At 41.2% G+C, this 102,451-nt stretch overlaps 5 protein-coding genes across 7 annotated transcripts; 4 read left to right on the top strand and 1 right to left on the bottom strand.

Annotated features, from left to right (window-relative positions):
* Positions 1 to 11,227: 11,227 nt before the first annotated feature.
* myl9b (myosin, light chain 9b, regulatory) lies at positions 11,228 to 17,066 on the bottom strand. Its single transcript, XM_070903541.1, has 4 exons — positions 16,988 to 17,066; positions 13,398 to 13,601; positions 12,656 to 12,817; positions 11,228 to 12,548 (listed from the first exon to the last, which is right to left on the bottom strand). Exons 2-4 carry the CDS (start codon positions 13,579 to 13,581, stop codon positions 12,373 to 12,375), a joined length of 522 nt encoding a protein of 173 aa, XP_070759642.1. The 5' UTR covers positions 13,582 to 13,601; positions 16,988 to 17,066; the 3' UTR covers positions 11,228 to 12,372.
* A 6,426-nt stretch (positions 17,067 to 23,492) lies between these two features.
* On the top strand, positions 23,493 to 32,137 carry LOC139282316 (phosphatidate phosphatase LPIN2). The gene is made up of 19 exons (XM_070901943.1): positions 23,493 to 23,693; positions 23,804 to 23,899; positions 24,036 to 24,301; positions 24,624 to 24,731; positions 24,915 to 25,026; positions 25,151 to 25,970; positions 26,062 to 26,155; positions 26,379 to 26,560; positions 26,682 to 26,775; positions 26,939 to 27,008; positions 27,159 to 27,251; positions 27,527 to 27,585; positions 28,196 to 28,346; positions 28,477 to 28,625; positions 28,786 to 28,872; positions 29,291 to 29,443; positions 29,748 to 29,862; positions 30,266 to 30,369; positions 30,641 to 32,137. Exons 1-19 carry the CDS (start codon positions 23,502 to 23,504, stop codon positions 30,789 to 30,791), a joined length of 3,096 nt encoding a protein of 1,031 aa, XP_070758044.1. The 5' UTR covers positions 23,493 to 23,501; the 3' UTR covers positions 30,792 to 32,137.
* Positions 32,138 to 33,273: 1,136 nt separating this feature from the next.
* On the top strand, positions 33,274 to 35,180 carry trim107 (tripartite motif containing 107). Its single transcript, XM_070902989.1, has one exon. The coding sequence runs from the start codon at positions 33,274 to 33,276 to the stop codon at positions 34,783 to 34,785; it is 1,512 nt and encodes a 503-aa protein (XP_070759090.1). The 3' UTR covers positions 34,786 to 35,180.
* Positions 35,181 to 36,333: 1,153 nt separating this feature from the next.
* On the top strand, positions 36,334 to 43,305 carry tpra1 (transmembrane protein, adipocyte asscociated 1). 2 transcript variants are annotated; one of them, XM_070902545.1, is made up of 11 exons: positions 36,334 to 36,469; positions 37,413 to 37,596; positions 37,857 to 37,989; positions 38,593 to 38,679; positions 39,664 to 39,736; positions 39,942 to 40,021; positions 40,142 to 40,252; positions 40,375 to 40,435; positions 40,628 to 40,730; positions 41,092 to 41,172; positions 41,263 to 43,305. In XM_070902545.1, exons 2-11 carry the CDS (start codon positions 37,424 to 37,426, stop codon positions 41,531 to 41,533), a joined length of 1,173 nt encoding a protein of 390 aa, XP_070758646.1. In that variant the 5' UTR covers positions 36,334 to 36,469; positions 37,413 to 37,423; the 3' UTR covers positions 41,534 to 43,305. The 2 variants fall into 2 exon arrangements, with proteins under 2 accessions (XP_070758646.1, XP_070758645.1); XM_070902544.1 differs by having other exon boundaries at positions 36,372 to 36,469; positions 37,397 to 37,596.
* A 357-nt stretch (positions 43,306 to 43,662) lies between these two features.
* Positions 43,663 to 95,269, top strand: LOC139282960 (MICOS complex subunit mic25a-like). 2 transcript variants are annotated; one of them, XM_070902880.1, is made up of 9 exons: positions 43,663 to 43,902; positions 44,719 to 44,788; positions 45,176 to 45,230; positions 46,202 to 46,358; positions 58,968 to 58,988; positions 62,093 to 62,176; positions 70,020 to 70,090; positions 80,267 to 80,402; positions 94,972 to 95,269. In XM_070902880.1, the coding sequence occupies exons 1-9, from the start codon at positions 43,819 to 43,821 to the stop codon at positions 94,993 to 94,995; spliced, it is 702 nt and encodes a 233-aa protein (XP_070758981.1). In that variant the 5' UTR covers positions 43,663 to 43,818; the 3' UTR covers positions 94,996 to 95,269. The 2 variants fall into 2 exon arrangements, with proteins under 2 accessions (XP_070758981.1, XP_070758982.1); XM_070902881.1 differs by lacking the exon at positions 58,968 to 58,988.
* The last annotated feature ends 7,182 nt before the right edge of the window (positions 95,270 to 102,451 follow it).

Here is a 102,451-nt window from a genome sequence, read left to right as displayed (position 1 = left end):
TAGCTACAGCACCGTATGTATTACAGGTTTAACATTTTGATATGCACATGCCCGGAAGCTCAACCAGAACTGCCCATCACTGCAACAATACTGAGTAATTGCTTTTGGAGCATTCAGGACTACCCTACCCCCCCCCCCTCCTTCTCAGACATCTTGAAAAGTTTCATTTCTGGCCTCTAGAGGGCAACAGTGGTTAATTTCAAATCCAAGATACAGTACATTGTAGTGTACTGTATACAGACAATGAAAAGCCATTCACATATAAGACAACATTCAGCCCTGCCCTGTTTTGCATTAAGGGGACACATTGTGTGGATTTACAGACTCCTTATCTCATGTGAAGCCCAAAAGAAAAGAGTCTGAAACGAGGTCTCTTCGTTTATTAGTTATTCAGACGCACTTCAGGATTTCACCCTAGAAGTACGTATCCAGCCATAAAGTCAGCCCTGACCTTACAGCAACCGCAGTTGTTTGCCTGTCTTCCACTCACATTTGGTTTCTTCCAAATGGTAAGCAAACAAAACCCAGAATCCCCTTCCTAATTAGTTATGTTAAACTAGTGCAGCTTTGGCTGCTGCTATGCCTCTTTCTCACCCACTGTGACCCTAAAATGCAGCCTGGGGCTTTGAATTGGAAAATCCTGATGACCACCATTCATTCTCTATCTTGGCAAGAGCTTTCTCTTGATAGTGGGCCTTTGTTTGCCTGTTGTGTTTGCCTGTTGGGGATGACTCTCAGCAAGGAAAATGGCTCAGGGGTGTCAATAGCCTGTTCCGTGGTTGCTGTCATTGTACCCCCCCTTCCTCCTCCATTTGACTGGGGTGGTTAGCATTGTTAGCACCTGAAGGCCTTTTGTGTGACCCGAACTCAGTCGTTTGGCTTGATTTGATTTCTAACTGCCAGGAAAGTTGTGTGTCTGACAAGTTGTTTTCCTGAAATAAGCTATGTGGTGTCAATATAGATGTCTCCCAGTTTTCCATAAATTTCAGACAGATTGTTATTGGCTCATTTTTAATTACCTCTGTCATGGATATTGATTATTAAGTCTTAAGAATTTAAAAGTCTTAAGAGGAAAAAGCAAACTAGCTTGAAGGAAATATATTGCAACAACTACATGTAAATGTCTTTCCCATATATATTTCCCAACCACTGCCAGAATATTTTTAACAATTTCATAACATATAATTTCCCTTTGTTTCCCATTTGCCACATTTTCAGGCCCAAACGCTGCTGTCACTCTTCCTCACGCAAAAAACAAAACAAATGCAGGGCTGTGCCTGACTTGAATGCAGATCAAACAAATGTGGCATCTCAAATACGCTGAGGAAAGGAGGGCAGAGAAAGTTCTATCATCTAACCATCACAACCTGAAAGGATCTTTTCCAGCCCAAGAGATGTCAGTGACACACTTGAAGAGAGAAAAGAGCTCATCTCATGCATTTCAACAAGGCTTCTCTCCAATACACACAGATATCACTGGGACACACCCAGGTCTATTTCCTGGGTAGGGTTGTCCATGATCCAAACAGCTGCACCATGGGGGTTATGTGGCTGTGAAGCCATTGATTTGGGGGTGATAATGGTCCATGTAGGTTTGATGGATCTGGCCTTTTAAGGTCAAAACTGTCATACTATCAGCATTTGCTTTAGCAGCGGTCTGTTTTGGTAACGCTTCGCTTGAGAAGTCCACTGGGTTTTAAGCTGCTCTCTTTAATGTGCCTCCTTCAACCATAGTAAACAATAGTGAAGTTGGTGGAGTATGTTATCATCCATAAATGCAGTACAATGTGGCTGAGGTCGAAATTGTAGCATATCTTCTGTGATACTGTTTTCTCTAAAAATGGGTTTGACATCATTTCACATTATATAAAGTTTAGCTACCCTTTAAGATTGTTTTATGTATTTGCCACTTTTTTGTGAAGGAATGAGAGAAAAAAGTTTGACCATTAGAGGCTACAAGAGACGGACAGTTTAATCCCAGGAAGAGAGTGTATACCTCAGCCTGGATACCAGTGAATCCACTCCCATACAGTAGTCCAAAGGCCTGCTTGCAAAAAAAACAAAACCCAACAAGCTCATTAGCATCTCTGCTTTGTTCCACTGAGTCGGGCATAAAACTGGGGAAAAGGATGAGGGGCAGAACTTATGCTCTTACTACAAGAGATATGATATAGCAAAAAGTGTGTAAAAATACTAGAACAAATATTTTATGAAGCAAGCACATATTTTAAAGACTAGGACATGTTCAGTATAATAGTCTATAGGCAGCGTGTTTGTGGGGTTTAGTATAAAAGGGTTGTATTGTTTGAGGGAAAATGGTGAGCGAGTGGGTGTGTCGTTCATAAATTGAGATTTACCTAGATTCTTGTCACTATACTCTGGTAACAATTTAAAGTATAATGTGCAATACTGAGTAAAAGGGTTCTTTGATATTAAGATGAAGCTAATAATCCTGCATTTCTCCCCCCTGTTGCTTCTTAAAAGTTGTCCTCTGTAAATAAGAACAAAACCAGACTGAAAATGTTCATCTTTTACAATGCTGTAGATCTATTTATACTATTTCAAGGTTGTTCAGATGTATAATGGAGAGAGACGAAACATTCAATAAAATGCACACAATACTTTCTCAAAAAGTTCACCATGGCTGTATTTGTTTACTGTTGTTGTAGCTGTTTGCTGACTTTTTGTGTCATTGTTTTGTTATTTATCAGATATGCTAGATTTTACTTATATCTTCAAATTTGTTTCACAATCATGTTTTGCTTTGCCCTAACCCTTTCCAGCTTCAGAGCAGACCCAGTAGCAGAATTGGACACAGTATGCTCATGATCTGCATTTAAATGGTTGCAACAGGCAGATTACAGTTTTGCACGGCGCTATCTTGCGGTATTTTTTTTTTAAATATGGACTCCCGCTCCTTTGGCGTGGTGGAATCAAAGCATCCCAACACCCACGAGCCTGGAAACAAACAACCCGTAGAATTAGTGTCTGCATGTCACGTCAGAAATGACTCGAGACAGTGTGAGTCGAAATGACTTGGTTAATTATATTATGAACTGGCCAAACGCGGTCAGCAGTCGACGCTTTCGACGTTTCTGATTTATGTAACAAGAACATTTTTCTCAACGTTACGTAAAGGCTCTCCACACTGTGTAGCTGTCTCCCGCACACACGAATAAAAAGGACCACGATGGATTAAAAAAAAGGTCACTACGTTGCCATGTGTAGACTGGCTTGTGTCGATATAACCGTGAGGTTTTAACCGTGTCGAGAAAACAACATTGTTTCAATGACGGCACAATACTTTGAATGAAATGGTTCACCCGTCAGTCACAGTGACACGGAGTCTGTCTGGTGTCTGGCAGAGTGCCGTGATTGGCTGACGACAGCCCAGGAGGCGTGATAGAGGCTCGTGATTGGCTGACAGCCGCTAATGAGGCGGGATCATTTCAGCGGCGACTGTCAAGATTGGCAAAGAGCTGGCGCTGCTGCGTGCAGGTAAAAAAAGGAACAAGCGACACAAAACAGAAAACATTTATCCTGGCAGAAAGCGAGGAGTGCGATGGGAACCGACTGTCCGGTGAAACCTTGTCGTGCGGTGGAAACCCAGAAGCGACGCGTTTGAGTCGGTGAAAAAGCGCAACACCTCCAGCCTCTTGGAAGAAAGTGCAGTTGTGTCAACCATCGCTTGGCTCGCGGGCACGCTTTGTACAGCAGGCAACTTGGACAGCTGCGTGTTTTCTAGCGAGCCATCAACAAAGAATGAAAGCATTCAAACGAGGTGAGCGCCACTCGCGTCGTGTGTTTTATCTCCGCCATGCACGTTTATAACCGACACAGCCTCTTGTCCGCGAGCCCGTCGCGTCTTTGCTGTTGGTTTTGCCTGGTATGCGGGGCTTTTTGTTGCGAGCAAATGCAGCGTGTGTTTGTGTTTAAATTTGGAGGGACAGCTAGCCAGCTAGTTATCGCTGGAGGCAGGCATGGTGTCCATCTGGCGGAGTGACATGCGGGAGGCTGTGCTTTCATGCCTGCCTCCTTTGTGCGCTCCAGATGGCTAATTTACCGAGTAGCTTCTCGGTTTGTCTTGTTTGAATGTCACATTTCGCATCATTCGAGTGGCTTTTTTGTGTATATCACTTCACTTTGGCGCTATCCCTCCGACAAAGCGTGCTGGTCTCTTGATGGTGTGTGGTGGACTTACTAACGGTCAGATTCAAATCCTTACCTCGGTGTGAGCGTGTTGTTAAGTTAAGCTCACTGTTGAGCTTCCAAACTTTGCTCCCAGGACCATTTGGCCTCATTATAAATACATATATAATACACAGCACTGGAAGGAGCTTCCCAGGGCACAGATTTACCAACTTGTATGTAGGTAGATGAGGCATTTTGTAAACACAAGTTTGACTGCCTCTGAGATGTTGCTGATGTGACATTTTAATATACTAACCAGGGATCCAGAGGAGTTGTGGGCCTCTTCATTTGACTAGAGGTAAAGATAACCTGAGATGTCTGTCATGCATAAGTGTGGCTAATGCGTGTTGTGGAGTATTTTCAGACCAAATTGCACTTAATTTAATCCATAAATTGTTGAAATTTTAGTTCAAGAGTGTTAACACAGTGCGGGGTATTATTACTAAAATCTATATAGTGACATTAAAAGGTTGTGGATGTTTTAGGCAAATGTTTGCAAACCCACATAGACAAAATCAATCCAGTGATGTTCAGTGTAATGGATGGCAATGTGGTTGCATTCCATCAGACTTTTGACCAACCAATACTTCAGCGTTCAGAGTGTTTTTATTTGGGTTGCAAAGAATCCTTAATTGAGACAAAAGAAATGATAAATTGTGACATGGATATCATGATATGGTTCCACTAAAAATGTATAATTTAATATCACCTAGCCCTACTGTAGCATATCATTTTAGGTGCAAGGGGGATGGCTCATTTACAGAAATTGGGGAAATGCAATGACATTTGCATGTTTTTAGTTTCCCCCACACTCTGTTTAGGACTTCCCTCGTTGTCGAGGAATGCAGAATTCAAAAGATTTGTCAGCTGCTTCAGCAGTCGTCAGCCGAACTGGCATGAGGTGAAAACGGCCTCCTTTGCATGGTCAATAGGTTCCTGGGCCACTGGCTACTGTGATGTTGATATGCACACAATCTTCTTTGTGAGGACAGGCGCTGCCCCCGGGGGTCAGGTTTCACCCAGCCCCAGAGAAAGACATTTACTGCATTCTGTGGCCCACCCCTGGGATCAGGCATGCTCCATTTTGAGGGGATTTCTCTCTCTCCAGTGGCCAACCACAGTCTGACAAAAAACCCCACAACAAAGTTCAAACCACAATGTGTGTATAGTGTTTAAACAGGTCCAGCCCACGAAGCGTTCGCGAACCTCAGTTTAAATTGGGTAAAAAGTAGGAGGTTAAAAGTAACTGATGAGGTTTGTGCACTTGTTCACTGCTAAGTGGTGCAAACCATTCCTTGACTTTTGCTGACCAGTCTTCTCATGTCTCTCAGAGTGTTAAGTAGTAGTTAAGGTTTCATTTTGTGCTTAAAAGTGGATCAAATCAAATGACTTTCTGCATCAGCCAGAGTGAGACAGTGTCTCAGTGGCATTCATACAAGATGAACAGTTATCATCTCCCTTCTTCACACTATACTTGGCAAAATAAGGATGCACAAAACAACACTTTATACCGTTTGACTAGCAGATTAGATGTGAGCCGCTTGGCTAAATTAAACACTCGCAGCAACAGTGAACGTGACTGACAGCTTGCCTTCCCCTCCTCCTCAGCTCTGGAAGAAGAGCATCGCCCGGAGCAGGAGCACTCCTCGGCTGTGTCGGACAGCGATGACGGCTCCCCGCTCGACCTGTCAGGAAGGGGGCTCTTTGGGAAGCGCCGTCGCCGCGGCAACCTGCCCAAGGAGGCGGTACAGATTCTGCGGAGCTGGCTGTACGAGCACCGCTTCAACGCCTACCCGTCGGAGCAGGAGAAACTCAGTCTGTCAGGCCAGACCAACCTCTCTGTGCTGCAGGTGAGGAGCAGATTTCTATTTGTTTATTTTTATTTTTTTCCCCAGACACACTCAGTACTAGCAAGAGGAAATGACACTTGTACACACTGTTTCTGCATTCTGGTGGCAGACATTCATCTAGATTGTGCTGAACATTTTCTCACTTTTTCCTTTTGTTCATGATGGATTATACATATAAATCAAAGCTTTTATGGGTTTTGCTGAATTTTAATGCTTTGTTTAATCCTTTTTTTTTTTTTAGATGTCTTGTAAAATAAACAGATTAGAATTAAGATTAGAATTAGATTTACTATTTATCTTTGCTATGCCCATAAGCGTAAATTATTCTTTTAGCACAAAAGGTTGACCATGACCTTCACATTAGACTAAATCTAGACATCTTTTATCACTTTAAAGTCTGATGCTGTACACAACAAACTACGTTAGAACTGCAGTCATAGTACCGTTACATGATGCATACTCTAGTGCTATCAGTCTTTTTAATTCTACATAACAGTGAACGTAATTTTTATCAACCCGTGTCACCAGCTTTTCAATCAACACCGTGAATAAGTGAAAGTGAAACAATAATCAGATGGTGTCGCCACACTGTACTGAAAGTGACACTTTCCCAGCCTTCCCTTTCCTCTTTTCCCCTCTCAACACACTGGCACGCACAAACAGACTTGCTGCATTAGAGAAGGCATTACAGATCAGCGTGAGGCGGCAACAGAGTTTCTTGTTATGTAGTCAGTTCACTGGAATGCCTTTGGCCAGCTTCTCTGTGGCTCAGCATATTTGAGCTCAGACCTTCATTATTGCCAGCTGTCTGAGGGCTCTCATCTCCGTCTATCGTGCCACTAGAGGGGGTAAGTAATGCCTCGTGTACAGATGTCGAAAAAGCTGCTATTAAGATCACAGGCCTCAGATCATTTTTAGACCTTTGAATGTGACGCAAGGGTTGAGTTATGGATCCTCAGGTAAAAAAAAAAACTTTCATCAAAAGTGATATCAATATAGGCCCTCAGAGAAAAATGCAAAAGAGCATCTTTAGTGCTCTGACTTTTTATTTTATTTTTTTTTAAGCAGTCCACTCACCAGTTCTATTTGCGCCATAAATTCCCATTCTTTTCCCAGATATGTAACTGGTTCATCAATGCACGTCGCCGCCTCCTCCCTGACCTGCTTCGCAAGGATGGCAAAGATCCCACCAAGTTCACCATCTCTCGCAAGGTTGGCGGTAAAAGTGAAGGCCACTCGTCTAATGGAGGTGGAGCCAGCTCTCCAGAAAGCAACTCTTCAAACGGCTCATCTCAGCAACGCCCGTCTGTCATCCGCTCTGCTCCTACACTGGACCTTAGTCTTCTCGGGAACACAGCGACAGCTATTCTGACAGGAGCAGGCTTCCCTGGTAAGGAGGGATCTGTCCAGGCGCTCCTGAGGCTGGATACACAAAGTCTGCTGAGGGAAGCAGAGGAACAGGGGGCTTGTCTCACCAGCACAGCAATGGCAGCTAGTCCCACCAGTGGCCTCTTCAACACGCCTCCCCCGACTCCCCCCGAGCTGTTCCCCACCCAGGACTTCAGCGACTTGAGGCTCCTGGTCGATGCAGCTCTGCAGAGGGCAGCAGAGCAGGAGAACCTGAAGAGACTCCAGGAGAGCCAGATCAGACCTACAGAGGCTGTAAAGACTGAACTAGTGGAGGCACAGTGCAGTGCTTACAGCAGCGACATGGGACCCACTCCGCCCCCAGAGGACAGCCAACAGGTCATGGATCCTTCCACGGTGCAGAGTCTGATGGAGAAGGCTATGGCTGTTCCAGAGTCAACTTCAGTAAAGGATCCAGTGCCTCTGTCCTTAGCAGCCTCCGTTCCAGTTCCAGTTCCAGTCTTGGTCCCAGCCCCTAGACTTTCTCCTCTCCCAATGAATAAAGTAATCTGGAGCCCCTTGGAGAAGGACGCTGCCAGAGCCCCCAGCCCAAACCAGCCTCAGCTCATCCCAGCCCACCTGCCAACCTTAGTGCCAGTGTCTGCCTCAGTTTTAGGACAGTCAAATTCTCAGAAACCAGCTGCTGCCCCAGACGTCTCCACAGCTTCATCATCAGCTCCAGCCTCAAGCCCGGTCCCAGCCCAGCTGCTCACTACATGTCCCACGAGCGCACCTGCCACAAGGCCAGTCTCGGTTCCAGTCCTTCTCCCAGCCACATGTTCCACCTCCATCACTGCTCCAAGCCAGGCTTCTACCCACACTGTAGCGCTTGTTCCAGCTGCTGCTTCTCCTGCCATCACCTCTTTTACAGCCCCCAGGGGAGTCCCACTTTACCTGCCATTCCACAAATCCCCCTTAATCCCAGTCACAGTTCCGTGTCCATCCCCTGTGTCAACCGCAGTGGCGTCTTCAGCCCGAGCTCCAACTCCTCCCCTCGCTCCAGCCCCAATGTCCTCCTCTACGCAAACAATTACACCTCTTCTGGGCCTGGCTCCCCAACTCGCTGCTCCTCTTCAGTCCTCCTCCTCCACAAGCAGCACCATCACCACCACCAGCAGTAGCAGTATTGGTAGCAGTGCACAGAGGAATTCAGCAGTGGTGCCCAGCGTTTGGAGCATGGTCCATGCTGATACCAGGCAACCCAGTTCTCTTCAAGTGGTAAAGACCCCCATCACCACAGTGTGGGGCCCGCAGCACGGCCTCCACACAGTGAGTGAAACCGTTAACTAGCAGCTGGAACCTTTTTTTTTTTTTTAATATATATCTGAGGAGGACAGAGGCCAAACATTCCCTCTGGCCGGACAACACTGTATATAGGAGAATGTATCTTCATCACCAGTCCCTTTTGTCATTGAAACCTGTGCCTGCAGAATACAGGGAATGAAATCAGATGTGTGAACTGGGACAACGTGAAGTGTTACAGAGACTTTTTATTGTTTAAATATGCTGTTCTTGACGGAGGCGCCTGCTGGTAAGAACACTTTTGATGCCATTTCTCGAAATGAACATTCTTCGGTGCAGAGTAAATGTATTGTACAAAGTTGTTGATGCCATTTTCAGACCTCTTTCCACATTACAGTTTATGAGCGAGGAGGAAAATATCCCTTAATTGTACAAAATGTCAATTGGTGTGATTTTCAGCACCAGCAGTTAGCCTCTTCAGTAGCAGTACTGGACTTTATTGAATGTACAAAAGACATTGATATCATTGGCTAGGCTGCCTTTCATCCATTCCCCTCCAGAATAAAAAGGAGGACATGATTTTTTTTTTCTCTACAAACAGCAACAACATCATAGTCCTATAGTTGTGCAATTCAGATGATTTTTTTTTTTATATCTATCCTGTTCTTTACTCCACTACATTTCCCCCTTTTTCCTTGGAGATGAGCACAAGGAAAATTGATTGTACTGCAGCGAGACTGACTGACTGACTCGCCTCGACGTGTCTGTCTCCATCGCCCCCCCCCCAAATCTCCCTGTCTTTTTATAGCTGAGGGGATTCATCGGCCCTCATGAATTGTCATCTCAACCACTCAACACATGCTCTCGCGTACCACATGTTCCTTTGCAATTTCCAATCTATAAAAACGAGCCGTGTTTTTGCTGAAAAACTGAGCAGTTATGTCTGTTACTTTATGCGACCTTGATGAGTTGTGTATGTTTTTCAGGGATTGTTGTTGAGGGCGGTGGCTGTAGGATGGATGGGAGAAGGTCACTTTGGATCTGTTACAAAAATCAATTTCAGTGGAGAGTTGAGCAGCTTGGTGATCTGATGACATCAAGCTCTCACAGCTCCTGAACTGAAACGTTACACTTGCTGTGAGACATGGCGCCTTTTATCTTTTGTGGTGCAAAACACTTTAGATGTTGGATCCTTTTATTTGGTGGGGTAATATATGTTATCCAGATTTCCCTGTCGATTTGGGGCCTTGGTCAAATGTATTTCAAACCTGAATGTCTTACTAGTGGAAAGATGAATTGATGTACTTAAATAGCTAAAATTTGGGGGGTACAAGAGCATAAAAAGCAAGGTTTTCCTCATCAGCGCCTTCCACCTGTGTTTAAAAATGGTTTCTATAGAACTTCTAATAATTCATAAAGCTGTAGTTTCCATGAAACTGTCTTAGTATAAACCACAACATATGGCTGAATGCCACCTGGGCATCTGTTAACAGTAGTGTCATGTGGAAAAGTTTGCATTTTGCATGTGCAAGGAGTTAGAGAAGACAGAAGGAGTCTGATGTTGAGTCAGACTGGGTCACCCCCTGAAAAGCTTTTTTTTTGTTTTTTTGTTCGTGGCAGATATGGAAACGCCTCTCCTCTTGTTTCCTCTTTTTTGTTTTGTCCGTCGCTCCTCATTTCCAGTTCTGCTCTGTGGTGATGATTTGGGTTTTTTTGGTTACAGGTACTCTCTAGACCGATGTGCATTTATACCTCAATTTACACAGGCCATGTCAGGCTTGGGTCATATGTAGAATACTAAGTATTAAAGTAATATTTTTATTGTTCATACTACATCATGCCACTGTGACAACACCTTATCGGTTGTGATACTGGAAATGGCTGGCTAAAGATTAGGTAGGCAGGGTTTTTTTTTTATAGCAAGGTTTATATGTGATTTTAGATGCGCCAATCAGATGAGACAAAGTGGTGATGCATGTAAATATTTTCAAGGTCATGTTTTTTGTTTGTTTGTATTGGCATGAACTTTATCTCAAACTGTGTAGTTTCTTTACAGCCAAATGCATTCAAAAATGCTCCTGTTGTGAATCATGACTGACCGTTGGCAGTATGACTGGCGGCTGTGCCTTAAACCCACGATTGAGGGATAATGTCCCTTTTTTATATTAAAAACTTCTCAATAGTCTGTGCAATATATGCCTTAAACTTTAAATGTGTGTTTTGTATAAGCATTTCAAAGAAATAAAAGTTCAGTTTTTCATAAATGCTATTTCTCCTGTCTTTTGTTGCCTGTAAAAGCTGCGGTTTTGTTGTGATTCATTTTGTCAGAATGACATTGCATCATCAATGGGTGTTTTAAAATGGACATTTTGGGTGCAGGTATTGTGTATGCTGTCATGGCTTACTAGGACACTTAAATACAACATAACAATTGCTAATGTTATTGATAACACCTGTGCTTTTCCTGCTGTAACAGTCAAAGTGTCCACTGAGAAAATAGCCCATGGGTGACAACACTAACACGCTTATCTTCCAAAGAAAGTTCAAATTGTTTATTTCACAGGAAAACATTCTTTGTGTTTTTGTCTGAGCTGTTCTCCAGGGATCACTGATCTGTGTATCAGGATTTATAGATATTTGAATCTGATAGCAGTTGTTGGGTTGTTTTGGCCACTGTCAGTGTGTGCTCTTATATACAGGTCAAACTACAGTGTCATTTGGAAAGTGGTGGTAGAGTAAAAGACGGTATACTGCTACGTAGAACAAAGAGCTAATAAATCCAAAAACAGATGATTAAAGTATGTAAGTAGGAGACACTTGTTTGAAAGACACAGATACAATGACAACTTAAAAACACCCCAAACACACATCTACGCTTTCTTTTGCGGTCAACGGCATGAATGAAAACTTTACTTTATTGGCCTGAGCAATATCAAGACTGAATTCCTTCAACGACACAGACATACCTGATCCTTCAACAAATACACACAACCATCAGATGGAAGGGAGAAATGAGTTTAGACTAAAAGCTCTGATAACCATTTCATCGAGTGGAAGTACTCACCACTTTTAATAAACACAGTCAGAATGATCAATTATTTATATCCATCTCCAACATACAGGGATACAAATATTACAGATAAGGAGACTCGTTGCAGTGCTTGTGCAGGTGTGACGGCTAATTGGCAGGAAGAGGTAAACATTGCTGGTACTAATGAAGCACTGAATCTGGCAGTCCAAAACTTAACCCCCGCGCGCACACATACATGATGTTTGATGCATCCCAAAAGTCCAACCAGGTTTGCTGCAAAATCCTCTACAAAAGGTCAGAACAACTGCAGTCCAAGTGGCCGCAGTAGACTTGTAGCTATGAGATGCAAACACACCTCTCTCTGTTTAACCTTCAATGATGATTTAAGTAGTGTATTGCGAAATATTTATGTGGATCCCAAATAAATCCCAAGCTCCTACCTTTCATAAACGTTTAGATCTGAGTAAATGTAGCACAACGGCTATTTCTGCCCTTTTATGAGAAGACTTTGATATATACTATATTTATATATAATACATACTATTCCTATTCATTTTCTCTCAAACCTACAAGGCCCGTAAATGTAGGAACTCAGGACCAATTTGTGGTGTAGTATGCGTGCGGGGGCCCCGATGCAGTCAGTTGCTCCTTCTACTCGTCATCCTTGTCTTTGGCGCCATGTTTGAGGATGCGGGTGAACTCTGCATAGTTGAAATTGCCCTTCTTGTCGATGGGCGCCTCGCGGAACAGCTCGTCCACCTCTTCATCGGTGAAGCGGTCGCCCATGGTGGTCAGCAGCTCCCTCAGATGGTCCTCGTGGATCACGCCTTGGAAACAGACAACATCCATTTAAGCGGGAGATAATGTTCCAAAACACAGTGTGAGCACCATGATCTGTGTATACAGTGTGAGGATTTTGTTTATACTGACTCACCAGATCCCTCCTCATCAAAACAGGCAAAGGCATTGCGGATGACATCCTCGGGGTCCGTTCCATTGAGCCTCTCTCCAAACATGGTGAGGAACATGGTGAAGTTGATGGGCCCTGGTGCTTCGGCCATCATCCCCTCCAGGTATTCGTCAGAGGGGTTCTTCCCTGAGGACGAACAACACTGTTACATGTATCTGCTTTTTCTTGAGACTATAGATATAAAGTATTCCAAGGACGTGTTTCTTTATGCTTCTACAGTAGAAGAACCATGTTTCTATTAACAGTGTTCAATATATTTTGCTGTGAAGAACTAATTAAGAATTCTTGACAGGATGCACACCAGCAGTTTTGAAGGACCCTTTCAGAGCTGCATATATTCAATTGTTTTTTAGTTCATTTACAAGTAAAAGGGAAATTAAAGGCGTATTCCTTCGATTTAGCATTGCACTTCCACAGAGTTTGGAAACTTGGGAGAGACAGATTTTAAAAAAGTGGTTGAAATTGAAGCAGCAGAGGCCGAGATATCCTGACTTCTAGATCCAATATTTCCCATAATGCGGCTCTATAGCATCTTTTCTTAGACCCCCCACCCTTAATAAATACCAAAGTCTTTCAAATACCTAACTCTTCGCTTGTAACGAAGGTTTGTGCTTTGTATTTGTAGTTTCCAAGCCCAAACTGAATTAACCTCAGTTCTACACTTGAAGCCATGAAAAGGAAGTGTAATGAGAACAAGCCTGAGTACCCAGAGAGGCCAGCATGTCATGCAGATCCTCCTTGTCGATGAAGCCGTCCCTGTTCTGGTCGATCATGTTGAATGCCTCTTTAAACTCCTGGATCTGAGACTGGTCGAACATGGCGAAGACGTTGGAGGTGGCCCTCTGAGGGCGCTTCTTGGTGGTCTTTCCCTTTGCACGTTTGCTTGACATGGCGGCAGCTGGATGAGGGCCTGTGCACATTTAAAAGGAACGATTCACAGATCAGGTTGTGATAATGCTGAACCACTGGGCATAGCATGGCCTGGGTGTACACAGATTGACGTGAATCCTGATTTCAGCATCCATTTGAAAAGATGTGTCGAAGCTGATGTATATTTGGGATTACAGTGCTGAAAAGTGGAGCACTGCATCCATGTCGCTCTTTTATATTTTCCCCTTCCCTCTTGCTTCCTCTAGAGAGAGAATTGCAATCTCTATAATGTCGGGCGCAGTGATGGGTGTGAAAATGGCATGTCTCCACAGTGCACACTGCAGCTAACTTCAGACCCTTCCACAATTAGACCCGTCACTCATGTTCAGGTCTACAAGGATTTGTCGTGTGTGTGTGTGTGTGTGTGTGTGTGTGTGTGTGTGTGTGTGTGTGTGTGTGAGTGAGTGTGTGTGAGTTATACCCTGTGAGCAACAGCAGACAGAGGACAGAGGGACAGGCTGGAGAGGCAGGAAGGAGCAGGTGAGTGTGGCTGATGAGTCTCATATCAGGTATGACATTATGCCCTGAGAGGCGGTGAGGTGATGCGATTACTGATTACTGTACATGGCACTGACTCAAACAATAACATCAGTTACTCAGGTGAACTGTAAGATTGCACACCCTTTGTTTTTTTTTTCACCTTGAAAATGACATCATATGGCAAGCACACTGTATATCAGCAACATTAGACTTCAGTAGAAGATTACGTCATCCTCAAATGTACTGTGCTTAGTCCTACACTGGAAACTTCCTCTCAAATATTAGCATTTAAACACTACAGCAACTGAAGATTCCTCACATAAATACAGGCTTTGTGGAGGATAAAACAGATTATACATCATTTTTTGTAAATTAAGGGTGTTGATCACTAGTGAGCTCAGGCAACTAAGATGCAATGTTTACATGTAGATATTCACTGGGTACATTTGAAGACTTTAACCTCCTAAGACCTGGCATCCATATACGTGGACATCACATTTTGGGTTATACCATAATACTTAATTCTGCTTATATGGAAATTCAAAATTGTCCCCGTATGTGGAACAGATGATGCTTAGTTTTTATACTTATCAGGTCCCAATAAGCCCAAATAGCAAAGAGAAATTAAGATAGAGCTTGGGTCTTAGGAGGTTAAATTTGAAATCTATCTTAATTCGTAATTACTTAAATAAATAAATAAATAAATAAATAAAAGATACAAAGTTGCCATGAAATGCCATCCTGTGTCTGTATTAGAATAACAAAAAAAAAAAAAAAATCTGAAAATCTTTCTGTTTACCATAAAAAATGGCAGTAAAATGCACTACATCTATGTATTTTATAGCACATTACAATAATGGCTACACATAAGTTTACTCCCACACTTATAAATAGCTCTTTGCTGTCCTATATTCACCAAATCTCTGTCTCCAAGGACTCTGTCTGGGTGACACTGCCTGTCATCATATCTAATGGGCCGGAGTAGCCCTCTAGTCCTAAATCTTTGAGTCTGCCGTCTCTGTACCTTGTATGATTCACAAAGGCCTCAAAGAAAAGCAGCTTTGCCCATCTCTGTATCTCAGATCTTTTTCTGTTGAGTATATAGAAGTTTCTGCCTCAGTTGATCTCTATACAAATGAATGCTGCTGTATCACTAGAGCTGAATTATAACTTTTATTGTCAATGCAAATGAGTGTGACCGACTTAGGTTCCGTGCAGAGTTTATAATCTTAATGGATAACTTGATTGTCCACAGTAGCATTTACATGAAGACAGTAGGTCCAAAAATGGAGCTGTGGTGACAGGGAGGGAATTCATGTAGTGTAGCAGGTCAGCAAAGATGTATACCACACACACACACACACACACACACACACACACACACACACACACACACACACACACACACACACACACACACACACACACACACACACACACACACACACACACACACACACACACACACACACACACACAGTTTTTGTCAGCAGTGGTTTCACTCCTTCCTCCCGCTCACTGCAGACACATGTAGGATCAGTCTGTCCTTTTCATTTGACTACTGTTTGGCTGCTTCTGTGCCCTCATATGCCAGAAAAAAAGGAAGAAATCTGGAAGGTGTGTGTTGTTGGCCTGCAGCCTTTCCATTCTCCATCTCGCAGTCACTGGAGGAAGCTGGAAACAAAACGGCGTCTAGCTCCAATGTAGGGTTTCAGGAACAGAGGAATTCCTCAATCTGATTAGAGTTTCTCTTTAGAGTCTTCTCACAATACACCACGCTTTCATTATGCAGACACATGCAGCAATTTACACTGCAATTGTGCGACTGTAAGAAAATTTGTTGGGAGCTCAAATGAAGGGGCTCCAATGTAAAAGGCCAATTTCAGGATCTGGAATTCAGTTATCTCTGCTGTGCATTCTTGTTTGGCTCTGGTGACACAGTAGGATACTGTCTCCTGAGAGAGGCTGATTGGTGTTTAACTTTGCGACTCTTTCAAGCAATCAATAAGCCAGATTCTTTGACTGATGTGATTACTTCACAACTTAGATTTCCAAGGTGCCGTAACAGCTAAAACCTTCTGCATTCTGCAGAGAGTGAATCGACAATGATTCACAAAGAGGCCGAGCACAAATATTTCTGACTTCAGCAACGTAAGCGTTTCGCTGATGTGCCTCAGCTTGGCTTGTACTGACAATTGTATTTGTTCTCTGTCCACTGCAGCTCCTCTGTGGACCCTTTTATCCACTGGGATGACAAAGCTCCTCTGTTCCTTCTTCCCCGGCAAGAACACACACACACACACACACACACACACACACTTGGATATCACCAAACAGTCAGGCTGTCATCCCTCACCCTAACTCCAGGTCACGTAGGTCGCCACTACTCAAGGGAAGACTAACGGTCTGGAATTCCAAAAGCAAACACGGATTGAAGTGGAAGTTAAGCTCTCATCGCCTATAAAAAGTCATTTGAGGTGTGTATGTCTGCGTGTTTCAGAGTGTGTGTGTGTGTGTGTGTGTATGAGATCAAAATGGGTCAGCTGCATTCATAAATTCCTCTGTCTAATGTGCCGTAGTGATGACATGGAAGTAAACACACATGCATACAGTACATTCATATTGCACACATATACGCAGGTCTAAAATGAGCCTCCTCTGCAGGTCTCCTTGATCAACAGATGACAAAGCTCTTCTGTCACTGATCTGGGAACTTTAATCAAAGATCCCCTTCAGAAGCTCTCTGTAACTCTACCCTCCCCTTCACTCTCAGCACTGACAGTTGAGCATTGTGCCACTGAACTCAGAGAATCTACAACACATAAAATATGGGCTTTTATACACATTATGTGTACTCTTTATGCAAAAAACAGCTTTCTTTCTCACCTTGGCTTCAGGTAGAAATATCAGGCTCCTTTAGTCTGGGTCCGACACAGCAGTGCGAAAGGGAAGCAGGCAGTACTACTGAAAAGTTTGTTTAAAGAACCAGACTCCCGGTGGGTCCCTCCCCTTTCTGCCTCGGCCAATGGAGAGGCCGTCCTGTCCCGTACAAAGACATCTCAGGCCAAGCCATTTCTCCATACAAGGCAAAAGAATGCACAGGCTGCAGCTTGCTACTGCCACAGACGCCGCTCGGGATGTTTGGGGGAAAAGGCAGAAATGACAGGAACTACGATAAGGCTGCCTTATTTAGAGAAAAGGGCCTAAACATTTAGAGGAGGCTCTGTATGGCGGAGTGGAAACATGGGGGAGAGAGTTGTGAGCAGATGCAGAGCAGTTTTGAAAGCCAGTGTTTCTGTTTGCAAGGCTATGGGTTTCCTTAAATAGGCAGTTTGGCTGGCCATCACTGGGGCCTGAACGTGCAGGGAACACCTTAAATGATGTCATGACATCTGTTTTGTGGTTGCTCACTCTTTTTCTCATCCTGTTTTATTGAAGAAGAACTCAACTATTATTCAGTTTAAATAAATGTGTTCTGACATTTATTTGGCAGCTGTTTATTCTGACAAAGCTGTTTTTCACTTTAGGTGTTGTCAGAAATATTTAACCTGTTTTTCTTTCAATACCAACTGTCTTGACAAAATGAATGCGTGTGTAAGAGCTTCATCTCCTTAATTTGGCAGTGTGTAATGTATGCTGTATATAATCACCTTTTTAGCAAGCCCATAGCCCTTTTGTCCATTACATGTATAATACCGTAAAAATGTCAGTGTAGCCTTATTTAATTGTACAATAACAATTTATTCTTCTCAGCTTTCAAAAGTTCACTTTTGCTGTAATGCTGACGATAACGTTCTTTGATACAAGAGCTCAGCCTTCCGCATATTGAACATTTAAACAATATATCTCAACAATATATTTATTTTATCATTAAAACAGCACATCTGTTTTCATTTGGTTTAAGAAATGCAGCACATTCATATTTCTAGTAAAAAATTCAAAGTAGTGACAATAGAGTGTTGTTTTTTTATTGAGATAAAATAAAAAATAAAAAACAGATGCAGAGCATGAATGGCAGCGTTCTGGCAAAGAAAGCAGGCTTCTCTGTTTAATCAGGCTCTGTGTAGGTGCAGTGACGCCCTCTGCTGGGCCTCATAGTTTCTGAAATACTGAAGACCCTTCGATGAACGATGATGAGGACAAAAATAATGTGGGAGGGCTGTGAAACTGTTTGGTCTGAAGCTGTGAGGCACACACACGGTGGGGTTTTGCAGTTCATCATATGTTCATACAGAAAAACCATCTCCCAGTCGTTATTGTTCCAGAAATAACAAAATAGTCCTACCATAGTCATCACTAGCTGTCTATAATTTATTCTATAAATTGCTCACATGATTGATGCCAGAAAGCTTTCAGTAATGTAGTGGATATATTTCCACTGAAATATTCAAAGAGCGTCTGAACATAGGCAACATATTCTTTTTAATATGAAGCAGTAGAAGTGCCAAAAAATAGGACATCTAAGAGGCCAGCTTAGAAGATCACTGTGTTATTTGTTAAAGAGATTTTTGGAAGTATTTTTTGTGGAAAGGTGCACAATAGAACAACCTGTAACAACAAGTCCTCCAGTGGAGTGGTAAATAGAGTACCAGTATTATGAACCCTCTTCATGTGGCATATATTTATATACACAGCCTTACACCATGCAATTTCTGTTGACCCACATTGTGTCTGCATGTGTCTCCTGTACACCATCGCCAGTCTCTTCCACTAGCCGAGGTTAAAGACGGCCTTTGTAGGGCAACACCTGTGGATTAAAAGCTCCCACCCTGGTACTGAATTTAGCACAACAACATCATCCGAATTAGAGCAGTGGAGGAGATCTTTAGCTCAGCACTGTAGTCTGTGTCTGCTGTTTGATTTCACTATATTTCACTATCTTGTAGTACGTGACTATTGAATGTTGAATGTAACAGTACAGAGATATTAATGTATGGTTTTCAAATAACTTCTGTACAGTACTATTGAATCACTGGATATGTGAAAGGCTGTTTAAGGGAGTGGATTTGTATCATGTGTGTATGCGTGTTTTGTCTTGTTAGTATAGCCAATTTTGAGTTAAACTTTACACATCAGTTTCCAAGGTTTGTAATTGATTTGTTTTAGTCAAACTCAGGCAAAATCAACGTTTGCCAATAAGTTACAATATGTTAATGAAATCTTTAAAGATGGTATTAATTGTAAAATATTAGGCCTATTAAAACCTGTTTATTCCTTATCTCATATTACAATGACACATTAAAAACTAAAGGAATGTATGCATCATTGAACGCTTTGTTTACAAATTAACGTTAGAGGCGGGTCATTTTTTTCTTTTTCAGTTTGCTCATTGGCTCTTGGAGTGACTTGTGTTTTGCGCAGGCGCAGCATACTAGGAAGCATCCGGGATGGCTGTTGTTGTTTTTTTCCCTGTCTGAAAAGCCACCCGAAAGGTAAGCTGCTGTCTGCACTCTGTCAGCATCAACGCAGAGAGAAAAAACTGCCTGTAACATCTCCTGCAGTCGTGGAAGATGTTAGCTAGTCACAGCTAGCAGCGTTATGTCAATTTTTAAGATTGTTTTTACTTGCTGTAACTTAACACGTCGTTTTAAGACAAGTGGTAAAGCTGTTTCAACGCTGAATTCCCTGTCAAACAAAGCGACTGTTTGTGTGCGTTGATGAAGTTTTGAACAGTGAACACGTACCTGTGGCTCTTTCATAAATAGGACGTGTCTCTAGTTTTAAAGCGTTTGAATTAACGGCCAAGAAAACGTGTTTTTTAGTGTTTTAAGTGTCGAGAGTTTCAGTGACCAACGCTGGATTGCGCCATACGGTGACACTGTACGTAAAACCGTTGCGGAAGTTGTTTTTGTTTGCGGTGTAAATATCCCTAATTATTTACATTAGAAGCGATAGCGATGTAGCGATACATGGGTAACTTATAAGGAAAAATGTCTTTGAAATATGTTACATCTGCTTTTTTCTTTTCTTTTGAATCCCGTAGGATAATGCTGTCTTTCATTGAGTTCATTCACCAAATTAATTCTCGTGCACCCTGAGGGACTGACTTTCTCAGTGCTGTCTGAGTCAATGATGGTGATAGATATTATGTAATCATGAAGTCTGATGTAACAGACATTTTAGAGGGTTTTTTTGTCATGCAACAGTGGCCAAGAGAAGGTGACAGACATGCTGAATCACATCACAGTATGGTGAGGTAACCTCTGTGTCGGAGGCAATGGTCAGTAAAAGCCACAATTAATCTCTCCACACACTTGGCTGGTGGGTAAACATTTGTGTGATTAAATCTGGTGTGTCAGCTTCTCCTGAAACACTTCGTCGATTAGTTGAGTTAGTTAATCAGCAACCATTTTTACACGTTTAAGCGTCAAGGCGTTTAATCAAGCAAAAATGTCAGAATGTTGTTTATTCACCCTTGAAAACATAAAAATGAACATATTTCAGGATCGTTGGTCAGACAAAACAAGACATTTGAAACTGTCACATGGGGCTCTCAGAACTTTTGAGGGGAATCTTTCACTGTTTTTTGACATTTCATTCACAAAAATGTTATTCAATGAATAGAAAGATGAATCTACAGATTAATAGGTAATGAAAACAGTGGTTAGTTGCAGCCCTAGTGTCAACATTATCCGTTTTTATTCCTCAATGAGGAGAACAGGCAGTGAAGCTTGGAATTATGCCACTTTACACATGAGGGATGAGTATAGGAATGTGTTTAATACATTAGAAACTGCACGCTGCTACAGATGAAAACATTTGATCCTTGTTGCTGCATCAGTTATTAACCCCCTCATCTTTCCCTTCTGTCAGCCTTATACTGCCCTGCATTTTGTCGTCTCTCACTACCATTGTCTACTGCAGGCTTTTGTTCTTCCCGCTTTCTAAATACAGCTGACCTGGCAGTTTCAGTCAAGTATCACTCTAGATCAAATACAGACATAGGAGAGGCAATTCACATCGCAAGGCCATGAGCTATACACTCATATTTTACAAATGCGCTGTTGGATCAGCCACATGATAGGCAAGAGTGGGTCGTTTTTTTACATCAACTCTAATGACTTCTCGTTTTGTTACACATTATTTTCCAGTTTAGGCCTACCTTTCTATCGTGTCTTCTTCCACGGGCAGCACAGGCCGTGATATCCATCAAAATATGCAAGTTATTTGCTTGAGTTCCTCCTCCCAAGTTTCCCTGGTTGGTAGAGCATGACTGCCGGAGATTCCCCTCATCTTTGATGACCCAGAGAGCTGTGGTCAAGCCCAGAAACTGTGTGGTCGCTCAGTTTGTGTGTGTGCGTTTTCCTGCCAAGCGTGTTTGAATAGCCTGTCCAACCCTTTCAGAAACTGCTGGTCTGGCTGTCATGTGCAGTGCAAGTGGGGAAGTATGAATTCGGTGTGACAGGAGGTGGTGAATGTGCTTGTGAAATTGTGTTAGATAGAGGAAGCATCGTGTGTGACTGAATATACTAGGACTCTCTCATAGATTTTTTTGCGTCCTAGCTCAGACCAGAGAGGACTAGAGCGCTGTCATCTCTGATGTCCACTGATCAAGTGGAAAGTCCTATTTAGCTTAGCAGTTATAATCGACTGTGTGAGCTTTTGTAGCTGCGTCTCAGCTGTCAGAGCTAACAAAATGTAGCCTTACATCTACAGACAGATATGGGGGGGGGGGTTAAATGGCCCTAGCCTTTAGAGACAGCCGAGCATCTTGGGGAATGGAGTCGACTGGTTCCTCTGGTGGTAAAGTTTCTTAAGACTGTTCCTGAGTTCCTGTGTTGGGAAAAGCCTTTATAGTGGTGTCGTATGGCAGAAGGGAGGTCAAGGGAACACAGCCTGGTTGGGAGGGGACATCTGCATCCTTCGCTGTGGGTAAGACATGAGATTGGTAATGTGGACTTTGGACAGATGATGCTATAGACAGGTTCGACTCATTTTGTAGGTGTGTGTTGAGTCACTCTTTATGATTTTGGAATCTGCCCAAGTTTACTTACACTGTTTCCTCAGGAATATGAAAGTGGATTATATTATAATCAAACTCATTATCTAAATTGGGGTATTGGTTGGGCTGTTCAGACTATATTGGAAATTCTGAGACTCGGTTGAGTCTGACACATCTTGTCTCTCGTGATCAATTGGTCACTAAGCTGTGTCAACAAAAACAAAACATAATTTTCACAAAGGTATAACTTAATTTCTGATTTATTGATTTCTCTAACATGTTTCAATTTGCCTTTTTTAAAATTGGAAATTCTCCAAATTACTCCAGTTTGTTGCAGAATGAAAATATTCCCTTCAGGTGAATTTGAATTTAAAATAGTGTCACAAGGTAATCGACTATGATAGTATTTCTTCATAAAAGCACTGTGTAGACATGACAGGGGCTCTGAGGTGAGATACTTGTTTCTGAATCCCACAAGAGCTCCTTTGATGGCCCTGCAATGTTGATGCAGGTCCAAACTAGGCCAAATGTGATGTTTTCAGTACCCTTTGGCAAAGTTCTCGACTTACTAATGCTACTTGTTGTTGGACATGTTCTGGCCTGCTGAGGAGAAAAGGATCCATGATGGGAATGATTGTATTTACCATTTTTTCTCTACCTAACTTATAATTAACTAACTTTTTAAAATTAGCAAGAATTTGTCTTCTCTTTGGTCTCACGCTTGTCTTACAGTGTGGACATTTGTGGCCAAATACGTCATATTTTGCACAGTGTCAATCTACATTGGAACTCCACCCAATGAACCATTTCACATAATCATCAGACCAGGCCAAGATAATGTCAGTAGTTCCTGTTGTAGTGACAAACCTCTAGATGAGTGTCTTTAATGGATCTTATCGTCCCTCCCAGCCGTTGAGCTTTTAGCCCATTAGTCATGATCAAGATCTGATTCCAAAGGTCAATATGGTTTAGTCAAAACATTAGAAATACCTCCTTTGCGATCATTCAAGGGACCTTCTTCTTTTTGGAGCTAACCTTAGTGGAAAGGTTTGAAACTACTTGGCCTAAAACTCTTTCTTGTGATAAGTGAATCTTTTCTTCGGTTAGCAACATAGTGGGTTATATAACGCAGGAACTCAGTTTGCTGACAGACAAATGTGCTATATTTAGTATTTTAACATATACTTAATGCAGCACATGCTTAATAGTATCTCTTCCATGTCATCTGCCTTTTAGCTTTGTTGATTGGATGACCATTGTCATGTTATAATTCTATAATAACTTTTATATTTACTATAAATGGATGACATTGTTGTTGGGTGCTGCTGACATTGTGAAAAAGGATGAAGGATCAAACTGCAGACCAGAGAAAACACTGAATTCAGACACTTTTTTTCCTTTGTCATGACTTGGCCTCACTGTTCTCACTTCTTGTTTTTTTGTTTCCAGTCCCAAACCATGAATATTGTGGGCCAGTTTGCGGAGACAGTGTTTGTGACGGTGAAGGAGCTGTACCGTGGCCTCAACCCCGCCACACTTACCGGAGGGATCGATGTCATTGTGGTGCGACAGCCTGATGGATCGTTCCAGTGTTCCCCCTTTCACGTCCGGTTCGGCAAGCTGGGTGTGCTGCGATCCAAGGAGAAAATTGTCAGTGTTTTTCTCTGTCTTATTTAATTATTTAATTAACTACAGTTCTCTCAGTTTTCTCTCTGCTTTTGGTCATTCTTTGACACGTACATGCATCACTGTGATTTTAGGTGGACATTGAGATAAATGGAGAAATAGTTGACTTGCACATGAAGCTGGGTGACAATGGAGAAGCTTTTTTTGTGGAGGAAAATGAAAACATGGAGGTAAGATGATTTGATGATCTTTGGCTGAAGCTATTATCCATTTCCGCTATTCTTTGGTAACATTGCATCAGTTTGGGAAGTCTGTAATCTTTGATTCCTCATTGTAAACTTCTAACTAAATCTTTTGGGGTCCCAGGTCCCAGCCCATCTGTGTACCTCCCCCATTCCTCTTGAGCTCCCTGAGGAGATCGAGGAGACCGCTGAGGGATCCTCCATCGCTGGGTCTGGCGCCCGCAGGAAGAAACGCCGCCGCAAGCGCATGCGTTCTGATACTCACCTGAGAGAAGAGGCCCGCTCCTCATCAGAGGAGAGAGAAAGAGAGAAGGAGAGGGAGAGAGAAAGCGATCAGGCCGGGCAGGAGAGTCCTGCTAAAGAGGAGCCCGTCACACCATTGAGAGCCAGGTCAGAGATTAAAACAGATAAAATACTGTAAGTTGAACTGACTGTTTAAGATGCTCTTAGCTTTCTGCAGACGGGAAAGAGCTTAATCTACAATCATTTCAAAGAGCTGCTGAAATTACAATGCTTGCTGGAAACACCTTGTTAGAAAATGGTTAGTAAGATGTATTTCATGACAGATTAGCCTGAAGCCTTTAAGGGGCGACCCTGGATTTGTCTTGTATCTTATCTTACGGGCAGCCTTTTTACAGGGACTCATGGGGTTCAATGTTCATACCGTCAAAGTTAACAGTAGTTAAAAAATGTCTTCTTGCGTGTCCTAAAGTAAATCAGTGTACTACTCGCTGTCTGAGGAGCCAAATGGGGAGCTGGGGGGCACACAGACCAGAGACACTCATCCACACTCAGACGGAGAGCAGTCCCCCTCTGAGAGGTGAGGAAGGTTAATCTTTACGACAAATTCATTGATTTATTCATTTGTTTGTGTTGAGCAGCCTCACTGAGGCTCAGTTTCAGCTGACAGAGATAAAGCTCTACTGATTTATTCAGTGGCTCCTGTATTTACATTAATTGACCTTTTTCTCTTTATCTCTCTATTTGTCTTTCTCCTTCCCAGCAGTGTCTTTTACAGCCGACCACCCTCTCCTAAGAGCGACTCTGAGCTTCTGGTTAAACCTCAAGAGTCCTCTGGGCCTCAAATACAGTGGAACTGGGGAGGTTTTCCCATGGTATGGCAACAGATGTAGACGTGCTTTTACAGCCTACCTGTGCTGTAGTAATGCTGCAGATTTGACATTGTCATTCTGACACATCCTGGTCTCAAATTGCTCTCTCTGCCCTCCCCCCTCACAGCTGTGTCCATCAGAGAGGACACCAGTGGAGTTGCAGCAGATCTCACCTTCCAGCAGTTTCCATTTCCGCACCATTGAGAGACAAGACTCCTTTGACATGGGCTATGAGCCTGTGATCAGCTGTGGCAGAGTGGGCAGTGTAACAGTGGTCAGGCCACAACCCAGGACCCACTCCCTAGACCTAGGTCGCCATACTATGCAAACCACCCCTTTATTCAAGGACAAAGGCTCCCACATTGCCCATTCCACCCCCAGTGACCTCTCCAAGTCTTGTGCACCATCAGTGAAGACTAAGGTGGACTCGACACAGATAGAATCCACATCGGGGGAAGAGAAGAACTCATCTTCTTATTCTGCTAATCCAATTAATGGCACCGATTCTCTTGATGGCAAAGAAAGCACAATCAGTGTTGAGCATATTAGCACTGTGACTGATATAATTAGCCCCGGAAGCAAAAATAGTGCGATTGTAGTGACCAAACCAGAGGACACGCAAAAACAACTCATAAAAGAGAGCGAAGACTGCACAGTCACAGCAACAAGTCCAAGTAGTACTGAGTTATCAAATACACAACAGCAGGGCGCCTTATTGGAGCACAGTGAACAGGGCTCCACCAGCAGTGCCCCTGTCAGTGAGGGGGACAGTGGGATAGATCCCTGTGCTGAGGGAGGGGAGGAGGACGGTGGAACTGAAGGGTCAGCAGGAGGCTCACTGACCAACAGAGACCCACCAAAAGCTGAAGGGACCAGCTGGACTGCTGCAGAGGGGTCAGCAAACTCTTCTGAGGCCTCCAAAGTGGAGCAACAGGACAAGAAGAAAGGTGTTTATACTTTAGGTGCCTGTAAAGTCTAATTTTAGCGTTAAAATGATTCAGTTCATGTCAATGTCATTTGTGTGTCATTTTGTTGCAGGTAAACGTAATCACCATCTAGGACCAACAGGTATTTACTTGGATGATCTGACCAAGTTGGACCCTGAGGTGGCGGCCCTCTACTTCCCCAAGAGGTAAAAAGACACATAGTGGATATTCTTCACAAAATACAGTATGAGTGGCTCATTTATAATTATGTCTGAAATACCCATTTTGAAAATGAAAATTAATTTATCATTAATTCCCACAATGATTGATTTCCATAGAAACAACTCAATAACCCAATAATCATGTTGTTCTATCTATGAAGTGTTGCCCTTTATTTGGGGAAAAACTGAGTGTCTGTTGTCCCTGCAGTGAGACAGAGGGAGCGTCTCAGCACGGGGCAGAGCAGGGCTCAGGCAGCCAGTCGCCGCAGTCAGTGGGCAGCGGAGCCATGGACAGCGGTACAGAGTACCTGTCAGATTCCACCTCCGACAACATGGATGTCAGCATGTCCCTCTGTGGACAAGTGGGCGACACCAGCCAAATCACTAAAGGTAGGGAGGGAATCCGTGCTGTTGTTCTCTGTCTGCAATATGTGCTCGTACATGAAGGAACGGGCAGGTTTCTCCCAGTGGAGTAAAATCAGCTGTCATGTTGTTTTTGCTGTTAATCCAGAAAAGTTTATGGAGCACATTGTGACGTACCAGGATTTTGCCAACAATCCAGGAATCATTGAGGATCCGAGCCTTGTGATCTGCATCAACTCCAAGTGAGATTTGGAATTAGATATTTATTTGTTTACTGATACAATTACAATAAGCATTATGAAAATGTTGACTGTATGTATATTTATTAAAAGGATGTTCTTAAATGGTCGTTTTAAACAAGTTTATGTCCACGATATTTCATCAGCTGGCTTTCATCTTTCACAGCTATTATAACTGGGCAGTGGCCGCTCCAATGGTCTTGTCAATGACGACATTCCAGAAAAACCTACCCAAGGTATTTTATTGTTTCTACAATAGACCTCAATATGAATTAATTCGGCTTCCTTAATGTCCACTTCACTTGATTCACAAGGTCTTAGTTAGCCAGAGAATATGATGATGGGATTAATATAATCATGGCCTTCTTTTTGTATGTGCTATGTAGGGTACGATAGAGCGGCTGGTGAAGGACAAGATGCCCAAAAAGTCTGGACGCTGGTGGTTCTCCTGGAGGAGAAGAGACATGGACAACAACCAGGTAAATTCTTAGGAACTCCTGTTAATGGTTATTCACTGAGTTGTGATAGTGTGCCAGCAAGAAAAGAAATGTCACACGTTTGCACCTGCAATAATCCATCCATTGTGTTTAAAAGGGGTTTTTCAGGTGTGGCCTTGCTAGCTAGGGCTGTCTTTCTATGCTCTGTCCATGGAAGACAGAGAGGAAGGGTGGTAGAGATCAAAGGGTTAGGTCAGAAGCAACTGGTCGCTGTATGGTCCGTTTGTAAAAACCACCATTGTAACCTTGTTTTTCAGCAAAAGAACTTGAAGGACGAGCAAGAAGAGCCACTGGCAAGTGTTTCTTCCACAGTAAAGTAAGTGACCTCACTAAGAAATTATCCAACACAAGTCAATAAACCTGATAAAATCTTCGTTTCAGTTGGAATCTGGTCCTGCTGATCCACAGCTTTTTAATGTTTCAGTGTTCTTAAGGACGTTCAGAGTTATTGCTGGAAAGAATAATGCGCTCTCATTTTTACTTTTATGTTTTATTCATCTTTATTTTGTTTATTTGGTTGTCATAGTCCACATAAATGAACCACTCTATAAATACACCAAGGTTTTCACCAAAATTACTTTTTATTATTACATATAGATATTTTGTGCATAAACTAAAACTCTCATGTAGTTTACCTTTGCGCCACCAGAGTGTGCCAAAGCTTTGTCCATATAGTACATTACTCAATAAATATTCTCAAAAGCGATCATCATGACACTTAACTATGCGTAGCTATGTCAGCGTTTGACAAAATAAAAGCTAAAGATATCTGAAGGCCAACCAACGATACAGATCACCATGTGGAATGTGTTCTTATGTTCATGCACAAATCACTAAATCATTATTTGATCATTATCAATAAATTTCAATTCGATTCAATAGGATTCAAACACAAGGTGCTAATTGGATGTGGGTTGTTTCTCCAGAGCCACACTGGATGACATCGAGAGTGATGAAGCAGCGGGCCTCGGCCAAAAAGCCACCCTTGCTCCCAGCCTATCAGCAGACACCCTTAGCGCCACTCAGTGTATCAGCCAGATGTATCGCAAATCACTACGTCTAACCTCAAAACAGATCGTAAGAGATACACACACACACATGCATATATACATTCATACACCCACATAAATGTATAGAGGATGAGCAGTTTCCTTGTGGTTTTCTCCACTCCATGCCCAGCTAACTCTCTCTCCTTCGTCATAACCAGGCGCACTTAAACCTGCGTGAAGGAGCCAACAAGGTGGTGTTCAGTGTGACCACACAGTACCAGGGAACCTGTCGCTGTGAGGCTGCCATCTACCTGTGGAACTGGGACGACCGTGTCATCATATCAGACATAGACGGCACCATCACTAAGTAAAAACAACTGCGTTTTCCTTTCCCAGCATGGTGTATAGATAGTCCAATAGACTACTGGATACAAAGCAGTTCATATGGATTACTGAGTACTATGAAAGATACACTAAAGAACATTGTGTCAGTATTATGAATAGTCTTCACTGTCCGTCTCCTGCAGGTCTGATGCTCTGGGTCATATTCTGCCTCAGTTTGGAAAAGACTGGACACACAAAGGCATTGCCAAACTCTACCACAAAATACACAAGTATGTGTCTTTGTTTTTCTACTATTATTGTTTTTCCTTTTTTTTACTGAACTTTCACACACATTACTCACACCACAACAAGCAAAAACAGATAACATGTGTCCCCTGCTGATGATTTCATCCTGATCTCATTCTAGTTGCAGCTGACTGTCGAATGTTTCCCTGTTTGTCCCCATTTTCTCATGTCTTATGTTGTGCTTTTAAAACGAGCTCAGCTGTTCAGTTAATTGACAAAAGATTGAATTCAGTTTGAAGTGCTTGAAACAGGAAGCAGTAACGTGTGTTGTTGAGCATATTGATAAAAGTATTCGGGAGCTTAATGCTACACATCAACTCAATTAAGCAGAAGTGGGAAAACTCCACATTTTTCTTATTCCCTTTTGTTAAACTAATAACATGGTTGCTCCTTTCCTTGCAGAAATGGCTATAAGTTCCTGTATTGTTCAGCACGAGCCATAGGTATGGCAGCCATCACTAAGGACTACCTTCAGTGGGTCAATGACAAAGGCACTGTCCTCCCTCAAGGCCCTGTGCTGTTGGCTCCCAGCAGCCTCTTTTCAGCACTGCACAGGTAACAGACACCACTACTGAACTACTGTACAGATAAGCTAAGTTGAATTCCTTTGTAGAGCGTTGATTAATTTAATTAATAGAAAAATATATATAACTGTGTATAATATCACAGCTCTACAGTGTGTGAAAAATTGTTCTTGAAATTTGAAAATCAATGCAATGTACTGCTGACCTCTAGTGGCCACTGTTGAACATCTAATAAATATAAAAACTCTGCTACACTGTATGAAATATATAAATGTATGTAACAAATGTAACAAATAACCCGTTTGACTATGAACTGTCTGTCCTGACCTGTGCAGAGAGGTTATTGAGAAGAAGCCAGAGGTTTTTAAAATTGCCTGCCTCAGTGACATCAGGGACCTCTTCAACCCACAGAGACGGCCCTTCTACGCGGCCTTCGGCAACAGGACTAACGTAAGCAACGCTGCAGGCTGGCACTTAATACAGCAATAGCCTTCAGCAACAAGTCTATTTTCATTTCAAGGTTTTCCTGCTGCTAAGTTGCATATTTGCCAGTGATTTTAGCCTCTGGGTTTGTACACAATCACAAGAGATCATGCCCGTCAGGAAAAAAGCAAAGAACACACCCATGTGTGTGTTTTTAAATGTTTTTACCTAGTATTAGTTTAATGTGCACGTCCTGTAATATACTCCAGCAGGTAGAAATGAAGTGTGAGAAACGGAAGTGAAGTAAACACTGGTTAATGATTTATGATTAGGGATCAGTGCTTTTAGTGCACACAGACACTGCAAAGGTTAAAGTGACACTGACGCTCGTCTGTGTAACTGTATTGTTTTGCTGCCCTCGCTTTTGCAGGATGCTTTTGCCTATAAGCAGGTTGGGGTGCCTGATACCAGGTTATTTACTGTCAACCCAAAAGGAGAGCTCATCCAGGAGAGGACCAAGGGCAACAAGTCCTCGTAAGTGTGAACCAGATGTAAACACCTACTCCACCTTTTTTATGCATTGAAACATTTGGACTTTAGTGATTATTAGTAACTTAAAGACGACACTCATTTTCACTGGGATTGTTGCTACAAGCGAAAACCAAAAAATAAAAATAAAAATAATTAAAGATGATACAATTCGACCTTATACAAACACTGTCACAGAGAGACTTTGATATTTCTCGTGTGCCTCTGTTTATTAATGGATTTGTGAGTCAGCTTTGTTTGTGTGTGTGTTTTTCAGGTACAGCCACCTCAGTGAGTTGGTGGAACATTTCTTCCCCATGCTCTCTGTCGAGGGCAGCACGTCTTCTGCTTTGGACTGTCCTGAGTACAGCAGTTTCTCCTATTGGAGGGAGCCTCTGCCAGAACTGGACCTGGATGCACTACTGTAGACACACTTACACACATCCACATCTACCAAAAGCCACACACACACACACTTAAAGGCAAGCACATAAGCACATATACTCCTGTGTTTGTTCTCTCCTTTTCCAGAAGATTTCCAAAGGACTTTCCCAGCATGCCTGAATGTTGCCTTTGATAGACCTGCCAACTGTAGTGCCTCTGTAGCAGAAAGAGGCACCCGCCTTACAAAGATAGAGCCAAACTGGCCAAACTATGATAATAATATGGGCTCCACATTTCAAAAATAAGTGTATGAAACATTATGCAGCACTTAATCACAGTGCTCTTACACTGACTGTGGCTGTTTTTTATACAATATTTTGCTATTTTTATGTGAAAATCCTACAGTGAATACAACTGGACAAATATGCCTTTGGACTGTTTAAGTTTTTTGTTATTGTGTGTACCTGTATCAGTCATTCCAATATATGAATTTAAACAATGTAATGGTACAATAACGCTTAATACTGTCACACATTTCAGCTCTGAACACTTACCAAAAACACATTTGTATAGAAATTGAACTGTATTAGAAATATATTGAGTGATAAATCCTGCACACGCCAAAACTGTCTAATTACTATTTCCTGTTTTCTGTGGCTGATCTGATTTTTCATTTGACTGCTTGACGCTTGTACTCAAAGCTCAAACGGACCCAGGCACAACTGCTACAAAACAAACCTGTTATCCATTCAGTGGAGATGAAGAAGATTGTGTGTCTTTGGACTTTAGCGTTGTGGGGAGGGTTTTTATAGCTACATGTACCAAGCAACCAAGTATGGTGTGAGAATGTATTTCAGATGCTTTGGATGATTTTAAAGTCTGTTTGACCCAAATAAGTATGAGATAACTGGGGTTTGTCCTGAGCGATGTTGAGCATTATTCTGCACAAAAGTGTTTTCTGATTTACATTTGAATTCATTTGACTCACCGGAGTCAGAAGTCATTGGAGCTCTGGATGGGAAGCTAATTGATCTGAGCATATTATCATTGTGGAACTACAACATGCACATTTTACACATCTTCCCTTGAGGTACCGCACTACCAAGTTTAGAACTGTTTGTACGCTACGTGAATGTGGAGCTGGGTCAGACTGACAATGACTTTTATTCCAGAGATGTACAAACAGACCTTTGGAGGGGGAATTTATAGTTGTGATTTAGCCTGGAACTGTGCCTTTGTACTATAATGAAACTGTTATATTTATTATTTCTGCATATCTTTCGTCATCCAACTGTGTGGAGATGCATTGGAGCTGAGGATTTTGCTGTTTTTAAACCAACTGTAATAGAAATATACATGAACTTAAAATAAAACTGCCTGTTTTCTTTGTCCTCCAGTTTTCTGACATTCAATATACTATTATTTCATTTTTGTACTTAATTGCAAGAACGCACAAGTTCAATATCCATAAAAGTCCTACTTATTGCTAATATACGTATTCTGAGGGCATGTCATTTACCATATTAGATAGTGGGGCGGTGGGTAAAGGCTTGTCAAATACATGCATGGAATCAAGATGACACATGCTAGATAACTCCCAACGTGCTCCAGTGTGTTTATGAAAGACGTACAGAGATTCTGCGTCAGTGCGTTTTATTGACTCTTAACTGAACAGGAAGTCTCGACACAACACAGTACTGTTCAAACAGGTAAGTCTTCTCTGCTTTCGTCTTTTTCTTGAAAAAATGATGGACAGTCTGTATTAAGTTGTTTGTAAAGAATTACGCGTCTTCGCCTGCTACTGCTTCTGAATAATAATAATAATAATGTAGGCCTAATTATTTTATAAGGAAGCAAAGCCAAATTAATTGAAATCAAAGCTATTCCCCGCAGCAGAATTAGGCTAACTTTGTAAGTCTTGATTAATTAAACAACCAGGAACATAAACCTGGAGGATTTGGCCGCGTGGAGATCGTGCTCGTAGGAAATGAAACTTAACCAGCTGAACAGACGCCAAACATCGGTGAGCTACATTGTTAGACCTCGCTCTTTCCCATTCATGGCCATTAGACACGTTTTCCGGCAACTAAAAATTTCCATTTACAACAGGCATAATTCGATGAAACCTTGGTCTAGTTTGTGTACATTTTGACCTGTGATTTTACTCTTTTTCCTTGTGCTGTGCTTAGTCATGCATGTTGTTATTGGTAACCTACACCTACAACATGTTTATATCATTCAGGGCCGCGTCTAACATTGAGGACACGACACTCATGTTAACAGTGTCTTATGTGGGAATTTGGGAGGTGTTGCAATCTGGAGTAGTTTACATTCGGGGGGGGGGGGGGGGGTTATACATGTCTTGGCTATACTTTATTTTTTAAGTAATTTTTCCCATTGTGCCATTTACACATATTTAGTAAGTCATTGTATAGAGAGTTAAATAGAGTGAAATAAGTCAGCAAAGTTTATATGATGAGTCTGAAGTCTTAACCTGGGTTGTCTGTTTTTCCAGCGTCTGCCACCATGTCTGGGGGTGAGACTGAAACAAACTTTTCTAAAAAGGATCATCCAGAAGCTTTGGCCTTGGAGCTTACTTGCCCCATCTGCTTGCAGCTCTTCTCTGAGCCAGTGTCTCTTCCCTGTGGTCACATCTACTGCTTTGCCTGCCTTCAGACCATGGGAGAAGGCCTGGACCAACACAGCTGCCCTGAGTGCCAGGCAGAGTACCAGGGAACCAAAGCCCTTGTGAAAAGCTTCAAAATGTGCTCCATCGTAGAGACCTACAAAGCCACTGCTACACACTCTTCTGACGTCAAGTGTGATGGTGGCTTTGTTACAGAAGAACCAAACACAAAAAACCACCAGGGCACAGCGACAGCTGGAGAGAGACGGGAGGAGAGCTCAGGGTGTAATGGAAAGGGTGGCTTTCAAATTGGATCTATAGAGCAAGGCGGTGGCAAAGGCAAGATGGAAATGGATGAACCTAAATTCAGACTGGCTTCTCAAGTCACAGAGTTGAGCCTCAAGTTGGAGCTGGCAGAGAGTGTGCTGAAGAAAGAGAAGGAGCAGGAGTTAGAGGTGACCACTGCGGGTGGTGCACTGAGAGAGAAAGCATCCAAACTTTTAGAGCAGATGAAAGATTTGTCGCAGAGCTACAGTGCACAGGTGATGCAGCTGATTGAAGAGGAGCTAGGTCCAGGTGAGGCCAGCGTGGGCAGTCGAGTCAGTCAAGCTGCTGAGCTGACGAAGCAGCTGAGACAAGCTGTCCTCAGGTCGGAGTCTCTTCTGACTGAACAGGATGAAACTGCATTTAGTGAAGAGCTTCGGACTCTGCAACCATGCATTGTGGAGTTAATGGCCAAGCCTGTGGGAGAAGAGGAAGGCTGCATTGAATCAAAAGTCAACCCCACACGAGCCTGTCCCAAGCTGGAAAACATGAATGCTGAGCTGAGGGAAAGATTTGGAGAGATTCAGCGCTCCCTCCGAAACACCCTCAACCCTTCAGAGGTGACCTTTGACCCAGAAACAGCCCACCCAAACCTCGTCCTCTCAGAGGATTTGAAGACAGTGACTTTCAGTGCTGCCAAACAGCCTTACCCATCTTCTCCTCAGAGGTTCACCAGCTTCTTCCAGGTCCTCAGCACCCAGAGCTTCTATGAAGGGGATCATTGCTGGGAGGTGGAGCTCGAAGGTTCTCCGTGGATCATTGGTGTGTGTTACAGCGGGAAGCTAGCACGTAGCGGCTTGCCCTCGGCCCTGGAAAGCAGCCGGGGCTCCTGGTGTCTGATGTGGTTCAACAACCTGCTGACAGCCTTTGAGCAGAGTCACGACGTGCCGCTGAAGAGGACCACGGTATCTCGCAGACTAGAGATTAGGCTGAGTTTCAAGACTCACAGGCTGAGCTTCTACAACATCAGCCCCATCAGCGGGAAGACTCATGTGTACACATTTAAGGCTAACCTGACTGAACCAGTGCACCTGGCCTACAGGATGATGTCAGGGCACCCCAAAGCACGTGTCACTATTTATTCATAATCGTAACTACATTTCTATTAACTATGTATTCTTAGAAAATGTGCTGCATAGTAGAAAGAAATAATATTTTAAAAAGCACATTTGAGACTTGAGATTCTGATTTCCTCATTCCTCAGGCAACTTGTTCCAAAGAGTTCCAAAAAATTCTGATGGCACTTCCTGATCACCTTTTGCCTATTACTTTGAATGCCTTGTGTGATAATATGCGACTACCTATCAAGTCTACATAGGCATAAAAAAACATCGTGACTGAATTACATTGCAGTGTGCATGAAACCCAATGCTCACATACAGTGCTCAGAATGATGTCAATAAATGTCATTATTATTATTTAAAGCAATTCTCACTCTGTGAGTCACTCTGTGTTTTTTATTTGCCTTAATTTAAATAAAGCTACAAACAAAGTAGCATTGCTACAGCTTGCCTCTTTTGTTAAAACATTTTATTAACAAACAGCTTGGTGAACATACAGAACATACATAAACAGATAATGCCAGGGGATCAGAACACTGATAGAAATCATAAATCAGCTCATACAGAAATGTTATACAGGGTACATAGATTCAAGGTTTTAATAGCTTTCCTATTTTTAGAATATAGGATTGATGTAATGTTTGAATTCATTTTCAGAAATTAAAAAAGATGGTTTATGATTGGAAAACGTATATACAGCATAGATATATAGATATTTTCTTTTCCTTTGGTAGAAGAGTAAGTAAAAAGCCAAACAATACATTTTCATAGGAAAGGGAAGATTCAGAATTGATATATTGGGAAATAAATGTACAGACATCTTGCCAAAAAATACAGGAGTGAGGACAAGACCAAAATAGACGACCTAAATCTTATGGAGCCAGTTGACAAAAAGAGCAATGTCCTTTTTATGTCTTTGTAGAAACACCTTGGATGGATAAAAACGATAAATCGTTTTAAAAGTCACTTCTTTAACCTTATTTATAATCAGGTAAGCACCAGATTTTCCTCCAGTCCAGGTCTGAAGTAAGGTTATTCCAGTAGGGAACTACATTTGGAACAGAGACTATTTCTTTTTTAAATAAAGCATGTAAATTACAATTATTATTGGAGGAGAAACCGACCAACACCTGTGACAACAGGATCCAGTGGTAGTAAAGTCAGATCAGATACTACTGAGTTTCTAAGAAGCATTACGACACCAAAAGGGATTGCATCAAAAACTAAAGCATATGCTTTGGGAGGAATAGGAATACCATACTTGTCCAGAAGTTCAGCGTATGACATTGAGTTGAGGAGCTGATTAACCAGATAAATTCCATGGATAAACCAATTTTCCAAAAATAATGATTTGTGTTAACATAATATGTGTCTATTGTTCTAGGTGTAATATATGTAAGGGGACAATATGTTTATAAATCAAAGACCAGGAAATTTGACAATTTTAAGGTTAACAGCTTGCCTCTTGTAAGAAGGTTGAAAAAACACATCCGTCACAATGTCATCTCGCGAGACTTGCGTCGCTTGTTTGGTGAGCGTGTCAGCTGACCAGACTGGGGAAATTTGTTAACGAAACTCTCCTGTACAGCCATGTCCCATATCAGTGATCGATTTATTGATCGATTACAGCGCGTACAGCATGTGCCGAAGTCACATTACTTCTAAAACATTTTACAGCAGTTGAACCCTTGAATCCGAGTCTACTGAATCGGTAAGATGTTCTTTTTTTTTTTTTACGTTCCGATAGCGTCATTGCACTTGCGCTAATTAGTATCACGTTTGTTTTGATGCTAACGTGAACCAGTCGGCTTTTAAGCAGCGTTACCAAATGTTATTTAACAAGATGTAGTTACCGTTAACATTGTCATAATTTGACTGTGTTTGTCTCTAACGGAGGCTCTGAGAATATCTTTTGAATTTACAAACAACCCATCTTATATAGCGGCTAGCAAGTAGCGTTAGCAGCGTTAGCTAACGTCTGAAATCCCCTTTAACGCCAATTGAAAGTATGATAATCCCTAAGGAGGAACCGTACATTAGGCTACGTTACGATTAGCTGCCCGTCGTCACCTTTAACCAACTGCAGCAACAGCGGTGTTGAGTTGAGACTGACCTCTTGTCACTTAATGTTGTTTACTCTAGCCAAGTTAGGTAGCTAACGTTAGCTACTCTATCTTGACAATTCTCCAACTGTTGAGTAGGCGTAAATGAATGCTGACGAGATTATATTAGTTTCACCATTTGAAAGTTTAACTTTAAATTTAACACAATACGTGGCTGATATAGCAGCCAGTTCATTACATAATGTTTATCTTAAAGTGGAGACGCTGTGACAGGTGCGTGCCTGGTACAACAATCCTACAGCCGTACACCCCCTGAAGTCTATAATCTCTGTATAAAAAATGGTTTGTTTTTAAAAAGGGTTTCGTTGTGCTCACATGACTTACAAGTTGGCTGTAGCATACATCCTCCTATAATATGCCCTCAAAAAGGATTCAGCACCCTTGTATGTAATCAAGGACCCTCCCTTCACAACCTGAGCTTCTCCCAAAAAGAGGAAACTCTTAAAAATGAGTAGTAAAAAGTTTGCCTCGTCTGATGTGAGTTATTAGTTTCTATTAATATCTGACATAATCAGATGTTGTTTTCCTTAGGGCCCGACACCATGCTAGCCACAGTGACTGCTGTGGTTAGGTTTGCTCAATACAATGGCAGTATTTCACCGACACCACTGGAGAACACATCAGCATTCCCAACTTGGCAACCCGATACTGAAGCCAACATCTCCAAGCCTCACAAATGTCTACAAGTTCTGTACGAGGACATTGGAGACTCCAGGTATTCCGTAGCATACTGTAGAAGAAATAGTTTAAAACCATGGTTGCTTTTGAATCTATGTGTGCCAGAAATACAAAATGGAAATGAATTAGTAACTGTTCTAAATTAATGTCCAACACACTACACAGAATATCTGTGGATGTGCAATCTCTACTGCAGATAAAATAAAAACTCAGAAAGCTCTGGAGTATAATTTCCCCCGGGGATCAATAAAGTATTTTGGATTCTGATCCTCTTTCACATTCATCTCTCTGTCTTAGGGTGCGGTTCTGGGACATTTTACTGCTAGTGCCCAATGTGGCCTTCTTTGTATTCCTGATGTGGAAGCTGCCCTCAGCCAGGGCGAAGATTAGACTCAACTCCAGCCCCATCTTTGTCACCTTTTATTTGCTGGTAGGAAACAATTTACAGAAACACCAATATACAGTATACAAAGTAATTCTCTTGAGCTTGACGTAGTACTACACAGTGAAGTATTTTAGCCCATAATTAAAGATGAATATCATGTTCATCCTCATCAGTCTCTGAGCTGGTAGAATGAAACTTTTAGGCTCAGGAGATTTCACTGCCGCATTGAGGCCCAATACGTCTGAAGGGACAGTGCATCTGTTGATACCTTTGAGTTTCACTTGGTTAAACAACAAAGAACAACCTTGTCAAAAGGTTTACTGATTAGATTCTTTTTGTTTTCTGCTTTATAATCTGTTCCTTCTTTATGGAAGGTGCTTTCTCTTTGTTTCCAAATTGTATTGCATCAGTCTATTTAAGTAACCATTCCAGTGAAGGGAACGTAACAGCAAAGACTCTAGAGAAGAGGCTATCTCAGCTCTGCTATGCCTGGCAAGGCTGTAAAGGAACTCTGCACAATGTTTGTCACCAGTGCATTGTTGCTATCGGCTATACATCTCCCCTAATTCTACTCCAGGTTAAGTTTATTGTGTTCAGAAGACAGACTGTTTTTATATGGTCTAACATGTTTTGTACTGTATTTCTTAGGTGTTTGTTGTAGCAGCGGTTGGAATCACCCGGGCCGTAGTGTCCATGACTGTCAGTGCGTCCAGTGCTGCCACCATCATAGACAAAGTAAGGCAGCACATAATAAATAAAATTTTTGGAACACACATGGGTGTAAGTCAGATGTGATCAAAAAAACGTACTAATTTGGACCTTCAGCAAATCTCCACACAGTGCATGGTTATTTATAGATAAAGCTGGGACATATAGTAAATGGTACATGTTTAAGTCATATTGTTTTGTTCATTATTCAAAAAAATTCCCAAACTAGGGAATAAACCAAATGACCATTTGTTCTTCCTGAATGTGATTTAGTGATGCAACAATCAGAATATTAAAAGTAGGATGAACATATTGTAGTTATCACAGTATTCTTTTTCATGCTTGGATGGACTCTGTGTATTTAAATGCTATCTAAATGCTCTTCACTTTCTTGTTCTGGAAAAAAATTCTGAGCTGTACTAGTCACAAGACAATCATGTTAACTGTAAACTACCGCGAATAGTGTCCTTTTGGAGGAGAAACAGCTTATTCATCTGGGGAAAATTGGTTTAAATTGATGTACGCCTTTTTAAACGGTCATAATTGTTTGGGTTTCTTGGAGTTATACAGTTTAAAGTAGCTGTGGGATTTTTTGTTTACATGAAGTACATGACAGATTGCAGCTGTGCAGCAGAAATACTTTGCCCATACTGAAGTAGCGGCCACCATTTCCTGTCACTGACGTGTTTTTTTTATTAAATACCCAGAGGGGCTGATATGAGCTTCAGTATGACTGTGTTGGGCTTTCATGCCTGAATCTGTAAAGGCATGGCTGACATTCCTCACATACCAGACAGATCTCTATGGAGTTCACAGTGATGGGCCGAGTGTTCCCACAGCACACTGTCATGGCTGCACTGTTGAAGGAAAAAAAAAATACAAACGATTATATAATGTTTTGGAATGTGACCTGACCTGTAAAGTTTAGCATATGCTCTGGGTCAATATGTGTTGCAACGCAGCCGGTCTACTCTGCAACATGGATGCTCATGATGTTTGTTGTCTCTTTAGGTGCTGTGGGAAATCACCCGTTTCTTCTTGCTGGCAATTGAGCTCAGTGTTATCATCTTGGGACTGGCTTTTGGTTAGTTTGCTCTACTGGTTTCAGTTCTCATTTACTCTGTATGTGAGCCAGTGTGTTGTTTCTGTGTCTTTTCACATGACACATCTGTTTCAAATGTCCCTTTTCATAGTATGTCCTTTTCAGCCCTGAGTCTTATCATGAATGTAGCAGAATGTCTGTACAGCTTTTGTTTCTGCTCAGCCTCTTTTCTTAATTTGTTCATCAGGTCACCTGGAGAGCAAGTCCAGTATAAAGCGTGTGCTGGCTATCACTGCTGTGCTGGCTCTGGGCTACTCCATCACACAGGTAATGACAGATGATGAGAGGTTAAATAATGTTTAAAATGTTCACTGAACATCGCACAGCAGGACCTTTTGGCAAATTGTCATTCTGCATGCAATTAAAATGAATGAGAAATGGTTCCAGGGCACACTAGAGATCCTGTATCCAGACAGTCACCTGTCTGCTGAGGACTTCAACATCTATGGTCACGGAGGACGGCACTTCTGGTTGGCCAGCTCCTGCTTCTTCTTCCTGGTCAGTAACTGTAACTATGCAGCAGTGGCAGCATGAGAAATAATATATAACTCATGCTTGACAGATTCCTGAATAACTGATGTCTATTGTTTGATTGATGATGTACTACTTTTTTTTTATAGGTGTACTCTTTGATTGTGATCTTGCCTAAAACTCCAGTGAGGGAGAGGATATCTCTTCCATGTAAGTTACGAACTTCATTGAAGCAAAGACTAGAAATTAGATTTGAGAGGTTAAAAGATTAGCATTGTATATCACAAATGGAAAATTAATTTCAACAAGGATATGTTGCACTCTTGTGCTTTTTACCTGTGCATGATGCCATATAATTGAAAGCATTTGTCCTCTGCTGTCCATTTTGCATCATTTGTCCAGCTAAGAGGAGTTTCTATGTGTATGCTGCCATCCTGTCTTTACTGAACCTCGTCCAGGGCCTGGGCAGTTCTCTGCTATGTGCTGGAATCATCGAGGGACTCTGGTCAGTAAATCCCTTTTGAGTATTATACTGAATAAATGTTAAGGGGATAGAAAAACATCCTGGATATGGAGCTTGCTGGCTGCTTTTTAAACTTTCATTTAATTGAATCTGTGGGCTGAGTTGCAACAAGGGGGATGACTCACTGTTTTGGGTTTGTCTTGTGAAGTTCAGTGGAGTTTAGGCGAGAGGATGAGACCATAACAGATGTTTCCTTTTGAATTGAACTATCTGTTTGACAGAAAGCTGTTTGTGCTTTCTGTATCTACTGATGCTGATAATATCCGTATGTCCTGTCATTTGTAATGGGACTTTTTACAAAGTGAGAAACTGAATGTCTTTTATTTTGTCTTTTCTGAACCAGCTGTGTGGATGTCACCACATTCCTGTACTTCTCCACCTTTGCTCCGCTCATTTATGTCACATTCCTCAAGGGCTTTTTTGGGTTTGTACAAAGAATCATACAAAATATACAGAATACTTTATAGTTGCCCTGTTTCTTCCTTTTAATTCACTGCTTCCTTCTTTTCCACAGGTCAGAGCCCAAGATCCTGTTCTCTTACAAGTCACAGGTGGATGAGCCAGATGAAAGTGACGTCCACCTTCCCCCAACCATCGCTTCAACCCTCGGCCGTAAGGAGCTGACTGACCAGGGCCTGTTCTACTCCTCCACCCAGATCGATGGCTCTGGTCCCGGCAGCTCTCGTATGGTTGGAGCATACCTGGATGACGTTGCCTCCGGACCCTATGGGTCCAGCAGCATTAACAGCATTGAAGCTGACCGCTGGAGACCTATCAATGCGTGAATCAAAGAAGAGGGGAATGGAAGAAGAGAGATGGTCATACAGCTGGACTTGAATGTTGTGCGTGTAGTGTGTTAGGCAGGGTGGCGATCAGAGGAGTTGTCCCAAAAAAATTCGCAACAAAGTAGTTGGACACCAAGAAAGGGTCATCTTGGTCTTGCTTTGAGGCCAGGATAAGTTAACAAGTGGACACTTAAGGAGAGGCCTTTGCTAGCCAATTATCTGGAGGACTCTGAATTTAGCAACTGCTTTTGTAACACTGTTGCCAGAGTGCACTGCTGCTGTAGCTCCACACTAGGAGTACTGTCCCTCATTGTGGCCCCGACAGACTCCGTGTTGGTTCAGTTCCACAGGCTCTTAAATGTGGTAGCTCACCGACTTCTCTCAGCACATCTTCTGTCATTCCAGCATCATGCATCAACTGAGTTTTAACCCCTGTTTTAAATACCCAAGTCTTAAAATATATATAAAAATATGACATTCTTTTGATGGCAAGTCAACATCTTGACATTCCCACTTGAAGCTTTGAGTAACAGCATCTCAACTGACTTTGGTATCTGCTGCCTTGTATTAGATTCGTGACTCAACTGGCTAATCATTTTTACTGAATCACCGTGCCTCTCTACACAGGACAAGGACTAGTGCTCATTTATTTTGGTAGGTGTACTTTGTCTTCTGAAATAGATGCTGTCCCTCCCGTGAATAAGTCAAAGGTGTTAGCATGATGTGTGTCACTGTAATATGATGAGGAAATCAGTAACTCGTAAATACAGGCATTGGATTCATGTTAAAGATCACAAACTATCTGCTAGAAATGGCTGAGACACGAGAACAAATTGTCTCAACCATAAGCTCTCTACCTGTCATTTATCTCCTGTGCTTTTGCTTTCATTTCTTCTACCAGATTAATCATTCCTTTCACTGAAAGCACATTTGTTAGCTTCATAGTCATGAACAACAAATGTGCAAAAACCTCTTTCGTGTATTCCAAATTAGACATGTCCTCATTTCATATCAGCATATCTAGTTAAGCTTTGCTTGCTGCAAAAGGTTTGCTGTTGCAATGTTGAGATTTTATTTAGCTGCTAATGTCTTTTTTTTCTTTTGTTCAGAGTTTCCTTAAATGTTATTACAAGTGGTGAAATTTAGACCATAAACAATATTTCTCAATTTTCTGGTATCAAATGATGGTATTGATACATTTTCATTATATAGATTTTGCATTTAAATCCCCTTGTCAAGGAGAAAACAACTGGAATGTTGCAGAGCAAATTTCTGATCAATTTTAGGCTTCAGTTGTTTGCTTCTTGGTTGAAATCATAAAATCTTGTCATACCTCCAGGTATTTCTGCAATATCATACTTAAATCTTTTTAAACCACCTCTCACATCACATTTACTTATGCCTACCAAGGACATACGATGTATGTGAATTTCCCCCTGAAAATGCTATATGTTTGGTATGAATGGATTACTGTATTTAAGATAGCAGTATTCATAGATAGTGGTGACTTGTATGCAGAAAATATAGTAACATTTATTTTTTCACCATTTTAAAGCAAGAACATAGCAAACAAGTTGTATTTCCAAGAAATTCCAGTATTTGTCTGAAGAAGTCCACTCTCTTGATACACAAGAAGTTTGATGTTGAAATCATTTTGCAAATGATCTGTAAATTGCCTTTTTATTTAAGTGCATTGATTGTATAATATTCAGCCCATATTAATGCAATGTATTGAGCATTTCATGACCTACAGAATAAACCATGGACTCTTTCATTTGTTTGTTTTGGGGATGAGACGCCACCTCGTGGCTAGTTTAGGTAATTCAGCAGATTCAAATTAATTCAGGATAGGACTCCACTCTGTGGTTGTTTGTGGTAATTACATCATTTAAAAAAAAAATTTAAAATAACATTTCATACATTTTTCTCATGTTTTGACGACACGACTGTTTGTCGTCTATTTCATGTTTCCTCCTGATGTGTTTGTGTTACAAAGCTTCACAAGTCAGACTTCACATTAGTCAGACTACAGTTTAACTACAATTCCCATGTTCCTTTAGTCGCTGTAAGATACAGGCCCATGATTCATTGGGTCTAAATTATTTCATCCAACGAATGGGCTGTGAGGATACTGCACCGCCAGAATGACCTTTATTGAAGTGTTTTGAACGCCGCTCGCTGTGGCGGCGATTCCAGCTGCTCTCTCATGTGTGTCTACCCGTCCTAATACTAGACAGGCAACTTAATATTATTTCTAATCAGTTGGGAGCAAACAGCTGGTTACAATGGGAGGTAACGGCAGCACGACCAGGAAAGTGTCATTCGGACTGGACGAAGACGAGAAGGTCACAGTAATTGAAGGAGTGAAGGTAGGTATAACGTGACGTAGCGTCTTATTGTTAAAAGTTTGAATCGTCTTATTAGGCACAACGACTGAAGCTAATAACGGTTTGCTAGCAGGCTTTTGTGGTGGTGTCGGTGTAGTTAATATTCAGGCGCTGACAGGTCCCACGTCCTCAAATGACCCGGTCATACCCTCTCTCTCCGTTATGCCCAATAACCGTTAGTCGCTCCCTGTTACTAACTTTATACGACTGTTATCTTGTAACAGCTTGGTGACTTACGACGTGTAGCTAGTGGTAAAATGCCAATAATGCGGACATTTATGCAGCCAGAACGCAGTGCAACGTTAACATGCTGGCGAAATGTCAACAGCAGGACGCAAATGTTAGCTAGGTTTGCTATGTCAATAATATTCAAAGGATGTAGCTACGTTTCTGTAACGTTCGTCAAAAGTACATTTAATGTTTTGGTGACATTACGAAACAGTTTCATAAACACAGAATTTGCAGTTGTGTCCCACGTGTGAACCTACAAATTATAGAGAAGGAGAGTGAATTAAAAATGTGTTCATGTGTTGATCCTTGAAGGCAGATAGTTACTCTTTGTCTTACTATTCAGGAAGGTCAGAGAGGTCAGGTACAGCTGTACAGCAGCACATCTGGAGCTGGTTGTTACTTATGTGACTTGCTCAAGGGCACGCCAGCAGGCTTGATGATGATCTCTTTAACCAGTGAGCTTTATAATCTGCTGTTTTTCCTGACACCCAACTCTTCTGTATGCACACCAAGGGGCTTGTGTGTGTGTGTATGTGTACATTTGTTAATTCTCACATTCCTGTCCAGCTCTCAGAGGATGTGCTCCGGCGGATGAGGGAATCTCTGGGGTCTGACAGCGCCAAGCCACCACCGTCAAGTAAGTCCCAGTCTAAAACCTTTCCTTTCTCACAGAGCTCCTGACTGATGAGAACAGTACCAGGATAAAGGTCAATTGAATATTTAGTCCGTATGTGGGGTGGCCTCTATGTGTTAAATATATGTTACTTGATAATATATACATTTGTTTATAAATATTAATGTAAAGGAAATTAAAGTGACATTTAGCTGTTACTTGATAATTGGGTCAGCATTAGAGAAAATCGTTAAAAAGGGGAGCCCATTTTAGTCGACTTAGAATAGATCATTTTGCTAGACAGATGTCATGCCCACAGAGAACCATTAGTTGCCTTTGCTACTCTGTTCTGCAAACTCATACATATTGCAATTGCTAATAGTATTGATATTTATCCTATTTGATTTTCAGGTCCAAAACCGACAGGACCCTCCTCTGCAGAAATACAGGAAGAAATCCGCAAAAAGTACGGTGCTCATAATGTCAAGGTCACTGTCCCTTTTTGTTGTTATCCAGCCTTATAAATACATTATGAATAGTGCATTAGTATTAGCTAACTATATTTTCATATATTTAAGTTGGGCCTTCTGTGTTGACACATGTGCAATGTTTATGAAGAACATACACATGTTGAGTGACCTGTCAACACTGTCTGTGTTGGTTTACTCTGTCTGTATAACGGACATGTTGCTATGCTACTGGAATGCTCATATACTATCGTGAGCCTCTATAGATTTACATGTTAGCAAGTCCAACAGTTCTTACTGACTCTCACTGTAATGCTGTTTCCTGTAAATTTGTTAGGTATAATATACAGTATATTCCTATATTCAGTGTTATTAGTCCCAAACCTCTGTAATGTAATCAGTTCTTACTGACGTAGGTTAATGTAGTAGTTAACAGAAAGCTTATCAGTTGTATCAGGTACTGTAGCAGTAGTATCTCATGCAACCCAATACAATAGCCCTTCAATAAATACCTTTTTGTGAAGCTGATAATTGTGAAATTTTACCATATTTGTCATTTTAACATATTTCATGGTGTTGCTGGATTGGATTGCACAATATTATAGTTTGCATTATATCCTAGTTTGTGTTCTCCTCATGTGTTTGTAGTGTGACGTAATACTACTATTGCTATAATGACTCATTCATTTTCAGTTTTAATGTCTCAGTGCCTAATCTTGTTTTGGATTAGCGTTTTCCACTCTTCCACTACCACAATACTGAAGAAAACAATGCATAAGATATATGGTCTTATTGACTTTTGGAGGCTTCATCCAAAAATATTGGTATTGATGTTGATCAGCAAAAAACAATATCTGTCTGATCTGACTGCATAGCTTTCTGTGTGAACAAGAACTTGGATGTTTAGCATACTTTCACTGGATAAATAAAGATTAAAGGTTAAAACAGTTCTTATCTTCCCCTGCTTTAGCTTTGAGCGCCAACAGGCCCTGGTGCAGGAGCAGTTGGCCAGACTGGCCCATAAGGAGAGAGAGACAGCAGCAGCCACAGGCCTGGATGAGCTGACCCCTGCCCTCATCATCGAGAAAGGAAAGGCCCGTGAAGAGCAAGAAAAAGCCAAGATACTGGTGAGTGATGCTGCCTGGTGCACAACTGATTTGTGTTTAGCTTACACTTTGTCGAAACAGCACACCACCTGTGTTACACATCAACTGTGACCATGTAACCATGTACCTTAATCATTAAGGTACTTAAGCATTTATTCAATCAAATTGATAAAAAAAAACTTTCTCTCGTTTTGTAAGTGTGTCCTTGTAAGCTGCAGGAGACTAAGGCACCCATCCCCTGCACATCTGACAAAAATGTTCGCATTTAGTTTACAACTTAATATCCTGGCAGAATGGTAAGATAATGCTGCATTTGAAGGCTAAAACTTGGCATCATTATAATTTAAAGAAAGGTTTTGTCTTCAGCAAAATTAAGTCGTGAAATAATAGGCCAACATTTTAATATTTAAACATATATCAGACACTTTTAATGTTCAAAGAAGTGATGTTCTAAAATCAAAATTTGACTTGATTATTACTTGACAACAGCACCCTCTATGGTTTAGACTTTGAATGGCACCTCTGGACTGAGGCACTGGTGGATTGTTGTGTTATTAGGATCTACTGGTTTGTGTATGAAACATTTGAGTGAAAGTGATTAGGATATTCCTAATAGGATTCTCTAGTTGCTGTTTAATTGTTAGTAACACTGAAAACGAGATGCCTCATGTTCAGTGTTCAATTATTCCACCATTTTTCTATCACTTATGTGGCGTAGCGTTTCTGCTTTCTCTTTGTTCACACAGTCTAATCTTGAAATTATACAGTACACTAAGCATAACTGAGAAAAATGAAACTATTTTAATTCAGTATATTAAGATGCTCAGTTGTCACAGCTGTTACAGTACCTTTGTTTACGACTACTCTGCACTGAATAGATGATGTGAGTGGTGTGGGAGCAACAGAAATGAGATGGCAGTATCTTAGCCTGTTGGGGTACAAGTATGATCATCTATTTCAACAGGCTGTATCAATAATAACAGTTTTCAATATTGGATGGAAACAGGAACATGAACAATGCTGTCTTCTACTATGATGAACACTTATTCCCATCAAAGTTGATCTGATTAACCCCTGCCTTTCAGCAGTAGTCTGGTTTCTACAACGCCGCTTAAACAAGAAACTTACTATTCGTTTCTCGTATGCATTTAGATCAAGTGATTGCACTGGTTGTTGTCTGCATGTGATTTCTGTGATAGCTCTGCTTTGTCACTATTTCAAATGAGCTTGTTGACACTTAGTCCTGTCATATTCAGATTGATAATGAGTCAACCAACAGTTCAGTGTGTGGGAATGAAAGAGAGGTGATTGCTAGAGAGATTTGTACGTTTAACAAGTGTGTGTGTGTGTGTGTGTGTGTGTGTGTGTGTTAACCCTGGAGGGATTGTTTCTGATGTTACTTGCATGTATATTGATTAGCAGTAATCATTGCTGATCATAATTAATTTGCGATTCCTTCTCTGGTGTTTTTTCACTTTGTTGAAATTAAACATTGTGGATTTCCCACAGCCCTCTCTCCCTCTCCTCTCCAATTGATTTGTCCTGCGGAGTCTTTTTGGCGTGCCAGCCAGCTGTAATGAATACTGAATGAAGCTGCTGGCTTAGTTTACACTGATATAGGCTGCAAACATTTAATGATGTTGCATAGCAATGTGAAACTGAACACTCACTCTCACACCTTTTTGTTTTCTACTTTTTCTGACATGACAAGCCAATACAGCCTGTCCGTGTGTGTGTGTGTGTGTGTGTGTAGGAGTGGGGAGACACCTTAAAGGTTTATCCAGTCTGTGTATGTACAGAGTAGAAAATAAGATTTGACCCAACTCTGTCATCGGTGATGGGTGTGTTTGACAGGTTTGAGTGTCTTTTTGTCAACACCTGCATTTAAGGTTTCGTGTGTGTGTGTGTTTGGCTGGGAACAGGTGCAAAGTGGAATTGTATCTGTACGTTTAAGTAAAAATAAGGTGTTTTGCTGCCTTGTTGATAGAACTGAATTGGACGTACGTGTGTATGTGAGAAGCCTAGACAGCATATAACTTTGAGATATCGCCTCCCCCTTCACACCTTTTTCCGCTTTCTCACCTGCCCTTCTTGTTCGGTCTCACCTAACTCTCACTTCTTTCTGCTTAACTGTCGAACACATTCATTGTCCCCAGCTTGATTTCTTCTCTAACATGTGACACATACTTAACAAACCTCCCCAAATACCTCAAACCTAGCATAATTCACTCCTAAGATTAAAAAGAAAGATGTGCTTGGTTTATTTTTCTATTTTTTGCATCGCCTCAGCTTTTGAAGATATTGAAATTACCTGGGATTTTGATTCAAGAGCTCCACAACTATAAAATCTCTCTGCTTAGCAGGTGGTCTTCCCTCTCTTCTTTGCATTTTCCATCGACCTTGCATCCCCCGGCGACAACACAGCTGGAGGCTTAAAGAAAAAGTCTCTCCACCCCCCCCCTTTCCCCATTCCACCTTAAAACGCTCCACTTTGAGTAGTTTGGGAGCTGCCTTATTTCCCAGAGGAGATGACAGACACACACACACAGACATACAGTACATGCACACACATACTGCTGCGACGCTATCACAAACACATATATGGCGAGCTCCTCCCACCCTGTTTCCCCACGTGCACTCCAGGCTCCCCAGCAGGCAGGCTGTGTGTTAGTGTTGGGGTGAGGAGGAGGTGAGGGAGGTGTGAAGGCAACACCTGTCAGAGAGCTGAGCTGCTCCCCACTCTGCCTCAGGCTACCTGTCACAAACACTCACATTAGCCATTTACTTCTGTCTCAGTGCCAACTACTATCGCTGGGACTATTTGTGTGTGTGTGTGTGTGTGTGTGTGTGTGTGTGTGTGTGTGTGTGTGTGTGTATACAGTACATCAGTATCTGTGCATGCGCTTACCTGTGCATTAAACGGGCTCGGAGTCAATTTACATCAGAGGAATGTGTGTGTGTGTGTGTTGTACTGAGATATCCGCTTCCAAGGTTCATCCACAGTTCAGCCAATACTATGTATTCTTTGAGTGTCTTGCATATTATGTTTTTAAGTATTTTTCATACTGTGGTATTTAAATTTTTGTTTGGTACAGAATTCAGTTTCCTTGTGTAGCATCTGATAGTGTTAATACCTTCCTACTGTGCCATATTTCTTCATGTGGAGTATGAATGCCTGCCTGTGGCTCATTGAAGTCTATCATTGAGTGCCAGTATCTACCATTACTCTGACAGAGGTGTTGTTCTAAAACTGTGAAAGCAGTGAAAAACTCCCTTTTTGATGTTCCACAGTGATTGACCAAGTGTGGACAGGTATTTCAATGAGGAGAGCTCAATGTGCGTCTCAAACTCTTTTCTCTACATTCCTCTCATTCTTACCTGCCGCGCTGTCCGTGTTCATTACTAACCCGCACCAATCTGCTTTGTATTGGCAGAGATGTTGATGGAGAAGCCGTGTGGTTTCAGAGAATATTGCCACTGAAATCAGGATCAAATTCTGAACATTTTGACGTCCAGCTTTTCAGCCCTCCTACAAAGGTGCTAAAAAAGTGTATGCAACTTGGCTTTTTCGTCGTGTCATCCTACTTTGTTCTGAGAGTACATTTAGGCCTTAACAGTTACACCTTGAGTGAAGACACGGAAGAGACGACAAGTGACATTAACACCTAGTCTCTTCTCCTCTCCTCTCTTTCATTAGCACCTCCTGTGTTTGTTTTCTTCCCCTGACTATTCTCTCCCCCTCAGAGGTGTCATTCGTGCTGCAAATAAATGCTATTAGTATGCACAGGCATTCAGTGCTGAGCAATTCACACACACACACAGATAATAACAAGCATCTGCTTTAAGCTATTGAATTTCAGATGCTTCCTAGGTAGGTGAGAAGAATAGACTTAGAATAGACTTTCCTACATGTTTGGGGGTCATGGGTGAATATAACCTTTCAGTTGATTTGTTTTTAGTCCTAAAAGCTAGCTTTTATCTGCTGATGGATAACAGCATTATAGGGTACAGTTTTAATTCAAGTCCCATGTGGAGAAATGTAAAAGACAGAATTAGAAGTAAACATTAAAAAGACACAGATACATACAAACATATCGAATAAAAGAGGCAAGCAGTCACAGCTGGCAATGTGAGGGTTTGCTCTTGTCCAGTGTTTCAAACCTAATTATTAAAGGATAATTCTGGTATTTTTAAACCTTGGAACCTCTTTTTACATTGGGATCTAAATGACGAATAGTTACCAAAAGTTTTAGAGTTGGTCCAGTAGATCACCTTTGATTGATTTTGTAAGAGTAAGATCCTTCCTGATGCAGGAAGACGACGGTGGAAACATGAGTCAGGGAGTCATCTTTCTCTTTAACAAAAAGGTCTATCTCTGTAGGGATCCTTTCCACAATGACGTACTTTTCATGAGCGCAGTGACCTGCAAGGATTATGTTGCAGCCATTGCAGCTCGTTTGCGGCTGCCGGCTGAGGCAAACTACTGGACCAATTCCAAAACTTTTGGTAACTGTTAGTCAATTAGGGCCTAGATTATGGCCTATTCTTTAAGATTAGTTATGCATGTTTTAATGTTGCATTCATATTTGGATTTTGAATGTATCTGAATTGGTTCAAGTCACTTGAATTTCCCTCACCTCTATTCTGTTCTACTCCATCCTGAAGTTTATTAATCCTGGAGGCAATTTTCAGTTTCAGTGTGGAAAATAGGTTACTCTTCATGCATCATACCGCCTTGTTCCTTGTTCTTCTTCTTCTCCAGTCTATTCAAACCCAGGAGGGACTCCCACGAACTTATCATTAAAGTTACACATTTTTAAACAGTGGGATCAAGTTGACACTGCCTTTCAGTCTGCCATATTTTCCCCGTGAAATTTCACACAATGCAAATGAGGCAGAAAGCCAAATCAGTTTTTGTAGATTTTATTGTAATGAAGCCATGTAACTGCAGGCTGTCACAGATTTGTGTAAAAAGAAATTGACGTCCTTTATTTAATTGTATATAATAATATCTTGATATAAGAATTTTGTCGGTTATACAGTCTGAGCTGAAATGTGTGATAAGAGGTGCTGCGTCCATTTGGTCATTTCTGATGTCCCTGTTTTCTCACACCTCCTCTTTCCTTTAACAACCTAGCCAGATTGTTGTGTAGGCAGTTAAACAGCAAATCAGGTGGTTTTCTTATATCATATATATCATATATTGGTAAATGTCACTGTCTGACTGTGCTTGTAATTGGTCATTTGTCCTTTTGTTGAGGTGTTTTAATTCCCACATTTACCACATCACATTTGACCACATATTACCTGTGGCTGCATATTTTGGGCTATTGTGTGGCATGTCTAGTACTTGGATGAGGTAGGTTTGTGACCGTGTGGTGAGGAAACAGGATGTAAACCTGTAAATATTCACTAGATGGCATTGTTGAAGCATGGTTTGGTTTGTTAGGCGATATAAAGCAGGATGGATGCGTGCTCTGCACAGCAACATGTGCTCCTGGGCAACATGTCCTCCCAGCATTTATTCCTCCTCCTCTGTCTCTCATCTTTTTATCTTTCTCTTTTCAACCCCTCAGTCCTTGTCCTGTGTGTGTGTGTGTGTGTGTGTGTGTGTGTGTGTGTGTGTGTGTGTGTGTGTGAATGAATGATGACTCAGAGTGAAGCGTTTGACACTGTCCAAAAGAAAGATGATGAAAACCAGGGTGAGAAGCCCAACATTCATTAAAGTCAGACCTGAGATGACAAACACTCAGACCACAGCGGATGATGCCACACATGTTAGCAGTATTGCTCTGCTGCTGTGTAGACCAGCACCAGCATGATACTTGACAAGGGTGGAAATGTGTTTTGCGCTGAATATGCAGCCTTTCAGTTACAAGATGTTCTCGCTAACCCGCAGGGCCCCCTGCTGTCTAAGTTTTTAAGACATTTGTCTATGACCACAGAATATAATTCACTGCAACAGATCTGTGTACTGTTGTTTCAGCCAATTCCCTTACGTTTATTGATGTCTTTAAACATTGTTTTTTTAATGAGCGTTTCCTTTATCTCCATTATTACACATGGTGTTAATTCCTAGCTATTATTTAATCTGTTGCATGTTTAAAGACTTCATCACACATAAAAATCTATGATTTGACGGGAAATGCAACTACCCACCATCTCATCCCTCCTCACTGAACTAGCCTGTGGTTACATCAATCTGTCAATTCATATCACTTCAGCTGCTTTGAGTGTTTGCTTCCCAGCACCAGATGGACATGTTGGTTCAGCTGTATTCAGAGAACACCAAAATAATCTCTGGATGGATGGATTTCTTGACCCAAGATGACAACATATATCTAAAATAAGAACCATGAAACTGTTGTTTCTCAGCAGATGATAACACATCATTGTTGAGCAGATTACGAAGCAATTCAAATCACAGCAACAATAACAATAAATAAGATGGTCATCCTATAACATTGTGCATCAATTCAATATCTTTCCATCATCCAATAGTTGCAAGAATATACACAGTGTACAGATGCATGCACACACTCTATCTTTCTGTTGAAAAAACTCCACAGAGATAAAAATCTGCTTTTCCATGGAAGCACCTGCATTAAAGTCAGCCTGGCATTTTACATTTGCACACAGTTTATTTTTTCTTTGTCCACCAGCGTCCTCTTTTTCCCATGACCTACCTGTGAGACATGACTGAAGAGCCATTTTCACATGGAAGCATCAGGCCAGAGAGCTCAGAGAAAGAGAAACATGGACAGGGACGGGCTATAGGAGCCGAGAGGCAGAGAGAAGTGACTTGGAGCGTGGTATAGTAATAGATTCAGATGTCTGAGTCCGACAGCCAGCCGGCTAGATAGCCAACACTGCTTGTTAGCCAAAGACAGAGGGTGGGAGAGAGGGAGAAGAGAATGGGTGTAGGAATCCAAAGGAGAGAAAGATGGATCAACGAAAAAGAAGAAGAATGAAAAACAAGTTGAGATATGGCAGTGGAGGGAGAGGTTTACGTTGAGACTGAGTGGGTGAACATTGGCCTTCACCATAGCGATGGCTTTTAAATCTGCAAGTATGACATTGTGAAGGTGCACATATGCGCACACACACACAGATTTAAACCCTGAGTTTCATTCTCATAGAAACTGACTACGTGAGATACAACAGCAGTTCAGACACACACATTCACACACGGCTAAACCACTTGTTATCAGCTAGTGTAATCACAGACTTGACATCTTTTCTGCATGTTAAAGCAGCTAAGCCCTTTGTGCACGCTCGCACTCACTCACGCACACACGTGCAGTACTCCCCCATCGTCTCAAGCGACGGTAATTGCTGACGAGCAGAGTGCTCACCGGCTGAGGAGATTTTGTTCGGTGCAGAGCAGTAAGGGGGGGAGCGCCTCGCACAAATCCTGTTGGTTCAAAGGACAAATGTGTAGGAGTGGAATACCTCTCCCATCAGAGAGCAGTCGTGATGTAATGAGACATCTGGACAAGACTTATTATCCTGAGGAAATGTAATGTTTCCCAGATGCTTGTTCTCATACAGGAGAATAATCATTCATGTTAGAACAATCAAAGTACGAGTCAAAGGGTTTTGAATTTAAGATTAAGCTTGATTTTAATTAAGATTAAGATTTCTCGTTCTCCAAGCAATTTGGTAGTCTGTTTGATTTGTTTATTTTGGGATTATAGGTTTCTTAAATTTGATCTGTTTTTCCAAACATGGGCAGGTGACATACGTATTTGTAAGGAAAGCGTTTTCAAACTAAATGTATATCAATTAGTTTTTAACACATTTTGCTGTTGCCCAATAATCAATGCATGTTGGAAGACTCCAAAATGTAAATTAATGAGGCTGTGTGTTTCTGTTTGTATTTAATATTGTGTTGCTTCATCTTCCTTAATGTGCTGATGGACACAGTAAATCTTGTATATTTGCTAGCAAAAGTATTAATATACTGAAGCAGTTTGTTCACAAATGATCCCTGGTTTCTTTCTGGATATTGTTTTGTTGGAAAAGTTGGTAGAGAAATGTTTCTTTCAATTTAAAGATTTCAAGCAAAATCCAGTCAATCAGAGAAAGTCAAATGCCAAGTGCAGCCAAGTGAAACTGTACAGGTGGTCAAGATGAGAAAACGTTCTTGACATGTTCCTGTTGGTGGGTTAAAATAGCTCGACCTAATCAGTCTGACCAAACTGTTCCTGTATATAGTCGATAAGATTTTTCCTGGGCAGAGAAAGCGTTTTGAAATTCATTAGTGGAGAAGTTCGATCTCCGGACTTAAAAAGTTAACACACACAACTTCAGGCTTAATGTGAAGAAATTAGAGCAAATGAGAATATAGAAAATGCCTGTAATTATTGTTTCTCTCTCTCTACTACCCATGTTTTTTCTTATTCTCTCTCATTTCCTCCCAGCAAAACGTATTCCTCTTATTCACCTGACATCTCTCTTTCTCCATCCTCTTTCTATCTCTCTGTCCTTCTTTTCTCCAGTGTCTCTCTTTTTCTCTGTCTGTCTCTGTGACAGTCTGTGGTGGGAAAGCAGGCTGATGAAGTGTTAATTCATTTAACCTCCCCCGGCTATGTGACAAGAACACACATTTAATGAGCAAACAGCTAGACTAACCAATTCATGCCTCTGGTACTTTTACTATACTGTGTGCATGCTCATGTGTGAGTTTGTGTGTTTTTTTTGTGGCTGCATGCAGGTGTGTGCATCACCCACAGGTGTTGTGAGATAATGTGTGATAATTCATGCATATGAATTTGTAATCCTGATAGAGGCTGTGCAGTTGGAGTGTGTGTGTCGATAACCCTTTAACACTGATGGAGAGACCTGGAAAAGCCTCTTATTGCCTGTTGCTGTAGTGCTGGCAAAAACTTAACTAACAACTAACTGCCAGTGACCGAGATGAAAGCCTTACAACCTTAAACGGAGGTACAATATTACTCGAGTACTGTGGTGTAGTCTTTCTATTCACACTTTCGTTTAGTGGTTGATTATGTTAGTGAAAGATGAGGAACAAGAAACAAACAATGGTAGATAATTCAAATATGGTGAATACAAATTTGGTATTAAATGAATGAGCAAGGTATAAGGAACAGTTTTGTGATTTTGAGTTGCTCAGTCATTAAAGAAATTGTTAAGTGATAACAACGTTTCCATGTTTTTACCTCATCAGTGTAATTGATTGAAAAATGTATTCCATACATTATTGAAGCATGTCATCTTAATAAGGTGATACAGACACATTATTGAGAATATTGAATGTCATTTTGTGTGTGTTTTTATGTGTGTGTGAAGTCACATGCTTTGCTGTGGATCGTTCTGAGTGCCTCTGAGAGCAACACACAGGTTTTAGCTAAGCATTAGCATCGACCAAACAAGAGCTGGGGTGAAAGCACTCAGCTGTGCCACTGGCATTTATTACTGGCACACATGATGAATGTCCGTACCGTCCTTATTCCCATAGAGATATGGCAGGAAGGAAGCTGTCAGTGAATTAGCTCTTATTTTCTCCTCTCTGTTTGTATTTCTATCTTTCTCTCTTTCTCCCTTATTAAAAAGCCAAATCATGAGTTCGACTGCACAAACTGTTTCTGCCAGTGACATTCTCCAGCCTAATCCTCATTTTAGCCCTCTTTCCTCATCTTTCTCTCTCCTCTCCTGAGTCCAAGGAGAAAACCACACCAAAATCTTCTCTCCCCAAACACATAGATTTATTCAAATGTATCATTTGCATAATTCAGTATTTACATAATTGATTTCCAAGGAAGTGTTCGTCGCCATGTGAGGTGGTGTTGGAGACCAAAAGGTCTCATCCTGTCACATTTCTGTCACTTTTTCAGTTACACTCCCACACAGACACACACTCACACACACTGTTGCCAGACCATTGAGGTTTCAAGTCTCAAATCAAGCATGAAGCGTTGCCAAGCTGGTGCATCTGGTTACCCTCATGGTACAACCACAGCAAACCTAGATAATCAAATATTTTGAGATCCATTTAATCGGTGTGTTTTTCTAGAAGGGCATCATTAATTTCACTGTGTTGGTAAATCATTTGCCCCTTTTCACCTATGTAATTGTTTTGTAGATGCAGGGATGTTCTGGTTCTGGTGGAAGGTATCGAACACATGGCTCAAATTTAGCTCCTCTTTGTCGTCATGAAAAATAAATAAATAGATAAATCTAAATGTTATTATTTGACATATTTGGAGAGGGGCAGCTGAGTCCATCTCTACTTTGCGCTTACATAGATTTTGGACCAGGATTAAATGAATGTGCTTGATACTTGGATCAGTGCTAGTTTTTTCCAACCCTGGTTCTTTTGTCACCTCTGTACAGCCGACCAATCATGGCAGGAAGTGGGTGTGAATGTGAATGTAGAAAAAGGGAAGAGTCCTTACTGTATGTCTGAAATGATCAGCACAAAAAAATATGCTTAAACTTTTGACCTGCACTACTGTGGTGTAGGTGTCCTGATATGTTGTTTTTATAGACCCCTACAAGCTAATTACAAGTCGGTGGTCTTCTTTATGTTTACCCAGGGATCACAATTAACTTGATTGATAATGGATTAATGCTATATTTACGAGCTTTATCTTGGTAAAAATCTCAGGAAATATATGAGCCTAAGTCTATTTGGATTACTTTCCTGGCCGTGTTTTTGCTAGCTCAGTTGATCCAGACTCTTAATGTTCAGACTGAGGCTGCTGACTGCTGGTCACCGGGGAGCTCACAGCCGCAAAAAACAATGAGTGGATGTGCCTGAAACGCCATTGTCCGCTACGGCCCATGGACTGCACCAAACTGCTTGGCTGTGTGTTTGTCTGCATCTGTACCACAACAAGCCCCTTCACCTCTCTTTTAAAGTCTATCATCTATGGAAATGGGACCTCCACACTCCTGTGAGCACTCTGTGGGGGTCCACACACACACATACACACTCAGACACATATTCAGTTTAGGGCCTGCCACCGAAGAGCGGGGAGGTTAAACAGATGGCATTGGCTGTATCCGTTACACAGATTACCCAACGCACACACACACACACGCATTCTGCAGCAACTGGCTTTGTGAGTTCACCTCATTTAACTGAATGGTGTTTTTATGAGGCATGGCAACATTAGAGCCACCCACTGCTCTAATCTATCCCTTTCTGTTCTGTGTCTAATGCTGGACAGGGAGCACTTGGTTTGAGTGGGCAAGGCTAGACACACCCAAATATGGTGTCCTGTGTGTCCGTGTTATAGACCTGAGACTTGAGACGTTATTTGATTTGGTAATACGATTGTTGTAACATATAGTTGTCTAGCATATACTGTCATACTGTATAATATTTTATGGCTACATTCAACAGAAGTCTATGAATTATCATAAAATAAAAAACGATAGTAAGCCGCTAGTTCTCAGCCCTACTAAGAGCTGTTGTAAAATAGACAATAAACTTACATCTGTACAGCATAATTGCCTTTTAAATATTAATGTGCAAACTGAAAATTAACATGTAGTAATACTACACTTTGGTTGTTGTTGGTGTGTTTCTGGATTTTTATGAAAGCAATATTCTCACTTGAAGGTGTACCTTTTTGTTCGGCCTCATGCAGAGGCACAGTCTGTGGCATACAAGCACCAAGTGTCTTGAGACTTGTGTGCTTTATATTCTTATATAAGATAATAGCTTAGTGAGTTTTCATCTGTAGCTTTTCAGCAAAGTGGTCAATGCATGAATTAGTTAACCAACCACCACTGGCTGTATTGGCTACTCATTTAAAACCTGTGTTGCAACACTCAAATATTATTTATTGTTATGTTTATTTGCATCTTGACTTCTTAACTTTTTATTACCTCAATTCCCAGTCTCTAAAGTCAGGAAATAAAAAAAAACTAAAACCATATTCTCTTCTCAGGATATAATTCAACATGTGTCTGTTAGTGCCAAATTTACAAATGCTGTTTTCTGAACAAGAATCAAGCAGCTTGAAGTGAAACAAGACAGATGGGTGGACAGGGCAGGGGGTGTGGGTGCAGTGAGGATCATGTGCCAGACTCAGACCCACAACATCTTGAATATGGGAAACAATTTAGCTGCCAGTCCCACCAGGATGACCAATGTAAAGATTAACAAGTAGGATTTCATATGTCGTTTTATTACCCAGACAAACTAATACGTTACTTGGTCACAGAATGCATGTTGGGACACGCTGGATGCATTATGAAACTTTTTGAGGCCAAAATGACATCTCTCACAACATCAGACATCTGGCAAATTAGGTTTTATAACTAATAAGTAGTCCTCAGCCTGACATGAGGTTTGTACATAATGGTGTTGATTACTCTTTTGACTGACTGTTCTAACATTGTTCCCTCCTTGTTCCCTTTGTCACTTATTTCTCCTACTGTTATCTCTTTCTCTTTCTCTATGCTGCATGTTCTCTCATTATCCGCCTCATTCCTGTCTGTTTCTTTATTCATTTACTTCACCTCTCTCTTTATTGTCCTTATTATACCTGTCTTTTATCCTTCACCTGTTTGTCTCTATGGCCATCTCTTCCAACCCTGTGCCTTCTTCATACCCTCTACCGTCTCACTAACCCCTATTCGTTGTCTCTCTCCTAGCCAGCAGATTTCGATGCCTGGGTAAGCGACACTGCCATTGCTGGCACCTCCTTTTTTTTTTTAAGCTCAGTTTTTCTTGCTCATTCTTTCTACCTCATCCTTTCTCTCTCTCTTTCACTCTCTCTCTCTCTCCTCTGTTCAAATGTCATGTTTTCATTGTGCATTAAAGCGAGGCTGCGAGTGTGCTGCCGCCACCATTCCACACAACAACACTTTGGGAGGTATTCAGCTAGAAAATTACACATCATCTGTGCTGCTTGCAGAGGTGATTTTACACACAAGCACACATATACACACACAGCCCTTAAGCATCAAACAGCCGCCGTAGAAAGGAAAAGTGCAGTGAGCACAGTATAGGGATTTGCAGATGTGGTCTTTGGGGATGCGTGTGCGTGTTAAGTTAGGATAAGATTAGATTGGATTACAATAAATGTAATGTCAATCTGTTTGTAAGGGTGTGTGTGTCTGCATGCCTGTATTCAACATATCAGCAAAGCAAAGAGCACAGAAGATCAGTAGATCATCCAGGGAAGATGCCGTTGCTCCATCTGATCCATATCACACTCACTAATGCACAACTCGGGTAGAGCAATCATTCACCATTACACCATGGCATAACACTGTATATGTGTGTGTGTGTGTGTGTGTGTGTGTGTGTGTGTGTGTGTGTGTGTGTGCGTGTGTCTGGGTGTATGTTTGTAAGACACACTTTCTATTTCAATGCTACATAAATCCATGCCCCATTGCTGCCTTTTGCTGCCTCACTCCCTGCCAGCTTCATTGTGTTTATGCACCATATCATGTTCATACTGCTGTAGCACAGCTTCACTCATTACCCTTATTGCCTAGAAACAATATGTGTTCATGAGGGCCATGGCACAGATTGATAATCATTTTAATATGCAGGCAAATGTATGTAAACCTCTACAGACCAAGTATGTGCATGCTGGAGAGAATTCAACCATCCTGTTTACACCATGTGCACATCATCCTTTTACACATTTTAACCATGATATGTGATATGTGATGAGCTGTTGAGGTCCTTCTTTGATCCGCTGCGTACTCTCCACAGCATGACCACATTTCTGACAGATGCATGTAAACACCAAACCGAGTCGCAAGGTTTTCAGTGTATCAGTTCAATTGGGCTCACTGCCATTCAATTCAGTTTGAGTTAGTTCAAATCAAAGGTATGTTTCTGAAAATAGATTTGATATTATGTTTTCATATAAAGACACTGCACCATACCTTATTGCAAAATACATCAAATGTGTGATCACTGCTTTTATGTTCCAAGAGGATTACGATGATATTTATAGATGGATTAGTAATGGACAGTCAGTGAAGACATTGAGCTCATGGCGTGGTGAAAGATCACAGTAGTTTGCTTGTCAGTCACCTGCACAGATGTCTTGACAATGCTCGCTATTGTCTTAAATTTTGGATCATGCACATCTCCTTTGACTACCCCTCTCTGTTATTTTCTTTTTGCAGCTCTGCAATAGCTCTTCATTGCTCTTTTTCTGTCTCTGTTATTTTAATTAATATTTATCATAAAGGAATCCCTTTTCCTTCCACTTAAAGAAATTGTGTAACGATACTGACACACTGTGAAGCCTCATTCTGTTAAAAGAATTTGCTCCATCATGAAACTCATCTTCAAACATTTTCTAGTGAATCTTTCCTCAAAAGTGAATCTTTTAATTTAAAAACCCCTAATGCATGTACATTTCTGACTTCAAGCTGAACTGGCAACTTGCTTTCTCAGTTTCACATCTTTTTGACGTCTGCCTCCTGTCTTCTTCCGCTTGCATGCTGCTATGGCCATGGCCCAAGCTATGGGTCTTCCTACAGCCAATCTGCCATCTTGCTGCCTGTCAAAACTTGGCTCAGCGGGCATATTAAAGCGTTTCACCTCATCCTAACGCCTGCATCGCCATGTCGGCCCCTGCCACCGCTGTGCCAGTCACATGCCACCTGAGTAGTTTTGTAAGTTCTGTTACATAAGATGGACCTGATTTCTGTTGTGTTTTACTTTGTGGTGTCGATGTGATGCAGTGTTCATATTATTAGAGATTTCCATCAACCATCATAGATTTGTGATACATCCATAGAATAGTGGACGTTTGAGGTAACACATGTGAAAAGTTACACAAAAATAATGCATTGAAAAACATGAACCTGCAATTTGATGCTATAACTACACACTTGGGGAGGGTATAGTCATTTTCATCATGGTCTCCTAAAATGTCAGTGCTGTTAATCGTTTTTTAGAAGAAACTATGTTGTGTTTTGTTTGCTCACTGCTGCAGAAAAGATGCATCAAATGTCCCCTGTAGCTTAGATTGTATTTAACTTGCATATGGTAAAAATATCAGCTGATAGAGTAGCTCAATTGCGGGGGTACATCATGATTACACAATAACAGTTCCAGTAACTGCTACGGCAAACACAAGTGTCATCTGAAATGTAGCAAGTACCTCCAACAGAATACTACATTGACTGAAGTGCTGGTTTGTTGTCTTGTTTATAGTATAAGTGTAGTAATTTGATACAATTTTGTTATTTATTTAATTTACTTTGTGTGTGTGAGTGGTGATCACTAGAGAAGTAGAGCTGATTTATACTTTGAATTTTATTTCGTATCATAGGTGACGTGTGTTCAGAGTTTTGCCTTTTTTTTATTTTCCATTTATCAGAAGCCACTATCATAGTCATGTTTTCTGAGGCAGTGAAAGCAACATGTTGCCTCATTTCTTCTGGTGTCCCATGTGTGCAGCATGCTCATAAACAAAGGCAGCAAATGTGTTGTTTTATCCCATTACCTCTAGCAGTCATTTAACCACCTACTAAATATGTCATTTAAAAAATAATCAAATTAAACATTTTAATTAGTACCTAGATTGATTTCCTTCTCCTCTTTATTTACCGGGCAGTCAGAATTTAAAATGTACCAAGCCTACTCAGTGTAGTAAATTGTCATGTGTCAGTATAAAGAACAGCTGTTCTTCATATTCTGCTATTTTTCTAAAAAAGCAATGTTTTTTTTTTCATTTCTTTGCTTCTTCTTTGCATCTTCTTTATTGTCTTATTTTCTTCTTCAACTCTCTCTCCCTCTTTCTCAGGCCAAACAACTGGAGAGGAAGGAGAAGGAATTGGCCAGCATCTCCAGCTTCTACAAAGAACAACTGGGAGTACTGGAGCAAAAGGTAAGGACCATTTTCCATCTTATAAGCAAGTACATGTGTCCATTAGTTGCATTGCATTCCAAGATGTTTGATCAAAATAATTTTTGTTGTATTGATGAGACCATGCTGTGTGAAATGATAGAAGTGCTGACATTACCTTATGTAAAGCAATGAGATGGTGCATCTTTTTAACATAATTTATTTTCTTTGGGAGGTATTTTGTGGGGAGTTTAGAGAGCAAGACACAAGCACTTTCAAATTTTGACATATATAACAGGAGACCTCACTAAAGAGATAAAAGCATCCTGTAGGCTTTCACTGAAAAAGAAGTCTTTACACATCAGGAATATCAAAACAAGTCTTAAAGTGACATATTACTCACTCTCCTTGGAGAGTAAAATCTCGTTGAGACACAAGACACTCTTCCCTTTCTCGGAAATGTCAAGCCCACATACCAATGTCAAAATGTAAATGTAAATGAATTGAAAGTTTCAGCAGGCAGATGAGAGTCACGACTCGCTGTTGATGGACCAGCACTCAAGAGAGGTTTCACAGCGCTGTCTCTCTCAGAGAGCTTCAGTTGTCTAATCAAATGTTCTGTGCTTTTCTCATCACTATGTCCTTTTGCCAGCAACCCTGTGGTCTTTTCAAAAAGTAGAGAAAATAAAAGCAGTTTGTTGGGTGCTTTTAAGAAATTATGCCCTGTGTTCCCTCCGCCTGAGCACTAATGCATCGTTGATATTTTGCATCCTGTAAAAGCTACAAGCACAGTGGTTTGATAAATGTTGCTTGCTTACAGAGTAAACTTGGGAAGATTTGTTAAAATACTTTTGTGAGGAGCAAGGTTGATGATTGTATGATTTTAGGGCAGGAAAAATCTGCGTTATGCTCTTAGGGATGGACAGAGGCTAGAAGAAAGGACAAGAGGCAGAAGAATAAAATTACAGAGTGCAAGTGAAGTTAAGAAATGATAAACAAAGAATGTAAGATGCAGAGGAAAGACGCAAATGTTTAGATTTTTATTAAAGGTGAAGTGAAAGTAAAGCGAAAAGGTAGGCACACATACACACTCACAGCCTTTCCCCCTATTCAATAGACACTCTTTGGGACTTAACTTTCCCTTCGCCCCTCTCCCCGTCTCTCCCACTGTCCGGCAGGGCCCATCAGGCAGACGGGGGACCTTATCGCCTCCTTTAGGCCTCTGAGAAAACCTTTTACATAGCCAAGTTAAATGGAAGGGCCCCTGCACACCGTGCGGCAAGCAGCACACGCTGCAATGCTTGACGGAAGAGACTGATTGGCAGAAGAGTGGAGGATGCTCTATCTTTCTCCGCTCGCTGCAGCAGTCGCTTTTTCTATCGCTTTTTTCCACCCCTCACTTGCTCGCAGCTGACCTGCATGTGGATGAGGGAGTGAGAAAGTGGGGGGACTGAGAGCGAGAGATAAAGAGGCTATATGGACTGTGCATTAAACAGACAGTCTATCCTGAGCCTGAGCCGGCGTCCATCTCCCTCCTTCTCTTCCTTCATTTTCCAATCTAGCACTCCATTCATCCAGGACTCCTTTCATGCCCCCTTTCTTTTGCCCTGCCTATTTTTCTTCCTTTCATTCCGTCATACCTGTGGCAAATACCAGTTGGGCTGAAATAAATGGCCACTTAAAATTTGAATTGTGACCGACACAGGCCATATACATAAATGCAAAACACAATTTGAAACAGTAACATGTAAATTATGATCCAAGCGTGTGAAGACAGCTTTATGTTGCTCTGTCAGGGCCTCCGTCACCACCAGTATTGTATTAGATCCTCTTAATGCAAAGCAGAGATTTAAAGGGGATGAATACCATTGTCAAAGTGTCAATATTCTTTATTCTTTAGATAATCTCAGAGGTTGGAGTTGTGTTTAAATACAACTGTATAGTTTTTTTGTACAAAAATCACACATGTATAAACAGACACTCATGCTCATGCAATTGTGCTGTTTAGATGTGTTGATTATCTGAGGCAGAGATTTAAGCCAAAAGTAAGAGCTGCCAGATTAGAAGGAGAATCCACTTGTAATTGGTGTGTGATCTTCCCTTGAATCAACATTTTACTCTGGCTTAGCAGCAGCCCCTTCTGATAGGCTAATAACTGTGTGTGTGTGTGTGTGTGTGTGTGTGTGTGTGTGTGTGTGTGTGTGTGTGTGTGTGCTTAAGGGATGATTGACAATAACAGACTATTGTGTTTGTCTAAAGGATGTGGATGCTGTTTGAGTCCACTAGAAAACAGCCTGTGTGTGTGAGTGTGTGTCTGTGTGTGTGTGTGTGTATGTGTGTTTATTGTGACAGATTTTTGTGTACGCTGTCACTTCAGAAGTAATTGTGATAGAGTGGCCAATCCACTGCACAACTTTGCATTTCCCCTCTTCCACACTAAAAGACATCCCAAGAGTGAAACACCCCCCAAACATACCAGTACATCCTCTCCTTCTCCTCTCTCCCAATCCCCTCGTCTCTCTCTCTCTCTCTCGTCTATTTGTGGATGCCTTCCTAATCTCTTCCCAGTGTACAGGTGGAATATATCTGTCTCCCTGTGGCAACATACCCTGTGACTCTGTAAACAAGTCTCAGTTTAAAATTCACCTCTTTTAATCCCCCCCTCCGACTTGGCGACTGCTGCCTCCGAAAAAAAAAAAAGACAAAATTAATCCTCCTTCGTCCAAGCGTGGAGCGTGAAACAACCCCTCCCTCAAAATCCTGACATCAGCCCATCTCAATCCACAGCTGCTGGAGGGTGTTCAGACGAGTGTGCATGCAAGGATCATCTGAACACAAGCATTCACGTACAAACACAGATTTAGTCACACACCTGCATGTATGCAAGCTTACACACGCACACGCAGCACACATGCACCCACACTAATCCCCCTCACGAGTCTTTCCAACACCCCGAAAACCTTGTCTCCCCCATTGAGGGTTATCATCCCCCCTTTCTGTCTCTCCACATTGGGCTTTTGTCCCCACGGGTGCAAATGACTGGGAAGAGCTCAGAGTGTGTGTGCCAGTGATAGTGCTGCCACTTCTCTGGTGTCATGAGAGCTGAGCTGGGGCTGTTGCTCTGGGTCTGTTCTGTCAACAGACACCTAAAAACATGTTGATATACACACAAATAACACACAGCCTTACGCTCCCCCAACATTTTGACTGGATAAGCTGTACCTGCCAGTTCAAACCCTCTCATCACACTTCCATTCTCGTCACGTTTCCCGTATTCCCTTGTTCTATTAGCAAGACCAGAGACATGATAGTTGTGTCCAGGGGCGGCTGGCCAATAGAGGGTGCTAGGGCACCACCTTCCTTGAGCCACAAAAAACACCATTATTGATAATAATAGATATGTAATAAAATGTTTGAAATAGAAAATCATCTGCACAAAGTATGTGCTTTTCCTACATGTCCCCTCTGCCTGTCTGCGTGTCTCAACAGCTCGGGGGCGATGAGGAAATCGCCCATAGGAGGCGGGTCTGTTTAGCAGTTCAGCCAATTGCTGATTCAAGATGTGAATGTATGACATACAATTTAGCCAATCAGCATCCTCACATCTAATATGGAAATGGCAATTATTTTATCGCCCCAAGTGAGCCGCGGCTAAAGTCAGGACTAGTTTCTATGGGCACCATTTTAACTATAATGGCAAGCGCGATCACTACTCCTCCAAGACCCAACCAAGACTTTCAGGGGATTGGTGGATTTTTTTTGTCAGTGTGCTGGAGGAGTACCTTAAGACAGACAGACAGCTACCGTTTTTAAAGGCACGTCAAAGACGGTACAAAACAAGCTGTTTTGGTGTGAATGCTCTCAGTGCTAAAGGTTTACATGGAGGAAGTAAAGAGCGCAGATTTTATCGCCATTCAAGCAGACTGACATTTCCACCCACTGCCAGCTGGTGTTTGTGCTACAGTACTTCGACGGCAACAGTAACATCCATTTTTCGAGTTCATTACTTCAATAAGAAGGTCGTTGAGAGGTTTGCCTCTCTGAAGGAGAGATGAGCAAAATTCTTCTACAAATAAGTTGTCAGAAAAACATGCAGGTTTTCTCACCATATTGAGTCTCTTTTGCTTAAATTGGTCGTGGAGGTATCAAAATTTGATTGAGGTAAATTAACAGTGAAAACTCCTCAAAGCTGCTCTAATGAATAACCAGGCATCAAGCAGATGTACTTAAACTTTGACTGATAGCGTACATTTGTTCATTTCCTGCCCCAGTTTGATGTTTTTGTGCTATGTGACATTTTGAAACAAATCTCAAATAATTCCATGTTTGAGAGGTCAATTGATATTTATGTTATCAGGATCCCCACAATTTATAATTATTTATAGTATAACTCAATTTAAGTCACTCAACAGGTTAATTTCAAATTAATTTCTATGCAGGTAATGTTTATATTCAAATATGTACTGATCTAACATGTTTTCCAGGATCCAGTGTTCATAATTTAGTATTTTATTTATTTAGTATTAAAGTTTGTGGATGTGTTATATGGCTTCCACCACCAGGTTGTGTCTTTGAGTAAGGTGAGAGAGTTTTGAAGCAGAAGTTTGCTGGAGTTTACTATCTCTACACCTCAGAGCACTTGACTCCCATGCTTTTTTTGCCATTCAAGTGTCTGAATAGCATAGACTTAATACCATTATTCCTAATTGCACTTCATGTTTACTTATCCTCATCTTTAACTCCCTATTAGTTTCCTCTACAACACAAGGTCAAAAGGAGAATCTCAATAAATAAACATTTTCCATTGCACTTTCTATATTATACTGACTTCGCCTGTGTGGGTGGAAATAAGATGCCCTGATGTGTTTGTCAAGGCATTATTTACTGCTTTATTTCACGTTGCAATAAAATAATTGTTATATTTAACTGCGAAGTAGTAATGCGTTTTTGATACCTTCACGTTTTTGCATTAAATCATACAGGGATGTCTGCTGAAAGTGTTCCACCAGCCGCCACTAGTTGTATAGCTAACTTCTGGTACATCTCTCCCATATTTATCAAATAAATTTTGTAAATCTCCATGGACAGTAGCATGGGGTTGTTTGACGAGAGACAAGATGCTTTGGGCACAACGGGAAATGTGAATTGGTTCCCATTCAGAAGAGGCTCCAAATTTTTAGATTCCTGAGAATCTCTCCAGAACACATGATTTACAAGTTTGTTTTTCAATGGTGGACTAGACTAGAATAGTTTTAGATAAGTGGCCATGTTTTACCAAGGCAATGTTTATACTGAAGCTGCAGTTTGTAGTTCCAAACCAGATGTTATTTTAAGGTTGTTAAAGTTGTGTTTTTTCATCAACCAATTCCTTGTTTACTACATTCTTTCCTGTAGCTAACTCTCTCTTGGCCTTGGTAGCGTGCAAACTAGGAAAAGGGTTGGAAAGCAAGAACTGGAAAAGAGAAGATCCCTCACTGGCTTCCCACCATACATGTGTTCATTTGTTTATTTTCTTCTGACTGGGAGGCCCTGTATCAACCACTGCCTGGCCCCTCTGAACCCTAAAGACAGAGCCTTGGAAGGATATAGCAATCATCAGTGAGAAGTTCACTTTACCTTTTAAATCATCTGCTTGCTGCTTCCCTTGCTGGTGCCCTACACTCTACGTCCTGCATAATCTGTGGCACCCATGGGTCTAAGCCCCTGTGGAGCCTTTTTTTATCTTGGCTCGAACACTGGATATCCCACAAGGCTACTACAGACTTTCAAGTATCAGCTCAGCTTTCCTCTGAGTGTACCCACTGAGCCCATGACTTTAGGCTAAAGGCTAAGTCACTAACATGTGGCTAACTTCTTACCACATTATTCCCAGGGAGCCAGTCAAAGTATTAGCTAACGCTCCTCCAACAAGAAGTGAGACTTACTGTCTGTTTAATGAATGCATGAATTCAAGGCTTGGTTTCCAGCACTTTCAAATAAAGGTATTTATTGATTGTATGTTAAATGCTTAGTAGATTAATAAACCATCTGAGAAGAGGTACAGAGGTCTGGAACTGTCTTTTATTTCAGAGGTACATAATGCTGAGATGAAGTATACTTGATTTCCTTTGGAGCTGCAGTCCAAAGGAAACACTGTCGAGGTGTGGTATTTAAGCCTAGTCCACACATTAGCAATGGGGAGATTTCGCAGCAACAGGAATCTAATCCAGCGTCCTGTCATGGAAAATCCAATATAACACAGAAAACATAGCTGGCAGGGATAAAGTCTTGCACCTATGGATGTTTTCCACATTGTGAATTATATGGCAGCCAAAACAAAGTCAGATGAGATAGGAAAGGTAAACTGTAGTTGGACACATTTATTAATTTCTGTTCTAACGTACATTGTCTATAGCTTGGTTCCAGACCTCTGAATGGCTGCCCACATTTCTGATTTTCTTTCAGCGATTCAAATAGGTGTTGTGGTAATTGTCTGTTTCAGTTGGAAAAGCAACCAAGCCAATCAGAACTTTGTAGGGGGAAGTAAGAATGAGGACGTTGTGGTAGTTGTAAGTCCACTTACAGAAATACCAACTTTTAAAATGGCATGTTTCTTGAACAAGCTACAACATTTTCGGTGATGATTGGAATTGAAATTGACGGGCGGATACTTCAACACTACTGATTGGGTTAGGGGAAAATACCCTCTCTTCCTTCATACTAGACTTATGACTTATATTTTACTGTCTTTAAAGAACAGGAAAGAAAAGATAGAGGGACAGATTATTACATTGTAGTGAATACTAGCAGATAGGATTAAGGAAAAAGATGCCTTTGACGTTACTTGAGTCTTTTCCAACACCAGACATTCAGATCAGGAGAAGCATGTCTGCGGATCAGCATGAAATAATGAGATATGAAAATGACTAGGGGGCACTGGAGGAGTAGAGGGCTAGGGATTGTGGAGGAGGTTTGTGTTTGATCCCATCTCTTTCTCTGCTCAGTCACTTCAATTATCTTTCTCTCCTATCACCCCATCTATTGGGAATATAGGGAATAATTAAGTAAAAGCGTGAGCATTGCGGTTATTGGTTTAAAATGGTGATTACTGCGCAGTGAATGTGTATGAGAGGGTGGCGAGAGGGATTTGCTTTGTGTTTAGGGCATTCTAGACAAACGGTATTTCGTATGTTTTGACGCAAAGCTTATAAGGTGATCCTTCATCTTACAGAGCAAATTATTTTAAACATTTCAGTACTGTGGCTGGAAATACTGCACACTGTAGACTTCTTATACTCTTGACTCCTTCCTAGTCAGTGCATCCCCTGGTGAGCAGCTCTGACCACGATGCAGAGTAGGTAACACTGTGACCACTGATTACTCCAGTAGAGGTGTGCTGTATATGACCTTGCTCTCTAGGCACAGGCTCCATCTGTGTAGTAATTGCTGTTTAAATGCCACTGTTTTTTTTCGCATGAAATGAAACATTATGGAGTACCAACGGTCCATCAGCATTGAGATTTGTAAGCACCGCTGTAAAATTCAAAGGTCACTAATTTAACGAATGTGACATTTCCAACGATGCCTTATGCATTTTGCTTATCATCGTTGGCTTATTAGAGCTTGAATTGAAGCTAAAAAATTAGCTGTAACTGTGGTAATATTATGTAGATGCATGTTGTTAATCTCTAATTCATGGGACTTGATTTGAGGGCTTTGACATAGTCCGTCTTGTTTTTTGAATGTTTAGTCAGGGAACAAGGTGTCACTTCATTAAATGCAGTATAAGCCTGAGCAGCCCACTTTATATTCAAAATAGAAAGCCAAGTAGAACTTCTGCAGAGCTGTAACGTACCCCTGGAATTGATTCTCACCTTTCTTTCTCTCTCTGCCTCTTTGCCTCCAGAACCTTGACAACTACAAGCAGACGGCTGAACAGTACAACCAGGCAGCTACCAAAGCTGAGGCTCACATTCGGTAAATACATTTTCTGTGGAATTGACCATTCAGTATCACATTACATTGTTCCTACCTACTGCATCAGTACTGTTAATTTTTTACTTACTTTTTTAATTATTTTGTTTCTGTGTTAACCCGAAATATTTAAATGTAAGGCAGACACTCTGCCAAATTAGAAAAAACCCTCAGCGCAGTGGATGAGAGAGAGAGAAACCAGCTGACTAGCAGGATGTCAAAAGAAGAGTTGTCAGAAAGCAGATGTGTGCAGGGACCTGAGTGTGAAGGCTGTTTGCAATGTTAGTATGCTGTTAATGTGAACCCTGCACCTCCTGTAGCTGCCTGACAGTCAAAACATTGTTTTCCACACATAGAGTGGTGAAGCTCGGCGATAATTATCTATTATAACTATTATCACTTCTTGTCTAACATACAGTGGTATTGTGACAAAATACTCATATTAACATATCAGTGCTCACCATTTTCCTCTTTAAATGAATGATAAGTTAAATCCCTCCGACATCTGTCACAGCAGAAAGAGTTTAAGTACTTCATCTTTACTTGATTTTAGGGTTTTGGTCTACTTGAAGTATTTCAAACCATGTGGTAAACATAATTTTGAGTTTTTATCATGTAATTTTGTCATAACATGCATAAAAAACAATGGATGGATACTGCTGGGATAATTATTAAGGCAGTACTTTAATCTATATCACCCACTGCTGTTAGGTGTTCTCTATTAATTGTCTACTAAGTGCAGTCTAATGTCACATATCTTAACACGTTTAACATGTTTTCCGCCTTCATCGCTGCTTATTTTGTCTTTCTTTCTTTCTTGTTTCTGCTTTCTTTCTCTTTTTCTTGCTTTATTTGCTAATTAGACATGGCAAAGAAAAAGGGAAGATTGTGAAATATATGAGTATCATATGCTTTGTTTTTGACTCCACTGTGTTTCCAGAGGCAAATTGAATTGTGTAAAGCTGATTATCTGGTTTGAAATATGCCTTCTCTGCTGTGAATGAGTTCTAGCTTTTATGTATAGATTTGTACAAAAGTGGATACATTCTCGTGGCATGTTGGGACTCTTGCCACTCTGATGTGTGTTATAATTTTGACATTAACAGCCTTGCCTTTTTTTTTCATAATGATGCACCTCAATATTATCATTTGTCTTGCACCCACCACCAGCTTGGCAGTCATGGCAATGAATTATCAACTTGGCCTTTTAAAGGCTCCATTTTGCTGGTAGGAAAACAAAAACAGCAGGATTTCACAAGAAGCAGAGGTGCTTCTCTGGGATGGCAGAGTTCAGAACTCACCTGCTGTCAAAAAGCATGTCAGTTTTATTCAACACTGAACCGCCACCATACTGGCACTGCCACGGTGTGTGGGTCTTGCCAATTTACGCCCCTCCATAACGCCCATTCTCACCCCTTTTTTGGAAGGAGAGAAAGCCTAAGAGCTCTGTGAATCCAATTTAGTCAGAAAGCCATTCATTTTCCCTTTTCCCGCATACATGACAGTGATTATCGTGAAACAAATGAAAGATGGCTAATTAATTCAGATCTTTTATTTTCAACTGCTGTTTTCACATGCTCATTCCTCACCTTTTGGTTTTCATTAACACATAAAGCCTTTTGCTTTTTTACCCTTGTTCTTATGTCTTAGTTTGCACCTTAAAATTCTGAACTTTGCTTGAAATGAAACACCTCAGACACCTCTTGGTAAGTCATAATGTAGGAGCTACCTATTCTCTATGTGCTGCCAGCAGTGTTGAATGTATCCGAGCCCCATGAGATCCACCTGGAACGCTGCAAACAGAACTGCAGAGAAGTAATAATTTATTATTGGTTTGATTAGTAAGTTTTACATTGATATGTTAATAACAATATCTGAAAAGATTAATCGAGATTGATGAAATATCTTTTTCTTCCTCTGCTTAACTTGCAGTGTGTACTGTGCATACAGATATTACACATGTAGCTGATCAGTCTGAGATCTTTCCATTGCATAATGAAGGTAAATTTGTGGCTCAAGTCATTAAAGGGTTTGTTGATGTGGTAGCGGCACAGAGGATATCACTAACATCTGATTACATCTGTTATTTCCTAACAAGGTGGGAAATGATAGAAAGTCACAGTCACTGTCAGTTTACATTAGTTTGTTATTTTGCCTGATTAGGCTTCGTGAGTTAAGGTGCCTTGAAAAGGCAACCTTGAAATTTGTCCGAGGACTTAAGTCGCATGGCATCCCTTTCTCTATTATTTTAACTCAACATACAAAGGAAAAATATAAAACATAGCTGTCCTAGAAGTAAATGTTTGAAGGTTGTTGTGAAGTCATCCCTTGGAAACAGCAGGAGGAAAAAGTAGATGCTTGGTCTTTTTGCTAGCTTTACACTGTATGATGGGCACTGACCTCATCCACGACACTGCCATCTTCATGCACCTGGTCCACTGAATTTAACAGCATACAATTCAAGTCCAAAATTTTGTCCAAATGATTACATTAGCAAGGATTCGCTATTATCCATAGCTGCATGCAAGAGGTTAGAAGATCAATTCTGCACGAGTTTGCCGAAAGAAGAGCATTTTGTCCTGCCACAATGTGTTGCTCATTATTTTTTAAGCGCACGTGCTCACACACACACACACACACACACGTGTGTGCACACAAACTTTCACTCCCTTTTTCCCTTTCTATCTCTGCCACACATACAGGCACACTTTGTATTCAGGCAGCCATGTGCTCGTCATGTTCTGTCAGCATTTGGGCAGCGTTTCATTGTGCCGTGGTCACGCTGTCATTTCACACTACACTGACCACCCAGTAATTATTCTATTTACCCACTGCTGAAGGGAGGGGCAGCAGTGGGGAGGCTGCAGCACAGTCAAACACGTCATGTAGCTACAGTATGTCTTTTTCTTCTGTCTTTGTCTCTCTCTCTGTTTCCAGTCCTGCCTATGAATCTCTCTTTTATTGTCTCATTTTCCTAATTCTAAAATAATTAATATATCTATCTCACTTGCTTGTTATTTCTCTGCCCATGGTTGTAACTTTGTCTGCCTTTTTTATTAGCCTCTTTTTGAGAAAGAAGATGAGATGGTGTGAGCTTGAGCTTAAAGTCAGGTGAAAAAAAATCGTTTTAGTGGAGCTAATATGCTTCTTGTTTGATCATTCCTCTTCTTCCTCTGCATAGGTTTGGTTTCATTTGGTTTCATTGTACTGTTGTACCTGACTGGCACATCTGTACATAAATAGATGTGCAGTCCAACACACTGACTGATAAAGCCACAAGCAATAGGCACAGAAGTACCTACCAAGGAGTGCAAGAGTTGGATCTCTTTATAGGCGGTTTACCAGCACTAGGGTTTAAAATTTGATAAAAGCAACCATGGCAAATCACATAGCCCCATAACCTCATTTGGGGAGACAGAAATCAGGTGCAGTGCTCTCAATTAGTTATAAGGGTCACCACCATTACAAATCCCTTCATTTCCAGCTGTTTATTGACAGTTACAGTAGTCCCACTTTGGCTGCTATTTCCCAGCTGTGAATCCAGGACCAGTCCCAAATAGTTTGAGTGCAAACGTTTAAAAGCTGCCTCTCACACCTGAGGAGGGTACTTTGTTGATTGCAGGGCAACAGGATGAAAGCCCCTTGGGATATTGCCTCTCTTTTCCTACATTGGACAGGTCGCACTCTCTAAAATATTCTCCTCGAGTGGGGACATAGTGAGTGATAAAATGTTATCTAGTGCCATTTTCTACTAGTGTTGCCCAACTACATGGGGCATTTTAGAGAAGTTCATCCATTAGCCTTGCCTTGGGCTTTCAGACTACCTATATTCCCCCCAAAAAAACCTCACCCAAGAGACCCACAACATTGCAGCTGAGCTTACCTTAAGATCTAAGAATCCATTAATCCTCTTAAAAAAACCAGTTACCCTCAAAGTGTTAGCAAAGACAGAGCCTAAGTGAACCTCAGGTGGATGTCTGTGTGAGGATTCACCATGAAGTAACTGCTGACAGTTTGTGGTTAAAAGCCTACTTTCATGTGAGTTTGTTATGTCTACTTTATTCTGTATGTGTGTCTATTCTTGAATGTATGTGGGTAGCGTGTCCAATTAGTGAAACAGACAGGTAAGCTAACTGTAAGGATCTCTGTGCCCCACAGAGTGTTAGACTGCTAGTCATTACTAGAGACAAGACCTGTCTGCACTGTGGTCCAACAAGGATTCGCCATTAAGACAGAAGGCTGCAGTCACTTACACACTGCCTCTGTTACTGCCTGTGTGTACCTGTCCTTGACTGTGTCTATGTAATGTATATTAAAAGAACAACCACACACACAAACACTCCTGCACACGATTACAATTACAGACAGGTCAGATTTGGTCCATGCAATAGATAGGTTAGAAGACTGCATTAAGTCACATTTTTCACTGCAGATTTTCATCATTTAATCAAGACATCGCCTTTATTATGTGAACAGTTGTGTAAGAATCAGATTAAGTCTATTTGCCATTAAAGTAAAAATACAAGACCTCGCTGCAACAAGTGTAAGCGATCTACAAAAGTCTACTTACTCTTAGTAACCGAGGTGCGACCCAGAGCCTGAGTCGGGCTGGGTCTGTCTTTATTTACATTCTAATCAGGATCGGGTTGGGTCCCTTTGCCAGGGGTCTTGGGTCTGCATGTAAATATCATTCCCAATAGAACAGATTGGACTCACTACCAACTCTGACATTGTGGTGTGTCATAATCATCATATCAGATTTTTTTTTTACCCAAGACACGGAAAGTGCAGTGCAGGGAAAATTATGTCCTGATTTTTTCTGCTTGCTAATTTGTGGCCCATCATACTGCTGCCAGTGTTTGTGTTCTCTATTTGAGTCTGTCCAGGTCAACCACAGTTTGGATTCGGTCTACTTAGTCCTTGGGCTGACTGTCCTTATTTCCCTTTGGGGTCTGGTTTTATACACTTTGGGGTTGCATAGATTTTCCATGGGTTTTTTGGTGTTTTGCCTTTTTTTATTTGACAGTCACAGTGTGGAGAGACAGGAAACATGGCAATCAAACTGTGGATGTTGCAGTTATGTGGCACCAGGGCACTTCACCTGTGAAGACACCTAATAGAAACATAATTAACAATTTCATGTAGTGATAGATTTACATACTAGCACAAAGGACAAGCACCACAAAGGGATAGGAGGTACCTAACACTCATTGTAAGAAGTGTAACATACATGAGAGCCATAGTAAGAGATTAATGTGATAACAGTGTATTTTATTTTGCAAAAATAATGTGTTCAGATATTGTATTACAATTTGAAAGCTACACTGTTTTTTTTCAAAAGAAAATAAACGTTGTTTGAAGAAAAGGACCTGACAAATGAAATGACACAGAACTGGAATTGAAATTGTTGATGATAAAAAGGCTAGCGATGGAAGGTGATAGCAGCGAAACGCCCCAAAGAGCATGTCTCACCTTGCGTCCCCCACAACTCGAGTGAGTCGTCCAACCGCAAGGTCTCCTGATTGAAAAGTTATCAGCGATGAGATGTCATGCACAAACACACGTGCGCATATGCCCTTTATCTTGTTCCCGCATGTCACCTATTTTAATGAAACACTCTCCTTATCCCCTCCCATCTCTCTCTCCTTATATTCCCTCAAAGTGAGTTTGGTGGGGATCAATCGGCCAGGCTAACACAGTGCGAATTGTTCTCCTACATTCCTATCTCCCCTCAGCACTTCAGCTGTCAGCGTATGAAGATACGGGCGGAGTTCTGTCTGTCTTCAGTCCACGGCTTCTAGTTGTTTTTGATTGCTATTCCCATTTGAGATGGAGACTTTCGGTGGAGTTGAGATTAAATTTAGCAAAGTTTCTGGGTGTTGTAATTTTGTGTCATGTGAGTTCAGGATTTAAGTGTGCTGCTTAGCAAAGGTAGGATAAGTGATTATTATGACTACCAGAATAATCATAGCTTCTGAGACCTTCACAGGCTTTATGAACTAAATCTGTAGTTCTGATTTTATGTGATTCTGAAAGTAAGATTTCTGCCAGTTGAAATTTAATGTTGTGAATGTTATCCTTGTGGCAGCACCAAAAGCTTTACAAAGCCTCTAACAATACAAGATGCATGCTCTGTCATTCCTTTTGATCTCACCCCAGCCATGACATCTTTGATCCTCTCTTCTCTTCCCCTCCACTCAGCGTAATATTAAAAACCAAAAGTACAATGCCATGGCTGCTGCTTTAAAGGAGCCCAAATCCTTGTCATCATACATTAATAACCGCTCACACACAAACACCAACACCAACTTAGACACCGAGAGAATAATAAAATGCTGCGCCTTTACGATCTTCCCTTTTTCTTCTGATTTCTTTATTCCCCAATGTTACGCTTTGCAGCGGCACAGAACTTGAGCTCTCTTCATAAAAACCACACACTGCCAAGGTGAGACAAAAAATAATGAGAAACTTTAACGATTTGAGCCTAATCTTTCTCCCCCAACTCTGCACGTATTTATGCAAAACGTCACAGGCAGAAAGCAATTGGAGTGTTGTTTTGCTTCTTCTCCCTGCAAAAGTTAGCTATCAAACTAGCTGGGGCGGCTAATGTTTTTCTAATAAGAGCTCACCTCTAATTTCAGTCAAACGAGGCAGTTGGTGCAGATTAGCAGAGGCAATTTTCTGCTTCAGATTCCATTATTAAAACACTCCTGCTATCAGAAAGTTTCTCTTGTTGAATTGAGAAAAGTTTTTTTACTTGCGCATGGATTAATACCTTGAGGCTATTGTTGCTGTTATCTCCTATTCTTAAGGAGTAATTCAGAATGCCGACCAGCTGTCAGAGCGTAAAGTCAAACATCAACCCGTGGCATCATTTTCATCATGTGATTGAAACTCTTTGCAAATGATTTTAAACCGACCAACACAACAACACCATCTTTCATTTTCAGTGCAACAATACAAATTCTGACCTTGGCAAACCCTCTCCTTTCAATCTCACGTGGACATGATGTCCCTTTTTAATTTGAAAGAGATCCATTCAGTCCTAAATCCTATATCCTGTATCATAAGGCTATTAAGTATTCTAATAATAACTCCACATCTCAGACAAGTGTATCCAGCTTGCTTTAACATGATTCAAACTCTTATTAACATCAACCAGTGAATTATATTGACCCTGATAGCACCTTATCATGTAATTCAACTGAATGACTGTTAGCCAAACATTACGCACAGAGCACTAATATTCAGCTGTCATCCTGAGCACCGAGTGGCAGGGCACTACACAATGTGGCAGAGGTAAAATGCATATTGTGGTGGTTGCCATGGGTTACTGTTTGTCCATGCAAGCTGCAAGGGTTATTTGTCATTTAATAGATCACTGTCACATTCTGTCTCTCTCTCTGTCTCTGTCTGTCTCTTTCTCTCTCTCAGGTTGCATTCACTTCTCTCTTCATGAATATTCTCTCCGCCAGTGATTTATTTAATCCTGTCGCTCCACCCTCCACTGCACACGCAGACACACACACACACACACACACTCTCAGACTACACAGTACACATACCAGTGCAAAGACATTTCTCCAACAGTCTTCCGTGTGTACAGTTTATCTCATACACACACACACATTTACCAAGCACAGTTCACACATGCACGTACACAAATGTATTGTGTGTATTTGTCAGTGAAGGCAGGGTCTACTGAGCTCATTCATATGTGAAGGATGTATGATTCTGTAATTGCTTTGAGGGATGGCAAGAGGGAAGTTCTGTGCGTGCGTGCACATGAGCATGTGTGACTGCATATGTGAATGTCAGGTGGTCAGCTTCCTAAAGTAAATAATAAAAAAATAAATAGGCATGTCCCATCATTTCAAATCAAGTCATGCGTCTCTTTATCAAATTGAACACTAATTCTACCTCTTCCCCTCTCTGTCTCCTGCTGTTTTTGATAGTACAGTGTTGTATACAAACTGAAAAGTGACTGCGGGACAACATGAAATCCAAAACTTAAAATAATAAATTTCTACAAGAGACCTTGTCTAGTGTCACAGAGAGGGCAGACAGAGGTAGAGGATTCAGTTCTATTCCATTATAGTTGAGGTTCAAAGTTCATTCTTGACCTTGGAAACAGCAGTTGACAAAACAATCTCACCTCAATAGGTAATACAAATGGCCATGAATGAGAATTGCTTTACGTGCTCAGAAACATTTTTTGAAAGTTTGAACGTAATTTCATGACAACTGGGCAAACTCCATCTGTAGATGAAGATCATGTGATATGATAGAAAGCCCTAGAACAACTTAATGGACCTTGAGGTAATATTGTTTTGTCATCATGTTGTTTTCTGTTCTATTCTGTTCTGTTAAATTCTATTTTATTCTACTCTATTCTATTGTCCTGTTAAATTCTATTATATCCTGCTCTATTATATTCTGCTCTATTCTATTCTGTTATATTCTGTTCTGTTAAATTCTATTCTGCTCTTTTCTGTTTTATTCAGTTTAGTTCTATTCTGTTGTATTCTATTCTGTTTAATTCTATTCTATTCTCTATTCTGTTCCGTTCTATTCTGTTTACTTCTATTGTATTCTGTTCTGCAGTTCTATTCAGTTTGGTTATATTCTATTCTGCTCTATTCTGTTTTGTTTAATTGTATTCTATTCTGTTTTATTCAGTTTAGTTCTATTCTGTCCTGCTGTTCTATTCTATTCTGTTGTATTCCATTCTGTTTAGTTCTGTTCTATTCTATTCTTTTTAGTTCTATTCTGTTCTATTCTGTTCTATTTACTTCTATTCTCAGTTTGGTTATATTCTATTGTGTTTAGTTTTATTATATTCTCGTCTATTCTATCTGTTTTATTCTATTTGTTCTATTCTGTTATGTTTAGTTGTATTCTGTTGCTAGTGGACTGAGTGTGCATATGTATGAATGTTTGTACAGGATTTCGAGCTGTGAATAATAAGTTGTGTGTATGTGCGTGTGTGTGTGTGTGTACATATCCATATCCCAATCCTTCCAGTTACCAGTTCTGTCACAACAGCAGGTAAATTACTACAAGCAACAGAGCACTCAAGGATTACCCTCATGTAGGATTAGCATTCGCTACCTGTACGTTTGTGTGTGTGCATGTGTGTATGCGTCTGTGTGTGTGTGTTTGTGGGTGTGGATATGATCGTGTGCTTTTGTCTACACACATGTACTGTATGTGTGAGTGAGATAAAAAGAAAAGAGAAAGTTTGACTTTGACTCCTAAGCTGCTTTGTCAATGCATAATTCATCTCTCTCCACCTTGAAGCCTTTGAAACTGTCTTAGCTGCTCCAACTGCAACTAAAACAAACCATAAACAATCTCAAGTGTTTTTATTTTCTTTTGCTCTTCATAAGATTTAATAATACAAAACAGGAATTGTTACTGCTGCTGTTTACTGTAAGCCCAACTTCAAGGAGATAGTAACATTAAAACACTTGCCTGCTTTCGTTTATTTTTTATTCGCGCAAACCTGATGTTGTTGAAATTAAGGACTGTTTTGGTAGTCCCGTGATTCATTTTCTCAAAGCAACAAAGACTGACAATGTATCTTTTTCACCAGGATTACAGACTGAAACCGTAGGTTCGTACTGTGGCTGCATTTCAGTTAATGTTATCTTGAGATAGCATAGTCATATTTTACAGCTTTGTCTAAACATTAAAGGAACTTTCAGTTTTTTTACAATCTTAACTTCAGGGCACCACTTGTGTTCATTGCCCTGTTGCACTCCTTCTAGCCTGATCTCAGCTTGAAGTTTGTTAATAAAATGTTATTATAATCAATGTGAATGATAGTCAAAACTATGACAGTAGGACCCAGGTTTTTAAAAGAAAAAAGTATGTTCTGCCATGTTTTATTTTAGGTTAAGGTTAAATTTTTCACTTTCAGTAGCATAAATCTGAAAGAGAAGTACTAGAGCTCAATATCTGACAATAAATCAACAGTGGAGAGTATTAATCAATCAGTTGATGATTTTAATACTGAACTGATGCAGCGCTACTGGCAGTAACACCTGGTACAAGACAAACCCCTTTTTTTAGAGGCTCTGTAAAAATAGACAAAAAATCTGACAACAACTGTCAGACATGTGATATGTGCTGTTATAATCCTGCTGATCCTCCTCTCTGCCCTCTGTGTCTGCGTAGACCTCGACAGACTGCGTCTCTGTGCACTGAGCTGCAGGCCAAGGTGCTCCAGTGCTACACAGAAAATCCACAGCAGACCCTGCAGTGCTCCAGCCTGGCCAAACAGTACATGACCTGTGTCCAGCAAGCCAAGAAGGTAGGAAAACAAGTGTTGTTGTGCATAGGATATGTGTGTGAAGGTTAGTTTGTGTGGGTGTATTAGTATGATTGAAAGCAGAGAACATATTACAACAGTTTCCCACTCCCATTGTTATTTAGTTTTATCATTCCTTTCTCATTCCCTTTGAGTAACACACTTGGCCAGCTCCCTTTCCTTTAAAGATACATTTTTGAATTTGCTTCCAGTTTTTTTAAGAAGACAGAAAGATAGCAGTTAATTAGTCAGACCTGGAAGGAGCCCGACAGTGATGCTGACAGTGGAACAAAAAGGTGAAGAGACAAATAATCCTTTCGATCCTCATACCACATCAGTTCACTTCTGAGGTTTCTAATCTGCATGTTGGTTACTTTGACACTTCAAATAGGAAGCTAAATCAATGAGACATGCTTATTGAGCGGATTTATAAGTCACCAGGCGTGCACTGTGTTTTGGAACTTTCTGATAGGAAGATTACACCGTTATTAGTGTATTAAAATCAGTTTTGGCATTCAGCTCTTTGAAATGCATTCTGCTTTCTGCTGATGCTTTCACAAATAGTGTTCAGACCCTACGCTTATCTACAAAGTGCTTATTTTACCCAATTTCTCCATCAAAAAACAATAATGAATGGGGCAATTTGCACATTATTATCGTGACAAAACGCACTGATATGGCTCGAAAGTAGATAAAAGGCACAAAACAACAATTGGTGAATTTGGCAGTTTAAACGGTCGATAAAAGCAAGGCAAAGGCTCACAATAAAAGCAATCAGTCTTTTTAAACTGGTTCAAAAGATCCATTTGCCAGTGGGATGGGGCTCTTTGGGGGAAAAAAAAAAGAGTGTATATGTGTTTGTACGTGAGTCGGGTTTGTTTGGGCTTTTCTTGTGAGCATGTGATTTCAGATTGTGAGACTAAGAGTAAAGGCAAGTTTTTCTCTCTTTTTTTGAGGTACATGTTTAATTCAGATTCAATCAGGCATACCCCTTGACAGAGTGAGTCTGAACGAGCATCAGAGAAAAGAAAGAGAGAGAGAAAACCCTGAAGAGACAGAAAGAGGGAGTAAAAACAGCAAATGAATGAAAAAGAAAGCTTTGGTCTGTATCGAACATATCAACACTAACGCCCATCCCTCTGTGTGCTGTGAGTGTTGTAGGCTGAAAACCAGAACAGGCTTAGACCCCCACGCTTTCCTCTGAAGATAAATGAAAAGTTCTTAACTTCTACCCTGGTGGAAGAAGGTAGATTTGACTGATGTTGATAAATGAGCTCTAGTCCGTTTCTGACAGTGACATAGAGGCCAAACTACGATATGCTCTATTGTAGACTTTGGATGGAGGATAACGGTGATTGTTTTAGGTCTCTGCTTGTGAACTCATGATTGACACTGAACTGTATTCGCATGTCAAAAATCCCAGAGTTTCTCTACCTGAAATTCATATAATCCTAAGAGTTGTTTCACAATTTCACATAGCTACTTTGGGGAAAAAAACAATCTTGGTTCAAATAACATTTTATCGCTGACATCTTCTCTGTCTAACCTTTCTTTATTGGGATAATCTAACAGAGATGACATCTCTTTCAAGAGTGACCTGTGCTGCACTTTTGAAGATGGCTGGATTTCCAGGTTGACCTTTAAGACTTCTGAAGAGTGCTCTATCCCAAGCTCAAACTTAAAAAGGCATATAAATGTTCCTTGGTTTAAGATATGAATGTCTAAATATAAAAGACCTCATATTTAATTGTCCTATTAAACAACCTACATCCAATATTCTATCTCATATTATATCCTTTACGTCTTTATTTCTCGCTCAACCGTTACGTCTTGTGTATTATCTGCTCATCCTCGGATCATTCATGCTGCTGTCACTGTTGATCCATCTCTTCTCCTCCTGTTCCCATCCACCATGCGTCCCTCTTCCTATATTAAAGCCTCTCTCGCCGCCCTTCACTGCACACTTTGTCACATTAGCCGGTGCATTAGCTCTGGACTGCTAGCCATGGAGCTGTTAGGTCTTAGTGTCTTTGACATGTCAGGTGCTATTCCTCCCGTGTTCATCTGCTCGCACAGTCACACAGGCTGGTATCAAACTCACTGCTGTTTTTGTTGAACACCGTCCTAGAAGGATCCTAGACATTTCAAACATGTTTGTACAGGCAAGAAAGCACCAATTTTTCTGTAGATAGTAAACTTTAGCAAATGGTTCTATTATTCTGCCGTTGTGTTAGAGCTATAACCTCTCTTTCAATGGTTACGTTAGACTTTATTTTAAAACCTCTTGCTGCTGTAATTATTTGCATCTATATTACACTCAGGTCCCATGCTTCATTTAGAGCACCAGCGGCATTGGTTGGAGGGTCATGTATAGCCCAACACAAGTAGACAGATGGGGTCAGTGAGAGCAGCAGGGAATGAAGAAGCCACAGAGAAATGGAAGATGGAGACAAAGGAGTGTTGATGTAGTCCAGATTCTATCAAATTGTGAGGCGCGGGAGAGTTGAGGCGGGGTGGTGCGGAGGGAGAGATGTGAGGGAAAGATACTATGTGAGGTGAAAGGGACAGATGCATGCTGTTGTTCTGAAAATGATAAGAAGATAGTTATGGTGCTTTGGCTCACTTATCAACACTGTCAGCAGTTACAGCGGCAGCCTGGCTGCGACACACAGCTCATTTAAGGAATTATGGTACTTTAAAACCCTTAGTGCCAGATTGCCGCGTTTTGCACACATCTGAACACACAGACATGATACACATATTTTTAGATTCAGTGTGACACTTTCCAAGAATATCATCACCGATGTCCATCGCGGTTAAATGTCCATAAGTCAGCTTAGAAATCATAAAAAAGTCACTCCTTATAACTCCAGAATGTTTTCTTCAGTATCAAAGTAATCCAGTGATAGTTACCTGCACATCCATCAGGCAGACTTTTAATGGTGTCAATTTGCCAAAATTTCAATATAATAATAATATTGGCTAAAAAAACAGAGTTTAACTTGTAGCCCACAGCGTAACTCAGTTGTGAGTAGTTGTCTCGATTTTGTCTGAGTGGGGACCACAGACTTAAATCTACCTCTTGGAAACTTCTAACCTGCATTGCATACACACCTGAGTGATATACATATTATATCATACAATTGTGGGAAAAAAGATTTCTAGATTCTAGATTTTTTCTTAGTTTTTATGGAAATATTTTGTAATGTTGGGTCAAAATGTGAATACTCAAATAGCACCTTGGAATGATACCCAAATGTGTGAGACTGGGTCAAAAAGAGAGGGGAGACGAGTAGAGCTGCCACTGGAGGCTCCTGATCAGTCAGCCTTAATGAAAAGAAACGAGTGGGCAGTCCCAAGACCCCTCTGGACACGCAGGCAGCTGTCCAGTCTGCCTGTCTATAAATGGATCTGACAGAGCCAGCAGCTTGGCAGAGCGGAGCACTCGGACGAGAGTTTTACTAAGAAAACTTTCAGTATTGCTGCAGGTGGTTAAGGGTCAACACGGAGCAATATGCACTGCAGATTTAGTCAGAGAGTGAGTGAGAGAGCGCTGGATCATATTTCATTATGAAATATAATATTATGTAGACCCTGGAGGAAGCATTTTGTTAAGGTTGAGACTGTTAATGGAGGTTTTACCTTTCTCTGAACAAGATGCTTGAGTGGCTCAGAACATATTTGAAATACAAACATCAGAAAATAAACAATTTAACAACCAAATGTCCCAAGATAATGTCAGATTTTTTAATTTAGGAACAAAACTTGAATTCCGTTACATTAACACTGGGCTGCCCTTGTAATTTAAAAAAAACAAAAAAAAAACCAGTTCTCTGCTGCACTGAAGGACAGCAATAATACACCAAGAAGAACTCTGGAAAAGAGGTCAGTTTTGTTTAAACTAACAAGCATAATAAACTGGCTGTTCATGGTCAGATAAAGTAGCTAGTGAGTTAGAAAAGGCATAACACAACGTTTGGATGCAGTAATTTTTCAGCTTTTGTGCGACAATAACATGACTGCTCAATAGACAGCAAAGCTTCTAGCCTGGTGAAAACCTCCCGACAGCTTAAAAGCTCTGTTCTTTTGTTATCTGTATGCGCTTGTAACGATTTTCTAAAGCAGAAGCATTCTTCCTCGTGATTAAAGGGAGAACGCTGTATTTTTCCCCCCAAAATTAATCTTTGTCTGAAGTCGATACCTTATGGTTCATGCTTTTCTCGAATATAGTTATCTTTCTCTCTTTTGTCTCTTTCTGTATATGAAGCTTGACGCCTATCGAATACCATCTGTCTCTTTTCCTCATAGTCCTCTGGTGTTTTCTGTATTCTCCATTCATGTTCAGTCACGTACGCAAAGTTACAGTTTGTGCACAGGCCCATGCTGTCTTGGCCAGGATCAGTTCTATCACTTCTGCCCAGTTACCACTGACTTGTATGGCTTTCCAAGAGTTTATTCATGTAGGCTCCACTGTATATATCTTACTCTTTGTCGGCCTGTCTGTTTGTCAATCAATCTGCCAATGAAACCAGCGGCCTGCTTATCTGTCTTTTCTCTGCCAGTGTCTTGATCTGAACATCACTGGAGTATCTATCTCACTTTTTCTGTCTCCCGCTTGAAGTCCACCCAACTCACTATCTACAGTGGCACAGCCTCCCTTATATGTCACTCAAAAAACTTCTTTTATGTTTTCTGATTCATGCATGCACACACACACTCATTTTTCACACATATTCTGTCCTCTGCCATCCATTAAAGACAGTTGCTTCAGGATGTGGCCTTGCACCTCCCCTCTGCTATCAGTCCCCTGTCCCCCTCTCCTGTCTGTATCTCTGCTTGGGCCATTGTCATGCATATAGGACCTTATGTGTGTGTGTGTGTGTGTGTGTGTGTGTGTGTGTGTGTGTGTGTGTGTGTTAGGGATGCAGGGTAAATGTCAGCTCACCAAGGCCCTGCGTTACCATGAAGCTTTGTGGGTTTTGTCTCTTTTTGGTGTGACAGTATCTTATATATTGCCACTATATGGTCATTGTCATTGGAAGTTTTCATATTCAGTGTGTGTGTTTGTGTGCCTGCACTCGTGTGTTTGCGTGAACGTAAGCCCATGAGAGAGTTTGTGAGTCCACCCTTTACCTCTCATCGTCTATCCTCTCTTTCAACCTCCTTCTCAGTGAAACAAAACACAGCTGTCCTCAAAGTCACATTCAAGAACAAACGTTTCTCAAACCACCACTTACTTTAAGTGTCACCCACCCCCCACCATCCTCCGCAATACTCCAAGGTACAAGCGGCAACCATTTGCAGAATGCTAATGCTAGCACTGTGCCATTTCATACCATTAGCAGAGGCCAACGGCATCGGGGCAACACTTGCCACTGTGTGCCACATACTTAACCCACTTGAACCCATCTGTCTCCTGAACGCAGTATTTGTCTACCCTGATGTGTGAGTGTGTGCAAGTGTGTGTGTATGAGCATGTGCTGGCCTCTGAGATGCTTGGTTAAGTGCCACTCTGGTTGTGCCTTGATTACTGAGGCTTATGGAGCATTGCTGAAACAAAAAAGCTTACAGAACAGGTGCATTTGTTCATGGGTGTACGGTGGTATTTATTTTGGTCATCCTTTTTTATTCCAAGGGATCTCTGACAGTATACTTTGCAGAGAGATTTTTACAAAAGAAAATAGAAGTAACAAAAATAGTAATAATAACAGTAACATGAATAACAAAAATAATATATAAGTACAATTTAGGGTACAGATATACAGTGCAAAATTAATGAATAAATAGATGAATAAAAAATAACTAGACAAAAAACAAAGAATAACATAACACAATAAGATTACAAACCCAGCGTGCACGCACGCACGCACACACACACACACACACGGTAATGGTGTGGGGGGAAAAAAGAAACACCTTTCACTATATTGCAGTCCAATGTATTACCATTAACCACGGCCTCAAAAATGACAAGTGAAATCAGCACAGCTTTAACGTTGGTGCCCTGGCTGGGTAAATTGACAATGATTGAGATACTTGTTAATGAACGTCAAAAGTAGAGAGAAAGACCTAAGATATATTTTCATGTTAATGTTTAGCTCAATTGTGAAAGGGTCAGAATTCCTTCCTGTATGGGAAAGGGATACTTCATTTCTATACCATCCCAAGCTGGGCAGTGTTCAGTGACGGTACGTCTGTGAATTAAATGACAGCTGTTCCATATCAGGATGTGTACACATCAATGATGTCACATTTTGTTGAGTGCCGTAAAGACCTTGGCCCTGTGTAGAGATTGTAAAAGAAGAAGTTGAAAGCAGAACAAGTGATCACCATGAGGAAGAAGAATATTGTGTCAAAAAAAGAGCCACACAGAGACAAGTACGAATCTGTAGGAAGGTTACAGAAGCACGAACCCACAAAAGAGTACGAAGGCACCAAGGATTACATTCACGGTTTGAGCAGCCTATGATGTGGTGAAGTAAAAAGCTGTGTTTGTGCAGAGCAATTAAAAACCTTAGTGTTTGTCCACAGCAGTGCTTAGACATGTCCTGTCAGGATGTAAATACAGCTGGTGGATTAAGCAAGTGTTTGTGTGCTTGGCATCAGAAAATGAGATTAACAAAGAGAAAGATATTCTTAAAGTATTTGGAATTTATGTTTCCAACTGGATTTAACGTAAAGTTAATAACATAATAACAAAGAAATAGGTATTGTTGAGCAGAAGATGCTGCAGTGAGGGGACACTAGAGAGCATGTGGGTTTTTTTGCATTTGCACATTACACTGCCAAGACATTTTTCCTGGTGTTTACTTTTTCATGGAGCTGTTGGGAGGCTTGGGCTGGATTTAGGAATTAGGGTAAAATAAGGTTTTGGTTGAGGTTAAGATACACATTTACTTGATCAATCAATTTGTTGATCTTTACAATTTTCCAACATGTTTTAGACAAAAAGAAAATAATTATTAGTTATAAAATTTGAGGTTAGGTATGCAGTTATACAAAGTGCATCTCCGACCACATCTTCTCATCTTGAGCTTCTTTTAGGACCCGTCAAGCTTTAGTTACAGAGGACAAAGACAAAGGAAAAAAAGTGATTGTGGATGATAGAAAATAACCAGAAATTTGAAGTGCATGAGTTTACAGATTGATCCTGCTGCGTTTAAGTGCTGTTTTTTTCTCTTACTGTCACCGCCATCAGTCGTGCCGTGCGTGTATGTTTGTATGTGCTGCAGCTCTGTGCATTTGTGCATGTGTGTTGGTATCTGTGCATCTTCTGTACCTGTGTGGAGCTATCCCCACATCTTCAAAACCTTTCAGTTGACATTTTCCACTCCAGCCATTTTTAACCACAAACTAATTCACCGATGTTTTTGCAGGGAGCTGGCCATTTCTAAATGTAGGGCCAGCAGCATCTTAAGCACCTCCCAGACAACATTCAGCCCTAACAAAATGTTTAGACCCCCAAGAACTAAATGCCTTCAGTAATGGCAGTATTTCACTCAGCTATTTCCACGTCTTCTGGCCACAGAAAATCCCAGCAACAACAAATCAAGACGTCTTCATTCAAACCTGTTCAGTTTGTCGAGGTGAATAAGTTGATGGATAGGAAAAGGAGGAATTCTGCCATTTCCAGCTAAACAGAAAAAAAATGAGGGATGAGTCTTTGTAGCAGGGATGAAAGAGGAATAGAAGGTGCCTTTCAATGGGGGAAAGGATGGAGACTGATGAAAGAGAGGAAAAGTGGGGGAGAAAGAGGCTTAAGAGGGCCTGTCAGTGAAGAGGGGTTAATAGAAAATGTAAGAGAGAGATACAGTAGGAATGAGTGGATGCTGGAAGAAATGTAGAGAGGATAAATAAAGAGAAGAAGAGAGGTTCTGTCAGCAGGAGGGACGAGGGAGTGGCAGGAAGAAGAAAGTGGAGAGGAGGCGGCTCTGTCAGTCACTACTGAGGGAGAGAGAAACAACAGACACAAATATGTCAGATTTTAGGATTGGAAAATAGACAGGAAATAAGAAAATAAAAGAATTGTGTCTTTGTTTGTGTGTGTGTGTGGTGTGTTTGTGTGTGCGTGTGCGTGCGTGTGTGTGTATGGCTATCAGTAGTTGCAGGTGGTGAGCCCCACTGTGAGTCTTGGCCTGCTTGCTAACTCTAATCTGATAACAGAACCACTCTATTCAGCAGCAATCTGGCCCTACATACACACACACACACACACACACACACACACAGACCCAGACAGTATTGTATATTGTAATATCCCTTATTAATATCTCCTTTATAGAATACATACCTCCTACACTGATTGTAGCTTTTGTGTGATGTCAAATTGTACCATTGCTAACATGATGTATACATTTGTTCTCTGCCATTTTCATTCTATAAATCACTATTATTTTTTAGATGGCTTGCTTCCTTTTTTTCTTCATTTCATACCATTGTAGTGCTGGAAAATATTGACATACGCCTGTGTTGTGAATATCATATACTTGTACATATTGCCCACATAAACACACCCACACAAGCCAGCCCACATATTTCTGTCTCTTTATGTCTCTCTCCTTCCCTGCGTCCATCCCACCTCTCCTTCACATCCATCATTTCCAAGGCGACCACCCCATGAAGGCACAGGCCACATAAAGATTAGCTGTTCTCTCTCATCCCTCCCCTCCATCCTCCAAAAGTCTCCCTCTCTTTCTCTCTCTCTCTCTCTCTCTCTCTCTCTCTCTCTCTCTCTCTCTGTCTTCCTCTCTCCATCAGCATCCAGCTAAACATCTGATCCATGCTTCTGCCAGGTTTGAGCTACCATGTGTCTCACTTCATTTGGGTACCGATAAGGTGTCGGGGTAAATTGTGACAAAGGGGCTCGCTAGGCTAAGACTGAGGTGTTACTTTGTGAATGGAACTGTCATTATTATCGTCATCATCATATTGTTAGACATGTTAGCTGCTCAGTCTCACTGACATGGGTTCATTTGGTCTTTAGTTTATGTGTACAGGTGTGTTAAGGCTTTTGTTAAAAGAATGGCTTCTTTTTGAGTCATTTTTGAAGGAATATTGTTTTTCCTGCTTACCCAGTGTGAGACAATGTCATGTCTGCGGCCAGTAGTGCAAAATATGTCAAGAAAATTATAATACATGTATTTAAAAGCACTATCACCGTGACCATGACGTGATGTTGATAGTAATTTCTATAAACATATATTTGCATATAAAGCAGAATCTGTAGGAAAAGGACACGATTTTGGTATCGGAAGCGTTCTGGTTTCCGTTTGTAGTCACTTTGTAGTCGGATTGACTAGTAGTATTGACCAATCACGTTTGAGCGGGTTTTTGTTGCATGCAGGTAAACAGTCCGTGTGGAGAGCAAAAGAGGTGGAACACATTGGCCGAAATGCAGTCTCGGAACCCTAGAGATTAGCTTTTCATTATTTTTTTTAGACTATCACCGGTGGGTTCCGAGATTGTGTTGAATACAGCAAACACTGAAAATAAAAAAATGTGACAGAATCTATTAAAGATCAATCTGACAGCTCTACAGAAAAGAATGAAAACATAATGGTAAGGAATAATTTGGACAAATAAACATGTGAAATTAAATCAAAACACCCATTTGAATAAACTGCCCTAAAATGATCTTAAAAACATCTGAGCAACTGAATTTTGCTCTGTCTGTCTGTATCTGACGAATAATTAATGAATGATCAGTCAGCCAGTACTCCTAACTAACTAACTAACTAACTAACTAATCAACCAACTGACCAACATACAGACTGAGTGAATGACCAGTTCAGATGTCCATGTGACCAACTAGCCGACTGACTGACTAAGAGGCTTTTGACTGACTGATGAACTGTCTGGCTGTCTTACTGACTGTGTAATCAGTGAAAGGCTGTGTGTTTATAAAGCTGCCATAGCTAAGGCCACTCTGCGAGCGTCTGATTGACAGTCCTGCCTGGCAACTGTCTCTGTTTCTCCAGAGAGAGGCAGAGAACTGAGTGCTGTTAGCACTGAGCAGAGAAGACAGTTATTGATTTTCTACTTGTCTATTATTTTTGTTTTTCACCAAGAAAAGGCAAGTGAGCGAGGCATGTGTGTGAGTTACAGTCTTCTTATAGTTGGTGCAGATGTGTTTACATGTAGGTCTGCTCTCTGTATGTTGCCCATTATCTTATGACGGGGGAAGTGTGAACAGATCCAGCGTGTGTACACTGTTACTTCTACGCTGCCGCTGTTCAAAGTTGATTCCTGGCCACCGAACACAACAATCTATCTACTCCTCACACTGCTCACTAATTGGATGGAAACTGGCAGGTGGAAGAAAACATGTCTTTGTGTGTGTGTGTGTGTGTGTGTGTGTGTACGCTGTGTGTACCTGTCTGTGAATCAGTGTTTTTATGTGTATTTAAATCTAATCTCAACAGACACTTTTCAATCGCAGCAAGAGACGATGATAATGAAGTGAAGCTGTTGGTTCAACTTTGCACTTGTTGTACCAACTGAGTATAAACATTTGTTCCAACTCAAGTGAATAGTTTGAGAAAGCATAAAATGAAGGAACAACAAATCGCATCGAATGTATTATTTTTGACTTTGCAATAAAATGACTACTATATGATGTCTGTATGTGATATCATAGCGCTTAGATCTGTGAAATAGTTAAGATATACAGTAATAATGCAAGCATTAGGCCAGTGTTCATTTTGGCACTTTATTTTTGATTTAGTTTTAAATTTAGTCTTCTGACGAAAATGCATAGAAGTTTTTGTCAAATGATGAGTGATTTTTGTTAATTTTAGCCAACAAAAACTAAAGAAGATTTAGTCTTTTTATGTTTTCTACGCATTTTGAAGCTACAGCTGTCACCATCTTTGTTGTGTGCAGTTACTATGTAACCATGGTTACACCATGGTGTTGTTTTCGTCTAAAAGGCACTGTTCACATTGTCTATGTGACTCTGCTGAGCAGTAATACAACAGACTGACTCTCCTCAGCAAGTCCAGTTGTCATTTCCAAACTCTGCTGTTGGAACAGAACCACTCACTTTGTCATCATCAGCGAATCATTCAGATGCCGGATTCACTCACTTGTTCACCAAAATACTGTTGAGAGGAGAAGCTGAAACATACGTGATATTTCTTTAGCGAACATTTAGAGGAAGATTTAGAGGGTTGACTGCTTTAATTAATCCAGGAACTTGACCATTTCTTCCGATAGCAACACAATTGTCACGTTACATCCACGGCACTTGATAGTGTTACATTAGCTTATCTTTTTATAAATGGCGTGCTGGTCTGCATGTTTACGTTGCTGAATGCAAGATGCTTCTTATTAACAGAAGCCAGTAATATCTCTTGTTTAGAAGTTGATTTAGCTGCTTGACCTATTGCACTGGCAGTGGATACTGTTCTACTAATCAGGAGTTATAGGTTTCAGTGTGTGGTTCTACTGATGCAAGCAGGTCGTTGAATAACTGTGACTTTGAACAAATGATCTAATTCCTGTTTTAATGCATTCATCCGTCTGTCACAATATTGTATAGTTTTTATTTGTTGCTGAATAAATGTTGTCATAGTTCTATTTTGCAATGGTTACTTTTTTATCTAGTTACAGTCTCGTCAACAAATACTTTTTTCTAGACGAAATGAACACTGCACTATGCCAACTAATACGTTAATTAATGAAGAAACATCTCCCTCTCAGTATAAATAACACAGACACAAACTACATCCTCCAGAATTATCATATCATAAAGTTAAATCAGCACCTCTTTAAAACTGTTTTAGAAAAAACTGAACATTATAACTTTCATGAAGGTAGGATTTATTGCAGGTCCATTGGATTAGACTGCATTAGCTTTAGCTTGGTGTACCTAATAAACTGACTAAGTGTACGTCTTAAATTCAGTACAGACCTTGAGCTTGAATATTTGGCTGCCCTCCCTGCCTGAGGTGTCGTGCATAAAAAGCTTTTCCTGTCTTTAAATTATCCAAGTGTGGATGGCGGCAGTCCAAATTTGGACCTGGGGCACCAAATTGAACTGTGTGTACTGTGGGAGGTGCTAGGGGTCAGTTTGAAATTCAGGAACAATTCATACACTATGCATGAGGCATAATGTCCCATCACACTGCTGTATATGAGTGTGGCAATACCTACACACCCAGCTGCCACACACTCACGCAGGCATGCGCCTACACACATGTTAATGTGTGCATAAACCCCTGCACACACAAACAGAACCACTTTCACACAAACAGTGCGTTTTCATGCACATATGCAGACACACACTGTCCCCTTTTATATCTCAGGACGTGAGTGGAACAGCAAAGCTAAATCCCCTTGTCACATTTGCCGCTCATCTCCAATTCAGTGGCACAGGCTGCGATGCCCTCGGATGCACTTGGCAAGTGAACAGCTAACCTGCCCGCCAGCATATCTGTCTGCCAGCCGAGCACCAAGATAGTTAGCATGCCAACTAGCCCACCCGCCAGCCACAAGCTAATGCTCCACTAACCCTTTGTCGCCCTGTGTCTTTTCCTGTGACTGTGTGTTTGTATGTGTCTTGACAGAAGAGGCGTATGGCTGGCTTTCTAGAACATAATCAGCTATGAGCATCTCTTACACTTCATCAACACACATAGACAATTATAAATAATCTTATCTCATTTTAAAACTAAAATCACTTCAAAAGGTATTTTGATACACAAACATCAAATCTGCAAGGCTGCTCTTCAGAAGCTATTTCTGTCTCTCCTTTTAATTTGTGCAGAGTTTTGTTGAAAACATGACATGAGTCATCCTAACATAATTATGATGAGTTGGAGTGGACCTTATACGCTTTCATTTATTTGGTAACTTTGGCAAGTTTAGTAGCTGTATCATTATCAATTAAGAACATTTTTCTCTTCTCTTCGCTGACTTGTGTATTGGAATGAACTTCTCCATCTGGTACTGAAACTAAGAATCCAATAAGAAACCAACCCAAGTTGTTTACTAAGCCATCAGAACGATCTGCTGTTGTCACATTTCATTGCTTGTTTTTTATGCCTACACGCCGGCGATAGCTGTGGCCAGAGGCATTATGTTTTCTGGTTGTCCGTCCATCCCATTCTTGTGTGATATCTCAGGAACGCCATGAGAGAAATATGAAACCATGCAAACTTCACATACAGAGGAGTAAAGACAATAGTCTCATTTAAGTATATATACACATAATACACTGAAATTACATATACAAAATGTTTAAATTAAAGTTGTTTTATAGCATTACGTATTGCTCCACTGCATCACATACAGTTACACCACCTTAGCCCCTCTTCTCCAGTCCTCTCACGTTTTCTGTGGACTAATAAATTAAATAAGGTTCTTTCTACTCTTTTCTTTCCTCTTGTACAACTGCAACCCCTTTCTCCCTAGACCACAGTCTTCTTCATGAGCAGTCTGCTTGTCTGCTGCCGTCACTTCAGCGCTAAGCGTTGGTGCTATGGCAACAGTGCAGAGTCCCGATAAGCAAGCAAAAGGCAGTTACAAGCTCTTGGATTTTAAGGTGAAATGAAGAAATAGAATAAAAGCAAGTAACTGAAAAGTTCTGAAATTACTTCGACACACTGCAGCTTCTGCAGAGTAGTTGTAGTTTAAGTGTTTTGCTTAAAGGTTTAGGTTCCACAAAAATTCACTTTGGTCAGGTTGAGTGTTGCCAAAATATCTCAAGTGGAGTTCACTTGTACCAATAAACTACTTCAGACCTTCCCTGCAGCTACTGTTATTCACTGGATTAGAAGTTGAGTGTGTGTGTTTGTCCCTTAGCGGTTTTCTTTTTTTTTGTGTTGCCACATGCACTTAAACACCATTTGTTTTAGCTACAGGCCAAACACCTCCAGGGCAGAGGTCAGACTTAATATAACAAGGGCCATAGTCAATGTGTCTATCAGGCTGCAGTTCCTCTGTGTGCCTCAGTGTGTATACAATTCATCATGCATGTTTCCCTCAAGGATGAAAAATGTTGACCAGTTAGTTGATAAAATGCAAGAGTTGTGCCAAAAACCTTGGTCATTTCAAATCAGATTGGTTTCTGTTTTTTAAAGAAAGTTCCTGACAAATGAGCCCTGTCTCTGAATTAGCGAGGATCATCTCCCACAGTCAGAGAAAGAGAAGAAGCCGGTAGAAGTGGAGTTATACATAGCCATACAGTCAATAAAAGACAGCATTGAAGTAGACTGTAACTCCATGCAAGTGTGCCCTGAGTTGCTAGCTGACGGAGAAATATTTGTTGGACTCTCCATGCGGTAGGAAATTCTCTTTGCTGTCAAAAGTCTGTGTTAGGTTTCAGGAAAATAGGAGAAATGCTCAACTTTCCCTTACTGATATTACGATATTTAGAGGTGATACTTTCTTGTTAATATGCAGTGTGACTCTTTGGCTGCTGTGTTTTTGTGTGTGAGTGACTGGATTTCCCATGATGCATCCTGACTTTTGTGAGTTTCCCCTTGGGTTCTAGTAATGTAAATTTTCTAATTTGATGGTTTCCCCTCTTTTCTATCCCCCCCCCCCTTTGTCTCCCTCCTTCCCTTTGCAGAGCTCACTGACGAATCACGGCTGAGAAACCCAAAGATATCAGGAACAGGAGGAGAAGAAGGGGAGAGCATGTCATTTCTCGCCTCCCTCTGTCTTTCTCCTATTCATCCATCCATTTATTTATCCACCATCACTGGATAACCCCCTCCTCTTTCTCACCGTACTTCTTGGTTTTTGAGTGTATTATCTTGACATGTCACTCCAGAGTGTATGATGTGTTGATTTATTGTCAAGTTGCGCCGGCACACCCCTGCTGTCGCTGAAATAAATCCCAGTGATCCGGTGGTGATGAGACTGCAGGTTGTGTATCCTTGTGTCTTGTGTGTGTGTGTGTGTGTGTGTGTGTGTGTGTGTGTGTGTGCGCGATTGCGTGCGTTTGGTGGCGGTTCGTTATATCTAGTCACGGCACGCTAATAATGCTTCCACTACTGAAAATGGGGTCGTGTGCACCCTTCTGACAATGCTGCGCAGGCCCAGGGGCTTGATTGTGTGCCGTGCTCATGGTTTCATTAAGGTTGAGAAGGGAAAGGAGAGTGAAGGAAATGAGGGATAAATGAAGTGGAGGACAGATGAATAGTGAAGTGTGCATGTATTAATATGTGTGTGTATGTGTGCATCAGTCTGTTTCATGTGTAAAAACGTAAAAAAAATAAAATACGTAAAAAGGTGCTCGCGTGAAAGCGTGCACATGAGCAACACACTGGACAGGCCACGTATTGTCCCTGCTAGCTAGTGTTTCCATGGTGACAGCAGGGGTTGGTGCTAGCAGCAAGGTGTGGAGGAACCTTCCCGATAACCCTGAAGGTCAGCACACAGAGCCACCGCTCACAGCACTACTCTGTACTCACACACTTAACCCCCCCCCCTTGTGTGTGTGTGTGTGTGTGTAATAGAGGGACTCAGTTAAAATGCATTTCCACTTATATATGGACATGGTTGGCCACCCTCAGAGTGACAGAGGCTTGTTATCGCACACACACATGCACACACACATACATATTGTGCACAGTCACGCAGCAAACACACACAGAATATTAATGGACTTGCCCACATACTTGTTCCTGGATATAAATATACATTCGCACAAGTGGAAGTCAATGTGAATGTAGTCGAGCGTATTTGTTTATGATAGCTGTGAGGAGTGATGTATTGATCACAGTTTGACTCCCACTTGCCATCGTGGCATCGATCACAACATAACATGCACAACACACCACTGACCAGTCCATACAATATAGGCTCTATTATAGGAATATAGTCAAAGTGAAATACTAATACCAATTAAATGGATTTAGGAGTGTGTGCTTGTGTGCATCTGTCGGTCCAGTTTTGTGTGTGAGTCAATAAGCACTTCCAACTACAAACTCCACTTCCTCGCCAGGGATTAGGCTGCTGTAACCCAATCGACATGATGCACATATTACCTATATTAAAGGCAGCACCATATTAGAGGTTTCAGCCAGTGACTCTCATATCCCTTCTCTCTCCCTGACATTTCTTTACAAATACCAGCCTCTATTCACTCTGTTATTGCCTTCTCCCATTCAGCAATTCTCTGATTAAACAAGCTCCTGAAAAGCCCAGGCACTGCTATCTGCCATTTGGCTTTTATTAGAAATCCACCCCCTTTTAATTAAATTGGCTGAATTACAGAAATATCAGGGATATTTCACCAATATATTGGAAAAGAGAGCACAATGGGGGGGAAAATGGAAGGCTGGACTTTATGAGATGTTTTGAATGCGGTTTGGTGTTGAAATAAGATAAACACAATCTTGATGGAGGGGCGATGTTCTTTTAAGGAAGCCGGGGTTTGTTCGATCTGAATGAGTCTCATCACTGAACGTGCGTCACAACTGAAACTCTCAGTGCCTGTTATTTAAATTTTTTTTATTTATTTATTTTTTTACAGAATTTCTTAAGAACTCGATTTATTTTTCACTCCCTCCTTCTCAACCCTGCGCCTTCAGTGCCATGCCTTTCTTTTCCCGCCTTATTACTGTGAAAGATTGGGGATTGAGGTTGCCCTGGTAACAGGCCCAGCTTTGATTGGGGGAGACAGCTGCATGGTGCGAGGTTAGAAGATGGCTGCTCACATCTCACAATGCGCCACTATTGATTTCCCGTCCTTGACAATTACTGGGCCCAGTTGACTACAACGGGTTGCAGAAAATGCATAAAGCAGAGGGATGTGTGTGTGTGTATGTGTGTTACCATAATGCTCATTCTGCAGCCAACATACAGTAATTGTCTTGCCTTTTTTCCACCTGCTTAAATTCAGGTCTTTGCCTGAAAAGCATTTCTTTGAGTTGATGCCAGAGCTTTAACCTCTCAGACGTCCTGTAGCTCGAGTTTGACAGTCAGCCTAATGTATATGTTTTAGCAGCTCTGCACCGTCTCCTTTGTTCTGCTCTTGAAGCACTGTTTGTCGGCTGTTCTTTCTCCTTCAGCCGAAGAGGTGTCAGCAAATGAGAGGTAGTGTCAGACTTTGACAAACTGCTGCCCTTTGTAAGGACTTAATGGGGATCAATTCAAGTAAAGTTAGACACTTGTAGAAATCACATGCAGTCAGATAAAAGTGCAGACACACACACACACACACACGTTCCCACACATGTACCTACTTTCTTCTGGAGTTCACCCACTGCCAGCGCCTTTTGCCCTACACTTTTCTCTCTCCCTCGCTGCTTCCCTCTCTTCTTTTCTTCCCTCAGCCAACTTGGCATTGCATATGTGAGAAGTCGACAGTGAGCCTAATTGGAGTGTGTGGCTCCATCAATGACAGTCACCATTCTGTTTCTGCACACAGCACACACACTCACATGGAGCTCTCTAGCTAATTGAATAGTCTTTTATTAAACTGTGTTAATGTGAACTGGAACTGGCTGCTGGTGGATTGAATTAGACCCCCCACCACAATCACCAACCGAACACATAAACACACGCAGCTCAGTGAAGCAGTCGGATGGATGGGACCTCAGCATGGAGGGAGGAAGAAGAGAAGACAACCGAAGGAGGCTGAGAGGTGAGTGTTTTGTTTCGTTCATTGTAATGTTTTTGGTTTAGAAGATCTGTGTTCAATATGCAAAATGTGTAAAAGTTTTATAGTCTGCTTTATCACAATGAAATGATGCTATCAACATGGTTATATTCAGTAAGGGTGGTAACTCTGATCCACTTGTATCCACATACAGCCTGAAAAAGGCTTCTTTCACAAGTGCTCGATATTTCACAAAGCTAAACACACATAATGCAATGTCTGGTAGCTACATAGCATCCTGGTCTACTGAAGCCCCTCCTCTTTCACCCTGAGGGATGGATACTAACACCTGTGCTTCAGATGACATGATATGACAAAAAAAATGCATGGTACATGGGTAATAATTTAAAGTCTTAAAATGTTTTCTTTGATTACACGCAGTGAAATGACATTAGTTTACACTTGATATTTGCTGCACTGAGTGCACTGTCTCCATTCGACACCCAGGGAGCACCACTTTCTGTTTCACCCAGCATCCGCAGACAAAGACGCACAGAGAGAAAGAATGGGTGGTAGGACTTTCAAGAGAGAGTAGAGATAACCAGAGGGCCCTGAAGCAGCAGGGGACCTGACCCAAGTGTCTGGAGTGAAACTCGGGCTGTCACAGCACGTGACTGAGGGTGGAGCAGTTCAAGAACCCTACACTGTCATGGCTGACACCGGAGGAGGAGAGGAGCCTGGAAAGAAAGGGAACAAAAAGAAAAGCAGAAGGCTGTACAAACCCAATACGCCAGTGAAGACACAGGGTGAGGAGAGGGAACAAGGGAAAGAGGTCAAGGTTATTACGGACAAAGTAATTCATCTGGGTGCAGGGGGGGGGCACAGAGAGAGCGACAGGGTGAAGTTAGGAAGGTGGAGAAGAAGAGAAGGAGTCGGAGAGACGGTCCACTGAGGCCTGTCGGGGCAGCTTGAAGAAGATAGCTCCCTCCTCTCTGCTTTATTATATTACACTGGTGGATAAAAAGAATCCGACATCCTCTAAAGTCATTACAGCCCAGTAAGACTGGCTCAGAGGGCAACGCAGCTCCTTAACCCCTCTCAGCACATGCCTGGATGTGTGTGCGTCTCTGAGGGTGATTGAATGAGAGAAAGGAAAAGGGTGTGCACACGTCTGAAAGACTGAGCGGGCATGTTTGTGTATGTGTGTAGACGTGCACACACACACACACACACACATTCACCAAACCAAAGTGGCACATCACTTAATCCTTCCCCAGTAACTAGGATAAGCCACCAGTCTTATCTTTCCTTCTCCCCCCTCGTTCTTTCCCTCACTCTTTCTTTCCTCGGGAAACTATTGTCCCTGTTCCCGTCATACCCACCCCCCCCTCCCTTTTTCACTCTTATTATTACCCTCCTCAGCCCCAGACTTTAATGCCTCATTATTCTGTATTTAGGGCCTGGGATCTTCTCTTGCGCCGGCAGTAGGGGCTAACATGGATTCTACATTTCTTTAGTTCTTTATTGCCAGGCTGTTCACGGGATTTGAGAGCAGCTTTCCGGGAGAAGACGGGTTTTGCTGCCATCGACAATCATGCTGCCGGCTCCTGGCAAGGTGTGATATTGTGATATTATGCCAGGAAGTGTCGCTACCACTACCCTTGGGGACGGAACAACAGGTCTAAGAGTATCTGAGGTTATGTTGAGCTGTAGGTGCAGTAAATGTGTGGTTTCTTTTTAAAGCAACAGACAGATTGAGCAAATGGTAAGTGTAATGTATACCTTCCTCAGTTCATTTGTTTGAGTAGGCTCATATACACTTAAATGTTAGATGCCCTTGTGTCTGGGCTTAAAAGTGTCCTCAGTGCAAACGTTTTTTGATAATGTGACACAGAAGATTATTTGAAAATGATACAGTAAGTCTGGTGGTATTTTATACTTTTCTTAAAGTCCCATAAAAAGACCAACATCAACATGGTGGTAAGATGAAACTAGTGCCAACATAATATTTCATTTAATCTATTACCACCCCTCTAATACAACATTCTTCACTTACCTTTCTCATTTGCTCTTTTTACTCAGTGTCCATTGTTTTTCATTTTTCCCAGATTTGCCCTGAACACTTGTGCATCATCACCTTAAGTAGCATCAAAATTAGAGAGGGGAAAAAGACGAAGTGAAATGATTATGGCACTTACAGGCCTCAAATATTGGTGTGCCCGTGTGCCTTTTTGTTATCAACATTTAATTGTTGTCTGCTCTATTCCATGCATGAGACCCCTGACAAGCTCTCTTTAATTTTCTTCCAATTTGTGCAGTTCTTAGTTCAGATTGAGGGTGTAAGGTTTAAGGTTTTGTGTTCATTTGTAACATTAAAATACAGCCAGCGCGATGCCCTTCAAGGCTTTAGCCACAATTAAGAGCTACACAAATTCTCGGGATTTAGTAAAGTGGCCATTTTTAAGTGAACAATTAGAGGTTAGAGGGCGTATCGTCCAGAGGGTGATGGAATGCACTTCTCAAGAAGATGCTGACGACTTCTTAACAAACGTGTCGTTGACCCTCCGGGTACAGCAAATGTTTGTAGGACAAACTTCTTCTCTTAAACTGGACTCATAGCGGCCATGTTATTTTGCCAGGGTAAGCTTGAAACAAACTAGTTTTTACAAAGCATCTTCCGACCACGTCTAAAGGCAAAAGTGTGTTGTTCAAACAGCCTCACTCGATAAAATCATAGAAAGGGACAAATACTGATAAGGACACACACTTTCGGACAGTCTCTCCTCAAATGTATTCACGGCGTTGCACTCATTTGTACACACAAAGCGTGACAAAAGTAGCTGTCACCTTAAGTCTGCCCCAGTCAGGCAGTTACACTTACCATTTGACACTCTTCACACACACTTCCTTCTCCATACTCACTCTCTCTCTCTGTCACTCATGCACGCACACACAAATATAGTGTCAATAATGGCAGGGTGCTGTTTGTATAATGATTCTATCTCCCCAGATTGACGGGGTGCTATCCGCTTTGTCTGTCACACAAAGAGAAGAGAGGCAGTGCGAGTACGAGTGGATCGCCCCTCCACACACACACCGAACCCCTCTATCATGTCGTCCTCCCATAGACTTCCTGTGTCAACAGAAGCTTTGATTAACTGGGGACAGGCACTTGCCTTTGTGTCACTTGGACAAAAGTGCCGTTACATGGTGGGTTTCTGTTGAAGACGGCACGCTGCAAGTTGCAGCAGTGAAATGATGTGCTATAGTCTGGCACAGCTTGAAAGCTCTAAAAAGAATATTTGATTTTGATACATCAAATCATTTTCAATTTTCTATTCAACCCGCTGCTTTGTTTTTCCACTTCTTGTTTGTGATTAATACTCTGAAAGAAAAATAAATTAAACTCCATATATGCCGACTCTCATCTTGTAACTTCACTCAGGAATCATCTACAGAACATAAATTAAACACAGCCAATTTCCTTCCTCACTGACAGTGTGATTTTACCTTAAACTTCCAATTAGCTGCCTTCACTTTAGCTATCCATCACTCTCCAGAAAGGTTTCCTCTACCCACCACATGATGTGCATCAGCCACACTGTGATCAATTTCACTCTGATGATAGGCATGTGGGCTGTATCCATCAAACCCGGCTACTTATGACAGCAAGAGGAAATTAATATTTAGCTGCTTTCATGTACAGAGTCGGATGTGACGTGATGTCTGAGAGTGCACATGAATTTGTGGATGTTGTGTGTGCACTTGCTCCTCTGAAGACAGGAAGTGTGTGTGTGTGTGTATATTAGGTAAGTGACAGGGTTAGGGACCTCTGAATGATGCCCTCTACCTCTTTACCTGCTGGCAGGGAGACTGCCAGGTGAGAAGCTGGTCAGTGCCAACAGGGCAACTGAATGTCAATCAGCAGTGGCCTGCAGGTCATCTGTGGTCAACTTTTGTTAGAGGAGGGGGGTGAGAAGCTGTAGTGTGACTTTAATGAGCTATGTGTGTGTGTGTAATTCCATATCAGACTCATGTGGGACATAGTTGACGGGGTTCTGGTGGAGGCAGCAGACCGATGTGGACACGTGCTCGGTTATGAGAGGAAAGGGATGTGCTGTGTGCCGCGGCATCAATGGAGGCTTGGTTCTACCTATAGATGGCAGCATTACACTCCTCCGTCCCTGTGTCACACCCCTCTTACAACCGTTTCATTGCAGCACAGCAGACTTTCTCTGTGACAGTGTTGATCCCTAAAAGGAACTTCGCTTTTCACCCCGTAAGGAGGACAACACAGGTTATAGGCTTATATCCAGTCACTTTATTAAACTAATCTATTGATCCTGGTCCCATTTAGCTTTGGGTTGAGTGACAGGTCTGACAGAGCTGTGAGGGATTGGGACTGTCAGGATTTAAATGCATTTTTTGAATTCGTGAAGGGGGCGTGTTCAAGCTAAAACAGGGTGTAAGTTGCTCTTTAAAGGCTTGTCAGTATGATCAT

The sequence above is a fragment of the Enoplosus armatus genome, chromosome 3 (genome assembly GCF_043641665.1).
Source record: "Enoplosus armatus isolate fEnoArm2 chromosome 3, fEnoArm2.hap1, whole genome shotgun sequence".
Lineage (NCBI taxonomy): Eukaryota > Metazoa > Chordata > Actinopteri > Centrarchiformes > Enoplosidae > Enoplosus > Enoplosus armatus.
Note: the sequence above shows the minus strand (reverse complement) of the source record. Positions and strands in the feature narration are given on the sequence as shown.

Excerpts from the sequence above, each read along its gene's own strand:
- trim107 (XM_070902989.1), top strand. The coding sequence starts at position 33,274 with ATGTCTGGGGGTGAGACTGAAACAAACTTTTCTAAAAAGGATCATCCA.
- LOC139282316 (XM_070901943.1), top strand. The coding sequence starts at position 23,502 with ATGAATATTGTGGGCCAGTTTGCGGAGACAGTGTTTGTGACGGTGAAG. Across the intron at positions 25,027-25,150 it reads ACTGGGGAGGTTTTCCCATG|CTGTGTCCATCAGAGAGGAC; the intron begins GTATGGCAACAG and ends CCCCCCTCACAG. Across the intron at positions 27,586-28,195 it reads AGTGTTTCTTCCACAGTAAA|AGCCACACTGGATGACATCG; the intron begins GTAAGTGACCTC and ends TTGTTTCTCCAG.
- tpra1 (XM_070902544.1), top strand. The coding sequence starts at position 37,397 with ATGTTGTTTTCCTTAGGGCCCGACACCATGCTAGCCACAGTGACTGCT. Across the intron at positions 39,737-39,941 it reads CATCTTGGGACTGGCTTTTG|GTCACCTGGAGAGCAAGTCC; the intron begins GTTAGTTTGCTC and ends TTTGTTCATCAG. Across the intron at positions 40,253-40,374 it reads GCTCCTGCTTCTTCTTCCTG|GTGTACTCTTTGATTGTGAT; the intron begins GTCAGTAACTGT and ends TTTTTTTTATAG.
- LOC139282960 (XM_070902880.1), top strand. The coding sequence starts at position 43,819 with ATGGGAGGTAACGGCAGCACGACCAGGAAAGTGTCATTCGGACTGGAC. Across the intron at positions 44,789-45,175 it reads CGCCAAGCCACCACCGTCAA|GTCCAAAACCGACAGGACCC; the intron begins GTAAGTCCCAGT and ends TTTGATTTTCAG. Across the intron at positions 80,403-94,971 it reads GTGTCCAGCAAGCCAAGAAG|AGCTCACTGACGAATCACGG; the intron begins GTAGGAAAACAA and ends TTCCCTTTGCAG.
- myl9b (XM_070903541.1), bottom strand. The coding sequence starts at position 13,581 with ATGTCAAGCAAACGTGCAAAGGGAAAGACCACCAAGAAGCGCCCTCAG. Across the intron at positions 12,818-13,397 it reads TGACATGCTGGCCTCTCTGG|GGAAGAACCCCTCTGACGAA; the intron begins GTACTCAGGCTT and ends GTTCGTCCTCAG. Across the intron at positions 12,549-12,655 it reads TTTTGATGAGGAGGGATCTG|GCGTGATCCACGAGGACCAT; the intron begins GTGAGTCAGTAT and ends TCTGTTTCCAAG.